Below are 144,179 nucleotides of genomic sequence, written 5' to 3' on the forward strand. Positions count from 1 at the left end.
TTTATGTGCAGCAATTCCTCCACACAGCATGTGGTAATGCAAATGCTTACATTACATCCCAAATTAATTGGAAAGGATTTAGAGAAAGATTTAGAGCAGGAGGCTGGCGGCTGGACGAAGAGGTCTGTAAAACTCAACAGCTTGCAGACTCTGACACCAACATAAAGTTGGTCCAGTGAAAAGTTACATTTTGCTTGCTTTCTAGCTCTCAGTAGCAGTGCCAGAAAAAGTAAATTGGGTGGCACAGAAATGTTTTTTCCGGATGCACAAACTTTGTTCCCAGTCTTAGATTTCTGAAGGGGAAAATAATGACATGACTGGAATCACATAGATCCTAAATTTAAACAGAAGTCAGAGCAAACAAAATTGTGCACTCTCTGGCCAGATGGATGAAAAAGATGCATTTTACATAAATTGATTAAGGTCCCAATCCTGTCTTTTGCCTCCCCTGCTGATGTAGCCATGCCACCAGAGCACATCATTTGTTCCTTTACCCAGGGGCAATCAGCTTTGCTTTCATAAACATTGTTCAAGTATCAAAGTGCTGTTTGGCATATTCAGTTTCGCACAACTGTTCAAGAGCCCATTGCCATCACACCTTTACGCTACTGAATTAAGTAAAAATGTAATTGTTAATGTAGCACGTTAAATATTTTTGGTCAGGAGAGGCCACTCATGTTTGTTAGTCTGACATATCATTAAAGCACTGGAGAAATAGATGTGTGTGGGTATGTGAGTGCACGTAAGAGGCCAAGCAAGAGAGAATGAACACAGTGTTTTGGTTTCTATCTCAGAATAGTCCCTAGAAGAATTGGGGGGGGGGGGTCAGATGATACCTGCTCTAACTTTAAAAGACACAATAAAAGCTACAATAAAGCTTTCCTGGGATAATTCCAATTACAAGAGGGGTGAAACAGAACTGTCTTTATCTTCCATTTTTATTCAATTTCTGTGTTGATGAGTTGGTCCTGGAACTGCTGCATAATAGTATATATCTGCCTCCTCATCAATCCTGCACTATAAAGTAACCTTATTGTGTTGTGTGGAATTGTAGAGCTGTTGTCCTTGACTCAAGCTTTTGACAGCAATTGAGAAATGGTAGTGGGATCTGTCAGAGAGAACAGTTATATGTTAATCGTAGCAAAACAAAAGTGGTTATTTTGGAACGTCAGCTCATACATGGATGGTCAGAACAGTAAACAAGACCTAAACTTTTATTTTAAGAGGATGACACTTGCCAAAAGTGCCACATAGAACTGTTCATAATGCTACCCAAGATAAAAGCTACTGGGTTTTAGCAAACTGTCCTCAGCTTTGGTAGAAGTAAAAGTAAAACCTGATCTTCCCATTACCATTCCTTAAAGCATAGGGAGGAAAGCATATTGTTCCTTAAAGCATAACTGGGAAGCATATCTCCCAATTATAACATAGGGGTTCATATTTTGTAGCCTGAGGAAAGGTGGTATAGAAATATTATAAAGAAATGTGTTGGGATTTAATAGAAACCAGGTTCTAAAGTCCTATACAATATTTAGAGTTTTTTTGAATTTTGCTTTAAATTCTCTGAAATGAAAATGATCCCATAGTTGTGCATCTGAGACGACAACTTAGTACTTCATAAGTGCTTCATAAGATAACAGCTTAGTACTTCATTAGCGCTTTCTGCACTTCTCATTTTTGTAAAGAAAACAAAAACAAAAAAACTCAAAAATCTGCAAAATTTACAAAAAAACCACCATTCTCTAACACCTCCACATGCGTGTGGCTGCATCTCTTGATATTATACCACCTATATCACCTACCTAGTACACTTTTAAAGCAAAAAATGTGCCCTTGGAATAAAAAACCACTTTGTGCAGTTCTAACTTTGGAAAACACCAAATTCATGAAAAAATAAAAACATTTTTACCCTCTTTTACTTATGAATCTACTTAAGCATTTTAATCTAGGATAGGGGTGCCCAAACCCCAGCCCTGGGGCCACATGTGGCCCTTGAGGCCTCTCAATGCGGCCCTCAGGGAGCCCCCGGTCTCCAATGAGCCTCTGGCCCTCCAGAGATTTATTGCAGCCCGCACTGGCCCGACACAACTGCTCTCTGCATGAAGGCAACTGCTTGACCTCTTTGCGTGAGCTGTGGGATGAGGGCTTCCTCCACTGCTTGCTGTTTCATGTCTGTGATGCAGTAGTGGCAGCAAAGGAAAGGCTAGCCTTGCTTTGTGCAAGGCCTTTTATAGGCCTTGAGCTATTGCAAGACCTTCATTCATTCATATAAGTTCATCTTTAATATATTCATTCATGTAAACTTATGTAAATTTATTCAAATTTTAAATGTAAATTAATTCTTTCTTTCCCCGGCCCCCAAAGCAGTGTCAGAGAGATGATGTGGCCCTCCTGCCAAAAACTTTGGACATCTTGATCTAGGACATAGTCTAACTGTAAATTGTCTACTCAAGCAAAAAAGGCAGTTGCCGAAAAATTTCTCCCCTAAAATGTGGATAATGCATGTCATCTGCACCTCAGAGTCAACACCAGAGCTGACTGTGTGAGTACCTTGCAGAGTTGACCCATCTGTGCCTCTCTTATAATCCTAAGAAACCTATCTTCCTTTCTGGCACAATGGCCATGATGGTAATCAGTAGTACAGAAAAAATTCCCATAGATATAAGTACAGCTGGCCCAATCTCTTCTGGTGCTGTGGAGGCATGTCAAATCCTACCCCCTCTTACCTAGTGATGAGCCAACCTCTGTTCCTATCACTCTCTTGATTGGAAAAGGAAGAGGAGGTATGGAGAGTGGTGGGGTAAGCTGCTCTACCACACTTCCTCTTCCCATCCCCCTCTTTTCTAATCAAGGGAGTGGGAGGAAGAGGAGCAGTGGAAGAGAGTGGGCAAATGAAGGTGGGTGCCCCCACCAGTCTGTTGCTTGAAGCAACTGACCCACTTGGCTTCACGAATATGCCAGCCTTGGAGATAAGTTTGGTTGAATCATACTTGCTGCACATTTGAGACTACACCATCGTGACCAATATCCTGAGGCAAGGAAGGTGATGCTTGTTCAGTCATAATGCTTGTTCAGTCAACATCAGCATGTACATGAAACTGTTTAAACAAGCCAGCCAGCTACTGTGTGCACACTGTTTTCCCTTTCTAGCCTATCAGAAATGGTTGCAGTGCCTTCAGCATGGAACAAGTTGCGCATGACTCACTACACTCACCACTCTGTCATTGTAAGAGAGAACCGCACTGTCATAGAAAAGCAGGAGACACCTGTGGCACTGTAAAGATTCACCAATTTATTTTTAGCATGAGGTTTTGCCATCAAAAGTCTCTGTTAACAGATGCATGAACAGAAGGTAGCAAGTATATACATATAGGAAGAGGCAGAGCACCCTGTAATTGTATGTTTGACCATGAGAAAAGTAAGCACTTTTGACTTCAGTGAAGTTCAGGAGGGTGTACATCATCGTTTTAAAAGGTAATCAGTCAGAATTATAGTGTTTTGCTTTTCCTTGAATTTTCTAGTCTATCTTCTGTGAAGAGTGGAACAGAGCAGAGAAGAAACTAAGCAAAACCAGTATTTATTCACGGACAGATATTCAGCCTGGAGTCAAAGGTTCTTTTTAGGCTCAAAGCCAATCCAACGCTATCTCAGTGGTGTACATGAAAACCCTTCCCACATGTTTTGCATAAAATCTGGCAGCATTTTCTTCACAAGTTAGCCAAGACCAAGACCAGCACAGACAATCACAGCAGCACACGGCCTTCGATGTGGAGTTAACAAAAAACAGACCTGATAAAACATACTGCAGTGCACTTCAACTTGTGGCAAGCTGGGACCCACCTCAAAGCCCAACCTGCAATGGGGGACCTGCCCTCAAGGGCCTAATGGAAGATCAGGTTGGGCAATTGAGTGACAGCATTGGACAAATGCTGAAACTCATAGTTCAGATATGACAAAAAGAGCCAAAGCACATCAGAGGTGCTTTGACCTGTTCTGAGACTCCTCAACATCCAGAACCGCACAGCCATTCCTTAAAAAAACCTCTTCCCAAACAAAACCACGTTTGTTTCAGGGAGTAGTTTGGTATGAACACATGTGCAGTAGAAGTACAATTAGTGTGCATCTTATGAGTACTTTACTTGCATGAATTCAGTTGCATGCACTTGGCAAACACCACCACAAGAGAAAAACAACAATTTAATAGCGCAGGTGGTTTCACCTGCCATTCTACTAACTAAATACATGCCTTGGACTGAATGTGAGATCAGAGAATGGAGTTGCTGTTCCCTCAGTCAGTCTCAGTTCCCTCTTGCCACTTGTAGTTTTTAAAGAGGCAGTATGTATTTTTCAGCTGTAATGGGTGTTTAAGGGAATTTTGAGCATATGTGGTACTTTAAGTGCTGTCTCTGAATTGCAACCCTTGCTAAAGATGCCAGCTGAGTGTACAGCAATACATCCAAAAGTGGGAGGAGGGTATGTTCCCCAAAGGGTGAGTGCTGTACAAAACAGCGATATAGGATACGTGTTAATCTAAGAGGTAGGAAGTAGATACTGATTGGCCCAGAATGCACTGCTCCCATTAGGTCAAATGATAGTCAATCACACCAGGACAGAGAGCACTGTAACAAATCAATGTTAAAGGAAGCTTCATTATGGGAAATTAGGACCGTAGAGTGCTTCAGCAAGGACTGCTCTAAGACACTTGACTTTTCTAGTCTGAGCTGTGGGAAATGATTCAGCACTGTGAGACAATACTTTTGTATTGGCAACCTTCAGTCTCGAAAGACTATGGTATCGCGCTCTGAAAGGTGGTTCTGGTACAGCGTCTAGTGTGGCTGAAAAGGCCAATCCAGGAGTGACAATCCCTTCCACACCGGGAGCAAGTGCAGTCTGTCCCTGGTCTGTCTCCCTGGCTATGGGCCTTCCTTCTTTGCCTCTTAGCCTCAGACTGTTGGCAAAGTGTCTCTTCAAACTGGGAAAGGCCATGTTGCACAGCCTGCCTCCAAGCGGGCCGTTCAGAGGCCAGGGTTTCCCACTTGTTGAGGTCCATCCCTAAGGCCTTCAGATCCCTCTTGCAGATGTCCTTGTATCGCAGCTGTGGTCTACCTGTAGGGCGCTTTCCTTGCACGAGTTCTCCATAGAGGAGATCTCTATGGGATCTCTATGGGATCTGGTCAATTTTGATGCCGTAATGTTGCTGCACTTGGGAGATTAAAAACAGGTTTGACGGATACTTGCACCAAAGATAATTCTATAGTAAAATTTTTCAGTGGGAGCTGAATGCTTCACATGCATTCAGGTGTTTCAGGAGTTGCCAAGTACACACAAAAGGCATTGTGAACTAAAATATATTATTACACAAAATATCAGACTAAGAACACAATTTACAGCTTCTTGGAACTAGATGTTTCATATATCTCAAAAGGTTTTTCTGAAGGCAAAAACACACATACTTCTCCACACATACTTCTGTTCTTCTCAGTGTTTCAGTGTTGGCAAAGTGTCTCTTCAAACTGGGAAAGGCCATGCTGCACAGCCTGCCTCCAAGCGGGCCGCTCAGAGGTCAGGGTTTCCCACTTGTTGAGGTCCATCCCTAAGGCCTTCAGATCCCTCTTGCAGATGTCCTTGTATCGCAGCTGTGGTCTACCTGTAGGGCGCTTTCCTTGCACGAGTTCTCCATAGAGGAGATCTCTATGGGACCTCTATGGGATCTGTCCAATTTTGATGCCGTAATGTTGCTGCACTTGGGAGATTAAAAACAGGTTTGACAGATACTTGCACCGAAGATAATTCTATAGTAAAATTTTTCAGTGGGAGCTGAATGCTTCACATGCATTCAGGTGTTTCAGGAGTTGCCAAGTACACACAAAAGGCATTGTGAACTAAAATATATTATTACACAAAATATCAGACTAAGAACACAATTTACAGCTTCTTGGAACTAGATGTTTCATATATCTCAAAAGGTTTTTCTGAAGGCAAGTCTCCACACATACTTCTGTTCTTCTCAGTGTTTCAGGTCAGCCACAATGAGGATAGTACTGTAGCAAACCCATGAGTATATATAGTAGGTGGAGCGGGATCTCCCATGCTTGCTTCTTCCTATGATTTGTGCAACATGTTAGAGAATTTATGCACATAAACCGAGAAGACTGGCTGTTCAATAAGGAACCAGCTGATGCAATCCCACTTCTTCTTCTGCGTACGTTACATGTATACAATTCTATAGTTTTGACATTCATAGACATTTGTATTGGTTTACCTATCTCTTTTGTAGAATGCTAGAGTTGGAAGGGAACTTGGAGATCATCTAGTCCAGCATTTCTCAATGTTTGTCCCCCACTTATCATTTCACATGGTCCACCTATTGGATGTACTACCAGACATAACTGGCAATGTCATTGCCATTTACTTCCAGATTGGCAATCTCTACACAGAGCACAAGGAAAGACTGAGGCACTGAATCTATTGAGTATATACTATAGGGATAATCAGTTAAAACCAAATTTTTAAAGACACAGCTCTGTGCTTTCCATTTGAAAAACCAAGAAGCATCAAGAACATTGCAGGTATGGTGGAATGGAACTAGCCTAGAATATTGTGCTACCCCCAAATATTTGGGAGTAACATTGGATCGTACACTTTTAAGAAACATTGTTTTTACACCAACAGAAAGTTTTCACTAGAAATAATATTTTGAGGAAAACAACACAAGATGGGGTGTCCAAATGCATATATTAAGAACTTCTGCATTAGCATTATGCTACTTGGCTGGAGAAGGAGCCAGCTTTGTCTGGTATAGTTTGAAACATGCAAAACAGGTGGATGTGACTTTAAATGAAACAGCAAGATTGGTCACAGGATGTCTAAAACTAACCACAATACAGAAGGTATATTATCTAGCAGGTTTTCCCCCTCCCAAACTTCAACAGGAAAGTGCAGCGCAGAAAGAGTGGGTTAAAGTGGCGTCCTTAAAACACATGCAGTATATGGTCATCAACTCCCATGGTCAAGACTGAGATCGAGGAATAGCTTCCTTTGGACTGTGGCCTACCCAACAACACAACAAATAGTGGTAAGAAGCCGAGGGTGGACAGGAGGTTTGAGTGTGCAAAAAGTGCACACTGGTGCTGTGCCTGCCATGCCTCTTACTGCTGCTTGTTGCATTGCATTGCAAGTCTTACTGCCAGGTGGCAAGGATCTGGAGGTCCCATGAGTACCACCAAACTCCACCTTAACTACCACCAGTGGTACCACTGGTTGAAAAACACTAGTCCAAATTCCTGCTCAATGCAAGCAACTACAGCATCCCTGACAAGTCACCATCCAGCCTCTGCTTGAAAATCTCTAATAAGGGAGAACTCAAAACTGCAGGAGACAGACTGTTCCAGTGGTAGTTGGCTCTTAAGAAATTCTTCCTCCTTGTCTAGTCACAATCTACCTCTTGTATTTTCAACTTATCAGTTAAGTCCTGCCCACACAAACCATCATGAAAGTGTGCCTTTACAGCACATTACAGCACAGCAAGAAGCTATTATGCAATGACATAATGCAATAATAAGAGTGGGTTAACCTTTTCTCATGCTGATGAGTTTCCATGAAGATGAGATCACCTCACCAAATGTCGCCCTTTGAACCGGCTGGAAACAGAATTTATAGTCAATCTGAAGACTAAAACACAACCCAGAATCCACAACCAGAGGCTGCCATCAGCGGAAGAAGGCTGACCTGGCACTGCTGGCCATGTGCAAGGCGAGACCAGGCACATCCCCTGCTCTCTAGCTTTGGACTTTGTGACTTATGGTCTCTAAACCCACCACTTATAACCCCCTGAAACAGACTTGCATATCATGCCTGAATGCTCTGTGCTCATAGACACCACCAATATCTTTCTGGTGCATGTAACCGTGTTTCAGGAGCTCATATTTGCTACTCAGTTTTTCTTTGTTTGTAAATGAAAAACACTCTCTAATAGGTAAACTACTTAGGAAAACAAGGAATGTTGGGAAAAGGATCCCACCATGCATCAGCCCAGCTTAGAACCTTAAGCGCACACACAGCACAGTGACTTCATTCACCTAGTCTTTGTTACATCATTTTTCTTCGTCATCATTCTTTATTTACGGTCACAGACCCAACATTCATAAAACATTTAAAGCATTTTAAAACAAAACTTTTATAAAAAAGAAGCAAGAATCTTCTTACGTGTTCTTTGTGCTAATAAAAGAAACTTGGCCACTGATTCTATTCTGGACTTATTCTTATCAGCTAAGATATATTTTGAATACCATGTAAAAGTCCTACCTGGAAAATTGCACACAGTAGGGTTAATATATCTTATACGTTCGTCCCTGTAAAAATTACATACAAAAAGAACATGTTCCAAGGTCTCTATTTCCATATTATTACAGGGACACAATCTATTTTCATATGGCACATTATTATAGTATCCTTCCAAGACTGCAGATGGAAGACAATTAAATCTAGCTCTTGTAAAAATCTGTGTATATTTTGGTATAGTTAAAGTGTCTAGGTATCTAGCACTTTGATTAAATTCAAAATTCAAACCAAAGTGCAGTGGCGAGCAAGTCTTGCAAGCGCTTGACATGGCAAGCTGAAAATCAATATATTTAATCCGTTTTTCCATAATGGATTTAAGTGTGTTAAACTCATGACCATAGATAGAATCCCTAAATAGGCCCAGGAAATGCGTTTTGATAGAAAAAGTTATAAACCAGGAACTAGTGTAAACAACATTTTTCTTTCAATTATCAGATTATTAAAATGGCACTAAAGAAAAATATGCCAGGCCAATGTGCCTAGCATTTTCAAAAAGGTTGATTAATTAGGATGCTATAAATGAACATGATTTCTCAGTATGCAAAATATCTTCAGCCAAACACATTTTAAACAAAAGTATTCAGGGAACACAAGTTTTAGGGTAGCATATTGGGATGTTAAAATGATTTGTGGACTTCTGCCTAATCTGTACTATTACTTAAGTTTATTAATTGCAAATTCATCATAAGAACATAAGAACAGCCCCACTGGATCAGGCCATAGGCCCATCTAGTCCAACTTCCTGTATCTCACAGCGGCCCACCAAATGCCCCAGGGAGCACACCAGATAACAAGACACCTCATCCTGGTGCCCTCCCCTACATCTGGCATTCTGACTTAACCCATTTCTAAAATCAGGAGGTTGCGCATACACATCATGGCTTGTACCCCATAATGGATTTTTCCTCCAGAAACTCGTCCAATCCCCTTTTAAAGGCGTCTTGGCTAGACACCAGCACCACATCCTGTGGCAAGGAGTTCCACAGACCAACCACATGCTGAGTAAAGAAATATTTTATTTTGTCTGTCCTAACCCTCCCAACACTCAATTTTAGTGGATGTCCCCTGGTTCTGGTATTATGTGAGAGTGTAAAGAGCATATCCCTATCCACTCTGTCCATCCCCTGCATAATTTTGTATGTCTCAATCATGCCCCCCCTCAAGCGTCTCTTTTCTAGGCTGAAGAGGCCCAAACGCCGTAGCCTTTCCTCATAAGGAAGGTGCCCCAGCCCCGTAATCATCTTAGTCGCTCTCTTTTGCACCTTTTCCATTTCCACTATGTCTTTTTTGAGATGCGGCGACCAGAACTGGACACAATACTCCAGGTGTGGCCTTACCATCGATTTGTACAACGGCATTATAATACTAGCCGTTTTGTTCTCAATACCCTTCCTAATGATCCCAAGCATAGAATTGGCCTTCTTCACTGCCGCCGCACATTGGGTCGACACTTTCATCGACCTGTCCACCACCACCCCAAGATCTCTCTCCTGATCTGTCACAGACAGCTCAGAACCCATCAGCCTATATCTAAAGTTTTGATTTTTTGCCCCAATGTGCATGACTTTACACTTACTGACATTGAAGCGCATCTGCCATTTTGCTGCCCATTCTGCCAGTCTGGAGAGATCCTTCTGGAGCTCCTCGCAATCACTTCTGGTCTTTACCACTTGGAAAAGTTTGGTGTCGTCTGCAAACTTAGCCACTTCACTGCTCAACCCTGTCTCCAGGTCATTTATGAAGAGGTTGAAAAGCACCGGTCCCAGGACAGATCCTTGGGGCACACCGCTTTTCACCTCTCTCCATTGTGAAAATTGCCCATTGACACCCACTCTCTGCTTCCTGGCCTCCAACCAGTTCTCAATCCACGAGAGGACCTGTCCTCTAATTCCCTGACTGTGGAGTTTTTTCAGTAGCCTTTGGTGAGGGACCATGTCAAACGCCTTCTGAAAGTCCAGATATATAATGTCGATGGGTTCTCCCGCATCCACATGCCTGTTGACCTTTTCAAAGAATTCTATAAGGTTCGTGAGGCAAGACTTACCCTTACAGAAGCCATGCTGACTCTCCCTCAGCAAGGCCTGTTCGTCTATGTGTTTTGAGATCCTATCTTTGATGAGGCATTCCACCATCTTACCCGGTATGGATGTTAGGCTGACCGGCCTATAGTTTCCCGGGTCCCCCCTCTTTCCCTTTTTAAAAATAGGCGTGACATTTGCTATCCTCCAATCTTCTGGCACCGTGGCTGTTTTGAGGGACAAGTTGCAACCTTAGTCAAGAGATCTGCAACTTCATTCTTCAATTCCTTAATAACCCTTGGGTGGATGCCATCAGGGCCCGGTGACTTATTGATCTTTAATTTATCAATGAGGTCTGAAACATCTTCTCTTTTAACCTCTATCTGACTTAACTCCTTGGTCAGGAGGGGCCGTTCGGGCAGCGGTATCTGCCCGAGGTCTTCTGCCGTGAAGACAGATGCAAAGAACTCATTTAATTTCTCTGCCATCTCTAAGTCTCCTTTTATCTCCCCTTTCCCTCCCTCACCATCCAGAGGGCCAACTGCTTCTCTGGCGGGTTTCCTGCTTCTAACATATTTGAAGAAGCTTTTATTATTCCCCTTAATGTTGCTGGCCATGCATTCCTCATAGTCTCTCTTGGCCTCCCATATCACCTTCTTACATTTCTTTTGCCACAGTTTATGTTCCTTTTTATTCTCCTCATTAGGGCAAGACTTCCATTTACGGAAGGAAGCTTCCTTGCCCTTCACAGCCTCTCTAACTTGGCTGGGTAGCCATGCGGGCACCCTCCTGGATTTAGTGGAACCCTTCCTTCTTTGCGGTATACACCTCTGCTGGGCCTCTATTACTGTTGTTTTAAGCAGCCTCCATGCACTCTGGAGAGATTGGACTCTTTTTACCCTCCCTTTCAACCTCCTTCTAACCAGCCTCCTCATTTGAGGGAAGTCCGCCCGTCGGAAGAGGCTTTCAGCTTCTATGAAAGATCAAAGCGTTTAAAAAACCTGATAGAAAGAAGATATGATCCTCAGAAATGACAAGTTAGTGAGAAAGTTACTTTATTACCATAATTAAATAAGCAAAAGTCATTACTACCTTTATTCTTAACATGCTTCATGATGCATGTGTATAGATATCAGCTCTACAAGTTAAACACTCTTGTTGAAATCTACCACAGATTTTTAGTTGGTTAGTCATCTTGCTTTTAATTAAAAAAAACTTAAGCACACTGCCATTTTATCATTTCGGACTAGAGGATGATGAAAGTCCGAAATGAAAAAGATGAAAGAGATGAAAAAGAAGTTACCACCAAACACACAAATGCTGCTCCTTAGAGCTTGAAAGGCCAGCTGATGCAAGCCCACTTCCCTCATACACTTCTGTGTACATGTTACATGTATCCATTCCTATAGTTTTGACATTGGCAGACTTTTGTATTGATTCACCTATATCTCTTTCATGGAGTACTAGAGTTGGGAAGGACCTTAACTGCTTACACCACCAAAGTCAACATAACTTCAAAAAAAGCAAGCATCCTTTAATCTCAGCCTAATCAAAATTTGCCCACCCTGATTGACTAACCCTTCAGCAGACTAATCTTCTAAATCAGGGGTGCCCAAACCCGGGCCGGGGGCCACTTGCGGCCCTCAAGGCCTCTCAATGCGGCCCTCAGGGAGCCCCTGGTCTCCAATGAGCCTCTGGCCCTCCGGAGATTTGTTGAAACCCACACTGGCCCGATGCAACTGCTCTCAGCTTGAGGGCAACTGTTTGGCCTCTCAAGTGAGCTGTGGGATGAGGGCTCCCTCCACTGCTTGTTGTTTCACGTCTGTGATGTGAAAGGAAAGGTCAGCCTTGCTTTGTGCAAGGCCTTTTATAGGCCTTGAGCTATTGCAAGACCTTCATTCATTCATATAAGTTCATCTTTAATATATTCATTTATGTAAATTTATTCAAATTTGAAATGTAAATTAATTTGGCCCCCACACAGTGTCAGAGAGATGATGTGGCCCTCCTGCCAAAAACTTTGGACACCCCTGTTCTAAATCAATCAATACCCAAAACCCTACTTAAGTATTTGCATGTATAAATTTTTTAGCCTTGAGTTGTTTTGCTAAATGGAAAACACACCCATAGAAAATTTACATAATGAATACTTGTGTGAGTTTCATTGCCCAGATCAATGCTTTGTACAGGGATTGCAACTGCAAATTATCCACACAGAACAGCTTTCTGTGTAGTATAAACATATGATTCCATCATGCCCTAAACTTGAGCAGGTCATCAGTGGAAAAAAAGATCCCGACAAGAAGTCCATGATGGTGTAAACAAGGAGGGCGATGACAATGACGACATAGGGAAACTGGCAGGGTTGCCTGGGGGAACAGAGGGTTTTGCAGTGATGGGAAGGACAGTGGAGAGGAGGAGAAAGCAACTACAAGAGTCCCAAGGTTTCATCTGCTCTGGAGGCCAACAACTCAATTAGCACGGACTCCTTGAATGAATTTAGTCATGGGGTTGGCAATGAGAGCAAGGGTTGGAGGCTCAACTCTTCCATTTCTAGTGATTTTGTTTATTCCAAACAGGAGGTGGCTTTTGTTCACTGGTTCAAATATGCTATGTGGGCAAGATGCAGCAGGTTATGGAATTTTTCAAGACAGACAGGCAAGGCTTCTCCCAAGCCAGCCAGGGCAGGAGAGGGGCATAGCTTTGTTGAGCCGAAGCATGGTCTTCCTTAAGGCCTATGGGTTATGAGGCCTCTTGCCATTAGTCTAATCCAAGTCACATCACTGGCCTTAATCATGCTCTCCTGGCAGGCACCCAGCTCCATGCACATGTGTATTCAAGTGTATCACTCATCCAAATATAGGGAGGAGGAAGGAGGTCAGGCATCAGGCAACAGCACCATCTGCCAACCTATCTAGATGACATGTGATGTCCAAAACCTTTGCACCAGGCAGACTAGTCACCATGTGGTCTACTTGCCTTCACAAACTCATGTTCCTAGTGATCAACTCACCTATTATTAGGATCCACCTCCAGAGGGCTATCTTCAGCATAAGAGGATACTGGTTCATCATACAAGGAATGGGTCCCTTATAAAGGGACCCTTATTTCCCTTCTAAAGGGAAATGTCCTCCTCCTTTGACACTCCCCCCCCCCACCATGACCGCAACACAGCTGTCAGCCCAGGAGTGAGACCTCCCTATACCCCTGAAGTTTGATCCTCTTACATCTCCAACTCTCTTGGCTTCTCCAGGTCAGCAACCTTGGTTTTAAGGAAAAAAAATTTGTTCCCCAACAGCCATGCTGAATTAAGCAGTTCTAATTTTTTATTTATAAATTTTACTACAATTGCAAATGGAATCAATAATTGCACATTCTGGCTTGCATTATTTTCAAGGAGCTCCCCCACCCCCTAAACCCATTTTAGGAGCATACCTATATTAATCTTACCTAAGCTTGGGCTGAACACACTCCACAACTCTGGCATACAGACCACCACAAGATACAGTAAACATTTGAGTTTATTAGCAAATGAAATCACATACAGGTAAGTAGAACAATGTCATATGATGCCAAGTATCAATTTTCATTCATTTCCCTTACTTATTTCTTCAAAAGGGCAAAATTAGTAAACAGGCACTGTAAGTTCACACATTTCAAAGACAGACAGATCTCATAAATCTGAGATTAACTTACATAGTAATTTTAAGAGTTATACAACTACAGAGATTCCTATTAAAACTTAATAATTAAACTTAAAAATTAAACTGAAATCTGCCCAGCTAATTGTGCTTTTGCTCTCCACTCCTGCCCCTCCCCACAGAACTCAGAGCAGAGAGATTTTGCCATCTGGAAAGACCTTCTACTTTAATTTCAGGCCAGACATAGGTCACTTTATAGCAAAAATGTCAGGGGTTAGTGGAACCCAAGATTCCACTATGCAAGCAAAAAGCTCTTTTACTTGTGTGTATGGGGTGGGGGAGTATTGCTCACTTCCCCATCCTGAAAACCTGCTCTGGATTCCTTTCCTGACCCACTAAACTCACTGAGAAGCCTGCAGGCAGATGGACTGGAAGTGTCTTCTACACACACAGTGGGTAGGATTTTTGGATACATGCCAGTACAAGGGTACCCCCCCCCCATATCATAGATCCTGTATCTGCAGATTCACTTATCCATAGATCGAGCCCAGGCCTCCCCCCTTGTGGCATTATAAACGTCACGTCCATCACTTATAAGGCATTAAAAACATCACTTCCGGTCTCTCCATGAAACTGGAAGTGACTTTTTTCACTGTCAGGCTCAGTCTGAGTTCAGCAGAGGCCATGGAAGGAGGTCCACGGCCTCTGCTGGGCTCAGACGACCCTCCGAAGGCAAGGGGAGCGGAGCTCCCTTTGGCTCTGGGGGGGAGGCATTCACTTATATTTGCAGTTTAGCTTAACCACGAGGGGGTGGTTCTGGAATGGATCCACTGTAGACAGACACCTGTATGGTGTATGAAAAACTATGCATAAACCTAGTTACTTCCCATACTGAAAGGTCTCTTGGACAAACAAAACAATTAGATGGACAGGAAAATAGTCATGAGAAAATTCTAGACTGAAGGCAAAGATGGCAAATATTGAGGAGTTTGCATAGACACAGCCTCCTGCCAGAGCCTTTAGCAAGACAAATCTTAAGCAATGAAGTAGTGTTGCTTACATCTCATATCAAATACAGAGATGAAGACCATCTCAGTATTCTTAATTTCAAGAAGAGTGTAGTAATTTCACAGGTTGACTGACAAGATATAAAGGGCACTCTACACCTTCAGCATTTAAAAACAGTTGAATAAAAGGCAGGATTAAAAGTGCACTGCTGAAGCAAAATTTGGCTTTCTGGGAAGAAAAAAAGGATGGATTTTTGAGTTGTTTGCAGATATTGTCCTGACAGATGTTTATTTAGATCTCTTCCCAAACAGTCTCTCCTATTATTGCTTCTCAATATGTTGCTTACTCAGACATATAGAAACGGTACATGAGTGCAACGATAATTGCGGCTATTGCTGGAATCACCCAGTTGGTCCACGAACTAGAAGAAACAACAAAAAGTTAATTTCATACAATTGACTAGCTTCTAAAAGAGATTCCAAAAAACTAGACCTTCACTCTGTCTTTCAGTTACAGTAGTAAATAATGAACTGGCACAATACCAATGCAACTCTAACCATATGCCCAGAGCTAGATCAAAAATGAAGCAAGGCTTCGAAGTTGCTCCCAACGAGAACTCTTAAGTGTCTGATTCAAAACAGCAATGCCTTCTATTGACTATGTGAAATACAGGGGTGTTTCAGTGAACCACTGATGTTTCAGCCTATTTTAGCATGTGCGCACATGTGCACACACACACACTTCTGTGATCCTTTAGTCTCCTAAGTTAGGCTGCCAAGACAACCTGCCGCAATAGTCTCTTTGAATTTAGAGAGCCACATGTCAAGGCAGCCAGGACAGAGTGCGAATTCACGGCGTTATGTCTGGGTTTGCCAAGACCAATAGATGCCAGCCAGCCTCCCAAAGGAATTAAAAGTACCAGCTGACTGGCAACCCAGGCAATACAATCAGTTCAAGAGGTATGTAGAGGTGCCCATGTGATCATAATTAATCCAACTGAATAAACCCATGACACCAGCCACCTACGTTTTAAAAGGTTGCCCACAGCAATACCTTTGTGTGGCCTAGGCCGTTTCAGGTGGAGCCTGTTTATCTGTGGATTTTACATTAGCAGATCTGGCTCAACACAGGTCACCTGGACCTGCGTTGGATCAGATTCAGTTCCACCTGAACCCTCCAAAGGTGACTGGAGCCTCTGCAGGCTTCGGAATGGCCCGTAGGTGCAAAAAAAGTTGCTTCTGGCTTCCCAGGGGAAATCGGAAGCAACTTTTTACACCTTTAAAAGCATTCTGAGGTCTGGGGAAAGCCTCCAAGCATCCAGAGCACACCTTGCTGCATTGTGGGTATGTGGACCAGACCCTGCAACAACATGAGTAAACTAGAGCAGAAGCATTGTTCAGCTGGCCACATCTGGGAAATTTTATGCAGCCACTTGCCTTTTCATCTTCGCATTACTTTGTTTTGCCATGTACCTTGCTGTAATCCTTTTACAAATTCTCTCTTCTTGTTTTGTTCCTTCAGCCCTTTGATCAACACTTGTACTTATTTTATTTGCCTGGTTCATGTTCATTGAGGAGGGGTGGACTGCTACACTTCCTTGCCCAGGGGTGTCAAACATAAGGCCTGTGGGCCAAATGCGGTCCCTGAAGCAATTTATCCAGTCCCTGTTGTAACTGGGTTCTCCCAGCACGATAATTGGGCTCTCTTATCTTGAAAATATGGACAAGACCTGCATATTTTCTCTTCTGTCATTTGCAGCTAATGAGTATCTATGCGAGAACTAAGTGCTTATTTCTGGCCACCATCTGCTTAATGACATCCCTGCTTAATGATGTCACTTCCGGCTCTTAGCAGGCACCATGAATGCTAACTTCAGGCCTCTGTATGAAATGAGTTTGACACAGGACTATTATGTTCTGCTACCATTTTGTTGTCTAAGGAGATATCTCAGATCTAGGGGCTCTTTACTACTTGAGAAAAGTTTTAGGCAGTATCTTTCTGTCTGGGCTTCCTTGCCTTAGACAGTGGCAGCAAAAGTGATCATTTTCTCAGTAAATCCCAGTCTTAGTAGGAAGTATGGCATGGGAGAACAAGGGCCAATGCTAACCACTAGCTGCTGCTTCAGTTTTGCCTTTTGGTTCTTCCAGCTCCTCTTTCACCACAAGTGGAAACACGCATTAAACTTTTTTCAGGTAAATCGATCATAGAAAATACTGATCACTGGTGGCCATGCTAAGTGCATTAGGACAAAAGACTCCAAGGTCAAAGGGACATTTTTAGCAAGAGGGTCAATTCAACAACTTATATACTGCTGCTTATCCATCTATGTATTGTACATTTGTTAGAAAACATAGCCTGTTACTTCATACATTATTTAACAATACTGAAACTTTCTTGAACCATGTGGACTTCTGAAGTCTCTCACAAAAAGCAACATAAAACATTTTCAAGGCACAAATCCAGTTTAAAGGATTGTAAATTTCTCACAATGACAATACTTAGATTAGAGCTGTCCTGAACTTAGGGGTTTCTTAAACCAGTCTACAGCAGTAGCTCCCAAACTGTGTGCTACGGTGCACTCACAGGGGTGCCGTGGGATGGCCTTCCTTTTTGACTCTCTTGTGCCCCACCATCTTGGATTGTATGCAATCCCCAAGATTGGGCACCATCTCCAAGATTTGGGTGCTATCTTGGATCACGTGAGATTTTGTGTGATCCAAGATGGTGGTGCCTGTCTGAGCTGGAAAGAAGAGGCTGTTGGGGCAGCATGACCCAGGTCCGTTTGGAACACACCGGTCTACAGAATCCATTAATTTGTTTACATACAGAGGTGTTTGTTTCCTGTGTGTAAGATAGGATTACAGCCCAAGTCTTACTGAACACAGTGGGTTTACTTTCAAGTAAGTAAACACCATTTTCAAACACCTTTACTTATATAGCACAAGTCAATCATTTGGCCTCTTAGCTGGATGTGAAAAACAATCAATGACCTAGCATTGCAAAAAACAAAAACTCCCACACACACTCACTCACTCTCTCTCTCTCAAACATAACCTACTCCTAATGTAGCTTCTATATAAATTTCAAGTCTTGAAATGCAATAAGCAAAGGTTAACACCACCCCCTCCCCACATGACAGTACAGGTTAAATGGAAGTTATACTATACCTGGAACTAGACTCAAGAGTGGTAATATAAGGGTCCTGAAAAACAAAGCCATAAATGAGTTACAGAATTTAAGAGATCTCTTGTGTTCTTTCCACAACACTAGCCCATGTAATGGCTGACTTGACATTTCTGCCACCAAAGATCCCTTGCATTTCTAGATGAAAGAAATCTTGAGAGGAAGGACTGAAACTTACTTCTGCTTGAAACTGCTAGATTTTTGAAGAGCACAGTCCCACAGAATTACTGTGGGATGCCTGCAAATCCCCTTGAGAGAGTGTGTGGAATCTGCAGCATGCCACTTCCTAATCCTGGTTGTAAACAAGCTCTTCAGAGTGCAATTGCACTTCACTGTTATACTGAATAAGGAAACTCCTGATACAAATGCATGCACTGCACAACAAAAATACTGTATTTCTAGTTGAATTTGCGGAATAAGTAGTTACACAAAAGACTTTCTGGGTTTGCAGGGAAGTTAATGAAGGGCAGATGCATGAGAACAGCTTAGTCTACCTTGCATGCATCAGCAAAACAAATTGTTATGAGAAAGAATTAAGTGTGAAAATTCATGCAAATACATTTATATTGGGATAAATTGGAGCAATGTTTATTCTTTTTAACCCATTCCAAAATGAATGATGCCAAGATGTAATCAGAACACAAAAAACACTTAATTTCCTTCAACGCGCATTGTGCTTTGGTATACCATTAGCAGTTCCCAAGTATTCAAATGTCAACTTGATGAATTCAATTTTAACTTATGGCATGAACTCTGACTCATGGGAGAGGGGAGGATTCAAGCTAGTACTATTCCTGAGAATCTCTAAAACCCTTAATAAGTCTGCATTCGCCTCCTAAATATAGAGAACCTTATAATGGGTATTTTAAGGGGGGGAAAATATGTTTGGTGCCAAGTTCTTCATGGTATTATCAAAATACACTAGAGTTCAGCTGCTACAACTTAGCAAAAACTAGCCAACAGCTATTTCAACAGCTTGGAGCTTTAATTTCTATCCATGATTCAGCACTGAAAATACTTGAACATACCCCTGAAAATTAAAAAAAAAAAAAAGACTTGTTTTAAAGATGTCAGATGATACTTAGTACTGTGAACAATGGATCAAAAAAATGCCCTTCTCCAGGTAGAAGGTATTTCCTGCTAATGAAAGGGGTGTTTCAAACCTAGAAACAGCTGTGAATCCACGTTGTTCAGTTTACCCAGGATCTGTGCTATACAAGGTACAACTACTGTCCAAGCATCGTGCAAGACTTCTAGTAGCTATTTTGCTTCTGTTTGCAAATTCTCTGTATGCTGTCCTTTGTAACTAGTCCCTTTGTATCCAGCCCCCCCCCCATTATAGTAACCAAAGCCATTTCCAAATTGGCCAACACACCCAGATGAACAAAAGTTTTGCCATTTTATAGATTTGCAATTTCCCCAATGTCATAGCCCGATCCAACCAACAAGCCAAGAGCAATCAAAGCTTGCTCCTTCACAGGGTTCGAATTATCGTAACTGCAGTCTTGCTAACCAGCAGAGAGTCTATGGGTGGATCCAACCCGTACCCTCTGGCAACAAGTGCTGTGGTTTCATCACCTCTGGTGAACCTCTGAGGGACGGGGATGCCTTAGTCGTAATTTTCAGCTTTCCAGAGGCCTTACAAGACCTTCTGAGGGCTCCAGAAGCCTGAAAATAACGACTTCCAGTTTTCATCCCCAGCCCTCAGAAGGTCCTCTGGACACGACTGGAGCACAGCTTCAATCATCTGTGGATTTCAGCTCTGGGAATGGAACACCCATGGATACTGAGGGTTGCCCTGTACTACAACCCTGCACTGTTAAGAGTCAAATTAAGCCACTATGGTCTATATGGGATATTTGGATGCTCACAGAATTGTCCCCACATCAACTTTGATCTACACTCTCCCCCACCATTTGAACACAGGAGACAAAAATACAGGTAGCCCCCAACTTACATAAAGGTTCTATTCCAGACATCTGTCTGGAAGTTGGAACCAACACCAATCAGAACAGCGCCATCACATAGGCAAGAAAGCACATGGCCAGATTATAACTTTGCAAAAGCACAGGCTTGGCTATCCTTAAGTTGGGGACTACCTGTAGATGCTTTGCATTGGTGTCAGCTCTTCTCTAGCACTGTACACACAACAAAAGATATATTACTAAAAGATTTACATGATGTGATGATTACAAAAGGGAAATACTTACCACTGGTCTCTGAATCTTTTCATGGTCATCCTGAAAGAAAGTACACATCAATGACAACTAGCACAATGCAGAATGCTCAGATACCAAGAATAAGTTAGCCATTTCACATCAGTAGACTATTGTTTGATATGCTGTTTAATGAATTAGGCAAACACATAACAATCTGTTTTTAAGGCTTTATATAGTTTAAAAGGGGGGTCACAGCTAATCCTTTTGAATTGTTCACTGCCAGTTTCCAGCATACTTCCTGCCCCAATCTAATCTATTTTACCAAGTTTGTATTCCCAGTTTTTATACCAAGCACACCTTCAGAAAAGACATGGAAGGTAACTCCACAAGAAACAAACCCTATCTTGATTAAAATATTTCATGCCAGCATTTCTATAAAACAAGATTTACTTCTTCAAATCCTCTAGAAAAACAGGTATTTCACAGCAGAAGCATGACAACTAAGGAGGCTAAACTGGTCCAAAGCCACAATCAAAAGTGAATCTTGCACTCAGCCATTGTAAATACTTGTACTGATAAAATTCTACAGCTTTTCAGACACTGAAGCAGAGTCAAGCAGCCTAAGAAGGCCAAGTGTGGCTCTGCTGAAGGACAGACAGCACTTACAATGGCATCAGGATTCTATTAACAAGATCATGAAATTTTTTTTTGTACAGGACACAGAGATAAGCCAGATAAGCACAAAGCATATGCCAAGGTTGCATTTTCACAGTATGCTTAGCACAATATGCTAAGCAGTGAAACAGCTAAGAGCAATGCAAAGGAAATGATCAAAATATATACTAAAGCATTTTATCATGCGCTGGACATTTTTTGACATTTACTATTCCCCCATATACCACAAATACCAACTTACATTTTAGTCTAGCGATTGCATGTAATACCTTGATCCAAACTTTTTCAACTGGCAGCTCCTTTGACCTACTGGGCCATTGACCGCAGCTCCCCATTAGGGCTACAATCCTATACATTGTATAGGGTGGTGGGTTTGCCATGGTTCCCCATTAAGGCCACAATACTATACCTTGTATAAGGCAGTGGGTTTTTCGCAAGGGTTCTATAGCTCCCTTACTGCCCAATCTTAAGGGGCAACCCAATCCTGAGCTGCCCGGGAAGCCCCCGCTCGGTGGCACCACAAGGGCTGCCACAGAATCCAGCGCCTCCCACGCTACCACAGGAGGCACCTCGGGAGTAGGGGACGTTCATCCCCTTCCCCCGGGTAAGGGAGGCAGCCCCGCGATGGGACTACTCTCTTTAGTGGCGCCTAAAGGGCGCCGCTAAAGTAAAGGTGCTCGTATAAGGCACGCAGCCTCCACGAGCACCTAGGATCCTGTGGAGCAGAGCTCCACGGATCCTCCTCCTGCCCACCCCCAGGCACGCCTCTGGCACTCCCCCTCCCCGCGTCACACTGGCCTCCCCACCCCCCAGAACACCCCTGTCCCCACCCCATTCCCTGTTCCGCAGCCCGGCAGTCACAAGCACCGCCGAGCTGCGGAACACGGGCGCCCGCCAGGCGGTGGCTCAGCACCGGCCGGAGCTGAGCCACCTCTGGCAGGAGCCCAGTGGTGAGCCCCGCAAAAGTGCCTTATGGCACATTTGCGACTGTGGTCCGTGCCGCAGAGGCGCAGCGCAAACCACAGCACTGGGCTCTTAATTGGTTTCAACGACTGCCCAGGGAGCCACGGCTTATAGTTTGGGAACCGCTGCCTTCACTAACATAGTCTAGTTGTGAACAGTTAATCAAGAAAGTAATTTGTGTGACATCATCAAGATATACTGCAGTTTGAAGAGTTTAAGGCATTTTTCAGCAAGCTGAGAACTGTAATACAGTATCCCCTAAAAATTCTTCAGATATAAACAGATTCCAATAGGCATTCACAAGATACAGTAAGAGTAAAGCTCTCCCAGTGTCTTTTCCAAGTCTTTCTTTTTTTTCAAATACCATCAGTCCAATATGGAATTCTGTAGAATCTGAAAGCTTCCCATTTGATATTCAGTTGTTTTTATTAAGGCCAACCAAAAATGATTACCCTGCCTAGAACTGTGGAATTTTAAACTATGAGCCTCTTTGGTACAATGAATCATTTGTTAATCCTTTTTGCTATATAAATTGCTTTCTATGCTTCGTTGAAAAGTCATATATAAATACTTATTATTAATGTTATGGTCAAATTGATTTGAACACACGTTCACTGCATTCCAAGTGCAAATGCTAACATCACTCAGGCCATACTTGCATAAATGCAGTTGCAAGTTCATTAGTGACCAGCCTTCCCTGTCAGCTGCACAGTCACAGAACTCACCACTCACCACTCTGTAGCTCAGTGTACTGACATCATCACCAAGCACTCCACAGCCACCCCAAGATTCTACACACTCCCCGGGAAAATTGGAGGGAACATTGGTAGTGAAGAAAATTCATTCTTAGCAAGTGTCAGGCCAATCTCAGCACAACATTCCTCCATTTCCCAAGTCGTACAAAAATCATGGAGCACTCAGGGAGAGAGAAGAAAAAAGGGTAGAAGGAAAAAGATCCTGTCCCTTCTGCATGCGTCAGAAGATGTGCTTGGATGTTAAGGGAATAACACAGTTACTCATTCTGTTTCTACAATGCTTTGATGGCTTTCAAGCAGCAACAGAGTTGCACTAGTTCCGAACATCTGGGAAGAAAATTAAATCTACATACTAAACAATATGTCCTGCCATCACACGAAGAGGAGCAGGGCCACACTGTTCCCAGCACCACCACAGTTACATGGGATGGAATCTCAAAGTTGATGACAATTAGAGCCAATTCAGTCCCTGTTTCAGAGGCGAAAAGCAGCAGCATGACTTTGTTCCCCTTCAGGCTATGATGGGGTGCACCATCTGAACTAGCCCAATATCCATTTCTGTCTCCTTCCACATACTACTATTGGAAAAGGAGAAATAACACAAGAAGTTTTGTGGGATTTCACAGCTTCTTTGAAATCTGCTTTCTAAAATACTGGCTCTGAGTTTGTACCGAATGCAGTATGTCCCAGTCCACCCTGGCATGCCTGATATAGAACATTCATGTTGTCAGGGATGTTCAAAAAGGACAACTGGCACATACTGTATTCAGTACAAACTCAGAGAAGCACTGACAGACTTGTCACTGAAGTACTGGATTCCGGTAACTGAAATAAGCACATCACCTGATGGCATTATTAATATAGGTTGGTGACCCCTTATTCAGAATATTCTGAAATATGGAACTTTTGAGTTCCAACTTGACTTTCTTTACCTTTTTGCCTAAAGAAATAAAATCACCAACTGTGTGTCATGCACAAAATTATTTAAAATATTGTATAAAATTACCTTCAGGCTATGTGTATAAGGGGTATATGAAACCAATGAATTTTGTGTTTAGATTTGGGCCCCATCCCTAATAACTCTCATTATGTATATGCAAGTATTCTGAAATACGGAAAAATAAGATATCCAAAATGCTTCTGGTCCCAAGCACTTCAGATAAGGGATGTACCTTGCTTCTTTTGTACATGAACGAACTAGCAAACTTGTGCTCTGGGACAGAGGTTGAATCACTGTAACATAGAGCAAAACTCAAGCTACTTTGGCAGGTCTATACTAGATTGCTACCTTTAGTTATTTGATTTTTCTCTGTAAACCGCTTTGTGAACTTTTAGTTGAAAAGCGGTATATAAATACTGTTAATAATAATAATAATTCTGCATAGATTTTATATCCTAGTAAATACACCAATATCAGAGATGCTCCAGAACAAACAAGAGTTCTGTACTCACTGGATGAAGTTCCCCAATAATGAATGTTTCAGACAATCCTCTAGCATCTGTGGAATGGCCAACATCCTCAAAGTTTTCCGTAGCATCACCTCCTGCTTGTTCCCTTAGCACTTCTTCACCACCTGGGTGCTGCAAGAAAAAAAACTCATATTTTTCACTTGCATATTTTAAGAGCAGTTCCGTATTGAACATGAATGCTGGGAATGGGTCTTTTTATTATTTTTTACCATCCATTTCTCATTATTTGGGAAGGAATCAGTCACAATACAATCCTATGCATGTCTACTCAGAAGAAAGTCCTTTTGTGTTCAATGAGCTTCACTCCCAGGAATGCAAGCATAAGATTGCAACTCCAGTGTTGTAGTACCATTGACTTACAATCTGAAAATAGTCATCAATTTTCTCCTATTCTCTGCATCAATTTTGAATTGCAATGACCTCTCTTATAATAAAATACAAAACATGAGAACTGCTTTACCAGATCAAGTCAAAAACTCATCAAGCCAAGCCTCTAGTCTCTAGAAGGAACCAATCCAATGTTCCTAAAAAGTGAACAAGTAGTAGTCACAGGAGAGCATCACTAGTTCATTTACAACATTTAGTAGTTAAGAGGTAGTCTGTCTTAAAACATGAAATATACATTTCACACTGAACTGATACACCTATGCAACAAGATTATTGGTTCCTGAGAGGACAAAATGAATGAGAGAGCAATGCTCGTTTCCATTAGCCCATATTGCTAATGGGGAAGCACATACTGACAGCAGAGTGCAACTCTCTCCCACTCAATTTAGTCCTGCCAGTGCTGATGAGAATGTCAGCACAAAGGAGTCTAAAAAGAACGTAAGGAAGTCACACTGCCCCCCCCCTTCTCAGGAGAGCTGCCCCAGCATCTTGAGAAAAGGGCCATAGCTCAGTAGTAGTGAACATGCAGAAGGTCTCCGATTAAATTCTTGGACTCTCCAAGTAGGACTAGCAAAACCGCTGCTCTTTATAAACGGACTATTTGAGAGCTTGTAAATCTTGTGGAGTCTATCTTGTCAGCTATTAGATTCCCCCGGAGCTCACTACTAGGAGTCTAGCAGGCTCAACTGGATGTTTAACTCCTCCATATCTTCCTGATTCTTGAGTAACTTTTTTTTTTTAAACTGGATTTTTACTTCTTGCTTCCTAATTAAATGGGGGGAAAAAGAACGTTTTCTCCAGAGGAGGTGGAACCTGACTCAACTCCCCACTTCAAACAAACCAAATTGGAGACATTTTTCTCATAGGAACATAAGAACAGCCCCACTGGATCAGGCCATAGGCCCATCTAGTCCAGCTTCCTGTATCTCCCAGTGGCCCACCAAATGCCCCAGGGAGCACACCAGATAACAAGACACCTCATCCTGGTGCCCTCCCTTGCATCTGGCATTCTGACATAACCCATTTCTAAAATCAGGAGGTTGCGCATACACATCATGGCTTGTACCCCATAATGGATTTTTCCTCCAGAAACTTGTCCAATCCCCTTTTAAAGGCGTCCAGGCTAGACGCCATCACCACATCCTGTGGCAAAGAGTTCCACAGACCAACCACACGCTGAGTAAAGAAATATTTTCTTTTGTCTGTTCTAACTCTCCCAACACTCAATTTTAGTGGATGTCCCCTGGTTCTGGTGTTATGTGAGAGTGTAAAGAGCATCTCCCTATCCATTCTGTCCATCCCCTGCATGATTTTGTATGTCTCAATCATGTCCCTCAGGCGTCTCTTTTCTAGGCTGAAGAGGCCCAAACGCCGTAGCCTTTCCTCGTAAGGAAGGTGCCCCAGCCCCGTAATCATCTTAGTCGCTCTCTTTTGCACCTTTTCCATTTCCACTATGTCTTTTTTGAGATGCGGTTTTGAGAACTGGACACAATACTCCAGGTGTGGCCTTACCATCGATTTGTAAAAAGGCATAATAATATTAGCCGTTTTGTTCTCAATACCCTTCCTAATGATCCCAAGCATAGAATTGGCCTTCTTCACTGCCGCCGCACATTGGGTTGACACTTTCATTGACCTGTCCACCACCACCCCAAGATCTCTCTCCTGATCTGTCACAGGCAGCTCAGAACCCATCAGCCTATATCTAAAGTTTTGATTTTTTGCCCCAATGTGCCTGACTTTACACTTACTGACACTGAAGCGCATCTGCCATTTTGCTGCCCATTCTGCCAGTCTGGAGAGATCCTTCTGGAGCTCCTCACAATCACTTCTGGTCTTCACCACTCGGAAAAGTTTGGTGTCGTCCGCAAACTTTGCAACCTCACTGCTCAACCCTGTCTCCAGGTCATTTATGAAGAGGTTAAAAAGCACCGGTCCCAGGACAGATCCTTGGGGCACACCGCTTTTCACTTCTCTCCATTGTGAAAATCATTGTGAAAATCTCTCCATTGTGAAAATCTCCTCATCTCAGCCTTCAGGAGTCGAAGCTGCATTAATTAGCCCTCCATCTTCCCCCTCCCATGCAGTTCATTCGACGTTGCCTCCTGCTTCTAACAACTCTGATAGAAATAAGCAGCATTCTCCCATATCCTTATATGAAGCAGATAAACCACATGAACTTGGAAATTTATTGCTGCAGTATTCTCACCTATTACTGCAACAGTCTCAGCATTCTAACCTCTCACACGGTTAGTATGATTTTTTCTCAAACTGAGATTATAGTGGGACTCTTAAAGGAACTACACCATATTATTACTTCATTGCAGCCAAGTGCTCCTTGCTGCTACATGGAATAAAAAAAACTTTGTGCAAACTCCTCATGCAAGTACTTACTTTCACCGAGGCGTGAGAGTAAATCTGCTCAACTGATTTATGAACCTAACTGCATCGCAGTTATAATTCCTCAGCGTGGAGGGAACCACCCTGATTGGGGCAGATTAAGCCAAGCCAAAAGACATCTGGCTTCTCTACTGGGGACAACTTTTTCCTCCATTGATCTTCCAAAAATTGAGAAACTGCTCCCCACTAGCTCCATGGACAGGCTTTTGCTATATTTCTCTTCCACTCACATCCTGAAGCGGTTGTTCCAGCGTGCAGGAGCTTTAAGGAAATGTGGAATTCTCATCCAAAGACATTTCAAGAACAGCCAAGTCACGAGCCTCCTTCCATCTTTTTCCTGTAAGCATGAATCTAGGACGCCGATCCCTCCTACAACTTTGAACCAGAACTCAAATGGGAAATCTCTTTCGTCTCCACCAGTCACGACCGACCTCCGGAGTGTTTAACAGCTTCTGATCTTTCTTTCCCCCAAATGGAAACGGACTGCCCTAACCCCCAGGAAAAAGCTCCCGAGACTTCTGTTCAATCCTCACGTGCTTCCAGCTCTCAAACTTCCCCCGTGATTTTAAACCTTTTGACTAAACCTTCTGTTTCTCCCACTCCAGCCAGCTCTACTTATGCCTGTGAGGATTGTATTTCTTTATCACCTCCCCCATTGTGTAATTCTGCTATTTCGTTATACCCTAATTGCATAGTGGAAAATTGCTCCCACCCCAGTTCTTTTTTGCTAGTGGATGCAGCAGCCCAATCTATACCTCTGCCCCCTCCCTAAATGGTTCCTCTATCCCAATTCTCCTATACGCAGATGATGCTGTATTACTATCTATCACCAAATTGGGTCTTCGTAGGTTGCTGAGCTCCTTCCAAGAATACTGTCTAATCTTCTGTCTTTCTCTTTCGTCAAAAATCTTCAAAATCTTCGTAAAATCTTCAAAAGATTTCAGTTTTTTTAAAATCTTGGACATTGTCCTCCTGGAGGATTGACAATTTAACATTTCAGCAAGTTAAATCCTTCAGATATTTAGGAATTATTTTTCATTATAGACATTCTTGGTTGTTCCACCGTAGATCTGCCATCTCCTCAGCCTTGTTATCTCAGAAGGCGATTGCTCGGTTCCACTTCTATAAAGGTAACCAATATATCCCTGCTGCCATTCTCTCCAAATACAAGTTTATCCTCAACTATTATATGGAGTAGCTGTTTGGATTGAAGCAGCTAATCAGGAGATAGATAAGGCAGCTGCTAAATTTTTGAGAAGAATTCTTGGAGTCCCAAACTTAATTAGGTTGTCCACTATGATTTTGGAATTGGGTATTCATCTTCCCACCACTGTAGCTTGGGCTTCCATTTTTAGGTTTTGGCTCAGACTCCATCTTAATATTCATCCGAATTCCATTCTCTTAGATTTATTAAAAGACCCTTTTTTATCTAATTGGTGTAAACTTATTCATGCCAAATTATCTTCCTTAGATCTTTCTCCCGAACTTTTAGCAGATATGGACCTTCAAAAAGCGCATCATCTCATCAAACTCGAACTCTGGGAGCAAGAATACGTAACACTATTGTCAAATTTAAATCTGACCTGTTCACCCCTTTTCTTTGGACTGTCCCCCTCCCTTGGCCGCCCTGTGAATTATTTTGTCCAACTCGCTAATCCGAGGAAAAGAAGGGCTTTCATGTTGGCGAGACTGAACATATTTCCATCGGCAATACAGCAAGGGAGATTTTCTAAAAAAAACCATTCAAATAGATTATTTTGTTCTGCTGAACCAGATACCCTGGACCACATTCTTCTTCAGTGCCCTGCCCATCATAATCTCAGGTCCCACCTACTTGGCCCTTTTCTTTCCTCTCTTCCTGTTTCCCTTGGTGGTCCTTTCCCAATTCTTCTTAGCGATTATTCCCCCCCCCCATATCACCAATTGGCGGCGGAATTTTTAGTGGTAGTCTCTATGGCAAAGGCCAGAAGCTAATACCCGGTAAAGTGTATCTATTTGCTATGTTATATTTATTATTGTCTGTGGACTTCCAATATGCCAATAAAGGTTTACCAAATTAAGTAAGACTAGCAAAACCTGGTTCTGAAATCCTGATTGTTGCATAGAACGTCAATCAGCACCATACCAATGCTGAGCTAGACAGAGCAATAGGCCAATTCAGAATAGAGGCTTTTTACAGGATCCTGTCAGAAGTGGGCATTCTGCAAGTCCATAGGCCAGTGGTTCCCATACTGTGGGCCATGGCTCCCCGGGGAGCCACAGAAACCAAGAAGGGGAACCACAGAATCCTCACAAAATCCCCACAGTCCTATATAATGTATAGGATTGTAGCCCTAATGGGGAGCTGTAGCCAATGGCCCAGTACATCAAGGGAGGCAGCAGTGGAAAAGTTTTGGGAACACTGCCATAGGCCTTTGCAGGTACCCACTCATGTCACCCACCAACTCTATTCCTCTAAGTGATGATTTATCAAAGGATTAAAAAAAGAAAAAGAAAAAGAAAACTCCATTGCAAAATCTGTCCTACCTATGTTTAACCATTCAAACTACACAAGGAAGAACAACAGTTAATCCAAGTCATAAGTGCCACTCCAGCCAAAGTACTGTAGTGATCATTACATAAAGTTTGTTTTAACTCACACTACTGGACTTCAGAAATTTATTTACTGCATCTTGTTTCAAAAATAAGTTTAATGAGAAGCCTATGCTATAATTCAATAATAGAACTCTCAACAAAACTAAAGACAGCTTCCTATTCTTATCAGAAAAGGCCATTTGAGCAGAAGTGGAACACAAAGCAGCTTATATGTAAGAAGTAAAGTAATGAATACCTTTTTACTATATACTATATTTACGGTTCCAGGAGAACATAGGTGAAGCACTGCTGGGTCAGGCTATGTCCCATCTAGTACAACATTCAGCCTCCACCCATTGTCTGCACAGAAAGGACATTAATACAACACTAGTTTCATACCATCCAAACAAATCATCACTATCTAAAGATGCCCCGTTACACTATCAGAATCCCAAATATTATTTCTGTTGCCTAAAAGAGACAAGCCTGTACAGCTTTGAGTGTACTTTACAAACAAAATGATTGGATTACAGAAGTATGTATACAATGCTAATGCACAATGACTAAGCAAAAGTTACACAAGTGCACAGAGTAAAGTTTATGCATGGTCACCAACTTGAACAAGGTTAAGGGAGTGCATGCAAAAGCAAGATTACGCAAGGCAAAGGAGAACGTGCAAATACGCCCAACAAATCCTGCCCTTGAATCAGTTCTGATAATCATCCTGGGGAAAGGAGTGGAGTAAAGGTCTTGGGCAAGAACTGAACCTGACAGCTTTGAGATTTAGAACTCATTTAGACAAGTAAATCCCAAGAACCAGTTGGACAGCAAAGTCAACTAAAACAGCTTTTCAGAAAATATGAACACAGACTCAAAAATGCCAAGTACTTTCCATCATCAGTTACATAAAGCAGACGGGTTCCCAGTATTTCATACAAAGAGCTGTTTCTGAAGAGTATTCCAAGAAATCGCCTCAGATTGCAACACACACTACAGGGAAAAAATCCATCGCTATGTGTTATGGACATATTTCTGCTACAGGTAGCACTAAAAAACACAGAAGAATGTACTTTAGCTCTCTCAAAATATCTGACCTACAGCTAAAGGCTAAAGGAAAAGTGACAAGAGAGAAAACACATCCAGCTGGATAATATTTGGTTCAACTTGTAAAGTAAGATGCTACCCTGTGCTGTTAAATCTGATTGACAGAATATCTCCAGGTCATTCCAGATAGCCAAGATGCCTTAGCTGAAGTAAAAAGGCCTGAATTTGGAACCAAAACAGCACCCACTGAGGTACAGTCCCCTGTTCACCCAATCCAATTCACAGAGGTGTTTGCAATGTATTCTCAAGCCTCACTACATAATTTCATTGAGAAAAATAGGGAAATAAAAGCTGGCCACATTTCCCTTCATGAATCTTTGCAGACGCAATGTTTTAGTATCATTTCCAAGTTCAACCACACATAGGACTAAGACCAGAACCATTACAATCTCCTCCCTTTTGAAAGCTTCAGGAATCCAAAGTATTCACTAAAAGGTACTAGAGAGATAACAAAACTATCTTCACATGATAAACGGCTGCAAGCATGCACTACCTGTTCACTCTGAACTATGTCAGGTGGCAACTGCACTGGAGGCAAAAGACAGAAAAAGTAGCAGGGAAATTCGACTACTAGTGACTACCTTGCCCCATAGTCAAAATTTAACAATGACTATATTGATATTAAACTATTAACTGAAAGAGGTGTGGAGATAAAAAATCCCATTAATCTGTAAGAAGCTGAATTGATGTCTCAACTAACACAAAGAATCTGATTGTTATATATCTGAATGACACAAGAATAACACGTTTGCAAACATATAGCTAAAGCAAGTATGGTCTTCAGGGAGCTGGAACAGACAGCAGCACCCTGCACAAAGTGTACATTGTGACAAGGCTAAGACTGTTATCCGTTTAACCAGTAAAACAGTCAAACATAGCAAACAGAAATGACTTCAAAGATTTCCCTTTTAGTCACTTCAAGCAGGATGGATTTGAAGTGTTTTTCTACAAACATTTTTGTAGGCATTCCTATGGCACCTAACCCAAGTGATTCTAATGCAGCTGGGTGAAGCCATTTCTGCCCAATGTTGCATATACGCAACAGGGACCAAATGTGTACACCTGTGGGTTGGGCAAAAAATGGGTTAAAGCTAGTCACAAGAAGGCATACCACCTCAAATGGATTTCTAGCTTTGCTAACAAGGATGACCTTTTTTCTCTTTACTTCTGCTCCATAAAGAATTTCAGAAACATTTCATTTTATTTTTCCCTCTGCACACCTGTCTTGGTTCATTCTAAATTGCTCACCTAAATTAGCAGGCACAGAGAAAGTTCTCATGTTTCATTTAAGTACTTGGGCGTGACTCAAAGAGAAAACACCCATCTCCAACACCAACCTTATGCAATGGGGCAATGGCAAGGCAGACAATAAGGGAGGGATAAGGCACATAACAGCAAGAGCCCAGAAGAAGCACACATTTTCTGAAACATGAAGGTGTTTCTGTGAACAAAATGCAATGTAGCAGCTAGCTACACAATATATGTGTTCATTTCAGTTCTTCATATTCTTTGTCCAAGTTAAGTTTGCCTGCCTCAACTTGCTTGCTCACCCAGCAGTGTATAAAATTTTCATTTTATCAGCAGATGCAACTTCCTTTAGTGAACATACATACACTGTACATCAAACCATAAGCCACAATTCAGGTATAAGATCCTAGACCAGAAAAGGACTTATGAAGCCATCCAATTCAAGCCTCGTTCAAGAGGAAGGACAACCTTTCCAGTGCCTCCTTCGCCCCACAGCTGCCCTATCTTGCTTCCAATTCACATATGCAATTCAGATCACAGCATGACTTGGGCAACAAGGAGGCATTTACAACACTGATAGCTCTAGAGCACGGGTGTCCAAACCCCGGCCCTGGGGCCACTTGTGGCTCTCAAGGACTCCCAATCTGGCCCTCTGAGAGGCCCCAGTCTCCAATGAGCTCTGGCCCTCCAGAGACTTGCTGGAGCCCGCGCTGGCCCAACGCAACTGGTCTCAGCGTAACAGCCAACTGTTCAACCTCTTATGTGAGCTGTGGGATACGGGCTCCCTCCACTGCTTGCTGTTTCACATCTGTGATGCAGCAGTGGCAGCAAAGGAAAGGCCAGTCTTGCTTTGTGCAAGGCCTTTTATAGGACATGGGCTATTGCAAGACTTTCATTCATTCATACAAGTTCCATCTCTAATGTATTCACTGATGTAAATTTATTCAAATTTGAAATGTAAATTAACTCTCCCCCCCCCCCGGACACAGTGTCAGACAGATGATGTGGCCCTCCTGCCAAAACGTTTGGACACCCCTTCTCTAGAGATCAACAATTTTCAACCACTGTACCATGGCACATTAGTCTGTCATGGATTGCCCAGAGGTGTGTCATTGGGAGTTTGGAGCACAGCAATTAAAAATCATTTTTTTTTAAAACCTGGGGTTGCCTCCCACTTTGCCACCCCATGTCCCTTGACCCAAAAGTAATTACAGTGATGGGACCACAATCACTCCTTGAACCATGCCAGGAATCCAACCCACTCCTGGTGCGATTCCATGCCACTCTCGGCCGCACCTCCTTTCTCCCCTCCAGAGGAGAGGGAAGACACAGTCTAGAGCGGTGCAGAATTGCACCAGGAGTGGCTGCAACTCCCGACGCAATGCCGCTCTGAACCACGTCTTTCCTCCTTTATAGAGTGACACAGAATCATGCCTGGAGTGGCCGCAACTCATAGCCACTCTTGGTTTAATTCTCCATCTTCAGAGGGAGATTTTTCTTCCCCTTCTCTTTTTTAAAGGGAAAGAAGCAAGCAACTCTGCCAGCTTCTTTTTCTTAAAAAGATGAGATAAATGGGCAGCAGAGGACAAGGCTGACGGCTGGGGGCATTTGCCCCCCTTGCTGCCCCTACGTACACCTGGGTTCTGCAAGTCTGTTTCTATGGCAATTGTCTGTAGTAAAAAATTGTCTGTCAAGACCTTAGCCAGTGGAGGAAGAGGGACAGATAATTCTGTACTACAGACAGTTCACCTAGAAACAGAGCTGCAGAACCCAGAAGAGTCTCCCAGATGACATTACAAGAGGCAAAGACCATAGAGAGGTCAGTGTCCTGCAAGATGAAAAATGCAGAAAATCACTGCTCTGGATGATTCAGAACTAAGACACATGTTACTGCTTGCTCAAATTCAGGAGAGAATCCTAGGACTGCAATTCTATACATATTTAACTGGAGTAAAACGTACTCCCCAGTACATGCTTACCTGGCGGAGCCATTGGTTTTCTTGCAACCTACATGGATTGAAGAGGGAACACAGTCTTATAAATGGTGTATCTAGCACATACAGTAGGAACCATCTGGGCCATCCATCAGTACTACCATGTTCCCCAAGGTCAGTTAGGCAGGCACCTTCAGATAACCCTGATTGGCAGTAAGACCATATGCTAATAGTGCCATAATTACCTAATAAGATCACTTGGTTGTTCTCAGCAGTTAAAACAGTTTCATGTCAGAGGTAACTTTTCACAATCAGCTACTTCAGTCTGTGTGTCTTATTAGGTTCTCTCTCTATCCCTCTCATTTTACTTGCATTTTAAATGCTGCCCAGAGCACTAGCCATTTTTAGTCGAAGAATAACTTTCGTGTTTTATAAACAAATGCAGATAGAATATTTTGGGTGCCTGATGACACAGAAATAAGTTTCTGTTCAGATCTATTATTATTTTTTTCAATGAATTGTAAATACCATCCAATGGGGCATCCAAGGCAGCTTACAATACAAAAGGAACACTACACAATAAAAGATTAACACAATATTAAAACATTAAAAACAACAATCAGACCCAACTGGATCACCAATTGGATCACCAATTCAAATCTAACAACAGAACCTTGTTAATTAAGATCTAACACCAGAAAACTTTCAGATAACATTTTAAATGAAAAACCAGGTAAGTCTACAAGAATTGCACATTTCAACTCATTTTCCAGGACAAGAATACTGAAGCCGAATGAGATCAACTTCAACATAATCTTTTCACTACATTGCAGAGGTTAGGCCCTGCAGTGGAATGTAAGAATTGTGTAAGATTTAGCATGTGAGTATTGGGTAAATAATTTATGCGCTGCCAATGGCTTATTGGTTTTATATATCAAAAGATATTCTAGTAGGTGAAAGCTGATAGGTGAAAGGGTGTGCAAACACAAGGTTGCACAAGCTTGTATTTATTACTTATTCCCAACATGGCGAAGTTCTTCTGAGGCAGGTGCACAGGATAACCATCATATGTCTTGCATATCACAGCCACCTAACCCTGAACATAGTTACAGATAATTTGAACTGTAAATACACTTTACTCTAGTTTGTTAAAAAGTTAACTTCATGTTTGTTTTTTTAAAATCATGGTTATATTGGTGAATAAAGTTTTAAGAAGTGCAATTATGTTTTAAACGTGGCATAGCTTTCTTGATTTAACTTCATGTTTGTACTAAGAGGCACCAGAAGTGCATTCATACACATAGGATACATCTTCACAAAGCTTTCTCACAGCCAACGTATAGTCTTCAAGCTTTTACCATCTTGATAGAGCATAGCAGAGCATGCTATAAGAGGCTTCCACTTCCCCAGCAGGACCTTTCCAATGAACTGATCAAATGAAGTCTACATTTCTACAGGAGTCAGATTCATGGGTCTGCCAGAGAGCTCTCAATGGCTTTCACATGAATACCAAATCCAGGAATGCAACCATGAACCAAGTGCAAATGTTCATCAAGGACAGCTAAAAAGTTTCAAACTGCTTTCTTAATGGTGGAAATCAGGGTCAAAGAGAAACAGTAAATAGATCATATGCATAAACTCAGCAACTATATTATTTCCAGTTAAATATAAATTATGAATAAAGACCTGGAGACCACAATACTCATTAACTGCTTCCTACACTCACACAGACTGGGCTACAAAAACTGTCGCACTTGAGGATCCCCTTTAACTACAGCAGGATAATGAGCATGGTTGATATAGGCGTCCAGTTTCATAACACTGGGACACAAAACCTCAATCCAGAGTGGCTCACTGGATGTGAAAGTGTGACATAGGACAGCGGCTCTCAACTGATAGTAAGCGTACTACTAGTGGTACTTGGGGCAGGGTTATGTGGTACGTGCAGCACCCACTGCCCAGCAGTGAGACTGCAACAGTTGCTTCCAATGGCGATAGGAAGCTCAAGCTGGTGGGCAGAGCTCTAGTGTGTGGCATAAGAAAAAAAACTTGCCTGTCTGCCATGAGCCTCTAACTGACCTTGGAAACATCAACTGAAATCTCCAAATCCGGAAGTAACTGGAGATGTCACCATCAATTACTTCCAGTGGTACATTCGAAGACAGAGCAGCAGCAAGTGCTAGATCAGGGGAGGAGCACTGAGAAATGCTGACCTAGAACAAAGTTCATGGATTTTATTTGAGGTAGCTTGTTAATGTTCAACCAGTGAGAGTTTGTGGTTTGCAATCCAACCATACTTCTTTCTGAAACCAACTCTTACTACACAAGCTGAAGTACTGTATTGCTAATGCTTCGCAGGGAATTACAGTGGTTAACTGAAATGTAAACCACTGATGAAGTGCATCTCTTAGAAACAAATCTACGTTTCAAGAATAAGACAAAATATATGCTCAGAATGCAAAGTAGCAGCACAATTGTTATTCATCTAATAGCACACTTCTAAAGTTTTAATGAATTTAAAAATCAACAAGCATTTTCCATACACTGTGCTACTCCACAGCTCAAGACTGAAGTGCCACTCTGCAGGGAAACACATGCTCATGTGCCTATAGCAGGAATTTTTACCCACATCTAACTGCAGTTAGCCACTGCCAAACTGTCACCCATTTTAAAAATGGTAACTTTCCAAAGCTGCTTACTAACTGACATATGCGAGTCATGTGAGAAAGCTACAATTCAACACTGAAAAGTCCCCTACACATTTCAGTGTGGTTCACACAGTCTGGACCACATTATTGCCTCAATGAATGTGCCAATACAACAGTCCTTCCTATATGCAACACGAATGGCAATGGTTTAAATATTCAACTTTTTTTTGTTTCCAAACAGTAACAGCTCAAATGCAACTTATGCATTTCCCCAACACAATCATAGGCATACTGGTAAAATGAGTTTTTTAATTATATAAACTATTTGCGTGCCTAACAAGTACTTCCTATATCTAAATGTATTTCAAAAATACAGGTTGAGCCTCATTATTCACATGGGTTCTGTTCTGAGCACTCACTTAGATGGCAAAAAATGCACTATAGCAAATCAATTTAAAAAACAAAGTTCCCTTGCTCCAGTGATTTAAAAACAGCCTTGCTGACCTCTGTGATTTAAGATAAGAGTCATTAAGAAGACAATTGTCCCTTCACCAAAGCAAAGTCATCACCTTTCTTTCATGTGCTCAGGGAGAAGGGAGGGGTCCACTGGGGAGAGAAGGATTGATGGATTGTCAGCCAGCTGCCCCCCCCCCTCATTAAGGAGGCTATTGTTAAAGGACTGTTCAGTTTTTTAAACTGATTTTAAAGGGGTGCATTTTTCCTCTTCTCCAGGGATCAGCACATTCCTTCTCATTTGCAGGGGCTATTCGTGTTCAGTCAAATCCATGTATAAAAATCCATGTATAATAAGGCTGGACCTGTACACACAAATACATACATGTCAAACATGGCTTCTTTATACACAATAGCCTATCTAATTAGGGCCCAATCCAATTTTCCAGTGCCAGTGCTGCTGTGTCTATGGGTTATGCACAACATCTCCTGTGTTGGGGATGCAGTCACAGAGGCCTCCTTGAGATATGGGAACATTTGTTCTCTTACCCCAGGGCTGCATTGCGGCTGCACCAGTGTTGAAAAGTTGGATAGGATTGGGGTGTTAAAGAAGATGAAAACTGAAGCAGCTGCTAATTCATCAATTAGTTAAATAGAGAACAATGTTAATCAGGTAGTAGTGTAATGAACATATTACTCAACTCTTTATCTGGGAAAGATCCAACAGAAGGATTTCAACTTCCTTAGTGGTGGTGTACGCCAAGTCTCTGGTTTCAGCATTGCAGAACCAACCAGAAATTTAGCAACCTTACTTTTTCCAAATTAAACCATTTTAAATTGGCTCACTGTGTCCACAGTGAGATTTCTTACTAGGAGGGCAATCCAAGTTGTGTTTACTCAGAAGCAAGTTGTACTGAGCTAACTGGGGCTTACTTTCAAGCCAGTGTGTGTATGTTGGATTGCAACCTAAATTCTTAAAGCGAAATACATAACTGGGAACTGTGCTCGACTGAATAACTTTCTCATCTCAAAAGAACTACACATCCTCAAGAACAGGACTACTGTAACACAGCGGTCTTCAACCTTTTTCATGCCATGACCCAATCCATCAATAAAGTATGATACTGGGGATAATACTGTTGAACCCAGATCCCTCCCAGGACCCCATCTACCCACCCCATCCCTCTTGCCGCCTATGTAACTCCCTCCCAGCACTGTTCACTGTAACCAAATATTCTTATTAGAAAGAGAACAAAGAGTTACCATGAAGCCTGCCTCTAGTGAAAGCTATTTTAGCACAATAGCTTAGAAACTGAGCAGGACTGGGGAGGGGGGTACACTAGATACCTCCCCCTTTACCTGGTGGTGCTCTAGTCCAGAGGCCTTCAACCTTTTTCATTCCCCTAAGCTGCTGCAACCCCACAACTGAGGACTGCAACCCCACTAGGGTCCTGACCCCAAGGCTGAAGAACCCTGCCGCATCTCCACTCTTAAATGCTAACCACCCCCACCCCTTGCGCGACTCTCCTAGTCGTACAAGCACCTGGAATCGTGTGCTGCTGCTAAGCCCCGTCTGCTCCCGCTAACATGCTACTGCCACCACCCAGAACCTGTGCTTGAACCGTCCAGGCCCTTCGTTCTCCTCCTGCATGGGAGCAGCAGAAGCTGCAGCTCCATCTCCCTCTTTATGCAACACTCGCCTCCTCCAGGAACTTGGTGAGGTCATACACGCGGTGGTGCAGGATGATCCAGGTGCTCTGGCTGTGGTTTTGCTTCTGGATCTCCTCGAGCCGGTAATATTTGCCCCGCCACGGCTCCTTCCCGGGCTTGCTACTTTCGCTGCAGGGCTTCGACATCACCGACGCTCCACTCTCGGCTGGCTCTGGCTACTGTCCTCTTCCTGCCCTGACCCTGGAGTGCATCGGCGGCGGAACTCCCAGGCTTGGAACGTTCACTCTTGGAGCGCGCGCTGATTGGTTCCATCGCGGAACGCCGCCCCGCCCCCTGCCCTCGCAGGCCTCCCATTGGCTGCTTTCGGAGAGAATGTTGCTTTTTTTCCGCTGGTGACCCCCACATTCCAAGAAGCAGCGAGTCCTGCTGTCTTTCGATAGAAACACTGTAGCGATAGGGAGGGGGAAGCATGCGCGCTGACGTCAGGCGTGCAGCCCGCGTCGAGAGATTAACCGCTCTTGCAGCCCAAGCCTATGCATGTCTACTCAGAAGTAAGTCCCATTAGAGTCAATGGGGCTTACTCCCAGGAAAGAGTGGACAGGATTGGGCTGTCAGTCTGCTGCAATAGTCTTGGCTACCCTTTCTCTCTCTTGGGGTATTCCTTTTGCAGCCCAAGTGTATTGTGCATTCCAGTGGTCCCCAAACCTTTCAGCACTGGGGACCACTTTCTAAAATGCAACCTGTCAGGACCCACCAGAACAAAATGAGATCTAGAAAAGAAAATTTTAATGATTAATTATTAGTTAATAATAATTGGGGTCCTGTGTTCCCAAGGCTGCTATGTCCAGTGTGTGTGTGTGTGTGTGTGTGTGTGTGTGTGTGTGTGAGTCTGTTCGCTCTCACTCTCCTTAAAAATGGTGTTGAAGGAATGCATGACAGCCAGATAATTATCAGAGGCTCATATTTAATAATAATAATAATAATAATAATAATACGTATTTATATACCGCCTTTCTTGGTCTTTATTCAAGACGGTTTACATAGGCAGGCTTTATTGTATTGTATTGGCAACCTTCAGTCTCGAAAGACTATGGTATCGCGCTCTGAAAGATGGTTCTGGCACAGCGTCTAGTGTGGCTGAAAAGGCCAATCCGGGAGTGACAATCCCTTCCACACCGGGAGCAAGTGCAGTCTGTCCCTGGTCTGTCTCCCTGGCTATGGGCCTTCCTTCTTTGCCTCTTAGCCTCAGACTGTTGGCAAAGTGTCTCTTCAAACTGGGAAAGGCCATGCTGCACAGCCTGCCTCCAAGCGGGCCGCTCAGAGGCCAGGGTTTCCCACTTGTTGAGGTCCATCCCTAAGGCCTTCAGATCCCTCTTGCAGATGTCCTTGTATCGCAGCTGTGGTCTACCTGTAGGGCGCTTTCCTTGCACGAGTTCTCCATAGAGGAGATCCTTTGGGATCCGGCCATCATCCATTCTCACGACATGACCAAGCCAACGCAGGCGTCTCTGTTTCAGCAGTGAATACATGCTAGGGATTCCAGCATGTTCCAGGACTGTGTTGTTAGGAACTTTGTCCTGCCAGGTGATGCCTAAATACACTAAATAGATGTGTCCAGGTGCTCCTGAGTGAAGCAGGTCTGATCTACTTTTCTAGAGGGCTGTGCATGTACGCAGACATCCAGAGCTGGCCCCCACCAGCCTCCGTTGCTCTTCCCCCCCCTCACTTCCTGGTACAGTGAGCCTTCCTTATCCACATGCTTGGCACCTGCAGATTTGACCAAACGAGAACTGAACCGTTATTTTCTTTAAAATTTCTTTATCCAGCCATTGCACAGCGCTTGTTTGCCTCACACCTGCCTCACAACACCACTAATGCAAGCTTACGCAATTTCCATGTCTTTAGCTGTTTAGCTGTTTCATCTAAGAGAAGGAAACTCTGACCTCAAACTTCCACTGCCTTGTGGCTACATCCAGTTGTGGAAAAGGCTTCAGGAGTCAACCTCGAGGCAAAATCAGGAGCCGGAGTCCCTTAGGCAGTTCATGGCTGAACACAGTCACGTTCTGGCAACTCCTGCGACGCCGCTGGAACCAACCGTATTGGCTTCTGCCTTTCCATTGGACCATTCCAGCGACGTGGAGAGGGGGGATTTGCTGCATGGGTAACAGCCTATCCTCCATACCTTCTTTACCCAGGCTTCGCACACTGGAGAGGACACTCCAACTTCGCCATACGGCGTCGGCACAACACGGGAAGCAGCAGTTTACCGGTTATAAGTCTTTGCTCGATTGGCGTAGAGCATGACGCCAGGGGCTGCTTCCGACGGTGGGAGAGATCATTGCATCTCATTGGGCAGCTACCGCCCGCCTTAAGCTGGGCAGTCCCCAGCCAGTAAGGTGTTGCCTCGCCACAGTCCGTTAACCTCATGGGGTGCGTGGGGTTTAGGGTGAAAACCGACAAGCGGATCGACAACTCTGCACCATGCACCAGAAAACAGAAAACTATTGCCCTAGAGCTGGGCACCTGGAACGTTAGGACAATGACACCTGGCTTCTCTGATGACCTGCAAGAAATAGACGAAGCAGGGCTGTGTTCTTGCACCAACCTTGTTTGGGATTTTCTTCGCTGTCCTGCTGAAGCAGGCCTTTGGAACTGCAACAGAAGGCATCTATCTCCGGACCAGATCAGACGGAAAGCTCTTCAACCTCTCCAGACTGAGAGCAAAATCCAAAGTCCAGCTGAAATGTCTGCGTGACTTCCTCTTTGCCGACGATGCAGCTGTCACTACCCACTCTGCCAAAGATCTCCAGCAGCTCATGGATCGTCTTAGCAAGGCCTGCCAAGATTTTGGACTGACAATCAGCCTGAAGAAAACACAGGTCATGGTTCAGGATGTGGACTCACCTCCCTGCATTACAATCTCTGAGCATGAACTGGAGGTTGTCCATGACTTTGTGTACCTTGGCTCAACGATCTCCGACACTCTTTCTCTCGATACCGAGCTAAACAAGCGCATCGGTAAAGCAGCTACCACGTTTTCCAGACTCACAGAGTCTGGTCCAACAAGAAGCTGACGGAACATACCAAGATCCAGGTCTACAGAGCTTTCGTCCTGAGTACACTTCTGTACTGCAGCGAGTCATGGACTCTTCGCTCACAACAGGAGAGGAAACTGAGCGCTTTCCACATGCGCTGCCTCCGACGCATCCTCGGCATCACCTGGCAGGCTTTATTAAATCCCTATTAAATAGGGATTTTTACAATTTCAAAGAAGGTTCTTTCTTTTGGCTTCAGCTTGTCAGCTGCTCCAAGGTCGCACGGTGCCAGTGGTCTCGAACTGGCGACCTTGTGGATGTTATCTTCAGGCAGATGGAGGCTCTACCCTCTAGACCAGACCTCCTGCCCATATTTGCTGTTGTTGTTTCTGTTTTGTATGCCAATAAAGGTCTGTTCTGTTCATCAGATGAAGAAAGTGTTATCCTCTACTATGTGTTTCTCAAGTTGTGGGTCAAGCCCCACTAGGTGGGTCATGAGACAACTTCAGGTGGGTATCCATTCATTTTAATATTTTATTTTTAATATATTTGACTTGATACTACCATACTATTTGACTGCGTTTGGGAAAATGTCTGAACTTTGAACAGGCTACTATGTATATGCTTTAAACAATGATAGAAAATGGAACTTACTCCTGGGTAAGTGTGGGTAGGATTGCAGCCTAGGCCAATCCTATCCACACTTTCCTGGGAGTAAGCCCGATTGACTGCAATGTAACTTATTTCTGAGTAGACATGCATAAGATTGAGCTCTAGGATTTTAAAATATTTTCCTGCTTGATGACTTAAGGTCTTGACATCAGTTCCAGTAGGTCCTGATAGATTCTCATTCTAAAAAGTGGGTCCCGGTGCTAAAAGTTTGAGAATCTCTGCATGCTACAACAAACCTGTTCATTTTTTTAAGAGTTAGAGGACTGTTCCCCCCCCCCCCATCTTTACAGTCATTCCAGGGTACCCAGAAGGCTGAACTGGAGAGCAAGATGTGCAGTTAAGGATTTCCAGGCCAGACAAAAGACTGAAACTGGGTTCGCCAGTGATCTATGGCACAACAAGTACTAAAGAAAATAAAAAAATATGGCATTTTAAGTTGGGGGTATGATGATTACTTCAAAACACCACAGATTAGCATTCCAGCTAACAATTTTCTTCTGCAAACTGGGCAACTGTGCTGGAAAGTTTTTTTTTTTTTATGTATCAAAAACTTTTCATGACCCACCAAAAATTGGCTAGCACAGGGTCTCTGAGAAGAATTTTATCAGGGGCAGCTAAGTTTCTTTTGGGGCCCCTTCCCAAAGGGGAAGGGGTTGATACAGAGTAGGGGAGGATGGCAATAGGGGCAGGCAGAGTGGGAGCAAAACAGGGCAGGGGGAGTGTGACAACAGTCAGAATTTGGAGCCTAGGCCTACCTTGTATTCCTGATATGGACCCCAGGTCTACCTGTCTACATGGCATCAGAAGCTAGATACAATAATACAGAAGACCAAACACACTTCTAAGTCTAAAATATTTTAAATGTAGAAAATTTGTGTAGAACAGTGGCTCTCACACATTTAGCACCCAGACCCACTTTTTAGAATGAGAATGTGTCAGGACCCACCAGAAGTGATGTCATGGCCGGAAGTGACATCATCAAGCAGGAAAGTTTTTAACAATCCAAGGCTGATATCCTACCCACACTTATCCAGGAGTAAGTCCCATTGACTGTTATTGTTAAAAGCATATACATAGTACCCTGATAAAAGTACAGGTCTGTAACATTTCCCCAAATGCAGTCACATTTCATGGCAGCATCAAGTCTAATATATTCGAAATAAAATAATGAAAAGAATGGGGACCCACCTGAAATGGGCTCCCGACCCACCCTTTGAGAAACACTGTGTAGAAAATTAGCATAATCATATTTAGGCTCCCACTAGAATGGAAAGTGTCCTGTGTGTACCAAAACCTGCTTCTGCAGCAGCTGTAGTTCCACAGCTGTGTCCCTGAGCTCCTGTACACTCCTTTATGGTAAGCAAATCCACAAGCCAAAGAGCAACTGTGGCAGGTCAGTTTCCAGATCTGACACTGTGTTATGGGGTATCATGTATGCATTCCTTGGTCTGGCACATATGGCTTGTAGCAGCACCTGCTGCCCACTAGTTCAAGCGAGATTGGAAAATGTAAGATCCCAGGAAATTTATTCAGGAAATTTCCCTCCTTTGGCTCCTGGGCCCCCCTTTTGACACTGGGCCTGGGTACAAATTACCCCCTGCACCCCTTCTCATTGGCATTGAGTGGGTGTATTCGTTTTACAGCCCAAGTGTATTGTATAGATAAGTTTAGCTGAGAATAAGTTCCATTACAGCAAAGGGGGCTTACTTCTGAATAGACATCTGTTGTAATAAAATACACTGTCCCTCAAGGCACCATAGATACTGGTTTTTACGAGCCAACGTGATGTAGGTTGCATAAAGAAAAACAGATGCTGGTTTTTATGAGCCCACATGATGTAGAAGTTGCATAAAGAAAACCTGGGTTCAAATCCAACTTCAGTGCCCGGTGACCAAAGGACAAGCATGTCTCTGCTTAACCTATTTCATAGGAATGTTGTGAGGATAAAAAGGAAGGGGAGAAGCCATGTACACCACCCTACCCTGCCTGGAGAAAGGCAGAATATAAATTCAAAAATAAATAAAATCTATAATATAGTAATATCTTATTCACTAGCATACTTGAGGAAGGCAGGGGGGCAAGTGTCTTTGGGTGGTACACCTGGGGGGGCGCCCTCCACTACCCCTGCACCAACTACTTGGAGTAGCCACCTACTTCTTTAGCTTTTTTCCACTTGGAAAAGAAGCAAAATAAGCAGGCAGTTGCTCAGAGCGACACACAACCACTCTGAGTGACGGGGGGGGGGGGCAGGTGAACCTGCTCACCACATGTCCAGCAGGGCTTTGCTCAGACACCTGCCCAAGTTCCACCGCTTGTCCTGGTATGGAGGCAGGAGAAGCCAGCAGTGTGCTGAGGCTGTATTGAGGCAATATAGTGACAGTGGCAACTGTCATGTCTCTCCTCCCACTACCCAGCAGCTGCCCAGGAAAGGCAAGCTCCATCACAGTTGGACAGGAAGTGCATCAGAGACAAGTGCAGAGCAGTTGTACACCTGCTTCTTTCAAAGGCAGGCAACTGCTCAGAAGGCAAATGCTGGAAGTAACTGCAGTGATAACTGCAGTCACAACAATTACTTCCAGGTTAGGCGGGGGGGGGGGGATTTGAAATGACAGCCCCCGGGGCTATCTCACTGCCTTTGTTTGGACTAAACAAAACAACACTAAGGCAGCAATCCTAACCACACTTTCCTGAGAGTAAGCCCCACTGAACAAAATAGGACTTACTTCTGGGTAGACCTGGTTAGGATTGTGCCCAAAGGCTGCAATCCTATGGGTGCTTATCTGGACATAAATACAGCTCATTACTAGAGGTGTTTGTTTTTGTTGAAAACAACTTAAAAACACAAAACATTGCATTCTGGTGTTTAAGATATCCGAATTAAAAAAACCTGCATTTTTGGTGTTTAAGATATTTTCCAGAAATTAAAATAGATTACTTTTCCAGTTAGAAATAATTCTGTGGCTGCATCTGCTGACACTATATCACCCACCTAGACACTTTTAAAGTATTTAATAAAAATGAGAACTTGGAATAAGAACTTGGAATAAAAACACATAACACCACTTGTTGCCTTTTTCATATTTTTAAATTAGGAAATCTGTGAAAAAAATAAAACCATTTTCAAACACCTCTACCCATCGCTCTTAATTTTTATTTCTCTAACAAAAACCAATAAAAGGGCTGTGTTATAAGCAACAGAATTTTCATCAAAGACTAATGAAGAATAAACAAAGTCTCAAACAACTGTTTTCTACTTGCTTGTGTGTCTCTCTCCCAGCTTCTTCTGTATCTTCTCTCCAGATATTTTCTTCTTCCATTTTCTCAGCAAGTCACACACCAGCAATTCAACCCTATGCACATTATTCTGGGAGTGAGCCCCACTAAAGAGAGTGGGACATACCTCTGAGTAAACCAACATAGGCTTCACTATGAGAGAATACAATATTAGACACAAGAAGACCAGTATAGTGTTGGATAAACTGCTATGTGCATTGTATTGCCAACTCTGCTGCACACTTCTGAATCAATGGGAAAGAGCAAAGCAAAAGTAGTTACCCCAACAACAAGTAGGCTTGTTCTCCCAAGCCTATGCCCTTTGTTTCTGGAGTTGAACAAATGCTTCCACCAAGAGGTGGAAATGGATTGCAAACAACCAGCAGATGTGCAAGGAGGTTCCAACTGTGTTATGCAAGCTTGATTTAATGGTGTCTCGACAGTGATCTTGTATTTCAACAATAATCTTTTTTACACATTTTATTTTACATCTGTATGACGTGCAGGAACTTATCAGGACACTGCCCCCAATAGCTATACTCCATAAAGAGTATACAGCCACAACAAAAATCAACTTTAAATTTCTTTGTTAGTGTTTTCTTCAGTGCATACTGTCCAACTATCCTCCTTTTCTAATTTCTGTCCCTGGAAAAATCATTGCCTTCTTATGTGTCTAACAGCCCAATTCTATCCACACTTTCCTGGGAGTAAGCCCCATTGACTCCAATGGGACTTACTTCTGAGTAGACATGTATAGGCTTGGGCTGTAAGGGTCCTATCCAACTTTCCAGTGCAGCCACAATGTTGCCCTGAGGTAAGGGAACAGACATCCCCTTACCTTGAGGAGGCCTCTGTGACAGACACCCAACCACAGGATGCAGTGTGCACCCCATTAGCACAGCTGCATCAGTGCTGGAAAGTTGGATAGGATTGGGCCCAAAATCTTGCTTTTTAGAATGCCTTGTGAAAATTTTCCATGGAATGTTGATGGTAGTATTCTTTAATTGGTGCAGGATATACTATTGCAGAGTAAATGAGCAGCCAGGCAGGTCTTCAACAACATATAAATGTGGAGGAAAGGGAGAGCGCAAGTGATATTTGGAAGAATAAGGGTGATAGAAACATATCTCTATGGCAGCCATTTTCAACCACTGTGCCATGGCACACTGGTGTGCCGCAAATGGTCCCCAAGTGTCCCCAAGGGAATTTGGGAGCAGGTCATTTATCAATAGGACCATTAGGGGATGTGAGCCCCCATTGACAGCACAGTGTGCCTTGTCAAGACACACCATCAACTTTTTGACAATTGACCATTTTAGTGCCTTGCCAGTGTGCCACGAGATGAAAAAGGTTGAAAATCACTGCTCTATGGTCATCTGTGAAATGTTAAGAGGTTAGAAAAAAACCATTTAACATGTTAATGTTGACCAAAAAAAGGTTTGTATAGGTTTGTAGCCTCAGGGCCCAATACTATCCAATTTTCCAGGGCTGGTGTAGTGATGCCAATGGGGCATACACTGCATCTTGGTCACCGTGCCTCAGGGCAGCAGTCACAGAGGCCTCCTTAAGGTATGGGAACATTTGTTCCCTTACCTTGGGGTTGCACTGCAGCTGCACCAGTGCTGAAAAATTGGATAGGATTGGGCCCTCAGACTATTACTTCCCTTAGTTTTTATTTATCCTTTGCAAATGCAGCTTCGTATTTTTGTTATGAACTGCCCTGAGACCATCTGACAGCAAAAGACAGAGTAGAAATGTGTATAAATACACATAAATAAGATTGTGCTACATATGCAGAAACAAACGGACAGCACCATCTTATACATATTTACTCAGTAATAAATCTCACCATTGTCATTGGAGCTTACTCTCAGGTCAGCATGTATAGTCTAGCAGCAGCAGAGGATAAGAAACATTTAATGGACCCTTTCCTTCCAGCAAAGCAGCATTGGGAGTGAGTAAGCTGGAATAGAAGTGTGTAGTGCAAGGGGTAATACTTAACCCTCTCTGAAGCCACCTCTCAACTGGCATAATATACAGATTAGACTGCCCAGATTTTGGAAACTGGACACACACAAACACACATGCTGGAGACAAAAGTAATAATCAACCAATCCAACTCTTGGGATTAACTCACATAAATGTTCTCAGCGTATTATTTGATTTACATCTTGATAAAAATTAGGTGTATATTTTGCATACACACACTCCAGTAGGGGAATCTTGTTTCTTCATTTAAAGCTGCCATTTTCAACCACTGTGCCACAGCACATTGGTGTGCTGTGAATGGTATGCAGTTGTGCCCCATGAGTTTGGGTTGGGCCAGATATTAGTAGGGCCATTGGAGGATGTGAGCCCCCTACCAGCAGTGTGGTATGCCTTGTCAATTGTCCAAAAACTGATGGTGTGCCTTGACCATTTTAGTGCCTTTTCAATGTGCTGTGATATTTAAAAAATTGAAAATCACTGGTTTAAAGCAATCCTTTATTGTACACCTAGGAGTAAGTCCCATTTGACCCAGTGGGGTTTAATTCTGAGAAGACATGCCAAGGCTTGGGAGGGTCTTACTCCAACTCCTAGTTAGGGGCTAGGGGAAAAGGGTTATTAAGTGGGGGGGGTGCTCCTGCCTTGCTCTCTATAGAGACCCACAAACACAGTTTGTGCAGTCCACAGTTGAGTGGCAGGAAGCAGGACTCACAGTCCAATTCTATGCATGTCTACTCAGAGTCAATGGGGCTTCCTCCCAGGAAAGTGTGGACAGGACTGCAGCCTGAGAGCCCAATCCCATGCTTGTCTACTCAGAAGTAAGTCCCATCAGAGTCAATGGGACTTACTCCCAGGAAAGTGTGGACAGGATTGCAGCCTGAGAGCCCAATCCTCTGCATACCTACTCAGAAGTCCCATCAGAGTCCATGGGGCTTACTCCCAGGAAAGTGTGGCCAAGATTGCAGCCCGAGACCACAATCCTAGGCGTGTCTACTCAGAAGTAAGTCCCGTCAGAGCCAATGGGGCTCACTCCCAGGAAAGTGTGGACAGGATCTGGCTGAAGCGGTGGCGGATGGCTGGCTCTTCCCTGCTGGCCCCCGCGCCTGCCAGCAGCGCTTTGTTCCTCACTGCTCCAGCGCCCATTCAATGCAGGCGGTGGCCGGAGGCGGGAAAAAGCGGAGCAGCAGAGACCAGGGATCTGAGGGCGCGGAGCTGCAGTAGCAGCACTGCAGAGAGGGTTGGGGAAAGGAGGGGTTGTGACTGTGAGTAGTGTTTTGTTGTGAGGAAAGCTCTTTCCTCCTCTTAGCAGAAGGCGAGAGTGTCTCACAGCCAGAATTGTAGGCTATCAACTACACACACACAAAACCTGCTCCTGTCTTGATGTCCTTTTGCCTTCAGTATTCTCCACACTCTCCAAATCACTGCAGCTCCCAATCCCTGTTGCTAGCAGTGGCAGGGAATTTCCTTTCTCCTGGCTTTACTACGAGTGGTTTAATTAAGCCATCTCTGCCCAACGTTGCTGATACGCAACAGGGATCAAATGTATACACCTGAGGGCTGGGCAGAAATGGGTTTAAATGGATATTGGAAACCTTTTAAAGGCAGTATTTCTTATTGGTAGAGGGGTCTGAAAACGGTGTTGTTTACTCAGAAGTAAGCGCATTGTGTTCAGTAAGACTTACACAGCCCAAGCCTGTGCCTGCCTACTCAGAAGTAAGTCTCATTCTAGTCAATGAGACTCACTCCCAAGTAAGCATGACTAGGATTGCAGCCATAGGAGTAAACCCCATTGATTATAATGGGACTTATTTCTGAGTAGATGTGCATAGGATTGGGCTTTTAGGCTGTAATCCTATTTTACTCACCAGAAACCAACACCTTTACTTACTGGGACTGTTCTCCACAGGTCTGTTTCCCCACCACAAAGCTTGCATTTAGGTGTAGTTTACCCCTTTCTCTCTCTTCCTCCCTTGTCTCCCCTTATGTCAGTAACTAGAATGTAAGCCCCTCAGGCAGGTTGTAATAGAGCATATGCTTTATAAGTACTTCTAAGACCTCTGAGTAGGGCAAAGAAAAAATCCCAGTGTGAAACCCAGGAGGCGGCTATTAGTTTGTGTTGACAAAATGGGTCCAGTTATGCCAATAAGTATATGGCAGCATCCTCTGAGCTAGTCTTTTTCTCTCTATGCAAAATGCCCATTAGACACTGATGGTGCTGTATGAATACAGTATTAACAATAACATAATTATGTCATTATGTCATTTCTAATTGTAATTAACTGTCACATCTAAGTATCACAACATGCATCATCCTAGAGAGAATTTGTGTTGCTCTTTGTTTTCTTATATTTTCTTTCTGTTAATCCTCCTCTTCTCTCCCCCAATCCATATTAAACAACAGGTTATTTGGTTGCTGAAGCTGAGAATATAACATGAATAATAAGTGCCAGTCTCTGTTTTTCATCCGTCTTCCTGAGCTGCAAAAATTCTGTGTTGTAAAGGTTATAGTGCGTTCTCAACTGGAAGCTACTGAGCTTAGAACAGCACAAAGGAAGATGTGCAGGTAACGGAGATACTTTGGCTGATTTGCTATTTGCAGAAGTAATTCCTTCAGTTGAAACATTTATATTAATAGTTTGCTCAGCTGTACAGACCTGCTTATAATGCTTCTTAGATCAAGGATACCTTAGAAATTTGGTTTAGATTTTTATTTTGCACTTCTCACTGTTGTGCAGCGCAATTCTGTTTTGCGCTGGAATAGGCAAGCCAGGAAGCTTGCACTGTATCCAGTGTGAGATAGGGTGCCAAAGTGGCTCAGCCAGAGGTATGGGGAAACTCTTCTCCTTACCCCCAGGTAAGCCACTGCAGCCCCTGTGGGTCTCCTTGGACTTGTGCCACCTCCTGAGGTGGCACAAGTCCAAGGACAGCGGAGCGACTTGAAGCCATTCCGCGCTGCTCAGGAATGAGGGTTGGGATCCGGCCAACAGCCTTCCACTCCCCACCCGCCCCTAGGACCGCTCTCTGCCTGCCCTCACCCGACCAGGCTGGCCTGATGCAGCCTCCGTGTGCTGGCGTGGCTTGCTCCCAAGGAGGCGCAAACATGCTTTACATGAATGTGCTTTAAGGGACCTGCGCCAGCCTAAGGTGTGGTTAGGATTGCGCTCCTAGTGAAGTTCATTGCAGATACAAAGTAAAATAACAAAGAATTGTAAAGGTAATTGGAGACAAAATAATTGATTGACATTTTCATTTTTAAATTGCTTATAAGTCAATTACAGGCACCTGGACTATCAACATAAATCCCTTTGCACTTATGCAGCTTACTGAGACAAGGAAGCCACTTGCACCTGCTCTGCTGTCGTAACACTGTGTTTTGTTAACTGTGAAGGAACAGTTGTACCCTGCCCCCAGTCCACTCACCCTTGTACATTGATAAAACTTCTAAACAGGGAGTTGGCTTCAGGCAGCACTTGTAACTATAAAGGAAGCTGGTGGCTTCAGCAGCTTTAGACACCCACTCAATAACAAATGGAGATGATTCAAATTTAAATCCTCATTCTAAGAACTGATGCTACCCAACATTGCAAACCATAATGTTATGTGGCACTATCACAATAGGCATCAGTTGAAATAGTTGGGATCAAAAAGTCAATTGCTTCTAAAAAATTTAATTGGGACCAGATCAAGATGAAGAACTCATCTACAAACTCTTGTATTTGGCGATACAGAATATGATTTCTACTGTATTTGTTGGTGTAGTTACAGTTAGGTCAGAGGATTCACATCTACAATCAGAGATCACCACAGATAAATACATACAGGTTGTGCCTTGTTATACACTGGGAGTTCCATTCAGTGGATACCAAATCAGTCGAAAAATAGCTTTAAAGACCCACTTCCGGGTTTCTTGCTCCTCCATTGCTGTCCTGGAATGACCAGGGGTGTCCAAAGTTTTTGGCAGGAGAGCCACATCATCTCTCTGACACTGTGTTGGGGGCCGGGGGAAAAATAATTAATTTACATTTTAAATTTGAATAAATTTACATAAGTTTACATAAATTAATATACTAGAGGTGGAACTTTGAATGAATGAAGGTCTTGCAATAGCTCAAGGCCTATAAAAGGTCTTGCACAAAGCAAGGCTGGCTTTTTCTTTGCTGCCGCTATTGCATCACAGACGTGAAACAGCAAGTGGTGGAGGGAGCCCTTATCCCACAGTTAACGTGAGAGGTCAAGCAGTCACCCTCACACTGAGAGCAGTTGCATCGGGCCAGAGCAGGCTCCAGCAAGTTTCCAGAGGGCTAGAGGCTCATTGGAGGCTGGGGTCTCCCTGAGGGCTGCTTTGGGAGTCCTCGAGAGCCACAAGTCACCCCAGGGCCAGGTTTTGGGCACACCTGGTATAGACACTATACCACATTCAGCCACTAGATGGGATGAATAATGGAATCAAATGGAATGAAATGAATGAATCTGATGAATCATGAAATGAATCTGAAATTGAATCTGATGATTCAATGAAATGAATCTGATGAATAAGATAGGATTACAGCCCAAGTCTTTTTGAACACAATGGACTGAGTAAAGTAAATAATACCATTTTCAAACACCTCTATTAATAAGTTGGGATAATGTTCTTTTGATTATTCATTTGTATTTGATCTTCTTGTGTAGCATCTCAACTAGTACTTTTACCATCAGGAGCTCTGGTCAGGATATTGCCTTAGAATTTTGGGCAACATTTAAAAACAATGTTTGATTTTGTAATAGTAATTCATGCTGTCATGTTTAGTCCAGAAAATATTACTGCAAGGAGTTTCTAATTCCCTAAATATGATTCAAAATATACAGTTGTGCAGTAGGAACCTAAGCATGATTTCTCAGAACACTGACTCTAAAGAGACTGGTAAGTGTATTTAGGATTATATTTTAATTGTGACAACTACTGACAAGCTTTAAATACTTTACCTAGGAAACTCTTGCTTCTAGATCAAGATGTCCTTTCTTCTCCTGTTCCTGGAACACTAAATCAAATTTCAGTGGTTATGACGGTCAGTAATAGTATTTCTTATGTATCAATTCAGAATGGTTTTGTTAGCACAATAGACAAGACTGGCACTCTGTGCAAATTATTTGTGTATTTGCCTGTAAAGCTGACTGTGCAAATTATTTGTGTATTGCCTGTAAAACTGATCATTATAATACAGTACTGGTACAATTTCACATTTTGCCACTTTCTAGTAATTAGTGATTTGTTTCCATCCTCTTCCTGTGTTGGGAGTAGCAGGGTTTTAGTACTGAATTGTCTTGAACTCAGGATTTACCACAGCTTCATACTATAATTAACATGGGCCTGGGTGAGATGCCTCATTTGAGGAGTCACAGCAACCTTTCAAAATCTATGCAAGAGAGGGCTTCGATCCAATCCAATAATAGTGCTGCCTGATCAAAACTGAGTTCTTGATATAATCCTGCATGGCCTCTTCTTGCTTTCTTGCCCTGCGGCTCCTAAGGCCAGCCCTGCCTCACAGGTTGTTGAAGAGGAAGGGGGAAATGGAGCAGGCAGGCGTAGGTGGTGATATGGGTAGATCAGATCCCAGAAGAGGGCGGGATTGGCGGTGGGACCTCAGTCTCATACTTTCTTTATTTATTGGGGTCACAGCACAAAAAAGATTGATGAGCACTATCTTGCAGCATGCTCAGTAACAACTGGTTTGACTAAGTGCAGTTCTTAAAATTCATACATAGAACTTTCATAATATAGAATTTTCCTCCTGTGATGAGAGAGAGAGGGGGGGAATTGCTTCTGAGCCCACAACTCACTTGTTTATGTAGCACTAAACTATGACTTAGAGTGACACCAGAACTGGATCAGAGTGCCTTCCCACTATGTCTGTAATATGTGAGTCTAGCAACATCATGTTGCTAGAGGTAAATAACAATTTATTCTATCTCTGGGGCTGGACTTACTAACTATGGACTACAGTACTCAGATAATTTGGCTTCTTTGTGGTAATTTTTGTCATCTAGAGAAAATGTCATCATCCATGCGCATAGAACTAAACTCAATTACTGTTTTTCATCAAAATGCAGTATAAGTTTATTCATTATGAATTGTATCCTAACTGCAGAAGTAGCCTCCTGTTAAAGGATTTTTAATTGTTTTACTTTATTTTATTTGCACATTTTAGATACCTTTTTACAACTCAGGAAAACTTCAAGCTTATGTAGAGAAACATGGAGCTATGGTAAGTGATGAAAAACATGTTTTCCCCCAGCAGGTTGAATTGTTTGTGTACTTGATAACCTCAGATATGAATGCAGCATTGTCATCAGTAACACAAGTCAATTTGTAATAACCAGTTCAGTATCCAAGTGGAAAAGTAAGGCAATACATTTTTTTTCTGGATTTCATACACTGGGTACAGGTATTATGGGGTCATTCACTCAGATACTCCATTGGAAAGAAACCTTGGTGGCAGAGGATAGACAGACCCCACTACAGGATGGCTCCATTACCCGATTGGCATTACAACACAGCTCTCCTGGTCTTATGCTATCATAATGAAGTTGCAATCTTATGCATTCTCAGCAGCAGAGTAGAAAGCAAAAGTGATACCAATAGAAACAAGAAATTGTAAAGAATAAGAGGTGCGATCTGGGGGTTGAGCTGTTGCCTTGCCTGAAAAAGCCAAGCAGGATTAGTTGCTTGGATGGGAGATTGAGGGGCTGCTGGTGTGTCTGTGCGGAGGAGTGGAGGAGCCAGCTGGCAAAAATAAATGGATAACATCCTTGAGAAGCTGGTCTAAAGTTTAGTTGCAACTTTCTGCAAGAGTGTGGAAAGTGCAAGAGCCAGATGATGACTGCACTATGAAGGGAAACACCTGGAGAAATGGAAGTTCTATGAGATTGTTTTGTGGAATAATACTTGTAAAAATCTCATTGAAAAGTGGATTTATGTTCAGCCTACTTATCTAAACTGCCTTGAGTCTATTGAGAAAGGTAGTATATAAAATCACAATAATACATAAATATTTTATGTACTGCTTTTCAGCAAAAAAAAAAGTTCGCAAAGCAGTTTAGAAAGTTAAATAATTAAGTATGTGGTTCCTTGCCCCAAATGGACTCACAATTTAAAAGAATGGAAAAGAAAAATTAGCAGCTGGAAAAGATGCTATGCTGGGGTGAAGAGAGACAGTTCCTCTCACCCTACTAAATATAATCACTTTAAAAAGTGCCTTTTTGTCCAGTTAACAGAAGTGGATGATATGGCAATACTAACAGCAACTTCTGCGATGTTCACAGCAACTCTGCCAATCTCTTCCAAATAAAATATCATTTACTAATGATGTCTTACATTACCTATATGTATCACACTAGTCATCACATAGTGGTGGCTGAATATCCTTAAGACATCAGAGAACTTGTAATGGTATATGTACCCTGCATTACAGAATACACATCCAGGAAGAGACCATAGGAACTCACTTGTATAAACTCCATGCTGTACTGAATTGAGTACATAAACAGCAACATAATGTAGCCAAAGCAACAGGTTTAGATGCAAGATACCTGAAGATACCTGGCAGGATATGATCCTGCCAGAGTTTAAGGGCCCAATCCTATCCAATTTTCCAGTACTGGTGCTGCTGTGCCTAGTATGCATTGCACCCTGCCATGGGGAGACAGTCACAGAGGCCGCCTCAAAGTACGGGAACATTTGTTCCCTTACTTCGTGGCTACATTGCGGCTGCCCTGGTGCTGGAAAGTTGGATAGGATTGTGCCCTAAAATTGGTTGAAAAGTTTCTCGCCTGTATCCCGTCAGTAAGTAAGTGGGAGTGTCCGAAACAGATGAGCAATTGCTTAAATGACGCTTCATTAAGCAACCCACCTGTTTAACTGGCACCTCTGCCTTCTCACAGTGATGCCAATTTATATATAAAACAGATACACTCATACTGAATGTAGTATTCAGCTTAGCTGTAACATGTTGGACCATGAGAAAGACCTGTATTCTGCTGCTGCATACTTGGCAGCGATAGTAGCACTTTCCAGGAACAAACCATTTCTGTTTATTTTAGTAGAACAGGTAGTATGTCTTGTAGAATACCAACTAGTTAGAATAGATAGTGCTGGGCTAGATAGACCAATAGTCTGACTCAGCATGAGGCAGCTTTATATAGTGCCAGTTTTCTACACAATATTATTGCACTTTGAAAGAAAGATTGCACTTCATTTAAAAAAATTGTTCCTTGTTTCATCTTATTAGATGGCAATGCCAGAAAGAGTTGTCCCAGCTGTTTTTCAGATGTGTCTCTCCTATACTCTTATAACCAAGCTTGCCCCCAGTTGGAACCAAGCTGGTCATCTATTGATACAAGGTATTTATTTTGAGTCTTGGACAAACAAAATTCAGCTATAGTTTTATATATATATACTGTGTTCCTTTAGCATTTTGTTAGCTGCTTCTGCTGAGGCAGTGGGAGGGGGAGAGAGAATGAGGTCTCAGAAGGCAAGGAATGCTACAGGGAAAGGGACACACCAAGAAAGGTGAGAGAGGACAATGCTGCCAAGGTGCTGGGAGAGTCCAGCTATCTCCCAGGCCATCCTTTCAGCAGCACCACTTCTGCCAAGGAAGCACTACAGAGAGCACCTCTCAGTTGTTGAGCTGTGATGTGACACTTCAACTGAAGCAGTACAGTACTGCTGAAAGGATAGCCCATGTGGTAAGTGGGCTTTCCCAGCATGATTATTGGGCTTTCCCATATCTTGAAAATAAGATCAAGATTTGCATATGCAAATGAGTTGCTATGCAAAACAAAATACTTATTTCTGGCCATCACCTGCTTAATGACATCACTACCTGCTTAATGATGTCGCTGCCCGCCCTTAGTTATCATTCTGGCCATCATGAATGCTATTTGGCCTGCTGTAGGAAACGGGTTTGACCCCCTGAACTAGACCTTGCTGAGTTAGTGAGGGTAACTGTACTTCTTTCAGAATGAAGAGCAAATATAGCATGATTTAAACAGGAATCTCTTTTTCCCTTCATAGTTCATCAGTCTGCACATTGCTTGCATAGCACTAAATACTGTATCTCCTATGGAACAATATTTAGTTTGAGAATAGTGCATTAATAAGGTCTGAGGAGCAAATACTGGCAGTGGTGGCACAACCTAGAGTATTGTCTGATGCTGACCCACATCTGATGCCTCTGCACAATTAAAATTTAAAAAAAAATAGCAACTTAACTGCGCTCCTCACCCAGTTTCTTCTGTTGCTGAAGTGCATTTCTTCCATATCGTATTTAAAGGCTGGGGGAATAAAGGAATTCTTTGTTTGTGTGGTAACTGTAAATCAGAGGTGCTCAAAGTAGCGACTGCTGTGGACCAGGAATGCCTTCCCTGGTGCAACCAGCACTTATTGTTCCGGAGCGTTGCAAGACTTCATGTCCGCAGATTGGGATAACACTGTGCTCTGGCCAGTCGCATCTATGGTGTGATGTCCCTGTAGGCCAGGGGCGGTTACACTTTTTTGGCTCGAGAGCTACTTTGAAACCCAGCAAGGCCCGGAGATCTACCAGAGTTTTTTTACAATGTTCGCGCCATCATAGAACAATCACAGGTTGCTCAGCATCCTGCCTGACCTGCTCTCCTTCCTAGCTGTGAGAAACCTTGATTACCAGCCCCTTGGGGCAGACACCTACCTCCTGCACTAGAGGAGTGGCAGCAGCTCCTTCCCTTTCCTCTTGCCCCGGAGCAATCTTGGGCTGCTTGGCTTCCTCCCCTTTCTGCTCCTTTCCCTCCTGGACTGCAAGCCCCTCGGGGCAGAGACTCGATGTTTTGAGCACGCCTGCTGTAGGCATTGCACCCAAATTTCCACAAAGACGTGTCTGGCCCGAGCGTTGTGTTGTCCTGATCTGGAGATGTAAAGTCCCACAGTGCTCCAGAACAATAAGCGCTGGTCATGGAAGGGAAGGATTTGGCTGAATCCTGGATCTGGCCCTCGGGCCGGGGTCCAGTCCTGCTGTAAATCAAACCAGAAGCCCTGCACTTCTGTGTTTGAAGAAACTGCACAAGATACAAGGTAAGGTAAGATCTACTTGAAAGTGGATGTATATATGTTATGCAGCCATTCATTGTATATGAAAAAATGAAGAGATGTTCTCCAGGATGCCATTTGGCTGGAATCTAACATCTCTGTGCCTAGGAAACCAACAGCCCAGTCCTGAAGGTGGCGGCTTCACCAGGTGAACGAGCGCCAGAATGGCTACCTCTGCATCCAGCAGCACTGCCAAAGGTCTCCTTGGGGAAAGAGAACTTTCATCCCTTCCCCTGGGGAAAGTCCCAAGCCCCACAATGGGACTTCTCAAATCTACACCAGCTATTTGGCCTTCCAGCCCAACATGGAGTTTAGGATCCAGTGGAGCAGAGCTCCACTGTTCCTACCCTGGTTCCTCCCCCTGCTGCAGCCTCCCCTGTTTTGCCCACTCCCTGCCACCCTGCCGCCCCACAACTACTTACTACCAGCTGGTGCTGCTAGAACACCAGGTGGCCCTCCACACATTGCTGAGACTCCGCGCCAACTGACGCTGGCTCATTGCCAGCAGTCCCTCCTCTCCAGGTGCTGCAGGCTTGCCTTACCATATGTTTGCAACACCTAGTGCCAGCACTAGAACTCAGTTCCGGCACTGAGGAAGTTCAGGATTAATTCCCGTCATTAGGAATCAAGCGGGCTCCTTTTTACATAGCCCTGTCGCAGTATCTGTTTGTAGATCATATTATGAGGGAATGTTGGAATTGGCTTGGATGGGTGGGTGGATATTCCTGTGTAAGTGATTAGGAAGGAAAGTTTTTTATTTTTTTTAAACTTTCAAATAACCTCACAAAAGTGCCGCAAATTATGCAACTTCATCACCAAGGAGACTGATAGTCTGTTAGCTGAATCAATAGTAGTCAAAGATTATTTTGAGTGTTGAAACAAATATATTAATGATTCGCCTACATGAACGCAATCCCAAATTCAATCATTTCCATTTGTGAATACAGATGCACATTATGTGCTTCAACGGTATTTCGTTCAGATATTATTTAGTGAAAACTTAAAACACTGTGTAAGAAATAATGTTCAGATCTTTATGTTTAGTGCACTTTTGACTCACTTGCAGTATATGTCTTTCTTTTCCGTGTTCTGCATAAAGAATACATTCTAAAGCCAATGCTAAACAAAACCACATTCTTTTCGTTATTTGTTAAAATTTCATAAAAGCAACAAAATACTGTAGTCCTAACTGTGCCTTGTATAATACACATCAATTTCTTTTTTTAAGGGAGAGATTTTCTTTCACAGCTGGGAAAGCAAAATGCAGTTGGTGAGTATAAGATAATTATTTGAAAAAAGTGTGTGCGGCTCTTTTTGAACCTGTTGTTACCTTATTGTGCGTATATGTCAGTGGTCGGCAAATAGCGGAACTTAGACCAAATCTGCTCTACAGATAATCACACCTGGACATCTGAAAGGATTGTAATTGGATGAAGGCCCCTGTGTCTTTAAAAGTCTGGGATGAGGGCCAGCTCAAGAATTCCTGATGCCTGAGTCAGCATACTAAATGCTGCCCCCCTTATTCAATGATGTACCAGGCTCTGATCCTCCCACTCTCAAATGTTCTAGCTTAGCACTTTTCTCGCTTACACATTTCATTGTCCTCTGTGTCTCTGTCTTCCAATCCAGGGATCCCAACTAATCTGCTGTCTGAGGGGATCACTTCAGTTGGCTTCATGGGAGATATACACTGAAAGAACTGGGAACCCAGGCCAGGGCTATGAAGCCATGTATTGCACTTCCCATCACTGCCAAACCACTGCTAACTTGACCAAGAGTCACCTTTTACCATGTTGTCTCTCTGATATTTAGTAAATATTTAGAACAACTACTCCTATTCAGTCCCTCCCAGACACTAGTTGTTTAGTGACTATCCCTGTTGTGCTCTTTTAAAGATTGCGAGCTTCTTTGGCACAGGATACTGTCTTTTTATTCTTTTGTTGTGTAAGCTACTTTAAGATTTTGTTCCTGCCATTTAAAAGTGATTTTTCAATAATTAACTACTAATGCTAACTTAAATAATAAATCGTCAAATTAAGTTGGTTATTGCTACACCAGTGTAACTAGTTAGCCGCCTTGGGTGCCCTTCAGGGAGAAAGGCGGAATATAAATCGAATAAATAAAATAAATAAATAAATAAATAAATAAATAAATAAATAAATAAATAAATACTTAGTTGTACCCTCTCCCAGGACAAACATCAAAAATACACAATAACAGTGGGAAGGAAAAGAGGCAACATACCCCCACCAGCAGACTGCCATTACAAAAATCTGTAGCAATTCCATTACCACACTCCAATCACAGTGTTGCTCCCAAGATGTCTTCACATTAAGCATGTATGGAAGACAGCCATCAACATGCAGTGATGGTGAAATGTCATTATTATGTCATTTATCCATTCCATAGACTTTTATACCGAGGCACAAGGATGCTGGCAGAAAGGGAACCTACAGAACCTCTTCACCATTGCCTACGATTAGGAAAGCAGCAACTGGTGTGTGCAGCCACAAGCACAAATGCCCTGATAGCCTAACAGCAATAACTGCAAACCACCAATTGAAGGAATAATTATTTCAAATAAAAATGAGCTCTGGATATACCAGACTGCCATAATGAATGTTGTTTGCTAGAGAGTTCATCTAACATTGTATAATGATTTTGCCTCTCTATACATGTATTGAAAAGAGACAAACATATAAATATGCTAATTGCACTAATGCTAAATATACACTTTGAATTTGTATTTCAGTCATGGACCTCAATGTGTCAGAGACTCACCTTTGCATTAGTGTAGAAGTTTGCACAGTTCGGTTACCACCCCCTGAGGTACAAGCATAGTTTAACATTTGCTGTCTAGTCTTATTCACTTGTATTCTGCTGTGCCTTGTTTCATCTAAGGACTTGATCATATAGCCCACTGCAGTTGCCTCTGACAGACTGCACGATGACCAACTGTATGAACAGATCCTAAGATTCAATGTGAAGAATGAAGGAAGTCCACATTTGATGGAAATGTATACACTTGTACATTGTATACAGACCAATTACTTATATACTAAAGAACATGTAAAGGCATCCCCCATATCCCCAGGCGATATGCTTCTGCTGCTACCACAGATACCCAAAACTGTGGATAGTATTAAATCCTACTCAAATTCCCACTTCCATCACACTCATAACTTACCTCTCTTCATTTGCAAATGCTTTGCAAGAGAAGCTTTTTCTTCCTTTTGCTTTGGAACACTTTGGAAAAGGAAGCAGTGAAAACCTGCTAGAGCAGTGATTTTCAACCTTTCCATCTCACAGCACGCTAACAAGGTACTAAAATTGTTAGAGCACACCATCAGCTTTTTCACAATTGACAAGGCACACCATGCTGTTGGTGGGGGGGCTTACATTCCCATTGGCCCTATTAACAAATGACCCTCTCCCAAACTCTTGAGGCACACCTGCAAACCATGGCACAGTGGTTGAAAAAGGCTGTGCTAGAGGCATGCTAGTGAGAGTGCTAACAGGAAGTGGACATCAGAGGAAGCAGATAGACAGCAAGAATGCTAGATTCAACTTCCTGTTAGCATTCTCACTGTCACCTTCTCTAGCATTCCTCTAGTAGCTACAAGTCTAGGTTCTCAATGTTTCCTTCCTTTTCCAAAGCATTTGACTGGCACACTGAGACCAACACTTCACTGCCGGTCTATATTGCCTACACATAACTGCACACTCCCTGGAAACAAATCACATTGCTCTAGTCTAGGGGTCTCCAAACTTTTTGGCCAGAGTGCCACATGAAATATCTGCTGCAGTGCTGAGAGCTGGAAAAAAATTTAAATATAAAATTTAAATAAATAAATTAGTGATGGAACTTAGATGAATGAATAAATGAATGAGTGGGCTCATTCGCTCAGCCTCTCCGGCCCTCAGAACACCCTCCAGATGCAATCTGAGCACAGCTCTGGTCATGTTCAGTCAAGTGGGCCAGAGGCTTTCAGGGGACAAGAGGCTGGCCACGGGCTGGATAGAGGCTTGCTGTGGGTCGCAAGCCCACAGTTTGGAGACCCCTGCTCTAGTCTACCAGCTTCTGTACAGAAGAGTGGCAACAGGGATGGGAATTTGAGTCAGGTGACTCAAGTCCTAGTCATGAAAATGTGTTTTTCTCTGGCTCATGTACACTCAAGTCACACGCATGGAAGACTCAGCAAAACACTCGAGTCAAGGACCCCTTGACTCAGCACTTGTGCCTATGCATATACAATCAAGTCTCTCTGAATGTGCTTGCTTATTGTTTTCACAGCATGAAAACCTCATAGGACCATCATTAGGGCAAGCCACAGCCAGGAGGCAGGGAACGGTTAATGTCTGCTTTTGCATGGGGGGGGGGGAGCGGGTTCTCTTGCCCATCACCGAAAGAACCAGTGATCATTGGACAAAAGATGGGAGGTCTGATATTTTATCTGGAAGAAGGAGGAGCCCAAGGGGGTTTTGCCTTGGGATTGGCTGGAGAAGCACAGGGAGGACGAGGAGGCGTTCGTACCAATCACACTTTCCTCCTCATGGCTCCGTTGTTATTTGGGAGGAGGGAGCCTCATTGAACAACCAGTACAAATGGGACTACTTCTGAGTAGAGCTGCAAAGGATTGGATCATCCTGGTAAGCCTTGCAGCTGCTGCGTATGACCCTCCTCCCTCTTGCCACTTCTGTCTCTGCTCTCTTGCAGTCCGTCCCACCCACTCCCACCTTGTTTAATGATGGGTGGGGACAGTAAGGAAGTGTTTAAAGAGAACTCCAACTCACACACCCTGGCAGTAGCTCCATTTTTTCTACGGCAGGCTTCTTAAAGGGGGCAACTCGTGACTTGAGGCTTTTCGAGTTGCAAAAAGGCGATTCGGCAACTTGGAAATATTATGTTTTGAGTTGGGTCACAGGAGGTGGAGACTTGTTACTCGACTTGAGTAATGCTGAGCATGACTTGCCCATCCCTGACTTGCAACAAGCTCTCTTGGGGTACCTGCAGTCATCACATGAACTTCATAATGTGGTTTTGTGCAACTACTTGGAGGTTCTGTTAACAGAGATTATGAACTCTTAAAACAGATGGTTTACAATATGTGTTCAATATCTTTTATAAGTAATTTGCATTAATTATGTTGAATTATGTGTACATTAACTGTTTTAATGCACTTTGTATGTTTGTAGATACATTTGAAAATGGTTACATTGATTTTTCCCCCCCTATTAGATGGAAGATTTTTACATTTCAGCAAATATCTTGAAAAGATTTGACAGTGATGAGAATGAAATTATTCAAAGACATTCTATTTTAAATAACTGGTGCTATGTTTTACCAAGGTATGTTTTTATGTTTAGAGAAGAAATAGTATTATGATGAAAAAAGTTCTACTTCTGTCCAGGGCTGTCAGACATTAGGCCCACAGGCTGGATACGGATTGTGGAAGTTCTTTATCTGATCCCTGTGATAATTGGGCTCTCCCAGCGCCACTGTGCTGCTTCTGCTGTGGCTCTGGGAGGGAGAGACAGAAGGAGGCCTCAGAAGGCAAGGGACAATACAGAGGGACAGACCATGAGAGGTGAGAGAGACCGCTAACTGGGAGAGCAGGGAGAGTGCTGGGAGAGTCCAATTATCACACCAGCTCCCCTTTCAGCAGCATCACTTCTACTGAAGCATCACTCTGCAGAGCAAGCTGGTGAGCTTCAAATTGAAGCCTTGGCAGAAGCAGCTTCTACTTCTGACTTGTATGATAATTGGGCTCTCACAGTTTGATTATTGGGCTCTCCCTTATCTTGAAAATATGATCAAGATTTGCATATTCTCTTTTCTGTCACTCTCAACTAATAAGTTCCTATTTGAGAACAAAGTGCTTATTTCTGGCCATCATCTGCTTAATGATATCATTTCCTGCTTAATGATGTCACTTCCAGCCCTAAGCAGGTGCCTAATATAATTTGGCCCTCTGTATGAAATGAGTTTTCATACCCCTGAGTTAGTCAATATATGTCTAGTGGGTTGTATCCTATGTTCTTGTTCCATGAGTGGAAGAGTGTTCCATGAGGCTGGGGTGTGTTCCCCTCTGACATTTTCCAGGCTTGGAGTGGCTTTTTGCTGCTTCACTGACTTTGAAAATGGCCGTGAGTGAGCACTGCCAAATGCGGATGTCATCTCTACTTTTTCCTTCACATTTGGCTAGTAGTTGTCCTTGTTGATAGCCTCCCAATGCTGTGCTGTGGACTTAAGGATAGAGGACTAAAGGACTATGATCAGAAGCTGTTGCTGAGCTGGAATGGGGAGGAACACCTATCAAAAATTGCTTTCTGAAAGCATAATACTGGGCTGGGGCACCTTCCCTATGAGGAAAGACTACAACCCTCTTCAGTCTAGAAAAGAGGCGCCTGAGGGGGACATGATTGAGACATACAAAATCACACTGTCCAAGGGATGGACAGTGTGAATAGAGAGACACTCTTTTCCCTCTCACATAACACCAGAACCAGGGGACATCCATGAAATGGATGTTGGGAGTGTTGGGAGAGTTAGGACAGACAGAAGAAAATATTTCTTTACCCAGCGTGTAATTAGTTTGTGGAACTCCTTGCCACAGGATGTAGTGATGGCATCTTGCCTGGATGCCTTTAAGAGGGGATTGGAGGAATTTCTGCAGAAAAGTTCATTACTGGTTACAAGTCATGGTAGGCATGTGCAGGCTCTTGGCTTTAGAGGCAGACTACCTCTGATTGCCAGATGCAGGGGAGGGCACCAGGATGCAGGTTGTGTCTGTTGTCTTGTGTGCTCCCTGGGGCATTTGGTGGGCCACTGTGAGATACAGGAAGCTGGACCAGATGGGCCCTTGGCATGATCCAGCGGGGATCTTCTTATGTTCTTAAGAAATTCTGTTTGCACAAAGGGGAAAGCTGGGCAATTTTCATCATTCTTCCTTTTCTTTTGCTGTTCCCTGTGTCCCCTGAATATTTGCTCTTGGGGCTTTTGCAATCCTCAGGAACTCATTTATGGAGGAGAGAAGAGTACATGAGACTGTAGAAGAAAGGGAAGACCAGTGAGATTTGCCCCTTCTCCCTTGCACAGAAGACTTCCTTCCTGTAGGAGGGATACAACCCAATACTAGGAAGCTCAAAGAGAAAAATTTGCATAACCAAAGTTGGATTAGGGCATACTTAATGCAAATGCAAAAATCCAAGTATTTAAAAAAAAGTTCATATTTTATTTTTTTTCAGATAATTTTAACTTTTACCATTTTCCTCAAAGAACAGCAATTCTAGTTATCTGCCTCACCTTATCTAAACTGGAAGACCACAGATGATATATGAAAAACTAAAGTGTCCAAATAAAATTGTGTTCCATCCCCTTTTTCTGTATGAAAGATTGACTGAACAATGACAAGATTTTGTAGCACATACATTTTAAATGAAATTATAAACACAGTGTTGGTTTCTAACCCTATGCCACTAAAGTTGTTTTGTTAGGCAAATTAAAATTTATATCCACTATGAAAGTAACAATTCATAAACTGTATTTTCTATCATATTGTTTAGCATGTTATATTTTTTCTTTACTCCTATGTGCAGCATGAAAATGGGCCAGATAATAAATATTAGCCATCTAATTCCACTTGATTCTACATTTCAGTCATACAGAGATATTCAGCTGTATTGGGAGAATCTGGTGAGAGAATACACTAAAAAACATATATTTTAATTTTTAGTCGTTTATATATGACAAATTATTTACCTCATGTTGTTTTATGTGTTTGTTCTTTTATTTATCTTTAGTATGGCTACATTCTGCCAGAGGATCTCAAGATATATTGCAGCATTTATTTCAAACCAATAGGAGAACAGCTCTTTACATATCTTTTATACATATTTGTAATGCATTATTTTAACCTATTGTAGAGACTTCCTAACATCACGGGTGAAACATGTGATTCATATTTTGTATAATCAAGTGTGATCAGAGTTAAGCACTTCCAAGTCCCATTGATTTTAGCTGAAGCCCTAAACCTGTTTTTAAAAATGCTATGTTTCTTGGCAAGTGTTTACTGTTTAATACGAAGAGCACTTATTCTCAATATGAATATGTGTGATTCCCTCTTCTGCTATGTCCTGTTTAGAAATTAACCCTGAACCCAGGTAAAGGGGGGAACAATAGTGCATCAGTAGCCATACTCCCTATGGTTATATATTCAGTGGCTACCTCTAATTGTTGTCTGCAAAGGCTAGCACTGTACCCCAGGAGAATTGCATTCTGGAACCCCAGCTGAGCTGACCAAGATTCTAGAACCTGGGGAAAAATTCTCAGGGTTCAGTACTTCCCTCTCAAAACAAGTACTGACAAGGGGCATGGACATACAGCATGTTTGATGCAGGGGATCGTGGGTTGCTGATAAATTCCTGTTCCCCTTCTGCCCAAGTTCAGGGTAAACACCCAAATGGGACCAGTCATAAATCAATGTGTCTGAATGACTACAACAGCATGCCGTCAAGTCTATTGTGTTCTTAAAAAACATAAAATTTTACATCTATGAAATTCATATGCTAATAAAAATGACTACCCAAACCTAATTAAATTTCCGCATGGTGATGCAGTGGTGTTGGCGCTAGCTATGCTGTATCCTTTGGGGAAATTTGGCTGCTGGAGGTCTCCTCGGGATAAGGGGATATTTGTCCCCTTGCCCCTGAGTAAGCCCCAGCAGCAGCAGTGGGTCAACTCAGACCGATGCCAGCGATATCACTGGTGTACGTCCAAGTTAACCCAGGCAGTCGAATTGGTCCCAGTAAGGGGCCTAGGATATAGTGCATGCTGGCGCCACTAATCCTACCCCCTTCTAGGTCCGATCCACCCACCCCTACCCCTTTTGCCACCCCTACCCCATTCCATGCCCTCCCTGCACTCCCCTACCCCTGCACTGGACTAACCTAGTCCAGCAGGTGTCCTTCACACCACCAGTGTGCATAGGAAGGCCAACCAGTAATGCTGTTGCAAAATGCTTTCCACAAATGCTTTTGTGGCAGTGTGCACCGATAGAACACATATTTCACTGGTGCTAGGGATGCATAGGATTGGGCTGTGAATTCTGCAACCTGCATAAAGTTTGCAGAATTTATCAGACTTTTTTTTGTTTTGGAAGGAAAGAAAGAAGGAAAAGAAGCTATGAAGGGTGCTACTGAATGCTTAACTCCAGTCATTGGAAAATTGATTCATCCAACACCCATTACACATATGTTTTCAAGCATATCTTCCTAACTGTAATGACCAGTAATTTGCTTTTTAAAATAAATGAATTTTTATTTTAAAAAGCTGAGTTTCTCAGATGTGGAATACTGTGCCCTGTACCACATTCTTTGCTTTTTATGTGCTTACACAAAAACTTGCCTATAATACAATTACTTTTCTTTAGAGAATAATTGAAGATCAAATAGAAATGATGTTTTGTTTGATGTATTCAGTCTTGACTTTATCTAAGGACATGTCTGCATCAGTACAAATTGCTGGGCCAGTTTTCAGTGAACTCTGCACATGTGTGCAAATGACCTCCAAGCTCTAGTAGGGTAACCGAGTGCATTAGTGGTGCATTGGTATTATTATACAGTACCTTGTACGTGCTTTGCAGTGGTGTTGATACTGGGTTATCTCATGCCATAGTTCTTGCTTAATGACTTCCAAAGTTCACTCAAAAGTTACAGACATGACCTTAGTCAAATGATGTCTGATGAAATTCAGAAAAGTTCATCTGCTCAAGCCCTATAAAAATAAATGGAATGTAGGCAAGAACACTCTTGTGCAGTTCCCATTCATTTAATTGGTTTTATTGTACCCCTATCTTTAACATATGTATCAGCACTGCTCAAGAAAAGAAAATGTCTTCATCCAAATTACTCAAACAACTTTATTTCAATCCTTAACACCCATTCAGATATCCTTTAAGTTGCATAAGAAGTCAGCCAGTGCAGTATTTTCCTAGAGTAGATTTAGAAGGTGTTCTCAATGCTTTCCTTACTGACCTGAAGGCAATAATCCCTCGTACTTGTGGGTTTCCTCTTAAGATGACAAGTAAGGCGTTATATACCACACAAGAGCTTACACAATCATCTCTGCAGGTAAAAAAATTTAAATGTTCCTGTTTATGAGCTTATTGGATGTAACCTTGGACCAGATGGTAGCACATGAAGCAACTGAAATGTAAAGATGAAGAACCAAAACAAGATGAACAACAGGCAGTAGAATCCTAATGCTACCCTGAGCTGGCACAAGTCCCATGATTATGCCATAAAGCATGTTTGCAACTACTTGGGAGCAGGGCTGGAGTGGCACTGGGACAGTGTAAGTTTGTGCCAGTCCAGGAGGACCAGCGCAGGGGGTGGGCGAGGGTGGAGGAAAGGAGGCGGGAAGGGGACATTTCAGGATAGGGGGAGGGCAGCCTGGACAGCAGATCAGGCCCAGGAGGGAGGTGGGGCTCACCGTGGTGGCATAGGCCAGATCTCAACCCCCGGCCTGACCTGAGCAGTGTTACTCAGGCTGCTTGAATGTGTCTCCACAAAATCGTGGGTTCAGATTGAAGCAGCCCCATAGGGCTGCCTGTGGTCTTGCTTGGGGTAAGGGGACTAAAATCCCCTTATTCTGAGTTGCACCCGGGCCACACCAAATCTGCACTGGATACAGTGCAGGCCAGTCAGCCTGCCTGTTCCAGGCGGGCTAGGATTGCACCCTAAAGCACACAAATTGCACAGTTCACATGGAAACCAAATGATTGTAGCATACAACATTTTTGCTGTGATAAGGGCAGTTAAAACTCTGTGTTGCTTCCATAGCCTAGTTGTCTGTCTGACCAACAGACTAAGCTCCTAATCAGAACTTTCCAGGTTTGAATCTTCCCTTTGCCATGAATTTGCAATAGATGGCCTTAAGGAAGCCATTGTTTCTCAGCCTCAGCTGCAATATGGGGATAACAGTACTTACCTTTACAGGGTTGTTGTAGGGACAATGTCAAGATCATACATGTGAAACACTTTTCACACTGGGAATGTGCTATGCAAATACATAGCATTAGTATTAGCATTAACGTGATTTTAAAAGGACCAGCTAATTTTGATAGATCTGGCCATTGTGACTAGCTCTCTGCTTTTCTAGGAGAGCTAGAAAATTATAAGCATAGTGTTTATAATTGCAAGACATGAAGATGACTTCTTTAACTGAGAGACTCATCACTATTCTGTTTGAATCAGTACTGTCCATGACACTAAGAGTGTATTTGCAGGAATTAGAACAACTAAGTATGAGCTTGACCTCAATCCATTTTCACTAATAAAAGCAAGCGAGGACAAACTAGAACCACAGCTCACTGGGATTTCAAAACATAAGGAACCTACAGCAGCCTTAAATCATATGTTCAGTCCATTCTTAAGTAATGTCTGTTTATTCCATGTTAATTTTCATACTTTGAAAAGTATAGTTTTAAAATGGGTAGTCACTTTGTTGTTTTATCTCTAAACTACATTTAATTTCTTAATTTGTGATAATCTCATCTCCATCCAGCAGTGGCGTAGCTAACCAAGTTGCTGCCTGGTGCAAAAAAAATTCTGTAGCCCCCTCCCGGCAATGACATCAAATTTAATTAATTACATTGGGTCTTTTTATTTGTTAAAGTGAGTGAGAAATGTTAGCTAATATTTTAAAATAGCAAACACTTGTTGAAAGTACTCATTGCACTTTTACAGCACAATCTATTCATGTCTACTCAAAAGTAAGTCCCATTGTGTTCAATGGGGCTTACTCCCTGGTAAGTGAAGTAAGTTAGGATTGCAGCCTTACACAGTTTGAGATTTGCAGGAGGGGACTGGAGACAATCATAAGAGCCAGCAGCCTACCTTTAGGAAGTGGAATTGGAGTGGAGCCTGGAAGTGGAGTACATGCTTGCATGCAGAAAATCTTAGGGTCAGATCCTGGCAACTCTAGATAGGATTGGGAAAACACCCCTGTCCAAAAGCCCTGGTGATGATGTTGTGTTAATAACGTATAGACAGTTCTGAAATAGTTGGACCGACAGTTTAACTCAATATATGGCAGCTATGTATGTTCATTAAAAGTAGCTGTGTAAAATGAATGTTACATATGCAATTCCAATCCGTTTGTTTTGATTCTTATATTTTAGAAAATAAACTCTATACCACCCAACCTTACTAGAAAAAGGAATTGTGAGGTAATTTTGAGTCAAGAAGTTTCCAAAAAAGATCTTTGTCCTTCAACATGTGTTATAGGAAAGAGCCACAAGATGGAGCTTAAAGTCAATAAGCCCAAAATGGTTATTGTATCTGATCTTGGTTCACTAGCAAAAAATGAGAACACTGGGGCAGTGGAAAAACAAGCCCATAGACAGAAACAACTGAAAACTTTAGAAGAATCTGTATTAATGCTGCACTCAAATGAATCTTTGAAAATGTCAGAGAATTCAACTGTGGATTCTTTGAAAAAAGATTCCACCGGAATCATTCCTATTTTCAAAGGAAAGCTGTTGCAGCTAGATAGGCAAATCACGAAAGTCACCCATGGAAAGAATATGCAGAGTGTTTCAAGAAATTCAGCAAAAGTAACAAAAATGGCCACAGCTGCTAAATTGGATATATTCAAGCCTAGCACAGATCAAGTTAACAAGTCATCACATGATGCACCATTAGAAAATATAACTGGAACTGTTCCTCAGACGCAGCCTGGAAAAACAAATGTGAAAAGTTCTAAACGTGCATTAAAAGAGAAAAATGGACATGGTGGATCCCTGGCAAATTCTTCTTTTGCTAATGAAGCAATTTTAGATAGAAATTCAAGTAAAATCAAACCCAGAAGGCTAAATTCCTCCTTACTAGCCACTGGAGACACATCAGTACATCATGAATCAACTATCCAACAACATCTGGAGAAACCTGCAAATTTCAACTCCAGGGGCCGAAACTGTGGATTTTTTGCAGCAACTGAGGCTACACCTGTACCAGGACCATCAAAACAACATAAAATTAAGATGACCAATCACGATGTGCAATTGAACTGCCAACAGGTAAGTAGGTAATATAGGCCTATTAAGCATGTCAGTACAGAAGTTTCCCATGCTACTGATTCACACAAAACTTGAGTGCAGAACAAAGAAAGCATTCCTTCCACAGGCAGCTAACTCACAGCCCAATCCTGAGCTGCTTGGTGCACAAGGCTGCAGCGGCACTAAAAATGGCTGCTGCATCCAGCATGCCCAAGGCAGCCGCTGCCTCCCCAGGAGAAGGGGACTTTCATCCCCTTCCCCCAGGTAAAGCAAATAGCTTTTGTGACAGTGTGCTCCGGCAGTGAGCTGGCACGCATTCTTTAGGACTGGGCTCTCAGATTGTAGCTACACCCCAGTTTCAGCTTGATCATATTAGAAAGTTTCAGGTTCCTCTCTGTCTCCAAATTCAAAAACTACAAACAGCCAAATCCTATTGGGCCAGTTACTACAGTGGAACAGGGTTCTACTGCCATAACAGGCCATATAACAGCAGTGGTGGCAGCCCACTACTACAGCCAGTTACCTGCTCTGGAGCAGGTAATCCAGTGCAGGGGGCAGGGGGAGGAATCGAGCATACCAGAGGCGGGGAGGGGGAGGATCCAGAAGTAATGGCATATGCCTGATCTTCTTCCCCTCTTTCAGGAACCTCCCTGCTCCTTTTCCATCCTCACATACACCACCAAAATAGGTGGTGAATGTCTGAGGAGACCCATAGGTAGCCCAAGGGCTTATGTTTGCCTTTGGATTCCCACCACCACCACATAATGCAGAGTGCACCTTTTTGGCATGGATACATCATCCCTGGTGGTAGGGTACAGTAGTGGTTCTCACACGTTTAGCACCAGGACCCACGTTTTAGAATGAGAATCTGTCAGGACCCACCGGGAGTGATATGACCGGAAGTGACATCATCAAGCAGGAACATTTTTAACAATCCTAGTCTACAATCCTATCCATACTCACCCAGGATTAAGTCCCATTTACTATCATTGTTACAAGAATATATATAGTAGCTTGTTAAAAGTACAGGTCTATAACATTTCCTCAAATGCAGTCACATACCATAGTAGCATCAAGCCTAATATATTAAAAATAAAATATTGAAATGAATGGGGACCCACCTGAAATTGGCTCGTGACCCACCTACTGGGTCCTGACCCAACATTTGAGAAACACTGGGGTATAGGACTGAGGCCAAACTGGCTGTTTTTCAAGCACCCCTCCCTTCAGAGCATTAATCCCAAACTTTGTGCTTGCAGGTAAATTACTCATTCAGAAAAAAATATCCTCTGTCCCTGAGATCCAATTGTCCTTTTGTCTAGTCCCTGGTCCTGATTAGAAGACACAGGCTTCTGATGTATGGGACCCCTTTGTTACCAAAAAGGGCTGTTATGTTTTAAGGGGAATTATTATATTACCCTTTTGGAAACCTCAGGATCGCAGGCTGGATAACAAGACAGTGTAATGCAAAGAAATTCCTTGTTTAGCTTAAAGAGGAGACTGGGAGAAAGATAACTTTCAATCAACGATTATATTTTTATTACAAAAACACATAAGTAAACATAATGCACATGGAGAATTGATAAGTACAGGTTTCTAGTACTTGTGTCTAGTGTACCTAGCTTTATGGTGGTTGCATGTGCTGTGTATTTGGTGCATCCGAGAAGGAATCAGAAAAGGATAGGTTGTAGGGAAGGATTTTAGGGGTCCCTGGTCTGCATAACCCAGTTGCTAACTAAGATGGGAGAGAATGGGAGAAATAGGTAGGATAGAAGGGAAAAGATTCCAGATGCAAGATATAGTTAACTGTCCTGGAAAGCAGTTGGGGGGAGGGGGGAAGAGTCCTATGGAGGACCTGTGCCTTTGGAGGGCAGCCAGAGAGAGAGAGCACATGTGGCGAAGTTCTCTCTTAAAAGGCTTTTTTGCTGACCTGGAAGCTGGATGTGAATGACCCGGATGTGGCCTCCTGGATGCGCATGCTCAGTATACACAGTAGGACACGTGGAGCATGCAAGAAAAGGATGACTAGGTATCAGCCATGACTGGCCTCCTGGGGGAGGGGGGGTAGCTTGCTTTCTGTTGCCCCTGCGGGGGAATTTGGAGACATGATGTCTATTATCAGCAGAATTCAAATGGGTCAAATGGCTAGCTTCCCTGGCTAGGGAAACTTACACAATAGACAACAATAGGAAACACTTAAGCAACGATTTACAATGATTGAGACAACAATTTGCCCTTTAGACTTTGCTGCTAAAGTCTTTGTTGCTGTGTGCATGGAGAGCTGAAGTCTGTGCAAACTCGTGACTTCTACCAGGGTCCCTGGAAATTGGGCTTGTTTGCCTGGCCTGATATTCCAGTCCACAATAACATAACCAGATATAAAAATTACAAAAGGAAGAAGGAAAAAGGGGATTTTCACATAACACCTTAGCCCCTTTTCACAAGTTTAGAAGTGTGTAAGCTTGTACCCTTGGATTGAGAGCAGGTTAATATCCGCTGTTACGTCTCTTGAACAGCACCCAAACATATAAGTGGTACATGTGTATGTTCTGTCCAAGTGATCAAGAATCCTGCTTTTTTTTTTAGGATTCCTGCTTGTGCAAACACAGTCTGTGTTCATACAAGTTGATATCTCATTGGCTCTGGGCTTAGAGATCATAGATAGAGTTACTAGGGAAGATCCTATTTTTCACCTCCACGCAATCATTTTTATCCAACTTTTGAGCCCTGATACAGCCATGTCAGCAGGGTGTGTGCTGCATCTTGCAGCGGGGGACAGGGGGACAGGCTTTTGAAGGCCTCTTCAAAACAAGGGAACTTTTGTTCTCCTTCCTCAGGGCTGCATTGCAGCTGCATTAGTGCAGGAAAGTTGAATAGCATTAGGCCCTAAGACAACTGCACATTACAATAGGACTGTATATTGCTCCTTCTTGTATTTTTCATTCCTTGTTTGTTTTATGGTTTTGTTTTGTTTTTAATTTTATTTTATATGGGATCTCTTTTTAATATGTGGGTATAGGAGAATACTGCTGCATTGGTCTTCCCAGATAACAAGAGGTGGAATTTTTAGATCTCTAGTAAATGCCAATTAAGGACCCAATCCTGTCCAATTTTCCAGTTCCAGTGCAGCTGTGCCAATGGGGCATGCACTGCATCCTGTGGTGAGGAGGCAGTCCCAGAGGCCTCCTTAAGGTATGGGAACATTGCAGCTGCACCAGTGCTGGAAAATTGGATAGGATTGGGCCCTCTATTGCTATTCTTTGATCTTTAACAGTTAGCATGGATCACTCGTGGACAGATACAGGTTATTCAAGGGGAATTCTTCTACTACTGCTACTGTAACAGGATGTAAAAAGTTTTATTTTACAGAACCTTTTGATCACACATGTTGCATTTTGTACACATCATTTGTACATATCACTAGAATACATAAGATGCATTTTAAGCAGAATGTACTGTAAAATATGAGACCATAAGTATACTTATGAACAAGTGAGTCACTCTATTGCGAAGATCTGAACTTAAGCAAAATTTCCTCAGAGATGGAAACCCACTTGATATCTGCACTAATTGAAAGTAGCCAAAGAAACCTGATAAAGGTTCAGAAGCAGCAACTATTTTGTTTTAATATGAGACACAAGAATCAGGAAATTCTGAAATCTTTAATATGAGACACAAGAATCAGGAAATTCTGAAATCTGGGCCATTATACATGAAATAGAAAATGAAATACAAACCCTTAAGAACAGATTCTTACCCAGAAATGTTTACGCAGCATGAGCTTGGGTCACAAAATTAGTAAGAGCACAACCCCAATGTTGTGTTGGGCCAGCACAAGTCTCTTGCGCCAGCCCAGGAGTGTCACAAACATGCCATAAAGCATGTTAGTGACTACTCTGGAGCTGGTTGAGCCAGTGCACAATTGTATGCTGGTTCCCAGAGGCCAGATGCAGCCTCAAACTTGGTGCATTTGACCTGCCTGAGGGCAGCCAACAAGGGGGGTTGGAGAGAGTGGCAGGATTGTAGAACTGGGGTGTTTTTGGGTGGGGGGAAGGCAGGGGAGGAAGGGCTGGTGGTCGGACTGGGCCCGGGAGGGGGTGGGACCAGCCTGGGTGACTTAGGCTGGATTCTACCCCCCCCCCCCACTCCAGGCTGCTTGGATCTGTGCCAGCTCTTTTGCTGGCACAGATAGGGATGGCTGCTGCACATCCCTATCAGGGTAAGGGGAAATATATCCCCTTACTCTTAGTTACGAGGCAGCCACCTCTTACCCTGTGCTGGATATGGTGCAGGCCAGTAGGCCTGCCTGTTCCATCACAGGATAGGATAGCCCAGCACAGAGCACCATTCACAGTTTTATTTTCTGACCCATTTTCTGATTATTATAATCTTGACTGAAATATTAGCTTTGTTTCTAAAAAAAAAAAAAATCCTTCAGTGCTATGGCCTAAAAAATGCATTTTTTTAAATGCAGCATTTAGAAGTGTTGCAAGGTAGAAAGAAGGCAACTCAAGTAATCTCGGTACTCAGGAGTGAAAGTTTGCAGGCTTTATTTCATTACAAGCAATGGGCATCTCAAGGGACTCATGTCACAAAGCATTGAGAGCAATTTCCCAATATTAACTGGACCCTTTATAGCATTCTGGGTTCTTTGTTTGAAAATTCAGACTTCCCATTGGCTGAGGTTTGACATCATAGATGGGGCTGACGCTTAATAGGCTATAGATCACTTTAGAGACACCTGATAGGCTTGTTTCAGGTTACAGTTCCCATAAAAGGAAAAATTAAACATATTGAATTACAAAGTTTTGAAAAACCAGCAGGGAGTGCTATAATATCATTTTTATCCAGTATTGACCCAGTGTTGACCCTTCTTTACATCCATCAATCCAATTAGGAATGCCTTGAGAGGTCCTTTTATCAACATCATTAAAAGAGAGCAGTATAACACAAAGACAGGTGTGAAGGCTGACTTCATATTTTCTTGGCAGAACTTATTCATCCCTCATTAGGATGGCCTGGTACAAGTGGCCTATCTTATCTCTTCTGCGTTCCTTTTCCTTGTGTTAATCCAAACATTGAACACCTGTGAAGCCTTTCTGCAAAACTAAAGCTTCTTTGTCTTTTCTTAAGACTTTTCTAAAATCAAGCAACCCTTTTGGTTCCTTAAGAACTACTTCTATGGTTAATGTGTCTTAATTCTATATAACTATTGTGACCTTTTACTTTGGGTACGTACTTTGGTTTGGTATCGCTTTGTCTCCGTACGTATACTTTTGCTCCTAAAGCATTACAGTAAAAGCTACAGGGATACAGGCATTTAATTAGTGAGTGAATGTTTTTGCCAAGACATCTCTGTCTCTGCCAAGGTCATCTGCCCAAAACTGGTATTTGCTTATCTGAGTTACATTCCAGACTCTGAGGCCCAAGCATCTTTAGTCGACTAGCCTTGTTGCTTTTAATAAAATCAAGCAGCTCTTTACCATTCTGTGTGTTTCCATGCTTTAGTCAGACTTTTAAAATGATTCTTTCTTTGCTTATAATTACTGTGCTATCCAGTGACTTTACAGTCTAGAGTCAAGGGTCACGGTGCCTCAGAAGGACATATCAGATATTTTGGTTAATCAATCATTCTGCGTATGCTTTAAGGTTATTACATCAACATTTGAACATAAAAATATGTAATAGGCAAGAATGACATTTGTTAGGGTAACTATTGGCTCAGTGCTACTCAATACTAAGTGCTTTGATATTCTTAAATGTAATTGTAATTTGCTTTAATGCTTTAATATGCTGGCAGGAAGGAGGAAGTTATTTGAAGCCAAAGAAACGAAGAACCAATAAGTCACCGATCTAGAAAAAAGTAGAAGAGAAAGAAAAATAAAACAGGTACATATGTAAACCATGAAACTCATTCTGAGTTGTACAAGAGGAATTGTGCTATACAGTGATGCCTCGCAAGACGAATGCCTCGCGCAATGAAAAACTCGCAAGACGAAAGCGTTTTGCGATTTTTTTGGTGACTCACAAGACGGATTTTTCTATGGCTGTGCTTCGCAAGACGAATTCTGTCATGTTTAAAAAGTTGAAGTTTTGTGCTTGAAATTTTTGAAATCCTCAGTACAGTATGTATGCCTTTAAAGAGCACTTAATAAACACTTTGTAAACTCTGTTCTCATTAACTGCAAATCCAGCCAATTATACTCCTCATTTTTAAGAAAGTTGCCTGGATTGGGTCAATTTTATGCATCAAACAGACATTGGTATTAGCCCATAGAGAATCATCAGGCACATCTGTGTCCGGTTCCAGGCTTGCCCCACCATCTTGGGCCACCATCTCAGGGACTCCAGTTGAACCTTCACAACCCTGGTGATGATTAGAGGCTGATGTTGAGAAGGCTCTGGAAGGCTACTTGAGGGCTGCTCTGGGGTTGGAGCAAGCCCAGGGAATGAGCCGGTGAAGGAAGAGGATGAGTGAGGGAATCCTGTCCTCACTGCTGGACTGTGAGCCTTGTTGTTGGGCCAGCAGTCTTCAATGCATCAAGGGATATCCAACATAGAGGAGGAAGTATCAGATGTTGGAGATGTTGAAGAGCCCTCGCTATCACCTAGCCCATAGACTTTAAGTTAAGATTCAAGTTCATAAAATTCATAAAATGTATGGTGAAGAGGGTCCCCTGGAACCTAACCCCATTTTTCCTATAGGCTCAATGATTCAGTATCCACTAATTCAGTATCCATTAAGTTTCCAAGGAACCTGACCCTAGTAGCCTTTGTTATAAGGCTCTCAAAATTTCCCATAGTTTTCTTTCACTTTGATGATCTTGGGACTCATGTGCACTCAGATATAAAAATAGTCGTCTTATGTGTGCAGGAGTTCCCATTTGTTTAAATGGCATCAAAACAATCTGTGATTATCAAGGATGGTATATGATGTTGGGCTATCTCAGTTAAAATGAACATGAAGGCCACAGAAGCTCTGACTGCAGGGCTGAGGTGACTGTATATGTTTAGAATGCTAACTTAGGACCCAATCCTATCCAACTTTGCAGCACCAATGCTGCTGTATTGCATCCTCAAGGTAAGGGAATAAATGTTCCCTTACCTTGAGGAGGCCCCTGTGACTGGCCCTCCACCACAAGATGAAGTGCATGCCCTATTGGCATAGCTGTACCAGCACTGAAAAATTGGATAGGATTGGGCCCTTATTTCCTGCAGAAATAACCTCAGTGTAGTTACTATAGAGTAGACTTTTATTTGGGTAGTGCAGTATTTATTTTGCTTCAGATACATGGATGTGAAGAGACAGTGCAACCTGTATATTTGACCCCATGTGCTGTCCCTCTCATGTGACAGCTTATACACAGAAATGTTTTATTTGGTGTACCATAATTCATTTCTATGTAACCACACAGCAAATTATTTTCAATGGGCTATGTGTCTGTATAATATGTGGGCTATGTGTCTGTATTTTTTTTTTTAAGTCAATGAAAGGTTACATACCAACATTTGGTGTGATGTATCATTTTGTTATAGGATAAACTATGTTATTTCAAAATGGTAGGAATGGTAGATAGCCCTTGTTGGTTCAGCAAAACTTCTCGTCCTGATCTGAAACAGTTAAGATCTTGAACAGTCTTTCTTTCTTTCTTTCTTTCTTTCTTTCTTTCTTTCTTTCTTTCTTTCTTTCTTTCTTTCTTTCTGATCTGAAACAGTTAAGATCTTGAACAGTCTTTCTTTCTTTCTTTCTTTCTTTCTTTCTTTCTTTCTTTCTTTCTTTCTTTCTTTCTTTCTTTCTTTCTTTCAGCCAGAGTTAATTCCAAGTATATCTACATACATTCACACACTCCATATTTTTTTACAGATGGCTGGAAAAAGCATGCAGTGTATGTAAAAAAATGGTAAAACACTGTTTCAGTACAAAGGGTTCATTTTGGCTAACAACTTTGGGGTCACTCTTTGTTCCAAATTACTCAGTGTTGATGTATTGTTGCAGGGCAGAAAGAAGGCAACTCAAGAAATCTCGGTACTCAGGAGTGAAAGTTTGCAGGCTTTATTTCATTGCGAGCAATGGGCATCTGAAGGGACTCATGTCCAAAGCATTGAGAACAATTTCTCAATATTAACTTGACTTCTGGGTTCTTTGTTTGAAAATTTAGACTTCCCATTGGCTGAAGTTTGACATCATAGATGGGGCTGACACTTAATAGGCTATAGATAACTTTAGAGACACCTGATAGGCTTGTTTCAGGTTACAGTTCCCATAAAAGGTAAAATTAAACAATTAAACATATTGAATTACAAAGTTTTCAAAAATCAGTAGAGTGTGCTATAACATCATCTATCCAGTGTTGACCCATTGTTGTCCCTTTTTCACATCCATCAATTCAATTAAAAATTGTTTTAACAAGGTTTAGACTACCCTCATTAAAAGAGATGACACAATGCTCAAAGACAGGTGTGAAGACCAACATTTGGCAGATCTTCAGACCCGTTTCTTGGCAGGACTTCACGCCCATCTCGTTAGTGCGTCTTGATACAGTCCTCTTATCTTACCTTTCTTCTGTGTTAATCCAAACATTGAACACCTGTGAAGCCTCTCTGCAAAACTAAAGCTTCTTTGTCTTTTCTTTAGACTTTTCTAAAATCAATCAACCATTTTGGTTCCTTAAGAACTACTTCTATGGCTAATATGTCTTAATTCTATATAACTATTGTGACCTTTTACTTTGGGTACGTACTTCGGTTTGGTATCACTTGGTCTCCATATGTATACTTTTGCTCCTAAAGCATTACAATAAAAGCTACAGGGATACAGGCATTTAATTAGTGAGTGAATGTTTTTGCCAAGACTTCTCTGTCTGCCAAGGTCATCTGCCCAAAACTGGTATTTACTTATCTGAGTTACATTCCAGACTCTGAGGCCCAAGCATCTTTAGTCAGACTAGCCTTGTTGCTTTTAATAAAACCAAGCAGCTCTTTACCATTCTTTGTGTTTCCATGCTTTAGTCAGACTTTTAAAATGATTCTTTCTTTGCTTGTACTTATACTGTGATATCCAGTGACTTTACAGTCTAGGGTCAAGGGTCACCATGCTTCATCATGAGGTACACTTTCCATTTTGTATCTTGGGTTCCCATGTCATAATCTATCACAAAAAAGAGTTATTTATGTTCATGGGCAGAAGCTGCCAAAATTTAATTGACTTTAATTGTGCTGCTGTAATTAAGGATGGAATATTCCTCTAGTTAAACAATTATCTTTTGTTTTAAAAAGGGTTGCTATAGTGTATATCCAAACTTAGTATTTATTTAGTTTAAAACATTTTTACTTCACCTTTCCTAACCCAGAGGGAAGCTCAAGGTGGCCACAAAAAGCAAAAGTGAACAATAAGCAAAAACTGAAATTAAATAAAATGTAGTCACAAAATGTTTAAGAGCTGATACAGCATATGTAGCAGAAAACAGAAATACTGCACTAACATTATAAACTCTGAAGAAGATACAATAATATTAGTAAAATAAAAGCATATTAAATGTTTAATATCCCTCTAGTTACCTGAGCATAAATAATCCCATTGAACTAATTAATAATAACGTGAGGCAAGATGCTCATATGATTGAGGCTGCTATTCTTTCAAAAAAGTAAGCCACATTGAACATAATGGGACTTTAACATAAATATGCATCAAATTGGGTTGTAAATTTCTGATTTCTGGGTTGTAAATATGCATCAAATTGGGTTGTAAATTTCTGATTGTGTTTCAGTACAGAAGATTATTGCTCATATCCAACTCTCTGAAAAAAAATTAACATACATCATGGTGATTAAAAAAATACTTTTATGTCTATTTTTCATTTACAGAAAAAGAAAGTAATGGAATGCTAAGAATGGAAAATAAAGACGTGATACCATATTCTCAGAATACAAATCTCAAAGTTGGTATGCACACTGAAGCATATGTTGAGTACAAGCTTTATCTCCTTTTACTCATACCACAGGAATCAAAATAAATTTCAAATTTAAGTAGAAAACCTGAAATTTTGAAGTGTATGTTTGGTAGTTAATGAACATGGACTTTCACATTTTGGGTCTGATGTGTGAAAATTTTGTAGTCTATGTACTTAAGAAAAGGTATTCGGTGCTCTGAAATGTAGTCATTTTATTTAGAATTCAGAGTTACTTTGAATACAAACAAAAGCTTGTCCTGAATTAAGATATTCAATCAAACCAAGCACAGGATTATTGGTAAGATTAATATTTAATCCCACAGTTCACCAATTACAAATTTTGCCATTAGTAGTAAGGGATAAGCTCCTTTTTTCCAGGTCAAAATTTTACAACATCTAAGAGCCCAACCCTGTGCTCAGCAGAACGGCTTCGTGCCACCGAGCACGATCACAAGGCTCCCGCCCATGCAAGCCCAGCACCGGCTGGTGCTGGGCTAGTGCAGGGCGGTTGCCCAGCTTCCGCAGCTTAGTGGTCTCATGGACCACCGAGCCGTGGCACAGTAAGCGGGGACGGGCGGGGAGGAGGAGTTCCAGCGGAGAGAGGGCGAGGGGAGGTGTGACATGGAGGCGTGATGCGGGGAGGGGGGCAGGCTGGAGGCATGCCATGGGGAGGGAGGGAGGCGGGTCCCCGGAGCTCTGCTCCGCAGGATTCAAGGTGCTCGTAGAGGGCTCCACACCCTACACGAGTGCCTTTACCTTACCGCCGATGGTAAAGTGAGTAGCCCCATTGCAGGGCTGCTTACCTTACCTGGGGGAAGGGGACAAAAGTCCCGAGGTGCCTCCCAAGTAGCCCAGGGTGCGCAGGATCTGACAGCAGCCGTTCTCTGTGCGGCCAATCCTGGGCACCCTGGGCAGCTCAGGATTGGGCTGCAATTTGCCTAACAAGACAGTTTCAGGATTTAAAGGGACTTGAACTACAATAATGTCCCTAATGTCCCAGGCGCATTCTGTTCCGTAACTTGCAAAATTTGGGAATTTCCCACATGTGCAAAACAAGATCCCCTCCTCTGTTTAGGGTCCAATCCTATCCAACTTTCCAATGCCAACGCAAGTGTAATATAGCCCTAAGCTAAGCAAATGTTACCTTGAGGAGGTCTCCTTGACTACCTCACCTCAGTTGGAGGATGTAGTGCCCACCCTGTTGGCATGGCTGCATCAGCACTGGAAAGATGGATAGAATTGGGCCCTCATTTTCCATCACAGTTTGATTATCAGTGTGATTTATTCAATACCAGCAAGCCATTATCTTGAATGATATCTTCCAAACATTTGAAGATGTGGAAGAAATAAATCTCTTCAACCAGATATTGACGAATCTCCTGTTTTATAGTGAGATTCAAGTCCTTTTCCCATGTATCCTTTTAGTCTTCTATCACATGGATATTAGTTGCTTATACATGTAAGACATCATCCCCTTAATAAAAGCTGCTTGGTGTCTTGATACTTGGGCCAAGATGTTATCATATAAAAGTTGATGTACCTGAATACCACAGGTTTACTTCAAATCTTACTCTGCTCTCTATATCTTGCCAGTGTCCCAATTTAATTGACTTCCAAGTCTGAAAGATTGAGGGAAAGAGCCTCTGGCGCAAAGTAGATGCAGGGGGTCAAGAGCTAAATTTACTAATTAGCAAATAGCTATTTTTCCCCCCAATTAATCCATGTTTACTGGCTTAGCTTAGCAGAGCACTAAGTTTTGCAGGGAGCCTCCCTGCAGCTTGCAAGTGGCTCCTCCCCCTCCCCTCCCCTCCCCTTTGGAGCCATGTGGGTGGGGGGAAATGGAGGTATAGATACTAAACCCAGGGTTTTAATATTAAACCCTGTGGGCTGTCACTGTTACATTGCCAAAGAATATATTCTAATCTAATGAATTGCTGTTGCTATAGTGACATAGCTTGACTGTGTACCCCACCAAGACTCTCAAGATGTCTCATTGGCTGTTTTTATAACTTGATGGAATCGGAACATGTCATAGTATAGCAGCAGGACCACAGACCTAAGTGCTCTGATTCTGGGGGGTGCGCGGAGGAGCAAACTGTAAGCAAGACCAGCCCTGGGTACTTCTGTCATTGAGTTCGCTGTAGCTTTTTCCCAGAAAAGTGTGCATAGACATGGTTCAGTGCACAGGGGGTTGCCAATGGCCCAATTCAATCCTTTTCTTGCTCTCCACTTAGTTCTTAGCTCCCCCTTCCCCAGGTCCCAACCAGATTCATAGAGCACAAGAGGCGAACTACAACTTTTACTCACCAAGAACAGAAAGGAGGCTTTTGACCCAATCCTGTGCATGTCTACTTAGAAGTCAGTCCCATTGTGTTCAATGGGGCTTACTCCCAAGAAAGTGTGTATAGGTGTGCATTCACACATCATTACCCCAGTAAGTCAGTACAGGGGGAGGGGAAGGAACAGAGTGGAGATCGGGGCAGGAAGGAGGGTGGTGTCAGTGGCACTGGCACCACCTATATCCTATCTCTCTCCTCAGCCTTGAACCACCTTCCCAGGTCCACTTGGACTTGTGACAGCTGTATAGCTGGGTCCAAGGAGACCCATTCAGGCAGCAAGAGCTTACCCCCAGGAAAGGGAACAAATGTTGCATTAACCAGAAGAGACCACCCAGGCCTGAAATTCCCTCATGGGATACAGCACACAGCTCTGGCTGCATCACCACAGGGAGTTATATAGGATTGTCAGTCTGGCAGTTCAGATCTAGGTATTCGCCATGCAGCTTGAATTGTGATGTTTGACATGTAATGAAATTAGAGCCTTGAAATATGATCAGTTGCTAGACAATTAATTCATCAAAACTTATAGAACTGCTTATGTATTGAAATATGCAGGTCTCTGTCTAGTCCTACATAGGGTGAATCCATATAGAAAATACTTTTTCTCTCCTGTTTTGCAATGCTTGCACAGGGACTGCACTCAGTCTTATGGGAAATGGGATGCCTGTGCCTGCCTCTCAAATGATAAAGCATCAAGAAATTAAGGATTTCTTGATAAAATGGAAACTTGGGGTCTCCACAGCTGCCATCCAGTTGTGGGTTACTATGTTCCATTAGAGGAAGTTAACCAGGAATACAATCTTCACTAGTCTGTGAAAAAAGATGTTTGGTATTAGCTTTAATTCAGAATCCAAATGCACAGGTTTGGGGGAGGAGAGGTAAACCATTGTAGTCTGACAACACTTGATTTTTTATTAAGCCTCAGAGACACTGGAGGGCACGTGTTGCCATATGTCCACATATACACCTTGTTTTGCCCTATCGATTAAACTTCAGCTGATTGAATTTTGGCTTTATAGGACTAATGAGATAGTCTGCCTCTGAGGTATTTTCAGCTAAGAAGAGGAACTATAAACTTCAGAGTCTACAGTTTTGTTGGTTTTTTTAAAAAGTAAGTCAATGCACGATAATCATTGAAACTGTGTGGCTCATTACTTGCGGGCACCTCTCCAAACTGTGTCAAATAGAATGCATTTGTCTCCATTAATCTAACACTGCATACTGAGAGGTATCAAAACACAATCTAAAAAAATTTCTAAGATTATTCTGGATTTCAGGTACTTACTAATAGCACTCACACAATTATTAACCAGAGCAAAATTATTTCTTCATATTTTTCTCTTGAACATTAGCAGCAAAGTGTGGCTTTCTGCATCTTCTGTCTCTCTTTTTGACAAGACAACCTTGTTCTCTCATTCACAATATTTCTAAGAACCCCAGCATGACAAAGACAGCTATCATGCATCTGCCATAAAATCTGCAAAAAGAAAGGACTGGGAAATGATTTTGCTATCCTTGCTCTAATATTCTGGCCCCCATTTGACACCCCCCCAAGTCACTGTCATGGCCAATTGTGTTGATCTTTTCTATGTGCAGCCATAACAATGACGTGCGGGTTCACTTTTCAAGACTACAACTTACCATGTCCTGAAAACCTTATAGAAACTAGGATGGGGAATCGATTTAGTAGGAGATTGCTCAGTTTCACTAGAGAGAATGACATGACCCAACACCATAAAGCATTTTGCCACAGTATTAGTTTGAGCATTGCTGGTGGGAAGGCTGGAGCCTACCTGCTAGTGCTGAGCTCATAGGGACACTCACTGGAGCAGATAAAACTTGTGTAGAGGCAGGGGAGGGAGAGAAATTGGGCAGGGGAAGGTGGTAACAGGGCAGGGTGGGCAGATCAGGTTCTGGAGGGGGGCAGGATCAGCAGTGCTGGCATGCGCCATATCCTATCCCCTTTTCAGGCCTGATCCACTGACATGAGTTAACTTGGTCATGCAGCAACAAAATCACTGGCACAGGTTTGAATTGACCTGAAAATTCCCCATGGGAAGCATTAGAAGCCACTGCATCATTGCATAGTAATTTAGATAGGATTGGGCTGTTAGCCTCTCTGTTCATTATGCCCTTGGGTAGGCAACTTGGCTACTGAAACATTAAAGGAGTGGGAGCCAACACTAGACAAGCAAGCCAAACAGATTCCCCTTTATCAGTGGCGTAGCTAGCAGGGGGCGGGGCAGTCCACCCCTGGTACCACCTTTGTGTAACACCACAAATGCCCCAACATCGCTAACATCGTGAAGGCTATGAGTAACCCCATCATGCCATATACTGTTGGATGTGGGATGTCCAGCAGAATGCAGTGCAAAAAACCGGATTGAAATATCTCCTTTCCATCAAAAGTTATGGCCAAAGCAAAAGTAAGCCACATGGTCCCGTTTACCTGCGAGTAAGCAAATGTGCCTTGGCTCCTGATCAAGTCAGGCAAAGCGGAATGCAAGGCTAGCTGCATGGTCCCCATCTAATGAAAGTGGAGCTCAAGAAATGCTCCAGAAGGTAGCGCCCCCCCCCCCCCCCAAGAATAAACCAGAGGCTTGAGCTGGTAAGGTGGGCACTGGGGAGGGCTGAAAATTTCACTGATTTTTTTTTGTGGGGGTGTTATTGCAGGCAGGCTACAGGGAAAATTCACTTGGTGAAACAGGGCTGTCTTCCCATTATTTATCTGTTTTTCTTTAATTTAATTATTTACAATTATTTTATTTTGCTTGATGATGTCACTTCCAGCCATGACATCACTTCTGGTGGTTCCTGGACAGATTATCATTCTAAAAAGTGGATCCCAGTGTTAAAAGTTTGAAAACCACTGCCTTAACTCAAATCAGGCCAATGAGACATCCGGGGGGGGGGGGGAACACCCTAGTGACCAAAATTCATGAAATCATGGCTTTTAGGAATAATACCATTATGTCATATACCATTTGATGCAGAATTTCATCCATTGCTTGTGGGGAAATATTCACTGCATTTATTTTTCTGGCCATTATTATTCATTCCATGTCATAACTATTACTATCTGTCTCACCTACCTCACAGGGTTGTTGTGAGGACAAAATAAGGGGAGGAACCATGTACACCACCCGAAGCTGCTTAGAGGAAGGGTGGTATAAAAAGTGAATTAATTAAACAATATAATTAATTATTATATTATGTCTAATACATATAATTATAATTATAATAATTATATTATAATTATTATATAATTATTATTATATTATAATAATTAATTAAGTCATATGGGGTGACAAAAATTTATGGGCCCCGGGTGTCAAATGACCTAGCTACGCCTCTGCCTTTCATATCTAATAAATTCCTAAGACTACAGGATTCTTAAGATTATTTGCTGGTAGAAAAGCAGGTAACCAGTCCAATCTTACCCAAGAAGCCAAAATGTCTACAAGCCATCTTGATTTCCAGAGCATGATTTAACTACATTTGGCTTATTGAGGGCCCAGTCCTATCCAATTTTCCAGTACTGGTGCAGCTGTGCCAATGGGATGTTCACTGCATCCTGTAGTGGGAAGGCAGTCACAAAGGCCTTCTCAAGGTATGGGAACATTTGTTCCCTTACCTTGGGGCTGCATTGCAGCTGGAAAGTTGGATAGGCCCTGATAGCCTTTAGTGATAGGCCCGTTTTTTTAAAGATATAGAAGCATTCAGTGTAGCAATATTTCTACTGCAGATCTAAGTAGGTTCAAGGGTTAATTGAGGGATCAAATTATAATTTTGAGAAAATGTAGAAAATTATTTTATACCTTAGTGTAGAACATCTTGCTTGCAAGTCTGAAAATATTGGTGACTGCTGTCATAGGATGATCACAAACATTCCAACTGTTGATGGAAAAAGGAGGAATACTGAAAATCTGTGCAGGTGAGGTCAACGAAACTATCTGAACAAAACCATGACAAAAATTCACACAAAAACTAGGAACAAGAGCGGCTGTATACCATTGTAAGGAAGAAGACTGAAGGTCAAAAAGTTGAATGAATGGGAGGTCAAGAAGGTAAAGGCACCTATGTTTACTTTCTCTATCTCTGTTGACCAAAATATAATACCCTTTCAACAGATTGTTAAAAGAAGTTGACTGCAAAGTTTGAACACTCTTTTTATTTCCCCAGGGTGATCATGACTTCTTTCTTCGGGCTTAATCATTGTACTCCGTTCCTCTCTCCCAAATGGGCTTCTACTTCCAAGTATATATCACTTTACTAGAAATGAGCTGACATTAGAAATATACATCATTAATTTTTAAGACCAGCAAGCTCTAGGAGAAAACATTCAACCAGCAGTTTGGGGTGACATATTAGCATGATTGCATCTGTGTCCTGGTGTCTCTGAAGAATCAGTGCCTTTTTAAGACACCAAAGTATTCATTTAGTGAGCAGCTCCAAATGTTGCCCAGGGGAAAACCAAAGTGAAGCCCATCTCATTTAGAGCCACTGTAAATGCTTAATGCTGCATATTGGGGAAGCAAATTCTTGCCACAACAGTACAACTTCCTTTTTAATCATGCGTTATAGGCTTCTCCCCCACTCCAGCAAAGTTATTTGGGGGGAAAAATAAACAATCCTCATCAATCATCATTTCTTATTGCATAAAGAGAGGATGAAATATTTATGTAATAGCTATTTTTAAATTATTAATATTGTTTATTTTCTTAATTTAAAAGGTTCTGCCAGCTTGGTGGCTGGGAGAACGCAGTGAAGCCAGGCGCTGTAGTGTAGTGCACAGGATTTGAGAGCTAAGTTGAACACGCTTATGTTTTGCAGGATTCTGTTTGGGAGTTAAAGGCTGGCAATCACTAGGTAATACTACCAATTTGTATCTATTGATATTCTGCATTGTATACAATCTAGAATTAATCTCAAGGTTTGCTGATACAAAGACTTCCGTGATTCTCTTTTACTTTGGCTTTCCTTGCAAGGGGCCTGTGTACTTTGATTAGCAATGGAGACAGAAGCAGGACTGCTTACTGTCGTATTTTCTAAAAGTTGGGGAACAACCATTGTTATCTCTTCTTCATTCCAGAAGCCCTGGGTGCAACCTGAGATCTGTGTCAAGTACCTAGAAAGGATAATCAACATGAAACCCAAATAACTACCCCATTACTCCACCTTAACACTGCTAGTCACTGCAGAGTTTTGGGACTATTTCTCCATTCCTAACTCCCCTCTCCCTTTTTTGCTTCGCTTCACAGGCAGCCTGGTGAAGAGCTCTGGAGAACTTGAAAGCTTGGTGCATATGATGTTGTTTCATTTTGGTTGGTCTTAATAAAGGTATTACTAGACTGTGGCTTTTTTATTCAGGTAGTTATTTAGATTGTTATGTACAAGCAGGGTCTTGTCATTAATTTTATGCCTATATGGCCTATTTTGTAGGCATGCAAGAAATAATAATAATTAATTGGTAGCAGTGGTACTGCCAGTGGTTGAAGTAGTAATGGTTGTCTAAATTAAGGAAGGGGCTGGTAGCTGGGGGGTGGAGAAGAGCTTCTCATACATAGCATTTTTTCCATACAGATTGATAGGCTATGGAAGGATTTATGTACACATATAGGCTCCCCCCCCCAATTAAAGTTGGTATTAGAGAGCAATGGGGTTTACTTTTCTGTATTATTGATTTTTAGAATCCATTCCGTCTTGGACAGTGATGAGTCAGACAGAATGGACTGCCAGCTGAAATGTTTTTACTTCTTGGAATAGCTTAGAGACTTTTGATGTAAACTCACTAGAGCAGCGGTTCCCAAAGTGGTGAGTCATGACCTACCACAGGAATTGTAAGCAGAGCATTCTCCCTTAAGGGGAGTGACCCTGCTCCGATAGCAGCAACGGTACTGTAGCCGTCGCAGCTCCATCACTACCAAGGGGCTTGTTTTGTACTTGAGGGGCAGAGCTCAGGCTCCTGGAGGCTCACAGTCCCCTCTTATGACCTCTGTGGCTGTGTAAACAATCCTTACCTCTTTCATGTGAAAACTGGATATAACTGCTAATCAGAGGTAAGGGCTGATTACACAGTGTCATGAACATGTACAGTTTAGGCCTAGTAGCATTGCAAAGCCTGAACCAAAGTAACCCGGTAACAGAATAACAGAGAAGTGGCTTGCAGTCCTAGCTACAAGGAATTTACAACTCCATGGAAGGTGATGATGTAGCACCTCAGCAGACAGAGAAGCGCCCATGAGTCTCCAGTGGGGAGGGGGAGAACTAGGAGTACCAGCATCCAGTGCCACTTCAAGAAGATTCTGTCCCCAAGAGTTCTGATTGGGCAGTTTGAAATGAATACAGTCACCCCATCCTGCTGGCATGAGAAGTATAAGAACAGAGCCCAGGGGGGTGTCTGGGTCCTTTGTCTTTGTCTCTCTTGGTGGGAAAGGTGGTGGGTGCAACATCCTGCCCTGCCAGGGCCATGTGGCCTCATAGGTAACTGGGAGCTGAAGATCTACAAAAGAAGCTGACCCAGGTGAGAGTTAGGGAATAATAGAGATAGCCAGTTAGCTTTGTTATTTTATGCTGATATGTTTCCTAGAAGTTTTTATGCCTCTAACATTTGCTGCCTTTTGTAACTTTATGTAACCCTATGTACTTAATAAAGTAAAAATCCTTTTACTAAGTTGTTTCATTGTCTGTTGGGGACAAAGGTTCAGAATCCTGCCTAGCCATTCAGCAAGCTACCAAATACTCATTGAGGACTAGTAACTTGAGGGCTGAGACTTTAAGTAAAGAAAGGGCTCAGTGCCTACAAGGGATATACGAGGGTCGCCCAGAAAGTAATGCACCACATTTTTTTCTCAGCCTACAGTAATGGTACGAATGCGAAACTTTAGATATACATTATTTGAATTTTCAGGAGTGCGCACACAAATTTTTGGTTTCTTCAGACAGATAGCGTAGCTGCAGCAGTGTTTCGAAATGGCATCTGTAAGTGATGTACATTACAAGCAGCGTGTCGTCATTGAATTTCTCACTGCGGAGAAAGAAACTGTTGGGAACATTCACAAACGTTTGTGTACAGTTTATGGAGAATCTGCAGTCGACAGAAGTACGGTTAGTCACTGGGCACAGAGGGTGAGGCCATTAGAAGGCGGTTCGGCAGAGCTCCAAGATTTGCAGCGTTCGGGGCGGCCATCCACGGCTGTCACACCTGACAAGACGCAGCTTGCTGATGTGCTCATTTGCGAGGACCGACGCATAACGACTAGGCAGTTGGCGCTGAAGCTGTCAATCAGCAAAGGAAGTGTGGATGCAATCATCCGTGCTCTTGATTACTCAAAAGTGTGTGCACGATGGGTTCCGCGCTGTCTTACGGTGGACCACAAATCTCTCAGAAAAAACATTTCTTTTGAGTTGCTGAAACGTTTTGAAGATGAGGGGGAAGCGTTCTTGTCCAGGATTGTGACAGGTGATGAAACCTGGGTTCACCATTTTGAGCCCGAAACAAAACGACAGTCGATGGAATGGCATCATCCTCAATCTCCACAGAAGAAAAAATTCAAAGCAACTGCTTCCGCCGGTAAGGTCATGATCACTGTGTTTTGGGACTGTGAGGGCGTCATACTCATTGATGTGATGCCAAGAGGCAGCACCATTAATTCTGAAGCTTATGTGAAGACATTAACCAAACTCAAGAAGCGCTTCCAGCGACTTCGGCGCCATAACAACCCAGGTGAATGTTTGATTCAGCATGATAACGCTCGGCCTCACACAAGTTTGAGAACTTCGGAACACATCACTAAACAGGTTGAACTGTGTTACCCCATCCACCCTACAGCCCTGACCTAGCTCCCTCAGACTTCCACTTGTTTGGGCCATTAAAGGATGCCATTCGCGGAAGACATTTTGAGGATGACGAAGAGGTGATTCGCACAGTGCAGAAATGGCTTTGTGACCAGAACAAGGAGTGGTACCGACAGGGCATACATGCCCTTGTGTCTTGCTGGAGGAAGGCCATAGAACCGGACGGAGATTACGTGGAAAAATAGGGAGTGTAGAAGAAACATCATTCTTTCTTGTGTGTAAGTTTCATTGTGTTCAATAAATAATTGTTGAAGAAAAAAAATGTGGTGCATTACTTTCTGGGCGACCCTCGTAGTTAAGCCTAGAGGGTCTCAGTGTCCCTGGACTGAGACACTGGCACATACAGGGTGGTGGCTGTACTACCGAACAGGGGTTCTTGAGGGCTCTGGGTTCGAGAACCAAGAACTCCAAGCACCCCAAAACCCTGGGAATGTACGACAAGTTTACGACACATAGCCATAGAGGACATCAGCTGCAAGCCTCCAGGAGCTGCAAGAGGCCAGCTCTGCCCCTCAGGTACAAAACAAGCCCTTTGGTAGTGACTGAGCTGCGATCTCTCCGGCGTTGCCCGCCCCCCCACCCACGCAAACACTAACCAGGTTTCCAACTCCCCTGTAGTGGTTTAGGAACCACTGCACTAGAGAGACATTTGACAGTCTCCTGTTTAGGTTCTTTTTATCTGGGATGCTTTAATCATGAAACTACATCATGAGTGGGGTTAAAACCAATGACTTATGAACTGGGCTGTGGAACAGCCGGGCTCATTATGCAGGTGGCTTGGTGACTTTCACACAGAGGCCTTCATGAGCACAAATCTGATCAGTGCTTCTTTGTTTCACAAAATGCCATCTGTTTTACCTCCCTCTAAACCCCCTATGTAATGTACACAGGGGAACGAGCTATCAAAAGGAATTAATGCAGTCAGCTTTCTGTGAAAGTGAATGAATTTAGGGTCAGCATGCATTTGCATAGAATATAAAGAACTAATTTTATTACCCAAGATAGCCATGTCAATGAGCCACTACAGTCTCAAAAGAAGGCGCAACTCTTTTTTAAGCAGGCAGGTGCTTTAAAAAAAAAGGGTTTGATACACACCTAGCATTCCCAGGTGTCTTTTTTACACCTGTGTGGCAATGAAAGAAAATACTGTGAAAGCACCTTCTGCTGCAGTGCCATTCCAATGCCTTCACCCACCTCCATCACTATATCAAACAGGATTTTAATTTTGCATCCAAGGAGTTGGAAGAAGAGAAAGGCAAGATCAGTGGAGTAGCTGGACAGATGGTGCAGCACTTACCTAGTCTTTCCATGACAACAACTTTTAAAAAAATGGAAGCTTCTGGATTGTTACCAAGCCCCTCTTTCATGGTTGTGCCAATGAGTGGGAAAGACAATGTATATGTCTTTCTTATATACATTTGAACTGGTGTAATAGCACCAAATTTTCTTTGGGGGGTTGGGGGACAACGACATGTGTTACCAGCAGTGCTTTTTTTAAAACAAAAAAACAAAAACCTGCAATTTGTGCACACTGGGAGAACAATTGTGTGCAGGGTTCCAGTGTAATGGCCAATGGCACAACTGTGTAATTTGGCAATGAAAGAGGTGAAGGTGCACAAAGTTTTACTAAAGTGCTAAAAAAAATGTAGTTCAAACTTGGCCTCTCTCTCTCTCTCTCTCTCTCTCTCTCTCACACACACACACACACACACACACACAAATTCTATAGCTAGCTTTCACACAGTGGTGGAGCATTGACTAAAGCAATTCATCTCACAAATTGTGGCGTCCAACTTGAAGCTTGCCCCTATTTCTTGAAGTCCTTGGTTTCTAGGAGTTAATTGTAGCTTGGTATGTTTTTAGTAAATGAACTATTAGTTAGCTCTTTTAAGCTATTTTTCTGTTATGTATGAAAGTGTTCAATGTTTTTTGTAATTGTATGCCAATAAAAGTACTGAAACTGACTAAAGCAATTAGAAGGAGGTGAGTATTTCTTAGAAAGACAAGGGGCAGAGCAAAATGGAGGAAACGGGGGGGGGGAGAAGAGACTTAAGGAGATTAGGTGAGCTTTCCAGAGGAGCCCAGGAGCAGGAAGTAGGGTTTAGGGCTCAGAAGAGCGGGGGGCGGCAGCGGCTACTCTCGCACCTGAGCAACTCCCATTTCTTCTGCTTTTAAAAAAAAAGTGCAGAAGACAAGCTCGTATTCTGCCCAGGGGTGTGACTGTATCGCTGCGAGAGGACATCCTGCGCCTCCCCTTTGAGTTCCTGGTGCCGCCCTAAAGAGCCGCGCTTCACAGTTTGAATAACACTGGTTTAGGGATTCAGGGAAGGAAGGAGAAAGGGCAAACAAGTGGGGCGATTAGGGGGAAAGAAGGGAAAGGGGATCTGATAAAATGCTGCAGTTGGAAATGACTATCTGTAGTCTCTAAACCAGGGGTGTCCAAACTTCAGGAGGGCCACCTCATCTCTCTAACATTGTGTCGGGGGCTGGGGGAAAAAAGAAGTAATTTAAATTTCAAATTTGAATAAATTTACATAAATGAATATATTAGAGATGGAACTTATGTGAATGAATGAAGGTCTTGCAATAGCTCAAGGCCTATGAAAGAAAGCAAGGCCAGCCTTTCCTTTGCTGCTGCTGCTCCATCACAGATCTGAAACAGGAAGCAGTGAAGGGAGCCCTCATCCCACAACTCATGCGAGAGGTCAAACAGTTGGCCTTCACGTTGTGAGCAGTTGCATCAGGCCAGCAAGTCTCCAGAGGGCCAGAGGCTCACTGGAGACTGGGGGCTCCTGGAGGGCCAGATTGGGAGTCCTCAAGGGCTGCAAGTGGCCCCAGGTCCATGGTTTGGGCACTCCTGCTCTAAACCAAAAGCTACAGGCAAGGGGTGACCCTAGAAATAGATGGACAAAACCATCTCAGACCAGAGTATCTAGGTGCAAGATTGGCTCTAGGTTCACCCTGCAGTGAACCTCCTTCTTCAAGATGAATGTAGCACCATCCAGGATAGACTGACAATCTACAACCTGAGTCACAGATCTTCTAATAGCACATGTCTTGTGTGGATTTAGTTTCATTCTTTCTCATCTAGCCCCATACTGATTCCATGCACAGTTCAGAAACTCCGTAGCCCTCCCTAACATCAGATGCAATGGAGGTACAAAGCAAGGTGTCCCCAGCACACTAGTGACTACCCCAAACTCCCTGATAAGCTCCCTCAGCAGTTCAATGATAAACAACATGAGGGACAACATTAAACCCTGCAGAATGCCAATGGCCATGGTATTGAACCAAAGTCCCCTAATACAACTTATGAAATCTACCCTCCATAAAGGATTGGAACCACTGCAACACAGTGCCCTGAAGCCCTATCCTGGTCAAGTATTCCAGAAGTATATTGAAGCCCTATCCTGGTCAAGTATTCCAGAAGTATGTTGATGGTTTCAAAAGTCACTGAAATATCTGGCAGAACAATGGAGATGCATTTATCCCTCTAGATCAGGGGTGGGCAAATTTTCAACTTAAGGTCTCTTGGGCCTAATTGTATAGAAGAGGGAATTTCAGCAGGTGCAGCTTGTCATCTCACAGATGACAAGCTGCACCTGCTGAACTTCTCTCTCCTACACAATTGTTAAAGTCCCTAAAGTTGAAAGTTTGCCCACCCCTGCTCTAGATCCTGGTGTAGGTCATCAACTAGTATGACCAAAGCCATTTTTGTCCCAAACCCTGGCCAAAATCCAGACTGAAATGTGTTAATGGCACAATCCTAACCAACTTTTGGTCCACTGAGGTAAGGGCAGTGCAACTCTGAGGTAAGGGGGAAAAAACATTGCCTTACCTTGAGGCGGCCTCTGTGACAGCACCCCACCTGCAGGATGCAGCACATGCCCCACTGGCACAGCTATGCCAATGCTGGAAAGTTGGTTTCATGCCTAGGTCTCTGAGATGGGACCAGATGGGACCGATTGCACCCTAAGCTAATCGGTTTCATCCAGGAATCCCTGTAGTTGGGTTATGAAGACTTGTGAGAACATCAGATTTGAGACTGGAAGGTAATCATCCATGAAGTGTCTTTCAAATTAGTTACAGTATGCCACCAAGATGTTCTCTTCCCCCCTGCAGACCCTGATGTAAAAGTTCATGCACCACCTAGAACAGTTTCACTGAGCCACTCTCTGTGGACACAATGGTGGCAGAGAAGAATACCTTTACTGCCATCGGGCCCAATCCTATCCAATTTTCCAATGCCAGTGTAGCTGTGCCAATGGAGCATGCACTGCATCTTGTGGTGGGGCAGCAGTCAAAGAGGTATGGGTATGTGGTATGTGGGGTATGTGGTGGGGCAGCCTCCTTAAGGTATGGGAACATTTGTTACCTTACCTTGAGGCTACATTGCGGCTGCACAGGTACTGGAAAATTAGATAGGACTGGGCCCTTCATTGTTACAGATTTGTCTTCCCCCACGCTCATTCAAAACATCTGCCCAGATTTTATATTTCCAAAAGGATGCTAGTAAGGCAGGGAGTTGATTTAGCTCTATGAATAGGCAGAGGATGCTCAGGTGTGATCATATCTAAGGCATTCTCTTTTTCCCCATTCTGCAGGTTCACCAGTATCACAGCAGAACCACTAATCCTAGCATCAGAAAAATCCCCAGAGCCATCAGGAATCCATTCAAATCCATAAACTTCCAGTTCTAATAGTTCTGTACCCCTGTGGAGGAAAGCAGTTTGGATAAATCTAAATCTTGCCAAATCGTGATGAGAGGAGTGATTAATCTCCTCGAGAACTGGATCACCTTCAGCCTGCCCTGCAGTAAGTACCACATCCACTGTGCATCCAGCACAGCGAAGAAACTGACTAAGAAATGGAGAAGATATTGACTAAAAAAGGCTCATGGTTGCTGTGCCAATCATGAAGTCTTGATCTGGTCCCATCTCAGAGACCTAGGCATGAACATTACACTCTCCCAGCACTACTAGCCACAGTTAAGACATTACAAAATATTCATTCATTTAATGAATAATGCTTGGTGGACGGAGGACTGATTTAAAAAAGATGCTGACCTCATTGAAATATGAGAGAAAATAAGCATGATTAGTAAGTATGTCAGTTTTCCCATCCAGCTTTAGCAGTCCTTGTGCCAGAAAAGTCAACTCTTGAAAAGAAAAATGATTCAAAGTTTGGAGTTAGTAATTAGTTCGTTGAGTTGTTGGGGTCTCTATTGTAATGGCCAAAAGCAATATCAGTAGATTTAGAGGAAAAATGGTACTTGGCCAAGAGCAAAAAGGGGCCAAGACACCAAATTATTGCTTAAAGGTCAGATAGTAATGAATACTACCAACATTAGTAAGCATTAATATTTTCTCATTGGGAAATCTCTTTCCATTTGCCTGGCCCAATCAACCTTCTTAAACCAATGCAAGCTTGTTTTACTCTAGGAAGTCTGTTTCAAAAGCTAAAGAAGTCCCTATAAAGCTGGCTGAACTGTTTTTTAATGCTGATATTTTTATTGATGTAAAAAAGCTGTTGAAAGGGTTTTTGACGTCCTTGCAGATAAGTCCTACATAACGTTCCCAGATATTGAATTATGTTGCTTCTCTTTGACCCCAGAAGTCTTTCCTTATGCTTTATAAACTGAACTGAGACATCATACAGCTATGGTTTCTCCCAATCATTCTCCCATAGAACTTTTTTCTGACCCTGCCCAAGTTGGGTCAGCTGTAAAGATGGTTGGGGAATGGGGGAATGGGGAATGGATTGCGAGATGGGGGAATGGGGGAGATGAATGGATGGGGAGAGAGGCATTACAAATGTCTCACCCCCAAATTCCATGATAAAGTTAAAAGTACAGAGAAAATATCCAGATTGCAAACTGGCAACATAAATCAGTTAGTGGGCAAATATTTTTCGCATTCTGCTTATTATTATTACTACTAATAATAAAAGATCACTTTTTAATGAAGTAGTGTATGTGTTTCAGAAGAATTTGTACTGTGTGTGGTGTTGATTCAAACCTTTGGGTCCTCAGCTCTGGGCAAACACCACACACAGGGTCATCCAGGTAAATCTGAGGAGGCCCTTCACCCTTAGATCAGTACAGAGATTCTCAAGAATGGTGCAGGATGTGGGGAGCAACTTAAACGAGGTAAGAATTAGACTACTATTTTAAACCAACTTAGCAGGACTGGGCAACAGAAACAGGTAGGAAGTCAATAGTTATTCCTTGTTTGAAAGCACTTTTGAAAGTGGTTCTCCCATCACCATTTTGAGCAGATACTAATGTGCAAAAGGACTGTCACATTAGCAACTGACTCATACATGTCTGTGTGGGGGCCTAGAGATTTAATTAAATTCCACTTTCTTCTACAGAAAGCAGACTTCCCCCAAAGAATCCTAAAAATTGATGAGAGCCAATGGTTTAAAGCTGTTACATGGTCTTAGATAAGAATAGTGCATGCTTACTTTTTTCTTCATTTTGTATGTGTGTGTGTGGGGGGGGGAGGCTCCTGCTGTATAACAGAGAGTTGTTACAGCTATTACATTTGTGTGCTTTTCACACTTTGGAGTGTGTGCAGAGTGTTTGAAGGATGGGATGGAGGATATTTAGGAGACTTAACTTTGAGACATGAGCCTCTTGGTCTGGTAAGCCCTCACTTATTAATGGGTATGGGGTTTCAGATCCAGTTGCAGAAATAGTACTGAAGCATGTGGAGTCCTGAAGCACAGTATTTGTAAAAGTTCTTCAAGTAGACAAGCATTAGGGCAGTCCAATCCTGTGCTGCAGGATTGCCGCTGGATCCTATCCCCCCTCCTGAGCCAAGCCACCTCAAACAGGTCTCCTTGGTTCTGCACCAGCTAAAGCAGTGATTTTCAAAGTGGGCGCTAGCGCCTCCCAGGGGGCGTTGGAAAGATCCAAGGGGGCGTTGAAAGTAAAATGGGCGTTAGGGGGGCGATGGGGACAAAGTGGGCGATAGGGGGGCAGTGACAGGTCAGGCCAGGTGAAAAACGCTGGGCACCACCAAAAAAAAGGGGTTCCAGGCAGCCAGCGTTTGAATTTGGCGCGCTTTGTCCTTGCGCGCCTCTGATTTGTTTTTCTCTGCCTGGAGTCAATGAGCGGGAGAAGGAGGCTCCTCCCCCCTCACCGCTCAGAGCGCTCCAGACTTCTGAGGCAACAGCCTCGTGAGTGCTCTTCCCCTGCGCCGCTTTGCCGCCTGCCTCCCTGCTTGTGTGGCCACAGCCTCAACGCTGGTCGTGGTGCCTGCCTGCTGCCTGTGTGGCCACAGCTGCTTGCCTGTGCCGTGTGCCTGCCATCGCCACCACAGCCTCTGCAGCGGCGTTGTGCTGCCTGCCTGCCTGCCTGGGACCAACACAGCTCAGCAGCAGCCTTCTCCATTGATATCCAGGTAAAAGAGGAGAAGGAAGTATAAGTGTGCAATCCTGAGGCTGTCTACTCAGAAGTAAGTTCCATTATATTCAATGGGACTTACTCCCAAGAAAGTGTCTTAAGGATTGCAGCCTCAATACATTGCGTTAAAAACATTACTCATCCTACTTGTGTCTACTCATAAGTAAGGTCCATTATTCAGTTGGGCTCGCCCCCAGTCCAGCAATCTCCCCCTCCCAACCCCCCCTGCACCTGCAGCCTCTATCTCCCAGTCTGAGCCCCATCCCAGTTGTGTCTACTCAGAAGTAAGCCCCCTGAAATGAAGTGGCTTGGATTGCAGCCTAACTAGTCTTGCCCCCCCAACCCCTCTGGACCTGCCTGCACTGCCCCAAAGAAAATCCCGTCATGCATGCACCCCCCCGCCCCAAGATAAAAAATATATGCAATATATTTATACATATTTATTTATAAATTTATACATATACAAGATGGTTGATGCTGGATGCAAAAAGGTTGGTTGCAAAGTTTGCTGCAAGTAGTGGTGTGTGATTTGCGCAGGTGTTTCTTGACTTGGCCTGCTGGAGACTTCTGCAGACTCTGCAGAGAAGGTTGGTTGCAAAGTTTGCTGCAAATAGTGAGTGCGTGCTTTGCAAAGAATTTGCATATTCTTGTTCCAGAATAAAATATGGCTCCAACACAGCAAACAAAAAAGAAGTGTAGGCAATACAGTGTGGAATATCTGAAATATGGATTTGTACCAGCACCAAATAACGAGCAGCAACCAATGTGCCTACTGTGTGAGGGAGTTTTTTCAAGTGAAGCCATGAAACCTTCCAGGCTCCTACAACATTTGAAGAAAATGCACTCTGATAAAGCAGACAAAAACTTAGCATATTTTCAGTCACTTCAGGAACAATTACAGAAAAGGAAAAATATTGTAAATATGTTTGCTAGCACTTCACAGCAATCCAGTGATGGTTTGCGTGCATCATGCAACATCTCATTGCTAATTGCTACATCTGGTAAGCCTCATACAATTGGGGAACAGCTTATTCTGCCAGCAGTCAGTGAGGTTCTGCGCACAGTTCTACACAAGTCACCCAAACAAATTATTAAAGCTATTCCTCTCCGTGATAACTCTGTTCAAAGAGGAGTGGATGAAATGGCTGAAAATATTGAAGACACATTGTGCAACATGCTTAGAACAATAGAATTTGGTTTACAATTAGATAAGTCCATTCTTCCAGGCAATCAATCTTTGCTTCTTGCTTATGTTCGTTTTGTCAAAGATGAAAGTTTGGTTCAAGAGCTGTTATACTAGAAACAGATACAAAAGGGGAGTCAGTATTTTGTGTTGTTGAGACTTTTTTCAAGGAGAAAGATATCCTGCTTACCAACATTCTTGCTTGTGCAACAGATGGGGCACCTGCGATGACAGGTTGTTACCGTGGCTTCATCAGTTTCTTGAAAAAAGCTGTACCTGGTGTGTTTACGGTCCACTGTGTAATTCACAGGCAACATTTGGTCGCAAAAAACCTAAGCAGTCGACTTCACGAATCATTAAACACTATTATCAAAGTGATAAATAAAATTAAGGCACATGCTCTCAATTCTCGATTGTTTCGACAGCTCTGCATTGAGAACGATGAAGATTTTGAACATTTGTTGTTGCACACAGAAGTTAGATGGCTGTCAAAGGGAAACTGCCTGAGACGTTTCTATTCAGTTTTTGGAACAGTTGTTGAATTCTTCCAAGACTCCAATCCTGTTCTTTCTGATGAACTAAGAAACATCAAGCATGATACCGCCTACTTGTCTGATGTATTCACAAAGTTTAACGAAGTTAATCTGCAACTGCAAGGAAATGAGATTAGCCTTATCAAAGTCAAATCTGTTCTCTCCACATTTCGCTCGAAGTTACAGTTGTTCAGACGTAACATAGCCCGTCATGAGCTCTTTCAGCTTCCTAGCCTCTCTGAATTGGAGAAGGAGAAGAGCATACCAGACGATAACCTACAAGTGTTTTGTGCACACCTGGATGAGTTGCACAGAGACATGTCTGATAGATTTCAGGATTTTTTTTTGCTTCAGATACCAGACTGGGTGATAAATCCATTCCTAGATATCGGCAATGATGAAACAGGAATGGTAGATGAAGAACTTATTTCACTCTAAAATGACATTGAGCTCAGGCCAAAGTTCAAACAGTCATATCAAGACTTTTGGTTACAAAAAAAATTTTTTGACTGATACCCTGCACTGTGGAACAAAGTTAAGATGTACTTCATTGCTTTCCCTACATCATATTTAGTGGAGCAAGGCTTCAGTGCAGTCGCCTACCTACTTTCCAAGCAAAGAAACAGACTGAACATTATTGAACGTGGGGATCTGAAACTTTTCCTTAGTTCCTTCCAGCCAGATGTTGATAAGCTGATATCCCTACACCAAATACATCCATCCCATTAAACTTGTGAAGACAACGTAGTTGCAGAAGAGATGCAAATTTAGCTTTTTAAAAATGTTATTTATTAAAAATGTTAAATGTTATATATTTAACTTTAAATACTGTTTACTAGATTTATTTGTCAAATACATACGCTTTTTTTATAGTGTTGTATTACTTGTTTTGAATTTGCAGTAGACTATTAAGCAAAGAGGTGGGGGGCGCTAGGAATTTTTCCTGGGCCTCAAGGGGGCGTTAGCCCGAAAAAGTTTGGGAACCACTGAGCTAAAGGGCTGAAGCAGAACCAAATAGATCCATCGGGGCCAGCCACACTCAACACAGGATAAGGGCTTGTGGCACCTTCCCCGGCCCCATAGGACACAGTGACAGCCTTTTCAGTTCCTTGCAGAGGGATTGGATTAGTAAGAATCTACTCTTCTTACCTGCCTGGCCTCAGGGGGTTGTACAAACAGCTTCCTTTGTAGGGAATGCCTTTTCACCAATGTTACCCATCACAAAGTTCTTATGTGTACATTCATATTTAGCAGACATGGGGATAGAGTGAGGCAGACCAGTGCAATGTGTTTTAGTGTAAATCATCTGTTTCAATTACTGGTGCTGATATCCTCCTCCTGGTGTCCATGATTGGCTGCAGAGCTAATTGGAATTCTGTTCTACTCTCCAATATAGATATGGGCAAAGGAAGAGGAGATCTGGGTCAGTTGTCTAGGGCTCCCTGTTGACTCTAATGAATGGTTTTGACTTGCACCACATACTTTGCAGGTTTAATATTAAGAACAGGATCTGAACTAAGTGAATTAATTAAAATGACTAAGACTAAAGATCAATTTATAGTATCGCATGATTGCACAATGCTGTGTGACTTACACACATGGTGGGACTGGATTGCTAATCAGTTCTGCTTTCCTGGCAGAGTGAAGCTATGTAAGCAGAATGAACTCACACTGGTATTATTGTGCCAGTGCAAGGAGAAAATCCGGATGGATTTAGGGGCAAGATGGGGGAGGAGCGGGACTAACAGCACAATCTTATGTATTGTATTATTTGGGAGTAAGCCCTATGATACTTCTTCATAGACACATTTAGGATTACAGAATAAGTCCCACTTCTCCCCCATCTTGCCCTCAACTCCATCCAGATGTTCTCCTTGCTCCGTCACTGTAATACCAGTGTGAGTTCAAGATGCTGAGAGAAATTCTGCTTTGTTGTCAGAATGAAGCTATTAGCAGTCCTATCCCACCCAGGTATCTAACTCATAGATAGCATTGTGCAATCATGTGATGCTATAAACGGATCTTCTGAGTTATCTCAGTGGTCTGGAATGTAAAGTGATAAATTGACTCAAAGAAGGACCCTTGAATTAAATGATGACCAATTCTTAAAATCAAATTCTCCCTCTGAACGTTTGTTCCCAAAGGTTTCATTTCAATCCTTAAATGCAATGTTAAAAATACGATACAGCAAAAACAAACCAAGAAATTGATTTATTGCTAAGTTTTTTACAGTATTGTATTCTGGGAAGCCAACAAGCAAGTTTGATGATGAATTTCTCGAAAAACACTGAAGCAAGTATAAGCACAGGCCAAATATATCTTTTTTCTGCATACTTTAGCTACCTTTTAGGGCTGTCAGCCAAATAAATATACTATAATTGTCAGAGTCTACATCTAGGGAATGTGTACTGGTTGCTGGTCCTCCCTAGGGGTAGAGGCTCCCAAACAAAACTTAAAAGATTCAGTCTTCATGGAAACAGACATAAAGAAACACAGACAAGCAAAGGTTCCAGATAAGCTGCAAAGTTCTTTGCTTATATGAATGAGAATTTGTTCAGAGAGTTGAAATCCTCAGCTAAGATTAGACAATTCCATCATTTAAAACCCTGAGCATTTTGTACATATTAAATTCAAAGCATTATCTTGGGGGAGACAGTCTCCCAAGGAGGGGGAGAAGAGCTACCATGACTAGTGTTGCCAGTTTGCACAAAATTACCCTCTTTTTCCACTCAGATAGATGAGTGGCAAAGTTTAATCTCAACTTTCTTGCCCCTCTCATTGGTATCCAGTCCTTTATTGCTAGATTCTACCTTTTCAACACTGTGCCCCACATTGGCACCCGATTTGTGCCTTTCTCCATTTTTTAAGGGTTGAAAGTCTTGTGATGTCATTCTGCCTTGTGACATCACTAGGACCCACCTCAAAAATCTCACGGTATAGGACACATTTGAGCTGGTAACACTATTTTCTCAGATTTACAGTCTCTGACTGTAAATTTACAGTCTCTCCCCCCCCCCCCCAATCTCTTACCTGGTTTTCTCTCTTGATCTGCAGCCTGGTATGGTACAAGGAGATTACATCCCAAAGGTTTTGTAAGCGATTCTGTATCAGGTGTAGTGTCCTCCAGGGCAATGTGGGGATATCAACAATAAGCTACATTTATGTCTAGTACATTATATGAACCATACATTAAACTATAATGTAATAAAAATATAATGTAAAAAAATAGATATAAAATATGAATAATAAAAATGATCTACCCAACAGGATTGATGTGAAGATTGCTGAGCTTTTGGTACCTGCTTTCAACATCTCAAAATGCCGCATAAATGCTAAGTATTATAGAGCCACAAGGCTGTCACATTTTGGGGCCAATCCATCTCCTACAAGTAGCACTGATGCAGCTGCACCAAAAAGGCACACGTTTCATCCAACAATGGGATGACCCAAAGGCAAACAGGAGGATCTGGCATGCGCTATTACCATCTGATCCACCCCCAAGTTTGTTCAGTTTAAGAGCAGTTGAGTTACTCACTCTTCTTTTAGAAAGCTTGAAAATTTACTCTTCTTTTAGAAAGCTTGAAAATGGCAAGTTGAAGTTCCTCTCAATTTCCACACCACTTAAGCTGTAAACATATTCTCTGGTTTCACATATAGTGCTTGCTTACAACTTTACAGTCATTTAAAGTGGCATGGGAGGGGAGTTAGGGCTGAACAGCAGTTAGCAAGTAAAGAATCCAAATTCCTGGAATCTTTGCTTGATAATTAGTTGATTACATCAATTAACTGATTAAGAGTTGCTTCCCTAATAGTAATACAAAAGACCCAAAGCATTTTGCCAAGCAACTTTGCTTAGGACTTCAGTTTTAACTAACTTAAATGCATTCATTGGCAGTCATAACTCATTAGGTTTCACTTTACAAATTAATGTGTTAGTAGTTTTCAGGTCTCAGTAACATTATTTTCACAATGTTGCAAGCAATCCACAGACAAAATTTTGCTTACCACTATGGAGCCTGAGAATAATTTTCTGATTATAGCATATGGTAATATTTTGGTTAACCTTCAAATATAATTCAAAACCTTCCTGCACTTTTAAAATGTAAAAACTGCACAATCCATTCACAACTTTTCTGTTTAAAAACACAAATAGTGGTGGTAAAAATTTGTTTTATCTTCTTGTTCTGTCCCACACATAGATTCTGCACTTTTGTTGAACAGTTATTGAAACATTCTTGAGCTCTTCCTCTCTAAAAGACATTACTTTATTTACTTTTAAGAACTTGAAACAAATAGCTGTCTGCTTAATGCTTGCACCATCCCCTCCCCCAAAAATCTTATATTTGTGTGTTTTGGTCTCAATGTGGCTGTACATTCATTGAGTTTTTAGGATCTAGGATTTGTCTACCCAAATAGGAATACAGTTTCAGCATTAAGAGCCTATAAGGTGTTCTGGGCAGAGTTTTCAGCCTGGTTCAGCTAGATCCAAATCCTACTCAGCCGGTAAGCTCACTGGTTGACCTTTGAGATCTCTCTCTCTCTCTCTCTGTCTCTCTCTCTCTCTCTCTCCCTCCCCTACTTCAAAGAGTTGTTGTGAGGACAACATACATTAGCCTCTATATATCACGCTTATTTTCTTGAAAGAAGGGTGGGATAAAAAGATCCTAATAGCAATAATAATTCTAGGTGTGGCTGCAAAACTGTGTGGGTTCCATTATCTTCATTTTGTATGAGAACTGGTATTGCATAGCAGCTATGCATATATTGCATACTGTACTGCTCTATGTCAGTGTTTCACAACGTTTATCCTCCATTGTACTACTTCACATAAGAACATAAGAACAGCCCCACTGGATCAGGCCATAGGCCCATCTAGTCCAGCTTCCTGAATCTCACAGCAGCCCACCAAATGCCCCAGGGAGCACACCAGATAACAAGAGACCTCATCCTGGTGCCCTCCCCTGCATCTGGCATTCTGACATAACCCATTTCTAAAATCAGGAGGTTGCACACACACATCATGGCTTGTACCCCATAATGGATTTTTCCTCCAGAAACTTGTCCAATCCCCTTTTAAAGGCGTCTAGGCTAGACGCCAGCACCACATCCTGTGGCAAGGAGTTCCACAGACCGACCACACGCTGAGTAAAGAAATATTTTATTTTGTCTGTCCTAACCCTCCCAACACTCAATTTTAGTGGATGTCCCCTGGTTCTGGTATTATGTGAGAGTGTAAAGAGCATCTCCCTATCCACTCTGTCCATCCCCTGCATAATTTTGTATGTCTCAATCATGTCCCCCCTCAAGCGTCTCTTTTCTAGGCTGAAGAGGCCCAAACGCCGTAGCCTTTCCTCATAAGGAAGGTGCCCCAGCCCCGTAATCATCTTAGTCGCTCTCTTTTGCACCTTTTCCATTTCCACTATGTCTTTTTTGAGATGCCGCGACCAGAACTGGACACAATACTCCAGGTGTGGCCTTATCATAGATTTGTACAACGGCATTATAATACTAGCCATTTTGTTCTCAATACCCTTCCTAATGATCCCAAGCATAGAATTGGCCTTCTTCACTGCCGCCGCACATTGGGTCGACACTTTCATCGACCTGTCCACCACCACCCCAAGATCTCTCTCCTGATCTGTCACAGACAGCTCAGAACCTATCAGCCTATATCTAAAGTTTTGATTTTTTGCCCCAATGTGCATGACTTTACACTTACTGACATTGAAGCGCATCTGCCATTTTGCTGCCCATTCTGCCAGTCTGGAGAGATCCTTCTGGAGCTCCTCACAATCACTTCTGGTCTTTACCACTCGGAAAAGTTTGGTGTCATCTGCAAACTTAGCCACTTCACTGCTCAACCCTATCTCCAGGTCATTTATGAAGAGGTTGAAAAGCACCGGTCCCAGGACAGATCCTTGGGGTACACCGCTTTTCACCTCTCTCCATTGTGAAAATTGCCCATTGACACCCCCTCTCTGCTTCCTGGCCTCCAACCAGTTCTCAATCCACGAGAGGACCTGTCCTCTAATTCCCTGACTGTGAAGTTTTTTCAGTAGCCTTTGGTGAGGGACCGTGTCAAACACCTTCTGAAAGTCCAGATATATAATGTCCACGGGTTCTCCCGCATCCACATGCCTGTTGACCTTTACATGATCCACATGATCCACCTATTTGAAGTACCCACCAGAAGGAACTGGCAATGTCAACATTGCCAGTTATTTCTGGGTTGGGAGTCCAGACACGACACGAAAAACACCAGTAAGAGGCCCAGGGTGGATAGGAGGGCTTTTTCAAGCATGGAAAAGCATACTTTTGAGCTCTTCCCACCAAGCTGAACCTCCTACTGTTGTTTGTTGTGTCATGTTCCAGGTCTCACTGCAGGCGGCAGGGGTCTAGGGATCCCACAAGTACCACCGGATACCACCTCAAGCTCCACTGGTGGTACCCGTACCAGTGGTTGAGAAACACTGCACTATGTGGTTTAGACTGGACCATGAATGAGACTTTTTCTAGTTCAAAGCTTACTTCTGCCATGAACTCAGACAAGTCATTACCTCTCGGCCTCAGCTCCCCAGCTTGCAGCATACAGTTTGTAATATTTACCTTGACAAGGCTGTTGCAAGGATTGCAACGAGATAATACTGTTACATGCTTTGCACACTCAGAAAGTGCTATACAAATGCTAAGTTTTTACTAAGTAAAATGCTAATAATGAATTAGTATTTAGTAAAATAAAATATTCATGCTAAGTAATATACTGGTTTAAAAGGTGGGCAGCCTGGACATATCTCAGGGCTACAGCAGAAATTGCTGCAGCATCGCATAATCTTCTCTTGCTCACCACTGTGACCAGATATTTGCATTCAGTGAGTTGCCTCATGAACATCTAACTATGCCACCTTGTCAAGATCAATCCTTCCTTTCTGCCTGTTCTTAGGCGAGAGGAGCATATCTAATTCCTTTCCTTTTACTGGAGTTAATTTTGAGGTAATCAATTCTCTCGTCTGCCACTGATGTTGGTTGTAATTAAGACAAATAGGGGAATCCTATAAAGAATCCAAACCATGCTCTTTTTATTTCCACATAAGCAGCAAGGAACCCTCCATTGATTCTGTTAAGAGGTACCAGATGCAGTACCTGAGAGTAACTGTGTGGGAGATTTGAAACTTACTGGAGGAAAACTTAAAGGAAGCCAGCATGTGAGCTGTCAAAGCAGATTATTCAAAGGCATGGAAAGCAGCCAATGAAAACAATGAAAAGAAACAAGAGCAGGTTTCTTGCTATTTATTGCTTCAGAAAGTTCAGTGCTCCTTTAATATTGGTGTTTAGGGTTATGGTTGGGCTTTATTGCAGAGTAATCAAATTGCCGTTGAAAGGTCTGATGTCATAGATAATAATAAACTTAATAAGCTGTAACACTCTTCAGCAAGACTTTTTGGGGAGGAAAAACACCACCGTAAAATTAATGTCTGTTTTATATTACATTTTGGGGGAAAATAATCCAACATTCACTGTGTTGGAGATGGGGTTGTTTTTAATTACTTGCCATTGTGTTTGCTTCAATGTGGTGAGGGCATTAGTTCTGTTTGTGCTTTTAAAAAAAAATTGCTGTATTAGGACATCCATGGTGACTTGTCTGGGGATACTATTAACGCAAGAACATAAGAAGAACCCTGCAGGATCAGGTCAAAGGTCCATCTAGTCGAGCTTCCTGTATTTCACAGTGACTCACCACCTGATACCAGTATCCTGTTGTCACTCCCTTGCATTTGGCATTCTGAGATACGCTACTTCTAAAACTCAGCAGTCATCATGGCTTGTAACCTGTGATGGACTTTTCCTCCATAAATTTGTCTAGATCCCTTTCAAAGGCACCTAGGCCCCACCAGTCAGTGAAGGCAAGAGGGACAACGGCCTCCTCCTATGTTTCAAACTACAAAATTATTTCCCATGAACTCCATTACCTCCAACTATTATCAGATATTAAAAGAAGGTAAGAAATTATCAAAATACACTTTTTGCAATTTGATCTTAAATATAACAAAAATTAAGCAGCAAAACCATGGAAAGGAAATGCTGGTAGCTGTGTTTTCAGTATAATATGATGATTAGGCTGTTGGAGTAGGATTGGGGAGAACTTCCACAGCCTTGGGGCATCCTTGTGGCCCCACTAAGAGGCTGAAGGACCACTGCATGTTCCTCGGCATCTCGGCCGAGTTGAATAGGTGGTGTCACTGCACCTGAGCTGCTGGACCCAGTGTGGCTTCAAAAAGCCCCACTGAATCACATGCCTCACTGTGAGTGTGCCACTGGAGGGTATGTGTGGCCCTGGACGGCTCTCATTTGTGAAAAGAAAAATGAAAGTGCCGGGTATGCTCTAGAACAGTGTTTCTCAAGCTGTGGGTTGGGACCCACTAGATGGGTCGCGAGCCTATTTAAGATGGGTCCCCATTCATTTCAATATTTTATTTTTCATATATTAGGTTGATGCTACCATGGTGCTACCATTAGGTTGATGCTACCATGTTTCAGAGCGCGATACCATAGTCTTTCGAGACTGAAGGTTGCCAATACATACCATGGTGACTGCATTTGGGGGAATGTTACAGACCTGTACTTTAAACAAACTACTATGTATGTTCTTTTAACAATGATTACAAATGAAACTTTCTCCTGGGTTAGTGTGGGTAGGATTGCAGCTTAGGTTTGTTGAAAATTTTCCTGCATGATGATGTCACTTCCAGTCATGACATCACTTCCAGTGGTCTTGGCATTCTCATTCTAAAAAGTGGGTCCCAGTGCTAAATGTGTGAGAACCATTGCTCTAGAAAGAGGCTTATCACAATCCCTCTGATTCGCAGCACTAGCTTCCCCTCATAACTCTGATATATTTTTTGAAGCAGATCTTGAAATTCATGTGCTTTCCCACAAAAATAAATTCCATTACATCCAAATCCCAGCTAAGCCATAAATCTCACTTGGGTGGCCTTGAACACTTGGCACTTTCTAACCTGCCTCACATCGTTCTGTCAGGATAAATGCTATCAGTGCTGTGTAAATGCTTTGTACTATAAAAATGATTAACAGATAAAAAACACAAGCACATCTATAATTTTTCTCATTTTGGAGAAGAACAGTGTTTTTCAGGGTTATCAATTCTTTTTCATTTCAAGCATATTTTTTGACCATCTCTTCCAGACCTTATTTTGGGAGGCTCTTGTAAAAAGCATGTTAAAAACCGATTTTTTTTTTTTTTTAATGAAGGGTGAAATCCACATTGATTGGCAGAATTTCAGCTTAGTTTAGCAGTTCTGGGTTGCACATTTAATGATCTCACAATCCTGAGGATTCTTCTTGTAGGAAGAAGTCCTGTTGATTTCCACAGGATTAATGTCAGTTGCTCTGCCTGGTAAAGGGGACCTGCACATAAAAACGTTCTCGTCCCTATCTGTATTGGAATACTCATCTCAGCCCTTATAAACTGGCTGGACACATTTCCTAACATGGATGGGGAACAACATCCCTATATTGGGCCACCAGTTGATATGTGGGACAAGGTTTTCATGACTGGAGTTAGATAGCATGATTAGGACTGGGATCCTTGCCCATTCATGGAACTTCTTTATTACCAGCTTGATCCATAACCTGGCTGAACGGAAATACTTTACCCTAATGCAGTTTAACCCTGAAACTTACCACAACATGAACCAGGGGATGGAGTATACAGTAGTACAGTGGTTCTCAAACATTTTAGCACTGGGATCCACTTTTTAGAATGACAGTCTGTCAGACCCACTGGGAGTGATGACAGCAACCTGGGTGATGTCATGTCTGGAAGTGACTTCATCAAGCAGGAAGTTTTTACCACCCCATATGGCAAAATCAAATAAAATTAAGTAAATTAAAATTTTATAATAAGTTTAAAAATTTATTTAAAATAAAGAAGAACTCTCTTAATCTTCCCAAGCAGTTGGTAACTGTTTAAAAAAAAAATTCCAAAAAACATCCCAAAGGCTGCAATCCTATCCACACTTACCCGGGAGTAAGACCCATTGACTATCATTGTTAGAAGCATAGACATAGTAGCCTGTTAAATGCATAGTACAGATCTGTAACATTTCCCCAAATGCATGGTAGTATCAAGTCTATTAACAATAAAATACAACTTGAAATGAATTGGCTCCTGAAATTGGCTCATGACCCATCTAGTGGGTCCTGACCCACAGTTTGAGAAATGCTGCAACAGTGATTGGGACATCGTTTTCAGCAATGTAGGCAGGTATGTTCGTTGCAAGTTTAGGATCAGGTCTCCAGCTTATTTGGATATTTTCTAAAATCGTTGCCTGTGGTACCTGGTAGTGAGCCAGTTTTTAACAGCAGAACCAGATAAGCTTAAGGCAGTTTTATCATTTCATGGCAAGTGCTGCAGACATTTGCAATGAACATATAAAGCTGCCTTATACTGAGTCAGTTTATTAAACAGCTGCCACTTTTTTGACTTTGGCAGAGCCATGTGCTTTTACAGACTGGAGAATTAGCCCAGAAGCTGGAAATAACAATAGTTCGTGGGGTCAGAGAAAATGAAATGATTGGGTTTAAGAAACAAAAACATACAGCAGAAATTGGTGTTATATTTAGAATTCATTTTTGAACTACTTAGTTTGAAGTCATCTGTCAATTTTGTGGAACTCCTCTCCATTGATTTCAACAGAAGCATTTCAACTTGTGCACGCTCTCTCTCTCTCTCTCTCAGAAGAAGATTTGGAGGTAGGACAGATCCCTTAGGACCAAACTAGATAAGAATGTGGTAGATCAATATGTTTAAATCTGGATATCCCTAATCACTTGGAAATGATGGGACACAAACAACAAAAGTGGTACACAACTGAATGCAGGACTTTCTGTGCACTTCTTCTCCCAGACCATCACAAATGCTGCTTGGATAAAGAGAAAAGCAACTGCAGTCAGTTGCAGATGAAGGGAGAGTTCCATGCTCTTGCACTTGTGAGATCCAGCAGGCTTATACCAGGAAATCTGACAGCAAGGCCTGCTGAGCCACTGGGTCAGCTTACAAGGAAAAACTGCCTGACCTGATCCTTCCTGCTCTATAACACCATCCCTGGCAGTGGTGGGAAGGGAAACTGCAGTCAATCAGCCCCTGACGAATCTGGTGATCAGGGAGACAATAGTGGCTCTGCTCCTCCTATATAATGGCTCTCCTAGATTTGGCTCCCTAGTCAGACTTATTGGACTGAGGCTGCAAATCTTATACAAGCTTTCTTGGAAGTAAGCCACAGTGAGACTTACTTCTGAACAGGCATGCATAGGATTGCACTGTGAGTAACTACATAGATGGCCTTACCTGATCTGATCTAGTACCAAACTGTACATTGCCCTGCTTTTTATGCGCGCGCTCTCGCTCTCTCTCACATGCTTTTGTCTCTTTCTTGTGCTTTCATTGTTCTAATTTTACTGTGATTATTTTTATTATTTGGTTACTTGATTGTTTTATACTGGGCCTTAACTGGCCTGTTCGTTGATAGCTGCCTTTTTCATATAATGGAAAAGTAGGATACAGTACTAATTAATAATAATGTCAGTGTAGTTTACCTGTGCCAGAGTTTCTTTGACCTCTGCAACTGCAAATATCTACAGAGTGATACTATTGCCATCCAGCAGGTGCAATGGTGAGTTCAACTTGGGGGGGGGGGCTGGGGCAAAAGTCCTACAAGAGATTCTCAATGATGCACACACCCCCATGCTTTGAAAAGCACATGCCAATTACCCATGGCTTTCAGATGCCAGCTACCAAATGAACACCAGTTCTCTTGCACATTGCCAACTACAGCTACATTATAAAGTAGTTATTCATATTGTATGTTAATACGTATATTCACCTACAGAGGACTCCCCCCAGTTTCCAGTAACACTGATGGTGCTCAGCCAGGAAAGCAGTCAGCATGCCATGGGCTGTCTTGGGTCCATGGCCTCTCTGTGCTAAAAACAAAACTAAAACCCTTACCATGTTCCTTATGCACTGCAGTGGAACCCGGAAGTGCAGAACTTCCTATTTCATTTATGGGGACTGTGAGACCTGTGAGTCTGGGTTACACTGCAGCATACAAGAAACATAGTCAGGAGGGGAATGATTTGTGAAGTGGGAAAGAAGCAGATCTGGGCTGCTTAGATAGGTGACACGTTGCAGGGAACCCCAAATTAACCACCCACTCAGAACCCTCGTCATCTGCCACTGATACGCCCACTTCAGGTGATTACATAATGAGCTGGCACTTGTCTTCACTTGTCAGATAGGGTCGAGAACAGTAGCAGTGGACCAGACATAGGGGTCTTTGTGTGGCCATGTGCCCCCAGCTTCTACCCCATCAGGCCCCACTTGTGGAACGTTTAGCAGATATAACACCCAAAAGGAGTGGAGAACCTACCATATATAGTTCTCTTGTCAAGAAAAACACATCACAAGTATCCAAGCCTCTAGTGAGAGTGCTAAATTTAGGGAGAATGAATGCTGTATTTTATACAACTGTCTGAGAAAGATGTAAGGTAGGTGATGATTAATCCTAACAGAAGTAAACAATGTGGCAGCCATCCTTTGGACAGCTCTCGTATTTAGATTGGGCTACTGTTTAGAAAAAATCTCTGTGATTATTTTGTTCTACAGGATACAATACAGAGCTTTCCTGTTAGTATTTCTTTTTGGTTTGTTTCCCAGTTAAGAGAAGCATTGCCCTTAAAAAAAAAAATCAGCTTTAGATTAATATTATTTTTACTGCCAATCCTGTAAAGTTGACAGAAATCTGAAAGTCAAGAGTTGGTGACTCAGCCTTGAGTATAACCATAACAATCAAAGCAATGCAGGTGGAATTTTGTAACAAGTTCAGTATATTAGCCCCAGAGAAAGGATTTCAGCTATGAACTCTGCTGCCACATAATCCTGTGTGGGGTGGATCTCCCAAGGCACTACTCATTGCACAGTTTTTAATACTAAGTAGTATTTAAACACTTTAAAAAGCAGCTTTAGAGGCTCCAATCTAGAGTGTAATTATGGCTGAGAGGGTTAACCCTCCACACCCCAATAAAAATAATCCCCAAACCTCCAGAAGAGAAGGATTTGGGGGGGGGGACTTCCCATGGAAAACCAATCCTGGGGGAAACAGTAGACTTCTCTTTCCTCACACATGCTGTCGTTCCAAATCGGATTGGTGGCTCCAATTTTATTTTTTTTAAGATGAAGATGGTTGACCTCACACCAGAGTCCCAAATTAGACGTGAGATTTAGGCCTCAATCCTATCAAACTTTCCTGTGCTGATGTAGCCATGTCAACAGAGTGTGTGCTGCATCCTGTGGTGTGGGAGTAGTTACTGAGGCTCCTCAAGGTAAGGGAATGTGTGTTCCCTTACCTCAGAGCTGCATTGCGTTGGCATCGGCACTGGAAAGTTGGATAGGATTGGGCTCACAATCATATATCTCTAAGAATGGGAAGGCAGAAGGATGGAAGGCTGTGATGTTTGAGAGGAAAGATGGCAAGAGGTGAAGAGGCCCATCCACAGTGTATCCTCTGGTCAAACTTGCAGGCTTACAAAACTTTTTTAACCCACCCAGCCCACAGGTGTACACGTTTGATCCCTGTTGCATATACGCAACGTTGGGCAGAAATGGCTTAAAAGAAAAAGTTACTCCATGGAGTTGAGTCTAGCTCCTTCCAACTTCTGGCAGCTATTAAGCCTTCCCTTGCTGACAAATACATGCAGTGCCAGACAACGGAATCAGTTTCAAGGAACAATCCATAGTCTGGTGGAAAGTGTGTGAAGTGCCCTCTCATCAACCAAGTCTTCTAGGCAGCTGCCCAGAGTTGCTTGTTATATTTTCCACCAGGCAACGTATTGTCTTCTGAGCCAAGAGCTCTGGTATTGCAAATTCCACATTTCCAAAACTCATCACTCCATAGAAATAAGAATGAAAATTTAAGAGCAGAATAAATATGCTCATTAAACATCTGGACCTATAAGATACTTTGCTGCTATACTGTCAAGCTATTTTTGTATAACCGTGCGCTCTAGAATCTTAAATTAAGCCTCAAGTTAACTCACACAGATTTGTGTGCATGTGGCTGTGTGTGAATGAGAAAGTGTGGGAATTAGGGGAGGGGAGATGAGAAAATTTCCCTCCACCTAATAAGGGGACCAATTCCATCTAGCCCTAGCTCTGGGTGTCACAAGCCTGTTGTAAAGCATGTTTATGGCACCCTGTGAGGAGTCAGCTGCGACGCCAGCCCAGCACCAGTTGGTGATGAGCCCAGCAAAGGCCGGACACTGCCTGGAGCATGATAAGAACTCCAGGCGTGGGCAGTGGTGAAGGCATTGGGGGTGGTGGGAGGAAGAGGCAGGGTGGGTGGGGAAGAACCAGCGCAGGAGGGGCAGGTGGAGCCCTGCTGCACCATATCCTACCATCCATGTTGGGCTGCAAAGCCCAACACAGAGCTCCTTCACTTTGCACTAGCAATATAGCAGCCCCTGCACCCTTACCCAAGGAGGCCTCCTGCAGTGCCGTTGGATGCAGCAATAGCCATTTTGGCACCAAGGGTTTGGCACCAGTAGCCATTTTGGCACCAAGCTGCCAAGGATGGGGCTGTAGGTCTGCATTCCTCATATGTCAAATGTTTTCTACTTGCTTAAAGCTTTGATTATGGGAACTCAATAGACTTCGGTTGCAGTGTTCGGTTTGGCTCGCTTTCTTGAGTTATTTCCTCTGCATGCATTTTGAAAAAAAAAAACAGTGGATTGATCCTAGAATACTTCTCTTACCTCCATAAACCGATACTCAGAATCTTCAGTCTCTAGCCAGTTCCCAGATTGCAAATAGCATATACATGCTATAAATGGCCCATAGCTTCCATAGATTGCTTCGTGTTCACCTGTCAACATTGGGTATATCTGAGCCTTTCTTTCAAGACTTGTCTTAGCTGGATTCAAGGGCCTGGGAGAAAGTCTTCAAGATCGTTGGCTCAGCAACTTCCAATCTGTTATCAGCAAATTCCAATCAGTTATTTCAGGTATGCACACACAATTAATTTGTTGTTCTACTGAAAATCTTCTGAGGAGCAATTCGCCATTCTTAAGTGAAAGGGAAAAGAACTGGAATGAACATAATACACTGAACGAATTGAAAGCTGAAAAGCTGTAGCCCAGTTCCATACAGGAGTGTTGTTCATTTTCAGGGAATGGAATATATTTGTTTTATATAGTTTCATTTATTAAGCCCCATGAAGGAAAGTAAGCTATTGACAAAAGAAGATTACTCCAAGTTTCCAGTATTTGGTTGGTTTCAGTATGCCTTTTAGTGTCCATCTAAGCCAGTGCTTCCCACACTCCTACAAGGGAGTTGGTAGCACTGTAAGTTGTTGTGAGGGAAGACAGCAACACAATCCACAGGATTATGCTGCTGCCAGGGATGGGAGAAGGGTTTTCTACTTACCTGCAGCCTGTGTTGCAATCCTGGGGGGGGGACGGACCAGGAAGCCCTCCACAGGGCTCCCCATGCCTGTAAAAATGTCAAAAATGCCCTTAAAGGGGTATTGGCCAGTGTTTCCCTAGCTGGTGGGTCACAAGCCACCAGTTTTGGGAACCAATGTCCTCAGCTAAGTTTTAAACACCAATAGGCATACAGATTTCACTCCTCTACACCAGGGGTGTCCAAACATTTTGGCAGGAGGGCCACATCATCTCTCTGACACTATGTCATGTTGGGGGCTGGGGGAAAAGAAGTTAATTTACATTACAAATTTGAATAAATTTACATCATAAATGAATACCTTAGAGATGGAACTTATGAATGAATGAAGGTCTTGCAATGGCTCAGGGCCTATAAAAGGCCTTGCACAAAGCAAGGCTGGCCTTTGCTGCCACTGCTGCATCACAGAGTGTGAAACAGCAAGCAGTGGAGGGAGCCCTCCTCCCACAGCTCATATGAGAGGTCAAACACTTGGCCATCACACTGAGAGCAGTTGCATCAGGCCAGTGTGGGTTTCAGCAAGTCTTGGGAGGGCCAGAGCTCACTGGAGACTGGGGGCTCTCAGAGGGCCGGATTGGGAGTCCTCAAGGGCCGCAAGTGGCCCCAGGGCCAGAGTTTGGGCACCCCTGCTCTACACAATTGAATGAGATCTCTATCTCTGTCCACAGTTGAATAAGTCAGCACTTTGTGTGTGCAGTGTGTCTTGAGTACCACTCTAGGAATAATAAGAAAATATTATAAGGACATGAAAGGGTTTCTTCCCCCCTTCAACCAGCAGCATATCTCAAGAATGGCTTGAAGGCTCCCCTTGCCTTGAGGGATGTAGTTAAGAGTTAAATTTTTGTTTCAGCAACAAATTACCTCATAGCATAGACAGCGCTCTCTCTTTGCTCATTATTGAGTATTTGTGTCACTCCCAGAGTACTCCGAGATGCACCTTAAGGCAATATCTATCCCTGACAGTTCAGTCACACTGTTATTCTTGAGAAATGAACTTTGTGTCATGCATTGTGGGGTACTGTTCTGAGTCGCAGCTTCTACTAGTTCCAGCTAAAAGGAGAATCCACATGCTAATTACTAATGTTTTATTCATTAAAAATAAAAATTAAAACATTTTTTTAAAAACTTTGTGAGCACAACCACCTGGTAAGCGGATGTTAAGAAGTGATCTGGGCACTTGGTGGTGGTCTAGACATTCCCTTGATGTCCTGAGGCAGAGGTTGGTACCTGAGATTCAGGTGGTGTCTGCTCAGACTCTTGACTGGGAAAATTTATGCCACAGGTAGAAGGGTGAGATATGCCAGGCTGAAACAATTAGTATAATGTTTAAACCCCCCAGCCGAAGGACAAGACTCAGCAGTTCTAGTTTTTTCCCCCCGGTCCTCTTATCTCAACTGCTACATAGAGCAGGTCTTTAAGGGCGCAATCCTATCTTGCACTGGAACAGGCACCCAGGAGGCTTGCGCCATATCCAGCGCAAGATAGGGCTCCACAGTGGCTCAGTTGATGGTAAGGAGAAACTCTTCCCCTTACCCCCCAGTAAACCACTGCAGCCCCTATGGGTCTCCTTGGACTTGCGCCACCTCCTGAGGCAGGGGTGCTCAAATGCCAGCCCGGGGGCCATTTGTGGCCCTCAGGGACCCTCAATCTGGCCCATGGGGAGCCCCCTGACTCCAATGAGCCTCCGGCTCACCAGAGACTTGTTGGAGTCCACGCTGGCCCAATAAAACTGCTCTGAGTGCAATGGCCAACTGTTCAGCCTCTCTTGCAAGCTGTGGGCTGAGGGCTCCTTTGGCTGCTTGCTGTTTCATGTCTGTGAAGCAGCAGTGGCAACAAAGGAAAGGCTGGCCTTGCTTTGCACAAGGCCTTCTATAGGCCTTGAGCTATCGTGAGACCTTCATTCATTCATATAAGTTCACTTCTTAATATATTAATTTATGCAAATTTTAAAAGGAAATTAATTCTTTTTCCCAGCCCCCAACACAGTGTCAGAGAGATGATGTGGCCCTCCTGCCAAAAAGTTTGGACACCCCTGTCCTGAGGTGACACAAGTCAGAGGAGAGTGGAGTGGCTTGAAGCCCGGGGAATGGGGTTGGGATCCAGCATAACTACCTCCCTCTCCCCGCCTGCCCCCGGGGCCGCCCACTACCTGCCCTCATCCCGCCCCAGAATGCCTCCCTCCCGCCCCAGAATGCCTCCCTCCCGCCTCCTCCCTGCCCACCCCAGAGTGTTGCATCAACCAAGTTCAGCCAATGCTTGGTACCTCCGCCAGCGAAGAGTCATTAAGTCAGCCTCCACAGGCCAGCACATGTCCGTGCACCAGCCTAGCCAACTCACAAGGAGGTGCAAACGTGCCCTCCTGGGCAGGCGCAAGGGACTTGCACTGGCCCAAGGGCACCTCAGGATTGCACCCTAAGCGTCCTGCTCAGTAGGGGAGTGGATAGATGAAAATGCTGAAGAAATGAGGTGGGAAAAGCCACAACTACTGAATGTTCAAGTTTGTCAGGAGATCTGAAGATATACCATCACCCAGTCACTTGACAACTGAAGTCCAAGGTATTTCTTGGCTCTGAGTTCCCAATCCTGCAGCAAGCACCCTTAGTCTCGACCCTGCTGTTGGGGGTTCTTTCACTGAAATGATGAGGAGCCAAGACACAGGAACTATGCACATTCAACTGGGAGTATTTCCATTGAACATTATGTGCCTTATTTCTGACTAAACAAGTTTAGATGTCCAGTGTAAATCTGGGGTTTGAGATGAACCCTCAGTTTTGGACTCTGACTCTAGTTCCACTGATGTTCTCTCCAGTTTCACTGCATTCAGTGGGACTGCTAGTGTTAACCTGAGTATTTTGGCTTATAGTATTTTAGCAGCCAGAAACACAATACAATGGGGCAAAATTTGTTGAAAAACTGCTCTTCATCCAAATACTTATTTTCTCACTCACAAAGATCTTGGTTCCACAGTCTCTGCTGAATAAAACATTAAATAGATGTCATTCTGCCCCCACCCCGCATTTTAAAACTAGAATTAATTTTGCTAAGCGGGTCTATTTTTCTCTTTCTAAAGTGCTTTTGAAATTCAAATGCTTTTCCAGCCTCAGGTCAGATATTAGTCTGGACGGGTGCTGCTGTTTTTAGATAAACAACATAATGCAAAATATCAGCAGGGGAAAACAGCATGTGTTTGGGAACGAAGCAAGAAACAAAGTCCAAAGAAACAATTTTTCATTTTAGAGAGTGTTAATAATATACACACTCTGTCTTCAATCACGGTTTTCAAAAGTACAATAAAAAGTCAATAATTTGAAATTACTGCAGTTGAATAGAAGCAATAAAAAGGAGGGAGTATTTTTCATTGAATCGTAATTATTGGTGGATACGAGTGTAGCTGCCCGATGTCTGAAGTTCCTTTTGGCTGGCGCGAAGCAACTGGTATAACTCAGAAAGAGAATCTGGAGAAGTCCTCTGATGATGGGTAATAACCTTGGTGGTCGGATCCGCACATTCATGCACTGCTTTCTGTAACTGTAGCTGCAGGGGAAAGGAGACTGCAGATCCTCTGAGATTGAGAGAGAACCAAGGGCGAAATATTTTATCACAGATGACCTATGGAAAAGGGAAAAAAACAGCTCTGTCTTCAAGAAACAGTAGTTGGTGTACAAGGTCTTCCATTCCACCACATTTGAGGATAAGATCTTCACACAAAATACTTTTTATAAGAAGAGTCCTGCTGGATCAGACCAAAGGCCCATCCAGTCCAGCTTCCTGCATCTCACAGTGGCCCACCAAATGCCTCAGGGAGCACACAAGACAACATGACACCTGCACCCTGGCGTCCTCCCTTGCATCTAGCATTCTGAGGTAGCCCACTTCTAAAATCAGGAGTTTGCACATTACACATCATGGCTTGTAGCCTGTGATGAACTTCTCCAGAAATTTGTCCAATCCTCTTTTAAAAACATCCAGGCCAGATGCCATCACCACATCCTGTGGCAAGGAGTTCCACAGACAATTTATAGAAATTGATGACCTGACCCATTTGGACTGAGGAATCCATATGATCTAGCCAGCTTACTAAACCGAAAGCAAACAGTAGCAGAGAGCATCTGACTTGCAATCAATCAACAAACAAACAAGAACATGGTCACTGTATGGGATCAAATCAGTGATACACCCAGCAGTGTATTCTACTAACTAGCCCACCTGGTTACAGAACATGGTGACAATTTCCATGCCCTGTGGTTAAATCTCCACAGAGGAGATTAGACAGCAGTTAGAGACACATAATTAACTCTTTATCTGCTTGGGCACAGGAGCGCCAATATTTATTTTAAAAGATTCAAATCTTTTCTCTACAACTCAGGGTTGATCACAGATTTGAAATTACAGTAAAAAAAAATAATAAAGCTACAACCCAGTGCATTCTTTCCTGCAAGTAGGTTGCATTGAACACGATGGAAATTACTTTTGATACCTGCCTCGAACTGGGTTGTCTGACATTTTTAAAAAACCATCAGGCACTATAAAAATATCAAAGAAACAAGAAAAGAGAACAAACAGCATGATCAGAAAATGACCAATAGTAAGAAGGCTGAGGGGGAGTGTGTGCCTAGGGTGGGAAGGGGACAGTTATTGGCAGCATTGGCTCTGCTGATATCCAACCCCCCCCCCCCCCAGCCTTGATCCACCTATCTGGGTCCATTTGGACTTGTCCCAAATATTCTCTTACTTCGAGGAGGCTTCCAGAACTTAAAATTCTCCCACCTAACGCAGTTCACATCCTATTGGCACTACTGCATTGACACCAGGGCAATTATGTTGGATTAGGCCGTTAGTAACATCCAAACAAAAACGTCCAGTTTAGAACTTCCCAGAGGGAAGATACTGGGTATCTTTGCTTCCTCATGTTTTCTATTCCACATTGCATGGGAACACACAGTGTGGAGCAGGAACTGCAAGTCACGCAGTCCTATGGTTGGAATGTAGAAGGCTATCCAGAGAAGGGAGCTTGGGAGCACAGAGGTGGGGCTTGGCAGTGTGTTCTTACTTGCCTCCGTAAGGGAAGGTCAAAATAGGGCTTCTGTGGTGCATCTGTCAGAATTTCTTCATACGCAGAGGATGCCACTTGTGACTGCAATCATGAGCATGCATCTCTGCACATGTCCTAATGACCATAATGGGATCATTCATTTTAATTTGCACAGTAATGGGTTATCTAATGGTAATGGGTTACCCTGAGAGCTAGGGTGGTGTAGTGGTTTGGGAGGTGGACTTAGACCTGGAAGATCCAGGTTCAAATCTCCCCTCAGCCATGAAGCTTCCTGGGTGACACTTTCTCTCAGCCTCACAAGGTTGTTGTGAGGACAAAAGAAGGGGAGCAGCTGTATACACTGCCCTGAGCTCTTTGGAGGAAGGGCGGTATAAAAATGTGAAAAAAGTATCTTTTAAGGCAGAGACATGCATCCAGTTGTAGACAAATAAACCTGTAGCCACTTACTTGCAGGTTGTTATTGGCTCTCTCTGCTCCACATTTTCGGCTCCTCAGGTCGCACTTTGAGAAGCAATCAAAAAAATTACAGTCTTCATCTCCAGTGCAATTCTGCTCAAGGATGTCTCTCATTTTTGGTTCAAAAAAAGCCATATCTACATCTATAGCGACCACCTGCAAAACACAGCAATGCATTCAAGGTGCTATACGCAGAGGAATTGCCACTTTCTGTCCTCATTGTTTCTAAGTCCTCAGACTGCTGACTCCTGCTTTCCAGGATAAGCCCAAGAGAAAATTAGAAATTACAAGTGGAAGAGTTTTGGCTGCCTAGCTCAGCAGCGCTCGTGCCAAAAATAGAGCTGTAGTGGCAATCGCTGATTCTTATGACAGAAGCAGGTAAGATGTTCTGTGAGATACATGAGGAAATTCTACCCTCAGAATCATTTTGTTTCATTCTCCTTAGCGAAGATAGTCATCTCTCTGATGGCAGTTCTGTTTCTTTTGTCCTAAAGCCTCACTCTTGAGCACTTCTCCCCAAACCCAGGAACCAAGAAAAGGTTGTTCCTGGTCTACTGAACTCACCAAGCTGTCACTCCACAGAAACATTTCAAATAATTCTTATTGCATCTTCTCTCTCAGGGTTCATACACAAGGTTGTATTCTTCTATGTCAAATTAATTCTATCACAATATCTGCCACACTCTGGATTCCATATTGACAACTATTGCCAATACTGAGCATTGCACCCCGAAGAAAGTTTCAAGAACCATCTTACACCAAGTGGCTGAAGTTTACTTCATTCTATGAACCTGTGAAGCTGCTTTATATTTGTGCTGAATGCCCTGTTTCCCCACTCCCTAGTTTTTATGCATAGCTTTCCTTCTTTTTGGACACTTCTAACCCCACCAAAGTATTGGCTTAGTATACAGCCTAAAAAAGCTGTAGGGATATTTTCCTGCCGCTGTCTTTTGTTTGCAATGCCATTTTTAACCAGCTATATGCTCTTGTGGATTCGGTTCATTCTTCATGTCCGAAGCAGCTAGTCCACCTACTGACACTGGCATGCGTCCACTGAGTGGGCAGCCAAACCTGCCTGTCTAAGTAGTGGGGCAGGGTGGCTCTGTAAGGCTATCAGAAAGAACTGCATTGTTCTCTTCTTCACACTATTCTCCCAAATTGTATGCAGCAAGCAGATTCAGTACATAAAAACATAAGGAGCCCTGCTGTATCAGATCAAGGTTTGATCTAGATTCTAGTCCATCATTCTGCTTCCAACAATGGCTCACCAGATACTTCCAGGAAACCTAAAACCAGAGCCAGAAAGCAAAACCTATCCTGCTATTGTCTCCTAGCAGCTGGAACTCAGTGGGCTACCTTTTTGTCCTGTATTTATCTAATCCCCTTTTGAGAGCCTTCTAAGCTAGTGGCCCTCACTACATCTTACAACAGTGAATTCCTTAAATGAATTAAATATTGCGGGGGGGGGGGGAACTACCATAGATACTTGCCTATAGTATGTAAAATTTTTGCCAAGTAAAACTTCTGCCAAGTAATCAATCTCAAATTATCACTTTGCCTTATCTCTGAGTCAGAGGGCAGAGCCTTTGGACTCTGAAAAGTTTCCTTTCCTGCTCAAGCAGGCTCATTTGTTTCTTTAGTAACTTTCCTGGGAAATTCCAGCCAAATTTAACCTTTTATTCTCCTCCATTCCTTTTTGCAAATGCATGCATTTGGCAGAGGTCTGTTTTTTTCAACAACAGGATGGGATCTTCCTTTCCATTTGAAACAAAATCCCAGGCTACAATTCAGTGCACCATTATTTAAGAATAACACCCATGGAAAGCAGTGGATCTACTTCTGAGTAAAAAGGGTAGCAAATATATGCAGCTGCATCTCTGCTGTGAACTGAATAGCACACTCTCAGTTATGTGTTATGGGTTGTATGTTGTATGTAGAGCTTCTGGCTTAACACACCAGACACCTTAAAGGTGGATTTGATGCATGGTTCTCCTGCAGTGGTTGCCAACCTTTTTCACTTGCATATCCCTTGGCAGCCCATTTCCATAAATTGTACCCTTCATATTAGCAAAATGTTTGTCAGGAATAATACAAGCCCTCATCTCCTCTATATGAAAGCCCAGACTTCATGTATTTATCACAATGTTTTCACTTTTTATCTGTTTGAAGAATAGAAGACTCTGCCTTTGCACTGTTTTGCACCAGAAGTGTCCTGAGAAATTCTGGGCGATTGATCACTTTCCATATTATGTTTCAGGTTTTTTTTTTACTGTGCTGGTTTTCAATCACTGGTTCATACATGAATTGATGACCAAAAACTAGCTACTGGTGGGGCTTTCACAACCAACTAGCTACCTCCCTTCCTGCCTTGCTGGTCCTTGCAAGGCATTCTGGAGCATGACCTGCCTTTTTCTGCCATTATTCCATTCTTTTTCAAGTACCCCTAAAGGTCCTGTTGAGTGTCCCTGGGAGTACATGAATACCAGGTTGGGAACCACTGTTTTACTGGTATGTTGTTTACAGTGCACTTACTCTGATAGTGTTCACAAAAAGGTGAAGACCAGAATTTAAAAAGAATAAAAATGTATCTTATGATATTTTACTATGTTTTTAATAAATTAGAGACTACAGTTCTTAGGTAACAATTAGTGGTAGGTTATTTTTCAGGATCTGGCCTGGGGTAAAATCAGACAAAACTATAGTCAGACACCCCCCTAAGTTTAACCCTGACTTATCCGAGGGTCATAGAAAATTCCATGAATTTTGGCTCAAAACCTGCCCTCGACTTATCTGTGGGATTGGCTTATAGGCGGGTGTCTGTGGTGCTTTCTTTTATCTGTTCCAAATCTCCTGCCAATTAATTTATCTGGCTCTGTTCCCTTCTCAGTCTTGACATCAAACTGTTTGGAAGTTTGCTCACTTCCAATAAAATGTCAACAAAAAGGGCATCCTGTTTTCACTCACCTACATGAGTTGGCTCACCATTCATTATGGTTCCCATGATGGGTACCAGCTCCCTGTCAATTTTAGATCCTAAATATCCCTCTTTCACTACAGCCTTATTGGTCCCAGCCACTGTATCTCACAGAGCATTCCCATAGATATGGATTTGTACTTTCTCATTTATAATAGCTTTCTGATGCAAAATTCCCAGCCTTCCCTTTCTTGGTGCACATACATATAAATACATACTTTATAGGTCTTCGCTGTATATTTGCTGCCATTGCCCAATGCTCCATACTGTTTCACTTCTAAACCACATGTGGGTCACTGGCAGAGAGGCAGAGAAGCAGCACTGAAGCAACGCATGAACTCTGAGTACTTGTGGATACTGCTGCTAATACCTGCCTGCCAAATTTACGTTCATTCTGTGGATAGTATGAGTTGCAAATTCTAGCCTCCAAGCTGTCAATGCAGCTCTCTTTTGTGAGCACTCTTTTCACTTGAAAAATCATAACATTAAGGGGGAGAGGTGGAAGAGAAGGCAGCTTACAAATCAAAGCGGTCTGAGTGACAGGGTGAAAGTCCCCTTGAATTTCAAATGGCCCTCTCCTTTCTCCTTAGATCTAGAGAAGCCTGAACACAACATATTGCTCCAAGCGTTTTCTAGGTTTCTGTGAAAGCTTTAGAAGACTGACACACCCTGGGGCGTTTCACAAGTTCAGACAGGCAATATCAGAAATTGATCTGGCTTTTAACAAAGTCTGCAGTGCACTGTAACCTCTTAGAATTTCTCTGTTGTAAAAAAGATTCCATTGGAAAATGTTTCCATCTGCTGCTTTTTCATTGTTAGAATACATGTAGTTGGGCCAGATCTTGCATAAGCCAAATATTATGTGGGCCAGCTTTTACAATGGACATTTTCCAAAATAGGGTAATGTCTTTATTAGGACCAACCAAATAATAACATGATATCAAAACAGAAAGCTGTTGAATCTGAGGATTCTTAATCAGGCTAGATCAGTGGTTCTCACACATTTAGCTCCGGGACCCACTTTTTAGAATGAGAATCTGTCAGGACCCACTGGAAGTGATGTCATGACCGGAAGTGACATCATCAAGCAGAAACATTTTAAACAATGTTAAGAATGCCTGCAATCGTACCCACACTTACCCAGGAGTAAGTCCCATTTACTATTGTTGTTAAAATATACATAGTAGCTTGTTAAAAGTACAGGTCTGTAACATTTCCCCAAATGCAGTCACATACCATGGCAGCATCAAGTCTAATATATTAAAAATAAAATATTGAACTGAATGGGGACCCACCTGAAATTGGTTTACGACCCACAGTTTGAGAAACACTGGGCTAGATCATCAGTTTCCAAACTGTGGGTCTGTGGCCCACCAGTGGGTCACATCCCCATTTTTGATGGGTTGCGAAACTTACAAAGTAGATTAGGCTATGCGCATCAAAGGTTAAACAACCTGCTACTTGGGGGAAGCTGCTGCTCAATCACCGTTAGAGCCGCAGAGCCCTGAGCTGCCAGTAAAGTGAAACTTTTTTTAGGTGGGTCCTGATGCTAAAAGGTTTGCAAACCATGGGGCTAGATAGTAAGCAAAGGGTGGGGGAAGGGAGTTGAGATGTGTTATAGGTTCTCCAGCAGTCTGCATCTTGTAAAAGCAAAAGATGGAGTTTAGAAGGTTTTCATGCAAACTTGGGTCAGCCTCTGAAGAGTATATAGCAATATACACCCAGGGCTGCTTAGACAAAGGAAACAAAAAATGGTTGAACACTTCATGTGCTATAAATACAGTCTGTCAGTCAAGTGTCCAGTCTCCTGTGTTAACCAGAAACACACTCATATAAAGTTGCCTTCTTTAGAATCAAATGATCAATTTAGATCAGTACAGCCCACATTGACTGGCAGTGACTCTCTAAGGTTTCAATCAAGAGTCTTTCCCAAAGCCATCTAGAGACACCAGGGATTGAGCCTGGGGCTTTCTGTATGCAAAGCATCTGCTCTACCACTGAGCCTCAGGAGTACATGAGGGGGTAGCTGAAGCTGAATCAGACTCTACATATGGCAAGCAGATCCATTCTCTTCCACTTCATAACTCACACTTTCTGGTGGTTTCTTGTTCCTTCCCACTCATTCCCTTAGGTTCCAATTATGCACCTGAATAAACTTCACAATGGAGAATAAAAATACTCCTACTCCTATAAGTTACTACATAACGTGCTTAACCTTTGCTCAGCACATTCAAGTGTGAAGTTGTATGCGCATAGTTAATAAATACTGATTCTGTTGGCAGCTGTGTTAATGAACACATTTTACTTCTATTCTACAGGAAGAAATTAACTTGATCTGAATTCAACTGAATGTATGAAGTGGGGCAAAATATGATCAGGCCCGGGAGGGGAGCATGATCAGCGGCACTGGTGCGTGCTGTATCCTATCCCCCTTCCTGGGTCAGATCCACCAACATGGATAAACTCAGCCTTGCACCAGCGATTTTGCTGGGGTGGGTCTGAGTAGACCTATTGCATTGGCTGGGGCCTTCCCTGAAGCGACAAATGTCCCTTTACCTTGAGGAGACCTCCAGCCTGCAAAATTCCCCTATGGAATGCACCGCAAGCCACACTGGCACCACTGCATCAGGATGGGGGAATCTGTACTGGATTGGGCTTCGAGTCTGTTCACTGCTGCCCACTGCCTGCTGTTTGACATGAGCCACATCACAGCGCTATCATGGGCTGACCCTGGCGAGACACATGCCTATAAAAGTGATTCTGATGGTAAAGCAGGTGTAGCACACCATGTCAAGTGAAGAGAGTCCGGTTTTAGAGGTCAATCAACAACAACTGGAATATCTGCAACACAGTACTTTGAAAATGTGATGACAGTGAAGAAGACCTCTTTTTGGTTGTTTTAATATGAATTGAACATTACTTGGTCTCTACTCATCTGTTCTCCCACCTTATCCTCCTCAGGACTCCCTAAAGGTTGAGAGACCAAGGGCCCAATCATATCCAACTTAGCAGCACTGTTGCAGCTGTGCCAATGGGGAATGCGCTGCATCTTGCAGTGAGGCTTGGGCCAGTTACAGAGGCCTCCTCAAGGTAAGGGAACATTTATTCCTCTACTTGGGGTCTGCACTGCAGCTGCATCTGTGATGGAAAGTTGGATAGGACCAGGCCCTCAGTCAATGAAGCAGTGAGAGAGATCACCTTTGTCAGTGACAACCAAGATCAATCTACTATTGAACTATTACTATTAAGAAAGCATGCATGCACAGGCCCTCAATGAACTAGGCAGCAGGCCTAATAAGCAGGAACGTGTGGCCCCACAGTACCATTCTTTAGTAAAGTACCATTTCGTTTTGACAGTGAAACATAAATAAGTAGCGCTATTTAAACACACATTTAGCACTATTTTAAACACACATAATCCCTACTGAATACAATAGAATATCTGGGTAAATATGCATAAGACTGGGTTGCAACTTACCAAACTGAAGGTCAAACTTACCGTCAAATCATTTCTGATAGCAAAATTTTCTGGTTTGATGTCACAGAGATGGAGCCGGTGAGAAAAGTCATTGTCAAAATGATTGACCATATCAAGGAAGCTGATTGCAATTTCCATTATGGCCTTAGTCTTGCTGTCAATCCCAGAGAAAGAGGCACCAACAGCTTCCTCCACAGAAAAGAGAGTTTTGTGCCAGGCATGTCCAGCAGTCAGATACTCTACAGCGTAAAAATGGCCACAAGAGCCAATGACCCTTAGGACATGTTTACTAAAGTCTTGTAAGACACTAAAATAAATATATTCTTCTTGTTGAAGTAAGGACCACATACTGGCCAACTGTGCTTTCCAATGTGGTCCTCTCCTAGTCCACAAAGGCCCCATAGTGTTATTAGGTAGTTCCAAACCTAGAACGTTTTTAATCTCCAAAGCTACCATCAGAAGTAGTTCAGCCTCTGGAATACCCTGCGAGTCCATTTCCTCCAGCAAGCCAAGGCGCTGATAGCTGGAAAATATTTCATTTTTTGATTTCAAAATCACTGGGCGGCCTCTCCAGTCAGCTTGGATGACCTTTTTACCTCGGTCATAATAAAGGCAGCGTTTGTAGATCAACTTCTGCGCCACACACAAGTCTTCACAAAGGTCACCTGTCAAAGCTCCTTTTCTGTAGTCAAAGCACTAGAGAAAGATGGAAACAAACAATTGATAGCAGAAAGCCACAATTTTCAGTCACTTGCAGAGTGCAGAAGAGAAGCCAGTTGAAGACCCTGAATCCATTTTTCCTTTCTTTGTAGCACATGCAAAAGGAGCACACAGAAAGGAAGGGAAGCAGATGTGTGGGGAATCATGCCTGTATTTACCATTTGCCTTTCCTGCCGAACAGACCAGTCTGAAGGCCCAGAATACTATGGCTGTTTGATTTAGGCATGGCGTTGGTGGTGGTGGGGGGTAATCATAAACTGGACAGTTGACAAAGACCCAAAAATCATGGCTTACTAGTTAGGCCTTATGTTTTTGCTCTGCATATGCGGTTCTGGGTTCAAATACTAGCAGCCTCCATGCCAATGAGTGCTACAGGGGCAGCATGAACTTGCACCTTTAAACATCCTCTTCTACTTCCCCTGCCACACGTTACAGCCTGTAAAGCTCCAGAAAACTGTGTCTCACTGTTTTCGGTCTGGTGTTTTCTCTCTGTGCCCTTGCAGTTAAGGGTTCAAACAAGCACGCTGAGAGCAAGCTGGAGACCTCAGCTTCAAAACCCCCGCTTCTTTCTGCCACAGTTAAACTAGGAAAAAAGTATAGCATTGCATACTGTGATGAAAAGCAGTTCTGCATATATCATAAAAACAGGGGCAAGGCATGCACGGAAGTTTGCTGACGGGATGCCATAAGGTCATGAAATTACTGTACTCTGTAGGACCAACTGCAATGCACAATCACACTGAAGTCAGCGGGCAAACTCCTGTTTATTCACGGCAGAAACTTTACAAGGAAGGAAAGTAAATGTGAATCCCAACCAGCTTCACTCTGGAGTGTGGTAGAGCGAGATCAGTTGTTATCTGTCAAGTTGAACATATGCAGGATTTTAAAATGTGTTTTAGAAAAAGACGTGTTTCTACTGCAAGGTCAATCATAACCTGTTAGTTACATCACCTGACTTCCCTGTCAAAAGATACACATGCATTAGATATGTATAAGGAAATTCCTGTGGCTTGTGGATTTTACAGCTCATGACTGAAAAACTGAAAAAGACGTTGCTACTCTGTAGTTATGCGGTCATCTCAGATGCAAGAAATAAATAAAAGGATTTCCCCTGCCGATCCCTTTTTCCACCCATAATTGTTTCCATCCCTCCATTTCTAGGCGTGCGGGCAGTCTGCATAACTGTGTCCATTCAGATCTTCCAGAATTGCAGCTGCAAAGTCTATTCTGGACAAACCTCTGGAGTAGATTATTACTGATGTGGGCTAGGGTAGAAGGACTCTGAGGAGGCAAAAAACCAAAACAGCTGGATAAGTGGCTTGATACCAACTTCTGTCTTCATTTCCCACCTCACATCTATCCAGCCAATGAGTTCTTTGTCTATTCGGTCTGGTTCCCAGAAAAGGCAAGCTCTATGGATACCTCATGTCTCATACCCCTACAGCCAGCTCACCAATTCCAGGGCAGTTTTCATCCTACTGGCTTTGGACTCTGCAGGAAAGGTACGAAGTGCACAAAATCTATAGCATGTCTGAGCCCTCCAGTTCCAGTTGCTTTTTTTTTCTAAAATATTTTGGCCACTGTGGAGTACAACATTTGGATTTTCTGCTCCAGTTGCCAAATCGCCTGGAACCATCTCTGAAGACTTGCATGCTGGTTTTCACATAACCCACAACTCATAAATGGTGTCTCCACATGGAATTGTTGCTCCCAAGGTTCTTTCATGGGTGCCCCTAGCTGGTTTGACCCATCCCACAGAGGATGCTAGATCATTATGTACATGCCACTTTTCCTTCAGATAACCAAGAATCAGTAAGAGACAGCATGTCAAGCATTCTATCTAGTTCCATCCCCTTCACGGCAAGACAACAGACCAGCAAGACATAGAAGAACCCGCCCCATCCCACAACCCACATCAGTATCTGGGCTTCAGAAAGCTGTCCAATTTCTCCAGGTTCTGTAAGTAGCCTCAATTATAGCACTACTATAAGCTAACCAGCACATGAACATTCAGTAAACAGCCACAGTATGTAAAATGTAATTTAATAAAATTAATAGACATCCCTCATCCCCACCAGAGTTATCTAAATCCTGGTATAATACTGGTCATCATAATGTCTTACTTTAGCAAATTCCAAAGTTCAGCAATGGAGTAAAAATGAACTTCTTTGTCTTGAACTTCTGGAATGTGTTAGACCCCCACATCCTGCGATTCAGGTATTACAGGAAAGATTAAATAAACATTCCTTCTTTGTGTAGTCCCCCCACCATTTGTAATGTTATATACATCCATCACAGTCTGTGAATATCAATTAAGTGGGCTTCCAAAGTTGTTTTTTTTTAAATTGTGAGACGTGGCCCCAGAATTTTCCAGGAACAAATCTGCATAGTTTACTAGTCTCCAGAGTCACAGAGGTCTCTTAAGGTCATGAACGTCTGTGGCAAAACCAAAAGGATGAAAATAATGCAATGGGGAAAGCATATGACTTAAAAAGCCACTTTATTTCTGCCTGTAAAAACCTCTGTAAAGATACTCAGACATTGAATTTAAATAGGAACACCAATTTTGCTGGAAGCCATTCACTGATGCAAGCAGTATATACAAAATAACAGAGTTAGCTAAATTTCAGAATACCCACAACGGAACTGTGTGCTAAAGTAATGCAGCATTTCCATTTTTATAAGTTATGATACTCCTTTCTGGTGACCAATATTTTTGTAAGCCTCTGACAACTGCGTAACCATGTATGGCATTACCAAAAACTCAGAAGTAAATAAAGACTGCAATCCTTTTACATAAATAATCTAAATTTCCAAGCACTTAATTTGCTTAACTGATTTCAGGACTTGGCGACAAACACACAGAACCATTTTGCCATGGGTGAACAGACAACCAATGACATTGGGGTCTATGGATTTAAGACAATTTAGCCCCTTCAAAGTCAATAAGACCGAACTGACTGAAATCCAAGTGCACTACTCCGGCTTAACCAGTTTGTAGATAAGGCTGTAAATAACATTTCTGTTTCTGGAATCCAAGTTAAGATACAGACCAAAAGAAATAATGTAAATTATTATAGAGAGCCAGAGTGGTGTAGTGGTTTGGGAGGTAGATTTAGACCTGGATGATCCAGGTTCAAATCCCCCCTCAGCCACAAAGCTTCCTGGGTGACCTTGGGCCAGTCATTTTCTCTCAGCCTCACCTACCTCACAGGGTTGTTGTGAGGGCAAAAGGAGGGGAGCAGCTGTGTAAACAGCCCTGAGCTCTTTGGAAGAAGGGCAGTATGAAAATGTATAAAATGTGAAATAAATGCTGTTCCTAACACTGTATTTGGTACTCCCGAATTATATTGGACCTCCAGCACAGCTCTGGAGGAAATGGAAAATAATTCAGTATCTCAGAGGTATCCAACCTTCACAGCTGCCTGTTGGAGAAAAAGAACTCAGTCCTGATGCTTTTTCCAAGAAGTTGGCAAGGCTGCTGCATGTGCATAATTTGTCTTAGTTTATTATGCAGAACACGGGGAGATTTATAGTCATCAATAGCTTGCGACCATAATAGATTATTTAATTTCCATTAAGGTTTCTATCCCACTTAACAAAAGCTGTTTCAAAAACCAAATAATTTAGCTTTGTAATTAGTCCATTCTATTCAATGATTCCTTGTGGTGGATTTTCAAATCACAAAGCACATACTGTATACAGTATTTTGGTCTAAAAACATTTGTAAGTTCAAGCCACAAAATTAATGTCTGAGGACTCTTGTCTAAAGGCTTTGTTGCCTGGGCAATCTATGCTTTTTTGAGTGAGAGGAGATAGTAAAAGTCCAGCAAGCAATTTTTATCTTTTCCTTACACTTACAAAAGGCAGTACTTTCTGGCAGTAAGTGAACAGAGTGTTGGAATAACTTTTCCACTATATAAACGCATTGGCATGTCTTAAATCATGATACATCACAGACAATAAAGTGAAGGTCTTTCTCCAGCTAGTCCAAAGCAATAAATTCTTTTCTTTCATCACAGTGAAGAAGAGATGTGTACAGACATTGTAGCTGACCAGCCAAACTCAACCAAACTGCCTTGAAAAACTGGTTGGAAATACAGATGCTGCTTTTGTGCCTGTTTTCAGGATGTTTTATCAGATACACCAAGCAGTTGAATACTTTGTCTTCTTTAATTGACAGTAACTGCTGCCTAGAAGGTGTAAAATGCAGTCATCGTGGCAAGCAAATGCTTTGCAAGCAAGCTGCCTGTTTCCCTTAATCAGCAGCTTGGCTGCCCCCTTTTTTCCCAAAGCACAGGCAAAAACTCCATCAGCATGGACTACTTGTTTTCCAATGCCTTGTGTGCCAGCACATTCACAAATCTCCTATTCATGACATCAAGCATTCAGTCATTCCCTATTAATTAGTCTCTACTCAAAAGACTGATTCTTGACCAGCTACAGACCACAATTTAGCACAGGGAAATGGAAAGCAGTCCATTAAGTAAGGCATGGGAGAGTGGAGAAAAAGGATGGCATGGCCAGGGATGGCATAAAATTGTGACAGCATGTCACAGTAGCGTAATGAAATGCTGTTTTGTTACAGTGGTGGAAAATAGGATTCCAGGTGCAATCAGGATTGCAGATGCCCATTTTTAAGGGATGCCCTTATTGTAAACCATTGCTTATTTTAATTCCACAACACCATAGAACACAATGTCAATCTGTTTTACTTGTCAAGTTTGCGTACACTGGTTCTAAAGCATGCATCAGCTCTGATTTAGAAAAAGAAACAGTGAACAGAATTACAGCCACTCCCTGCAAGAAGGTTAATAGATGAGCTAGTCATTATCCATGGATGAGATATTGTGCTGCTAGCTCTGGACAGGGCTAGTATAAGGGTAGTGCAAAAAAAAAAAAAAATGACCCAGCCAAGTGAAAGCACTTTTAAGTCCCACTGATTTCAATAAGAAAGATTACACACTTTTTTTTTCTCCCACTGAAATATATGGAACAGAAATAAATGCATGCTTAATATATTCCAATGATATTAATTGGACTTAAAGGTGCATACGTTTGACTGACCATTCCACATGTTTTTGAGTGTTTTTTTTTTAATTGCCTGGAAAGATCTAGAATTGTTCAAATACCATTGTGGCATTTTCCCACACTTGGCATGTTAGCACAGGATTTTAATGTACAGTTACTTATAATATCTGTTGTAGTGGTTACTTGTGGGTGTGTGTGTGTGTGTGTGTGTGTGTGTGTGTGTGTGTGTGTGTGATTATGTGTATATATATATATATTCTCTCTAGGAACCTCACAAACAAGGAATGAAGGTAAAAAAAAAAAAAACCCTTCCATTGTCACCCCTTAAAAGTGACTGGTATTCACTGGTATACTGCCTCTGAAAACAGAGGTTTCATTTAACGGTCGTGGCTAATAACCATTTGTAAACCTTGCTCCCATGAATTTTTCTAATTCCCTTTTCATGCCATCTTGTCTTTCCATTCACATCTTGTGACAGTGAATTCCATGGGTAAATTGTGTGTTATGCATAAGTACTTTCTTTTATCTGTCTTGACCCCATCAGTTTGTTGGAGTAACCATGTCCTAGTTAGGAAAAGAAAATATCTCTGTTCACTTTGCCCACACCACACATCATTATAGAAATCTTAATCATCTGATTCACCAAAACAAAAAGTGTCAGCCCAATCCTAACCAACTTTTCAGCACTGATGAAACTTCAATGCAGCCCCGAGATAAGGGAACAAACACTATCTTACTTTGAGGAGGCTTCTGTGACTGCCCCCCCCCCACATGCTCCATTGGTATAGGTGCACCAGCATTGAAAAGTTAATTAGCACTAGGCTGTAAGGTTGCAATTCTATACTCTTTCCTGGGAGCAAGCCCAAATGAATATAATGGGACTAACTTCGAGTAGACATGCGTGTCTGTTTCATGACCCTGTCCTATCCAGGATTGGGCCAGGGTATGCGTAGGTTTATGACAGAGGAACAGAGTTCCACTGTTGTAAAATGGCCTCCAGTGGCCACACATGTGCTTACCGACAGTGGCCATCTTGAGTACGCTGCTGCAGACAGACCTGCTGCCAGAACAGCACAGCTAAGTGCAATTGCAACAGGAGTAGAATGAGGTGTGAAGTGGAGAAACGGGGGTCATCCTGGACAGGGCGGAGGTGGGGGAGGAAGGCAGACTTTGGGCAGTATCAGCAGCACTTGCATGTGCTGCTATCTTGATTCTGTCCATCTTCCTTACTGCCACCATTACACGTCTATTACTGCTAAACAGCAGGCATAGATCTGAGGAGACCCAAGGCAGTGGTGGAGGCTCTCCCTAGCATAAGCGAACAAAACTTCACTTACTCCTGGATAGCCCCCCCCCACAGATACAGTGTCTGTTCTTGGTGAGGCCACGTTGGTGGGGGGGGGGGACTTGGGTAGGATTGGGCTGTCAGTCTTTCTAATGCCAAGCTAACCTTACTGAAATTCACACTTCCACTAGAAGTTGTACAAGTCACTTTTACTTTGATTAACCCTGGGGTCAACTTCCAATGGGTATTTCATGCAGGTCATTTACCCTGCTAATTGGGTAAGAGGCACTTTTTCAAGTGGGTGCTCCTCTTTTTAGCAGGGGGAGAGTAACTGGCCCACCTCACCCCAGCACTGTCTGTTCTAGTGGCTGTCTGCTGGTATTCATTTGCATCTTTTTAGATTGTGAGCCCTTTTGGGACAGGGAGCCATTTAGTTATTTGATTTTTCTCTGTAAACCGCTTTGTGAACTTTTAGTTGAAAAGCGGTATATAAATACTGTTGATTGATTGATTGATTGATACAGATATTTTGTTAGTAAGCAGCCTGCATTCCCTTCTCCTTATCAGACTTCCATTTGTATGTTAAGTTCTAGGTACTCAATATGCTACACACACGTTTAGAATGGATACCTATGAATTGGTGGGACTCTTGGTGTGTTATTTAATAAACAGAACAACATTAATTTAGAGCAGTAGTTCCCAAACTTTTTAGCACTGGGACCCACTTTTAAAATGACACTCTGTTGGGACCCACCTAGCTTTACACAACTTAAAAAAAAACAAAAACATGGTTTCATGCTCAAGCCTCTGTTTTTAGTTTTTACTATAGTGAGGGGCCACCTTTTCGGAGCACTTGTTGAGCTCTTCATTCACCAGTTAGGGGCCATTCTGGTGGTTGCTCCATTTTGGTTTCCATAGGGCTCAGCACATTTTCCCTATCAATTTTGCAACCCACCAAAAATGGGGTTGCAACCCACTGGTGGCCCCTGACCTACAATTTGGGAACCACTGATTTAGAGGAATCTGCACTGATAAGTTTTCTGTTTGGCATTAATTGGGTGACCTCTTCTATGGACCCTCATGCCTGACCCTGCAAGTGACCCGACATTTCTGGCTTTCTCAAGACAGATGTCTTGTCTTTTTCTTCCCCACTGAATCAGCCCCCAACATCAAGCAACATCTGCTTGCTTCTAACATCTACCAACATCTACCATAAAGGTTTTGGGTTTATTTTGTTTTTGAGGCAAAGGGCACCACTCACAAAAAGTGCAGGCACCTGTTATTTTGCAGATTAGGTAATGCTATGGGTATGTTCCGTGATAAAAGATTATTATTAAACAGTTCACAAAGCGGCTTACAGACAAAATAACCAAATGGCTCCCTGTCCCTAAAGGGCTCACAATCTAAAAAGATGCAAAACACCATCAAGAAGCCACATGAAAACACTGTGCTGGGTTGAAGAGGGAAAGTGCCCTTGCTAAATATAAGAGGAGCACCACTTGAAACTCCTGCAAAAACGTAAAGCCCTTCTTCTTTTCCAAAATGAGTTCTTTATCCATCACAAGGTATTTTCCATATATCCATACTTCTCCCACTTGCCACTGTCCTCTGATTCATCACACCTGCATTCTTCCTATGCATGTTTACTCAGAGGTTTAATTCCAAGACACTACTCACAGGATTGCAACCATGCAACATAATTCTACTGGAAGTTAATCTGGAAGTCCCACTGAGTTCAAAGGAACTAACTCCCAACCTGTACACGTTGAGTGTGCACAGGATTGCTTGAAATTGCAGTCCTGCACCAACTAAGTACATCAGGACCTCCTTTGAGTAAATGACAGGACTGCATTGCTGCAATCCTATACACTTACTAGGAGGCAGACCTCACAGAACATTGGAGCGGAGGGGAGGAACTTCCTTCTAAGTAAACCTGCTAGTTTAACTAAGTAAATATGGTTCAAACTTTAGCCCAGTCTTTTCTGGCTGTTGCCTATCCTGAGCCTCAGAACAGCCTATATTACAGTGGTTCCCAAACTGTGGGTCGGGACCAACTGGTGGGTCACGGCCTGATTTTTGGTGGGTCACCAATGGGTGATGAAAAGATCAGATAACTACTTGCCTCAAGTCCTGAGGCTATTCAAAAATCAGATACTGCAGCTGATAATTACCCTGGAAAGAGCTGAGCTGCTGCAGCCTGCAAGATAGGATACTGCCTTCCAAGGAGCTGAGCAGTTTGCAAGCATGTGTAAATATAAGGAGATAAATGTTTGAGCATCTTTGTATGGTTATTATTACTTATAAATGATAATTATTTCTTAATAAAAATTTTTAAAGTCTGGCAAGCCTAAGTAAGTCCTGATAATGTTCTTTTTTAAAAAAGCGGGTCATGGTGCTCTAAAGTTTGGGAACCACTTGGCCCATAAGGAACCCTCGCCCATATCCACAAGTGATCAAGGGAGAAAGTGGAATCCCCACATCCTGAGTGGATGCTCTGCCTGCCTCTTCTGAACACTAGTGAGCTCTGCAAGGACCTCGAGGCTGCAACCCTATCCACACTTTCCTGGGTGTGAGACTCACTGAGCCCGACGGGACTTACTTCTGAGGAGACATGCATAGGATTGGGCTCTCAGGCTGCAATCCTATCCACACTTTCCTGGGAGTAAGCCCCACTGACTCTGATGGGACTTACTTCTTAATGCATAGGATTGGGCTCTCAGGCTGCAACCCTATCCACACTTTCCTGGGTGTAAGACTCACTGAGCCCGACGGGACTTACTTCTGAGTAGACATGTATAGGATTGTGTTGCAAGACAGACACCTACCAGCCTGGCCAGGATCCTGTGGCTCTGCTCATCGGTGCAGCGCCCGGAGAAGACGCTGCCGCCGCCGCGGGCAAGGAGGAGGAAGAAGATGAAGAAGGCGCCCCCTGCAGCCCAGCACGCCGCCCAGGAGAGGAGGAAGGCGAGCGAGCATCGCCTGCCCAGCCGCGCTCTCAGCAGGCGCTTCCAGCGGGGCATCCCTCTCCTCAGAGCCCAGCCCGAGGCATGCCTACTCAGAAGTAAGTCCCATTAGAGTCAGTGGGGCTTGCTCGTAGGTAAGTGTGAGAGGGCTGCAGCCCGAACCCCTGCAGGAGCGCCACACCGGGGAGGCTGGTCAGACTGGAGCGTGCCTCGATCCCGTGCGCGCCACGCCAGGTCCGTGCCGGAGGGAGCATCAGGCAGCCGGCGCTGCGAGCGCGCCTCCGGAGCCCCTCGCCCCGCGAGCATCGCCTAGGAACCAGCCCCGCGCACCGCATCCATCACTTCGCCCGCCCTCCAGGCTGCTCGGGGAGCTCAGCCTCTGGCAGGGGAGCCACCCAGTTCCGCCTTCTCGGGTCCGCCGCCTCCCTCCCCTGGACAGTCACTGAGCAGCAAACTTTCGCAGGCGAGAGCAGCGCCTGGGGGGGGGGAGCCTTGGAAAGGGGGGGCAACAGCCACCGCCCCAAAAGCTGGAGGGCTGACTGGCACTTTTAAAGGCACACACCCCAAACGCCTGCCTTGGCGTGGGCATCTTGTGTATCAGCACACGCACACCCTGGAGTGACAGCCCAAGCCTCTGCACGGCTACTCAGAAGTAAGTCCTACTGTGTCCAATGGGGCTTACTCCCAGAAAAGTGTGCATAGGATGGCAACTTGGAAGCCCAATCCTGTGCATGTCTACTCAGAAGTAAGCCCCATTGTGTCCAATGGGACTTACACCCAGGAAAATGTGGATAGGGTGGCAGCCCAATCCTGTGCATGTCTACTCAAAAGTAAGCCCCATTGTGTCCATTGGGGCTTACTCCCAGGAAAATGTAGATAGGATGGCAGCCTGACAGCCCAATCCTATGCATGTCTATTCAGAAATAAGTTCCATTAGAGTCAATGGGGCTTACTCCAAAGAAAGTGTGGATAGAATTGAGCTGTGAGTCAGGCTTCCTTATTCTCTTAAGGCCCCAATATGCTGCCTGTTCTCATTAATATTACCATTTAATTCAGTGGTTCCCAAAATTTTCAGCCCTGGGACCCACTTTTTAAAATGACACTCTGTTACTCACTTAGCTTTATGAGACTGAAAAAGGAGCTCTACTGTAGAAAGGAATAATATTATTTATTTACCAGTAATAATAACCAGGAAAAAAAGATGCTCAAACATTTGTGCTTGCAAACTGCAGGAGCTGAGCTCTTTGCAGGGCAATTAACAGTTATTTGATTTTTGAACAGCCTCAGGGCTTGAGGCAATTAGTTACCTCTGATCTTTTCATTAGAGGCTTCGCTTGGTTGTTGTAGGACCCACCAAAAATCAAGTTGCAACCCACCAGTGGGTCCTGACCCACAGTTTGGGAACCACTTATATAGTTGGTAAATATAACTAAAAGTCATTAGGAAGGCACATTGACTCACTTTTCCTTCTATCTTATTATCATTTCCTTCTTGGGATATTTTTTTCTTCCCTCCCTCCCCATATATGTTCCCTTGTCCCCATATATGTCCACTTGTCTCAGCTTTTTTTGTCTCCTTAACATTTTCAGATCTTCATCCATTCAGATCTTCATTCCTTCTTGCAAGGCAAAAATAGACAAAGGTTGTCATTTCTCAGTCTTTAAGGAGTGATGCTTCATCTAAAAAAATAGCACCAAATTTAGTAGTCTAGTATTATGCATACTTCTTTTGCACAGATCTTTAGATCAGGAACATAAACATTTAATGTCCTGAACAGGAAATCATTAAAATAAGCCAAAGTGCAAATTAGGGTACATTTGCCAGCCCCAACATGCAGCACAAATCACTTTTAGTCTGGGGGATATCACTTGAGTATACTGTCAATGCAGGATGAAAAATATGATCAAAGCAAATTCAACTTAAATATACACTCTATATTGTTAATGTAGATTTTTCATTTGAATTATACTCATGGGAAATGCAGCAATTGTTTTAAAACTGTTTAAGTGTGAATCTAGCCTTATAAATCCTGGGACATATGCTGGTATTTCAAGATTATTGTGTCTTGCCACAATACTAATCTAGAGCAATGGTTCCCAAACTGTTCCCACAGTGGGTCACACCCAATTTTTGTCGGGATGCAAAACAGACAAAGCAGATTAGGCTGTGTGCATCAAAGGCTGCTACTTGTGGGAGTGTGCACTGCTGGCCATCACCATTATAGCCACAGAGGCTTGAGCAGTTGGGTAAAGTGACACTTTTTTCAGTGAGTCCCAGTGCTAAAAAGTTTGGGAACCACTGACTAGAGTGTTAGAATCTTTGTTGCTTATGTGATTCTAGATTGCTGAACCAGAACCTTTCCAATTCACATCCTGCCTCTGCCATGAACTCACTTGATGGCCTTAGGCAAGTCACTCCATCTCAGCCTCCCCATCTGCAAAATGGAGATATTTACCCACCTCACAGGATTATTGCAAGGACTGCATCAAGATAATACAGGTGAAACACTTTGCACACTATCCAAATGTTAAGTAGTAGCAGTATTCAATTTTGCACTGAAGATTAACCCTTGAGTATTCTGCAGCTGTAGCATTTTTCTGCAGCATTATTGCAATGCAAGATTCAACTTGTTAGCAGGGGTTGTGTTAGGTTTTCTCCACACTTTTTCTAACCTAAACACACCAGAACAGGGTCCAGAGAATAAAGTCAACTAATTACTACAGATGAGAAATATGTGGTGTGGTCATTCAGACATTCTCTTAAATCTTAAGAGAGAAAAAAATCTTTTGCCATCAAAAAGACTGGCTTCTGTGAATGCAAATGAAATTATCATTTCTCACAATGGCAATGGAATTCCCTTGCTTATTCAGGGATGGGAAAAGACTGGAACAAACATTACAGTCTCAGACACTGCAGCCACAAGAATATGCAGGGGCTAGAGGAATTTCTTAAAGGTATTTGAAATACATGAGACTGGGGGGGAAAAAATCCTAGAAGATTAAAATGTTACAGATGATGCACAAGACCTAAAGCGTTCTTAGACTGCCAGGAGGACGGAAATGAGAAGCTGAAAACAAAAGCTCTACTATTCTATCCTAAGAAGCCCTAGAGGTTGAAACATTATCACAAACCATGTTTTTCCCCTGAAGAGTAAGGGTCTCTTACTAACCTCTTCATGCTCATTCATTCTTTGATCCCATTTGCAGCCTTCATGCTTACTCAGCACCAAACCCAGTTATCCTAACAGTATTTAAAGTGATCACATGAAATGCAAGAAGCACAATTTGGTACTGGTAAAATTGATGAGCAATGTGGATTGGCACTTAGGCCTGGGAGCTATAAAATTGAATTTTTTTGTGCTGCCTATAACACAGCCAAACAGATTTTGTCTGGTTTTTAGAAAATTAAATAATGCCCTTCTCACACAGTGGTGTTCTCTCTCTCTCTCTCTCTCTCTCAAAAATAGTCTGATAGCTTCACTTTCACTGCAAACCGCAACCATAGGGTCAAAAGCAAAAGTCAAGCATGTGCTCATCATCCGTTTTCATAGACTGACCTTCAATGAAGATAACGGATTAGCCATTTGCAATGAGATGGAATTTTAAGTTTGTGTGATCCTGGGGTTTGTTCTGTTTTAATGCTAGGCAACCCAATCCTATTCCTCTGGCTCTGCCAGGTGCAGCATCGCCAAAATGGCTACTGCTACATCCAATGGCACTGCCAAGGCCGCTGGAGGTCTGTTCAGGGGAAGGCCCCAGGTCCTGCAATAAGGCTTCTCAAGTCTGTGCCGGCAATTTTGGCAGTGCCAACTTCAGAGCCCCCATATTGATCTTTGCAGCCTGACATAGGGGATAGGATTCAGTGGAGCAGGGCTCCACTGGTCCCGCCCCCCCACAGCTGGTTCCTCCCCTGCCCCACCCTCTCCTGCCCCATTCCATCTACTCCCTGTCCACCCCCACCCAAAAATACTCACTTCCTGCAGGATTGCTGGCTGTTCCTTGACACGGTGCTGAGGCTCAGTGCCGAAGGCCCCCCTCTCCAGGTGCCGCAGGCATGCTTGATGGCATGTTTGCAACACCCAGCACTGGAGCTCAGCACCGATGCTAGGGACAAATAGGATTGGGCCCTTAATTGTTTTTATGCTTAATGTTGTTAGTATTGTTTTAATGTAATTAGTATTGGTTTTATGTTGTAAGTTGTCTTGAGTGCCTTTGAGTGTGGGGAAAAAGGCAGAATATACTGTAATTTCTTCAAACAAACAAAGCAAGCCAGCCAAGTCACACTCTAAAGGAAAAGGCAAAACAATGTCCATAGTCATCATCTACTATCACTATCCAAATGTATAGTTGTTGGCATTTACAGCTGTAAACACCATAAAGCCTTGGCTGAGATGTGCTTCCAAACACTGGGAAACAAGTACTAGACCTGTAGTGGTCTAGTACTTGTAACTGGCTTTCACTTCTGGGCACATATCTGTGTGTATTTACAAACATGCATGAACACACAACAAGCACACCAGTATGAGTGCACAAACATGTTAACCACATAAAGCATGAGTCAGCTGTCACAGTGTTCTGAAGAGGATGGCTCAGTTCTGCTTGCCCACATCCTGAGCAACCAAACAGTGTGGTTTGCCGTGGAACGGCTATGGTGGGGGCTGGATTCAATCTGCAATACTCTGCAGTGCCAGAACCTGAAAACATGTGGCAATTTGTTATAGTGATGAATGCCAGTTACAAATATCATCTCCAGACGAAAACTTCCATTTAGTATGGAGCAACACTGATTGTTATCATTTCCTTCCAACCATCCTGAATTCTTACTATTAGGATCACATGTTGTACATGTTGGCAACCTTCAGTCTCGAGAGGTGAACCACTCTGAAAGGTGGTTTTGGGACATCGTCTAGTGTGGCTGAAAAGGCCAATTCGGGAGTGACAATCCCTTCCACAACGGGAGCAAGTGCAGTCTGTCCCTGGTCTGTCTCCCTGGCTATGGGCCTTCCTTCTTTGCCTCTTAGCCTCAGACTGTTGGCCAAGTGTCTCTTCAAACTGGGAAAGGCCATGCTGCACAGCCTGCCTCCAAGCGGGCCGCTCAGAGGCCAGGCTTTCCCACTTGTTGAGGTCCACTCCTAAGGCCTTCAGATCCCTCTTGCAGATGTCCTTGTATCGCAGCTGTGGTCTACCTGTAGGGCGCTTTCCTTGCACGAGTTCTCCATAGAGGAGATCCTTTGGGATCCGGCCATCATCCATTCTCACGACATGTTGTACATGATCCTCAGTTTTTTCCCCAACTTCTCAGACATCCTGCTCACAGGAGCAGAAAATTGTCTTCAATAAAACTCATTAAAATCCCTCTTCCCTTGTTCTTATTTTGGACATACATAGTGTCCAAACTGCTGTTACTTTAATGTTTCATGTTCCTCATTTCAGACCCTGTTGCACCTATATTTGTTCTGTCAAATATAGTGTAATATGTGTTACCTAGAGCAATGGTCTTCAAACCTTTTTCATGCCATGACCAATATATAAATAAATAATCAAGTATGAGACTGGGGACCACACCATCAATCCCGACCTCCTCCTAGGACCTTATCTACCCACTCCCATCCTCGTCATTGCACACGCTCTGCCCTCCCAGCACCGTTCACTGTAACAAAATATTTTGATTACAGAGAGCAGAAAGTTACCATGAAGTCTGGTGCAAGTGAAAGCTATTTTAGCACAATTGCTAAGAACTTGAGCAGGTCTGGGGTACCCTGGCACCTGATTTTAAAACCTGAAGGCACTAGATGCACCCCCTTTCCCTGGTGGTACTCTAGTCCAGTGGTCTTGCCGCAACCTCACAACTGAGGCTTTGTGACCCCATTGGGGTCCCAACCCCAAGGTTGAAGAACACTGACCTAGAGGGCATATTGTGTGGGAGATGTAACTGGATAAAGTGGAGTTGTGGGCTTGATTTTTACTGGTGTGAGAGCAATTGAATGAAATCAGTGCAGATGAAAGAAACACATAAAAGTAGCCCAGAACAGTTAGGTAATTAATCTGCTTACAGGGCAATTAGTGCTGAGGAACCAAGGGGAAGGTTTGTGGTCACAGCTTTCTTGCCATTTTCACAACTTGCAAAGCCACTACTAGACCATTTGGCTGAACTGGAATGCAGACAGTTTGGTGAAATGAAGGTCAGAAATGAGATGCCTCCTCAGACTGTTGCAGGGAAACTTGGCTTTGTGTCTGTCCACAATGAGTTGGATCCAAAGTGTTTGGTTTGCAAGAAGAAAGAGCTTCCACTCATGAATGAGCTGCATTCATGGAAAGAACCTGGGCACAGGAGTTTGGATCTAACTTAATATGTGGCTCTAGTGAGGACTAATCTTAGAAGGTGCTGGCAAAGGAAGAATGACTTGAGGAAGGCATCTTTTGTTTAATTTAAGACATTTATGCCCATCTTTCAATGTTTCCTTTATTAAAAAAAAAAAAAAAAAACCCAACAAATTAACATTAAAAAAAAACAATAAATAAATCAGCATGGTGGTAAATGATTCACATTTCAGAAGATTTTAAAACCACAGCAGAATAGCTAGTTGGTTTTAACTAGAATGGCTAGTTAAAAGCCAGGATAAATAAAAAGATTTTTTTTCTGGTGCAGAAATGTAGTATTTAC

At 42.8% G+C, this 144,179-nt stretch overlaps 3 protein-coding genes across 3 annotated transcripts; 1 reads left to right on the forward strand and 2 right to left on the reverse strand.

Annotated features, from left to right (window-relative positions):
- Nucleotides 1-13,861: 13,861 nt before the first annotated feature.
- Nucleotides 13,862-38,892, reverse strand: CYB5A (cytochrome b5 type A). Its single transcript, XM_066624172.1, has 5 exons — nucleotides 38,661-38,892; nucleotides 24,195-24,323; nucleotides 20,401-20,430; nucleotides 18,175-18,209; nucleotides 13,862-15,428 (listed from the first exon to the last, which is right to left on the reverse strand). Exons 1-5 carry the CDS (start codon nucleotides 38,814-38,816, stop codon nucleotides 15,350-15,352), a joined length of 429 nt encoding a protein of 142 aa, XP_066480269.1. The 5' UTR covers nucleotides 38,817-38,892; the 3' UTR covers nucleotides 13,862-15,349.
- An 11,137-nt stretch (nucleotides 38,893-50,029) lies between these two features.
- Nucleotides 50,030-95,600, forward strand: C4H18orf63 (chromosome 4 C18orf63 homolog). The gene is made up of 12 exons (XM_066624443.1): nucleotides 50,030-50,160; nucleotides 52,567-52,645; nucleotides 53,786-53,842; nucleotides 55,865-55,976; nucleotides 58,925-58,966; nucleotides 60,449-60,525; nucleotides 62,936-63,045; nucleotides 65,296-65,392; nucleotides 65,500-65,576; nucleotides 67,644-67,827; nucleotides 69,879-70,775; nucleotides 95,505-95,600. The coding sequence occupies exons 1-12, from the start codon at nucleotides 50,030-50,032 to the stop codon at nucleotides 95,598-95,600; spliced, it is 1,959 nt and encodes a 652-aa protein (XP_066480540.1).
- A 23,325-nt stretch (nucleotides 95,601-118,925) lies between these two features.
- DIPK1C (divergent protein kinase domain 1C) lies at nucleotides 118,926-137,573 on the reverse strand. Its single transcript, XM_066624444.1, has 4 exons — nucleotides 137,379-137,573; nucleotides 127,539-128,213; nucleotides 121,057-121,221; nucleotides 118,926-119,165 (listed from the first exon to the last, which is right to left on the reverse strand). The coding sequence occupies exons 1-4, from the start codon at nucleotides 137,571-137,573 to the stop codon at nucleotides 118,926-118,928; spliced, it is 1,275 nt and encodes a 424-aa protein (XP_066480541.1).
- Nucleotides 137,574-144,179: the final 6,606 nt, after the last annotated feature.

The sequence above is a fragment of the Tiliqua scincoides genome, chromosome 4 (genome assembly GCF_035046505.1).
Source record: "Tiliqua scincoides isolate rTilSci1 chromosome 4, rTilSci1.hap2, whole genome shotgun sequence".
NCBI classification, from domain to species: Eukaryota; Metazoa; Chordata; class Lepidosauria; order Squamata; family Scincidae; genus Tiliqua; species Tiliqua scincoides.

Excerpts from the sequence above, each read along its gene's own strand:
- C4H18orf63 (XM_066624443.1), top strand. The coding sequence starts at position 50,030 with ATGAATAATAAGTGCCAGTCTCTGTTTTTCATCCGTCTTCCTGAGCTG. Across the intron at positions 53,843-55,864 it reads TAGAGAAACATGGAGCTATG|ATGGCAATGCCAGAAAGAGT; the intron begins GTAAGTGATGAA and ends TCATCTTATTAG. Across the intron at positions 63,046-65,295 it reads TGGTGCTATGTTTTACCAAG|CATGAAAATGGGCCAGATAA; the intron begins GTATGTTTTTAT and ends TCCTATGTGCAG.
- DIPK1C (XM_066624444.1), bottom strand. The coding sequence starts at position 137,573 with ATGCCCCGCTGGAAGCGCCTGCTGAGAGCGCGGCTGGGCAGGCGATGC. Across the intron at positions 128,214-137,378 it reads ACAGGATCCTGGCCAGGCTG|TGCTTTGACTACAGAAAAGG; the intron begins GTAGGTGTCTGT and ends ATCTTTCTCTAG. Across the intron at positions 119,166-121,056 it reads GAGCCAATAACAACCTGCAA|GTCATCTGTGATAAAATATT; the intron begins GTAAGTGGCTAC and ends CCTTTTCCATAG.
- CYB5A (XM_066624172.1), bottom strand. The coding sequence starts at position 38,816 with ATGTCGAAGCCCTGCAGCGAAAGTAGCAAGCCCGGGAAGGAGCCGTGG. Across the intron at positions 24,324-38,660 it reads TCACCAAGTTCCTGGAGGAG|CACCCAGGTGGTGAAGAAGT; the intron begins GCGAGTGTTGCA and ends TTTTTCTTGCAG. Across the intron at positions 15,429-18,174 it reads ACTCTTGAGTCTAGTTCCAG|TTCGTGGACCAACTGGGTGA; the intron begins GTATAGTATAAC and ends TGTTTCTTCTAG.